The sequence below is a fragment of the Pelecanus crispus genome, chromosome 3, assembly GCF_030463565.1.
Source record: "Pelecanus crispus isolate bPelCri1 chromosome 3, bPelCri1.pri, whole genome shotgun sequence".
NCBI classification, from domain to species: Eukaryota; Metazoa; Chordata; class Aves; order Pelecaniformes; family Pelecanidae; genus Pelecanus; species Pelecanus crispus.
In genome coordinates, this window is record NC_134645.1 from 131,597,526 (window position 1) to 131,728,017 (window position 130,492).

At 58.1% G+C, this 130,492-nt stretch overlaps 4 protein-coding genes across 4 annotated transcripts; 3 read left to right on the plus strand and 1 right to left on the minus strand.

The window, feature by feature from the left end:
* The first annotated feature begins 29,435 nt into the window (after positions 1 to 29,435).
* On the plus strand, positions 29,436 to 45,895 carry PTK2B (protein tyrosine kinase 2 beta). Its single transcript, XM_075707621.1, has 30 exons — positions 29,436 to 29,675; positions 31,488 to 31,666; positions 31,803 to 31,890; positions 32,260 to 32,339; positions 32,544 to 32,606; positions 33,371 to 33,425; positions 34,252 to 34,392; positions 35,780 to 35,854; positions 35,952 to 36,053; positions 36,382 to 36,499; positions 36,726 to 36,765; positions 36,857 to 36,903; positions 37,150 to 37,203; positions 37,560 to 37,657; positions 37,750 to 37,834; positions 38,390 to 38,490; positions 38,587 to 38,702; positions 38,921 to 39,021; positions 39,251 to 39,340; positions 40,358 to 40,562; positions 41,020 to 41,128; positions 41,259 to 41,324; positions 42,024 to 42,149; positions 42,975 to 43,121; positions 43,835 to 43,870; positions 44,164 to 44,191; positions 44,567 to 44,622; positions 44,868 to 45,011; positions 45,512 to 45,592; positions 45,680 to 45,895. Exons 1-30 carry the CDS (start codon positions 29,469 to 29,471, stop codon positions 45,893 to 45,895), a joined length of 3,054 nt encoding a protein of 1,017 aa, XP_075563736.1. The 5' UTR covers positions 29,436 to 29,468.
* Positions 45,896 to 48,912: 3,017 nt separating this feature from the next.
* On the minus strand, positions 48,913 to 53,925 carry CHRNA2 (cholinergic receptor nicotinic alpha 2 subunit). The gene is made up of 6 exons (XM_009477816.2): positions 53,862 to 53,925; positions 52,475 to 52,629; positions 51,660 to 51,704; positions 51,328 to 51,437; positions 49,591 to 50,677; positions 48,913 to 49,038 (listed from the first exon to the last, which is right to left on the minus strand). Exons 1-6 carry the CDS (start codon positions 53,923 to 53,925, stop codon positions 48,913 to 48,915), a joined length of 1,587 nt encoding a protein of 528 aa, XP_009476091.2.
* A 13,048-nt stretch (positions 53,926 to 66,973) lies between these two features.
* EPHX2 (epoxide hydrolase 2) lies at positions 66,974 to 77,353 on the plus strand. Its single transcript, XM_075707894.1, has 18 exons — positions 66,974 to 67,015; positions 67,132 to 67,291; positions 67,824 to 68,014; positions 68,128 to 68,250; positions 68,580 to 68,654; positions 68,996 to 69,091; positions 69,409 to 69,487; positions 69,711 to 69,745; positions 69,851 to 69,877; positions 72,551 to 72,636; positions 72,817 to 72,928; positions 73,240 to 73,314; positions 75,393 to 75,438; positions 75,521 to 75,623; positions 75,862 to 75,931; positions 76,010 to 76,090; positions 77,110 to 77,168; positions 77,269 to 77,353. The coding sequence occupies exons 1-18, from the start codon at positions 66,989 to 66,991 to the stop codon at positions 77,351 to 77,353; spliced, it is 1,530 nt and encodes a 509-aa protein (XP_075564009.1). The 5' UTR covers positions 66,974 to 66,988.
* A 12,628-nt stretch (positions 77,354 to 89,981) lies between these two features.
* LOC104037026 (L-gulonolactone oxidase-like) lies at positions 89,982 to 108,877 on the plus strand. Its single transcript, XM_009490824.2, has 12 exons — positions 89,982 to 89,990; positions 90,360 to 90,461; positions 91,112 to 91,237; positions 93,651 to 93,745; positions 95,267 to 95,357; positions 96,063 to 96,248; positions 105,263 to 105,370; positions 105,801 to 105,877; positions 106,772 to 106,921; positions 107,319 to 107,483; positions 108,377 to 108,467; positions 108,749 to 108,877. The coding sequence occupies exons 1-12, from the start codon at positions 89,982 to 89,984 to the stop codon at positions 108,875 to 108,877; spliced, it is 1,329 nt and encodes a 442-aa protein (XP_009489099.2).
* Positions 108,878 to 130,492: the final 21,615 nt, after the last annotated feature.

The window sequence follows — 130,492 nt, forward strand, 5'->3', positions numbered from 1 at the left end:
GTCCTGCAGCTGGGACGGGGCAACCCGTGGCATCCATACAGGCTGGGGGACGCAGGGATGGAGAGCAGCCCTGCGGAGAAGGACTTGGGGGTGCTGGGGGATGAAAAGCCGGACACGAGCCGGCAATGTGCGCTGGCAGCCCAGAAAGCCAAGCCCATCCTGGGCTGCATCCCCAGCAGCGTGGGCAGCGGGGCGAGGGAGGGGGCTCTGCCCCTCTGCTCCGCTCTGCTCAGCCCCCCCTGGAGCCCTGCGCCCAGCTCGGGGGCCCTCAGCACCGCACAGACAGGGACCTGTTGGAGCGGGGCCAGAGGAGGCCACAGAAATGGTCCGAGGGCTGGAGCAGCTCTGCTCTGAGGCCAGGCTGGGAGAGCTGGGCTTGTGCAGCCTGGGGAAGAGAAGGCTGCGGGGAGACCTTCCTGCGGCCCTGCACTGCTGGAAGGGGCTGCAGGAAAGGTGGGGACAGGCTTTGGAGCAGGGCCTGCAGCCACAGGACAAGGGCGAATGGTTTTAAACTGAAAGAGGGAAAATTTAGATCAGATATGAGGAAGAAATTCTGTCCTGTGAGGGTGGTGAGGCAGTGGCACAGGTTGCCCAGAGCGGTGGGAGATGCCCCATCCCTGGCAACATCCCAGGCCAGGTTGGACGGGGCTCTGAGCACCCTGCTCTGGTTGAAGCTGTCCCTGCTCACTGCAGGGGGTTGGGCTGGGTGGCCTCTGAAGGTCCCTTCCCACCCAAAGCATTCCGTGACTCTATGAAAGGGAAAGGAGGAAGGAGGGCAGAGCTCAGCGCCCGTGGGTCCCGCGATGCCCACGCTGAACATGGCCTCCTCCGGCGCTGGCAGCGCAGGGGCTCTGGGAGGCCGCTCCAGAGCCGCAGCAGCAGAGCGGGGTCCCCCAGCCCGGGGGGTGCACGCTGGCGCCTCCGAGTCGCCTCTTTTATGGGCCAGGCCCCGCCTCTCGTCCCGCCCCCTCCCCCTGGTTCCAGAATGTTCTTCCCAGAATGTGCCGCGCAGGCCCCGCTGGGGGGTGGCGAGGCCTCTCGCGGGGCTCCTGAGGGCGGGACCGCGCCTCCCCCCACACGGCTCCGCCCCCGGTGCTGTGCACACCCCGGTTCGTCGCCATGGGGGCCTTAACTTGTCCCTGTGCAGACCTTCACCGGCCCCCCCAGCCTTTGGGACGTTAACTCTGTCAGGCCCTCACGGCTGCCGGGGGGGCATTGCCCCCACCCGCCCAAACACGCACGAGCGATCACAGAATCACAGAACCGCTGCGGTTGGAAAAGACCTTGAAGATGACCCAGTCCAGCCACTGAGCTGGCGCTGCCGAGCCCACCACTAAACCGCGTCCGCTTCAGAGGATGGGCACTGACGCAAGGCCGCGGGGGAGCTGTGAAGTACTTTTGGGGGCCTGGGTCCTCTGCGCTGCGCCGCTGGGCCTCCTCGTTTGCGTTCCTCCTCTGTGGGTGCCACTCGTGGCTTCGGTCCCAGAGCAATGGGGCGGGAGGATGGCGCTGAGCCCCCGGCTGTGCGTCCCTCAGCGGGGCTGGCAGAGGGGGCTGCTGCGGGGCAGCCGGGCTGGGGGGCTCGGAGCCCTCTGCCCAGTGACCGACCAACAGCTCGGAATCAAATCCCACGGACAGACCGACTGACCAACAAACAACTCTAAATCTAAACACCCACACAGACGGACTGACCAGCAAACAGCCCTCAACTGCAGACACACACACACAGACCGACTGACAAACAGCTCTGAATCAAATCGCTCGCACACACGCAGACCGACCAACAAACAGCTCTAAATCAAAGCACAGGCAGACAGACCAACCAACAAACAACTCTAGATCAATACACACACACAGAGACAGACCAACTGACAAGCAGCTCTGAATCACACAGACAGAGACCGACCAACAGCTCTAAATCACACGGACAGACCGACCGACCGACCGACCAACAGCTCTAAATCTAAACACATACACAGACAGACTGACCGACCAACAGCTCTAAATCTAAACACATACACAGACAGACTGACTGACAAACAGCTCTAAATCAAAGCACAGACAGACAGACCAACAGCTCTGAATCAAATCCCACGGACAGACAGACCGACCAACAAACAACTCTAGATCAATACACACACACAGAGACAGACCAACTGACAAACAGCTCTGAATCACACAGACAGACAGACCGACCAACAGCTCTGAATCACACAGACAGACCGACCGACCAACAGCCCTAAATCTAAACACATACACAGACAGACTGACTGACAAACAGCTCTGAATCACACAGACAGACCGACCGACCAACAGCCCTAAATCTAAACACATACACAGACAGACTGACTGACAAACAGCTCTGAATCACACAGGCAGACAGACAGACCAACAGCCCTAAATCTAAACACATACACAGACAGACAGACTGACAAACAGCTCTAAATCACACAGACAGACCGACCGACCAACAGCTCTGAATCAAATCCCACGGACAGACAGACCGACCAACCAACAGCTCTAAATCTAAACACACACGCAGACAGACTGACCCGCAAACAGCTCTCAACTGCAGACAGATGCACACAGACCGACTGACAAACAGCTCTGAATCAAATCGCTCGCACACACGCAGACCGACCGAAAAACAGCTTTAAAACTGATCACACGCACACAGAGACAAACAGCTCTAAAGCAAATCGCACAGACCGACCGACCAACAAACAGCTTTAAAACAGATCACACGCACACACACGGACAGACTGACAAACAGCTCTAAAGCAAATCGCACAGAGGCAGACGGACAACCAGTTCTGAATGCAATCGCACACGCACCCCCCGAGGTCAGCCATGATCAAAATCTCCCTTCTCCTGAGCTCCATGAATTGCTCACGTTGATGTGCCGGCATTTGTCGGCGGGCGGGCGCTGACCCTCGCGAAATCAGGCCTTTGAGCCCTCGCGGAATCGTCGACGGACGATCCTTCGATCCTCGCGAAATCTGCCCCGAGAGGCGTCCCGGCTCCGGGGGAGGTGCTGGCTCACGCAGCCTGCTGCGGTCCCCCCGAGCTCGAAAGGTCTGCCTTTGGGATCGCTGTTGAGAGTGTCGCCGGGGATCGGCTTTGGCCAGCGCTTTGCATTCTGGCCACGATCCGTGCGAGGCGTTGCGGTATGCGATCCAGGCAGCGGGGGGCCCAGGCGTGGCCGGGGAGCGTCTGACGCCCACGTTGCGCCACGTGTGACCCAGAGAACAGCACCACAGGGCTGATCCGGGGGTCTCCGAGTGGCCCGAGTCTGCGCTGCCGGGATCGCTGCCTCGCACCGCGCTCATCTCTGCCCTTGGGGCTCCCTGGGCCCTGAGAGCGGGGAGCGATGCCTGCGAGCTCCCGCTGTCCCCAGCGCTCCTGTGTTACCTGGAAATAAAGCTCCCGAAACCAAAACTGGTTTTGGAAGGAGATATGGCTTTATTCTGCACAGGGTGCAAGGTGGAAGAGCTCCACAAATCAAGCACACCAAGTTTGGATTCCATTCCCTTATTTATACATTGAACATACAATCTCCACACCTTTCTAATACATAATCATTAACCTGTCTTTGTGCGCTCATCTTCATTGCTTAACAGTTTTCTCGCATAGTCTTTAAAGCCGTAGTCTTTTTAATTCACTGCGCTTGCGCAGGAGGAGTGGGGGGGGTACTTGCTTCAGTCCTTAATCGGCTTGGCGGTCGCGATCTCCCCCTACCCGAATTACTTCTTACCCAGTTTCTCCTATTTTGTGCATGCCCATTTGTGCTACCGTCCCCTTATATTTGAAGGCCAGCACCTAACAGCAGTTCCCTCAATGTCCAAAACACAAAGCAACGAGAGGCTATTGCATCCCTCACTGCCATCCCAGCGCTCCCAGACCACAGGAGCTCGTCCAACAGAAACCCCTCCTGAACAACACGGCTTCGACGGCCGCACAAGACAGCCCAGACCCGTCCCCGTCCTCCCACGCTGCGCTCACCCTGCCCACGCTCCTCCCAGTCCCACCTTTTCTGGCCGCTGCTCCTCACACCTCCATCGCCATGGCGTGGAAGAGCGTGTCCATCTTCAACCGCAGCTCCAACGGCAGCTTCTGGTCCCCCTCCATGGTGCCGTCGGGTGCCGGGCTCCCTGCCAGGCACAGCCAGCCCCAGGCGCTCCTGTGGACACAGGACTCTCGGGGGCTATTTCGGGGAGAAGCTGGGTTCTCTCTCACACATAGACCGGCTCCCCGCCGATGGCCAGCTCAAAGCCCAGCCCCAGTTTCATCGTGCAGAGGCCCCAGACGCTCAGGCTCAGCACGTAGAGCAGCAGCAGCAGCTTCTACTCCTCCATCTCGCACAGGGAGTGCCAGCATCTCCAGAGGGTCTGCATGACGAGGGGATGTGCAGAGGGATGAGCTGGGCAGGCCAAGAAACCCGGCGAGATCCCCCAGGGGAGGAGAGCTTGGGGTGACAGCCAAGCACCCCGCTCCTACTTTCCTGGTTGCTTTTCTTCCCATCCCTGATGAGGTTTGGGCACTCTTGCCCAGGTGCTCACTGGCTCGCACAGAAAAGTACTTGGGGATGCTGGTTGACAGCAGCTGATCATGAGCCAGCAGTGTGCCCAGGTGGCCAAGAAGGGCAACAGCGTCCTGGCTTGTGTCAGGAATAGTGTGGCCAGCAGCAGCAGGGCAGTGCCACCTCTGCCCATTTTTTGAACCCCTCCAGGGATGGGGACTCCACCACCTCTCTGGGCAGCCTGTTCCAATGCTTGACCACCCTTTCTGTGGAGAAATTTTTCCTAATATCCAATCTAAACCTCCCCTGGCGCAGCTTGAGCCCATTTCCTCTCATCCTGTCGCTTGTTCCTTGGGAGAAGAGCCCGACCCCCCTCCCTGCCCCCTCCTGTCAGGAGCTGCAGAGCGATCAGGTCTCCCCTCAGCCTCCTCTTCTCCAGGCTGAACACCCCCAGCTCCCTCAGCCGCTCCCCACCAGCCCTGTGCTCCAGACCCTTCCCCAGCTCCGCTGCCCTTCTCTGGACACGCTCCAGCACGCCAATGTCCTTCTTGGAGTGAGGGGCCCAAAACTGGACACAGCATTCCAGGTGCGGCCTCACCAGTGCCGAGCACAGGGGGACGATCCCTGCCCTGCTCCTGCTGGCCACACTATTCCTGATACAAGCCAGGATGCTGTTGGCCTTCTTGGCCACCTGGGCACACTGCTGGCTCATGTTCAGCCGCTGTCGACCAACACCCCCAGGTCCTTTTCGGCCAGGCAGCTTTCCAGCCACTCTTCCCCAAGCCTGCAGCGCTGCATGGGGTTGTTGTGACCCAAGTGCAGGACCCGGCACTTGGCCTTGTTGAACCTCACACAGTTGGCCTTGGCCCATCAATCCAGCCTGTCCAGGTCCCTCTGCAGGGCCATCTCTTACCTGTATTATAAAATAAGTCCTGAATCACACAAAGTATGTTTAGAGAGGAGACACTGCTTTATTATGGTGGAATACTTCCAGAAATCAAGCACACCTCAGTCAGGCGAGAACAGCACTTCTACAATTTGTTGACACCTATTCGTTTTCTAAACTCTTCTTCTTACTAAGTAGCCGCTCATTAATCTAGATATTCCTCGCTTCAATTTAAAGCTACAGTGTGATTTTAATTTACTGCACATGCTCAAGGACGGGGGTTATTCCTTTTAGTCTGCCATGGAGTCGGTGGTCGCAATCTCCCCCTGACGCCTTTACCCTTCCCCAGTTACTGTCACTTCTGCTGACTTCCCGTGCGTGGCGTTCTCATCTTCACCACCTTCCCTGTAGCAGGATGTTTCCATCCTTGCAGTTCTTCCTTGTGGGATGGCAGTGGGGGGTTGCTGCCAGGGCCAGCAGCAGGTAGCCATCACGGTGGCCCATCCTGGCTTAGGGGTGGAGGTGGGTGGCCCGGAGGGACCTTCCCTGCCCGCTCCCCCGCAGGCCCTGGGCTCGCGAGCACCCCTCCTGCGGTGCACTGACCCCCAAACCCTGACCCAGGGGCTCTCTGGACTGGCTGCTCCCCAACGGCGTCACGATCTCCGGTGCCACCGCAGCCCTGGGTCGCCGTGGCAGCCATTGTGTGCCGACGTGATGTCACCATCACATCACAAACGTGGCCCTTATTTCAGTGCACTTCGGGGAGGCTCGGGGGTCACTTTGGCTGCAAGCGAGCCAGCGAGCAGCTGGGCAGGAGTGTACAAGCCATCAGAGATGGGAAAAAAAGCAGCTAAGAAGGTAGGAGCGGGGTGCTTGGGTGTCACCCCAAGCTCTCCTCCCCTCGCGGGATCTCGCCGGGTTTCTCGGCCTGCCCAGCTCATCCCTCTGCACATCCCCTCATCATGCAGACCCTCTGGAGATGCTGGCACTCCCTGTGCGAGATGGAGGAGTGGAAGCTGCTGCTGATGCTCTATGTGCTGAGCCTGAGCGTCTGGGGCTTCTGCACGCTCATGCTGCCCTGCATCCCCAGCTTGTTTATCACCCTGGCTCTGGGCATCTTGATGGGCTGGTGTCCCAAGGGCAAGGTAGGTGTGCGTCTTGGTGTTGCCCCAAATGCTCCCGGGGCAGGGCTTAGCCCGGGGCAGAGCCCATCCCCGGGTTGCTCGGGAAGGGCCCCGTTTTGGCAGGGAGCAGTGAAGAGTGGCCATTGCCCACCCAGCCGGGCCCCTGCTCTGGAGACACCGAGGCACCCGGTGCCGCTGGGGCAGCCCAGGGCCACTCCTGTCCCTGTAGCTCCAGTTGCCCTTGGCAGGGCCCTTGCTTCCCGGGCAGGGGCCCTCCTGGCTGAGGGGAGACAGCCCGCGCTGACCCGGGGCTTGCTTTTGGGGTGCAGGGGAACCCTGCAGGGAAGAGGCGTCGGCGAAGCGGGAGGAAGGAGCCGAGAGGTGAGCAGCCCCGTGCCAGAGCTGCGCCGGGCTCCGCAGCGGCTCCCGGCCGAGAGAGGCCGTGGGTGGCAGCTGGAGCCCCCGCGCCGGCTGCCCTTGCTCACTCTCCCTCTGCCTCCTCCCGCAGCAGCCTCCTTTCCTTGGCAAGACGTGGAGGGGTCTACGGAGAGCCCGGAGGCGGGGTAAGGAGAGCCCTTCCCTGCGGGGGGCAGCCCCCTGCGGGAGCCCCTGGCTGGGGACCCCCACTGGGGGGTCCCTGTGCCCCCGTGGCCCTGGGGAGGCTGCGGGTGGGCGAGAGCAGGACGCGGCCACTGGTCCCACGGGTGGCCCTAGCCCCTCTCTGCCCTCGGCCCCCGGCCCGGGCTGCCCCTTTTCTGCCGGGGCTGGAAGGCGCCCGGCCCCTCGCTCTGCGCCTGGGGCTGCTGGGCTGGCCTTGCCCCATGTCCCCCAGAGCCCACCCGACCCGCAGCATCCCCGAGCTGGCGGGGCCGGCTGCGGGGAGCTGGGAGATCACCCGGTGGGTCAGAAGGCAGCGAGGGGCTGCTGGGCCTACCCTGTCCCACAGCAGCCCCCGCAGTCCGGCCGGTATTTGTCCCCGCAGGTGGGGGAAGCCCCACGGAGGAGCATGGTGGGAAAGCAGCTGGGCTGCTGAAGCAGCCTCTGCGGTGCAGCTGCCCCGGGAGACGGGAGCCACGGGTCAGGGGGGCAATGGCAGCGCTGCCAGCAGCTCGGCGCTCCTCAGGAACCAGCCCGCCGACACCAACGTGGAGGAGCTCGCCAGGTCCCTGCTGCAATCCCAGGACATAACCAGAATCTGCTTCGACCTGCTGCGACAGCTGAAGGCAACGCAGGACAGCAGTATTCCAGTCTTCTGCGGAGTCCTGAGGAAAGACTACCTCGTGTGCCTGCAGTGCCGTCGATGCCTCTTTGGCAGCTGCCCGCACCGCAGCGAGCCCGCGGCAGAACAGGACCTGCCCGTGCTGGCCGCCGTCCTCCAGACCATGGACCTCCTGGTGCACGAGGAGGATCTGCAGTTTAAAGTGGGGCTGTGCTTTGAGCTGGCCATCGGTGGGGAGCCAGTCTACGTGTGGGAGATAACCCAGCTTCTCCCCGAAATAGCCCCCGAGAGGTGCTGCCAGGAGTGCAACGCACCTCTGCCCAGGAGCGCTGGGGACAGCGGGAGCTCGCAGGCATCGCTCCCTGCTCTCGGTGCCCAGGGAGCCCCAAGGGCAGAGATGAGCGCGGTGCGAGGCAGCGATCCCGGCAGCGCAGACCTGCAGCCGGCTGGGCCGGGGCAGGCTCTCCCCTCTGTGCTGCCCACGCAGCCCCTGTCCCCATGGGCACAGCCCCCCTCCCCTGCAGCCCTGGAGCAGCTGCAGAGGGTCGGGATGGAGCCCCTGCCCTCGGTGGGGTACAGGGGCCTGGGGCAGGGGGTCAGCCCGCAGCAGATTCGGCAGTCGTGGTATAAAGTGAAGTCCTGCGTCCGGAGGAGCTGGCTGTGCCTAGCAGGGAGCCTGACACCCGATGGCACCACAGAAGGGGAGCAGGAGCTGCCATTGGAGCTGCAGTTGAAGATGGACGCGCTCTTCCACGCCATGGAGATGGAGGTGTGAGGAGCGGCGGCCAGAAAAGGTGGGACTGGTGCGGCCGTCGAAGCCGTGTTGTTCAGGAGGGGTTTCTGTAGGACGAGCTCCTGTGGTCTGGGAGCGCTGGGATGGCGGTGAGAGATGCGATGGCCTCTTGTTGCTTTGTGTTTTGGACACTGAGGGAACTACTGTTAGGGAAGGCGCACGGAGAGGCAGGATGGGGCACAGAGGCAGAGAGGGGCGCAGGACCCCAATGCGTGGAAGCGGCCGGGGGAGGCTTGTGCCCTGCGGGGCTTGCCGAGGGCAAGGGCAGATGCCAGGGATGCCCAGGAGATGCCCGCTGCTCGCACACCCCAAAGCCCCATCGCTCAGGGATGCTTTTAGACCTCAGGGCCCCCCTCTGCCCCAGTCTGGGCCTCTGCATGGCGTCCCTGCCTTGGGGTTTCCAGCGTGGGGACAAAATGGGGGCTCTGGAGTCCCTCCTCACCTCCCTTCTCTCTTCTAGGGTGGGCAAGAGGAGCCTGCCCACTGGGCAGCCCCCCCAGCGCAGCCTGCGGATGACAGAGAAGCGGCTGGGGCTGCCCAGCTCAGAAGCAGCCCCTCAGTCTCGCTGCTGGCTGCCCCCAGACCTGCAGGAGCAGCGAGCGAGGTCCTGCCAGCCCCCCATCAACTGCACCCTGCCCGGGGACACGGGTCTGTGTTGGGGCCAGCCGGACGTTGGAGCTGAGCGAGGAAGTCCCTGAGCTGCTGGACCACGTCAGACCCCCCAACGAGGCCAGCCCGGGGCACGTCCGGCAGACGTCCGTCCTTGCCGTGCCGCCGGCAGCACCAGTGCTGCAGGACCTTGCTGCCTGCTTGGCCCCCGTCCTGCCCCGAGGGGAAGGCAGAGCCCAGCCTGGTTTGCTCCCTGTGCAGCCATGGCCCCAAGGACAAGAGGAGAGCACCTCGTGCTCTGCTGCGATGGAGCAAAGATCCGCCTGGCCTCTCTGCAGGCTTCCAGCAGCAGCCAACCCCAAAGAGCAGCCATGAGCGCCTTCCCCAGGAACGCGAGACCTTGGCGGAGAACTCGGCAGTGAAACTAAGCCTGCATTGAATAAAAAAGAGTAGTGTGCTTGAAATATCCCCGAGAGCTCTTCATTTATTGAATGAACCAGGGGACAGTGACCTCCAGGGCTCTGAGGGTGTCGGGGACGGTGCTGGCAGCGGGGACCGGCATTGGGGCCACTCAGCCAGCCATCCCCTCCTGGGGTCTCGATCCAGCCACGATGGCTTCATTCAACCCAGCAGAGCCGAGATCCTGACAGGGGCTTGGAGTGACCCCAAAAGCCTTCCCCAACAACCCCCCTTTGGGGGATGCCTTTCAGTTCTCCTGTCCCACCCACCCAAGGAGAGAGAACAGGCAGGCAGCAGAGCCGCTTGTAGCAGAGCCCAGCAGGGAGGATCAATTCCCTGGAAAGATAACGTCACTCTTATCTTCAAGAAGGGCCAGAAGGAGGACCTGAGGAACCACAGGTCAGTCAGGCTTGTAACCCCTCTGTGTGGGACCTGGGGGGACCTCCTGGCAGCCCCAGCAGCAGCCCCCCACTCTCAGCCTCCTCCCATTTCCATGGCAACAGCAGATACAAATACCATGGCAACCCCACGGCAACAGCACAGGCAATGCCACCGGTTCCTGGAGGCGGGCGGGTGCCCGGGTATGCTGAAGCCAGAGATCTCTTCCTCTGCGCTTCACGGCCACCACCCTTCCAACCCTGCAGTGGTGACCACCAGTAGCTGCGGATGGAGAAGGCGTTGTCCTCCTGCCCCGAGGTGGCCAGACGTGGTCATCTCAGACTCATCCATCACCGTCATCCCAGGGTTGGGGGAGCAGGTCCCCCACCCAGGCACAGTCCTGCCTCTCCAGGTCTGCGTCAGGTGCTTCATGTCCAACCTGGAGCCCAGGGAGCCCCTTTCAGAGGACATCAGGTGCTTCATGTCCAACCTGGAGCCCAGGGAGCCCCTTTCAGAGGACATCAGGTGCTTCATGTCCAACCTGGAGCCCAGGGAGCCCCTTTCAGAGGACATCAGGTGCTTCATATCCAACCTGGAGCCCGTTTCAGATGACATCCCAGAGCCAGGCAGAACTGAAAGGCACCCCAAGGGGGGTGTTCGGGAAGAGCTTTGAGGTCGCTCCAAGCCCCTGGCAGGATCTCGGCTCTGCTGAGTGAACCCATCATGGCTGGACCGAAACACCAGGAGGGCAATGGCTGGGCTGGGCGAGGGGGGACAGCACGGGCTCTGTGAGCGTGGGCTGAGTTGGGGTCAAGGAGCAGGGGTATGTCAGCAGATAACTCGTGGAGGAACCTCTTGGCTTCTAGGACAGCACAACCACCCCTGCCCGCTGCTGCTTGGCCCCTTTGGAGGTGTCATGGGTGGAAGAGCTCCAGGACCCAGCAAGCCAAGTAGTCTCCTCACCAGGAACCATCAAATGGCAAAAGAAGACCAAATCCGGCCCCATATTGGGTTCTTGCCTGCTAATCCTCAGTGCCTGATGCCCTCCTTCCAACACTGAGGGCCTGACCCTACCGCTCCCGGTAGGAGAGATGGGGTGCTGGCAGGGAGCAACCCCCATTGGGGACCCCCCCAGTCCTCACACGGGCGGTGATGATCCTATCGGGCTGCACCGCATTGCTAGCACTTGTCCCGGCTCCTACTGACAGCTCCCAAAAAAACACCCGAGCATCATGAATCTTGCTCCGGCATCACGCCCGTGGCTTGGCACCCTGCGCTGCCATGGCTGGTGTCTCCCCATCGCTGCCCACGGCACGCACCCACCCACCCTTACTCCTGAGGTTTGCAGGGGTTTGGGGCCTGAGCCCCTTAGGAAAAGGAATTTTCATCCCCTAAAAGTGAAACCAAGATTGATTATCAAAGTAAATAATAAAAATAACTGCTTTGCTGGAACTTGCTGTAGGTTGTGGGGGCTGAGGGAGCCCCACGCTCCTTGGGGTGCTGCGAGGGGCCAGAGGGTATTTCTTCAGCTCAGGTTGGCCGGCCTCAAGATGGCAGCAATAACCTGCAGCATCCCTCTACCCGATTCCAGTGAGCGGGTACCGCTCCATCCAACCCTCCTGGCTCGAAGGACACCCCCAGCCTCCTCTCCTGGCATTGTCTCCCCGCTTCTTCTACACGACTCCGGCATTGACGCAACTTCTTCTGCTCCTTCTTGGTGCCTCCGAACATCTGCTGGTGGCTCTGGAGCAGCAACCGGTGTCCTCCTCCATCACCCCGGCCCTCCGGCCCTGGCCCTGCTCCCTGGCAAGAGTAAGTTGGTGCCTTTTTCTCTCCAGCAGCCCCGTGCTGGGATGCTTGAAGCCATTTCCGAAGCACTGCTCCCTAGTGATGGGAGAGGTGCTATTAATAAATCCCGTCAGATTTTATCGCTTCTCTCTGTGCCAATGAAGAGGGTGGTTTGGGGAAGGGGGGAGGCGGGGGGGAAACCTGTTTCTCTTGAGCATTTCGTAGCTACGAGCTCGCCCTCGGTGCAGGAGCATGGGATGGCTCAGCAGGCTGTTCAACCAGCTTTCCTGTAAGTCACGGGGCTGAATCCACCGGGGGGGCTCTTGGGTTAATTTTTGGCAGGGATTAGCAGGGGGAAAGGGTTGCCTGGCTCCCTGGGGGCTGTGCTGGCCAGGGCACGGGAGCAGCAGCATGCCAGGGTCTCTCCCAAACTTGTGTGGAGCCCAGGTACCTCCTTGGGAATGCATGGGCGAGGTGGGACCGGGCCGAGGGGATGGAGAGGGAAAGGGGTGCGGAGGAAAGGGGTGAGCGGGGCTGATGCACCTCCCAGGCTCTATGGAGCCGTGGTGGCAAGCAGAGGGGTCCCCAGAACCGGTGGTGTCTCTCTCCCCCCCTCGCTAGCTGCCCCCACTGCGCTTCCCCCTGCCCTTTGCCGGGAGATGCGAGCCCACCTGAGGCGTGTGGAGGTAGCTCCATCCCTTTGACGGTATTTAGGCGTTTAAATAGCTTGGCTGGCTCCGGGCAGGAGAGTGGGCGCAGGCTGTCAGCGCTGCTCTGCGTGCGTGGGAGAGCTGCCGCGGGAGCTCCGGGCACCGCTGGCGGCTGGGCTGGGCTGGGAAGTGGGTGATGGTGGTTGACCCGTGTCCATCCAAAGCTCTCCTGGCCCCTGAGAGGGTCTTGCTCATGCCCAGAAGCTTTTTGGTCTCTGTGCCTCTTCCCCCCATCTCTCGGGGTGCAAGGAGGTCCTGCTGCCCCTCCGCGCCCAGCTGCCGGAGCGTGCTGCAGGGATGCTCCGACTGTCTTCCAGCGGCTGTAGCGGGAAGGGGCCGTGTCCAGGTTGCGGCTGGTGTAGTAGCACTGGTTGCTCCCAGGCATCACACCTCGAGGGGGGGTTAATTTGGGGGCAGCAGGGGAGGAGAGGGAGCTGAGCGGAGGAGGAAGGGGATGGGAAGGAGACAGGGTGAGACCTGTCTCCGAACGCCTCTCCAAGGCAGGGGATGCCCACGCAGGGAGGGACCCCGCTGTGCCAGTGATGCGGCTGCGTGATGGGGTGCAGCCATCGATGGGGTGACCTGGCAGGGACCTGCTGAGCAATGGAGGGGGGGAGGATCCCTGGGGGGCTGCAGCTCCCTGGGACCCTGCAAGCTCCTGCCTGGGGTTTGGTCCTGCCTGGGGTTTGGGGAACTGCCTGACAAGCTTTGTCTCACCGCTTCCCCATTCCCGCTCGGCATGGGGGTGCCCCCGGCCACCTTCACCGCACCCCGGTATCACGGCTGCCCCACTGCATGCTGTGGGGCTGGGGGCACGGGGTGAACCCCATTGCTCCCCTCCTCTTCCAGCTCTTCCTTGGCTCCTCGGCGTCCCCAGTGCTGCCTAAACCATTTTGGCAGAGCCCTGGGGTGGGGCTCAGGTCTTCTGGGGGCTTGGGTGGCCGGCCTCGATGTCTGGCCATGGAGGGGGTCCTCAGAAGAGCATTAAAGCAAGCATTAAAGGGGGGCCTGGTGCACCCCAGAAGTAGGGAGGTGTTACTGTGGCCCGGGGGTGTGGCGGTGCCGGACGGCCGCCCCACAACTGCGAACGTCGGCCCCGGCGGCTCTTGCACCATCCTCCTTCCTGCCTCGGGTTCTTCCGCGGTACTGGGGCGTCCCCCGGACTTGTGGTTTTGGGGGCGGGGGGGGTGCCCCTGGGGCGGGGGCTCGCCGTGGGCAGCCTGCCAGCTCCTCCCAGGTACGAGCGGGACCAGCCTGAACGCCGGCTGCCTCGGGCTCCCTGCCCAAATTCCCGGCTAATCCCAAGACCTGTCCCAACCCGCCCGTAGGACCGAGGTGGGGAAAGCTGGGTGGTGGGCAGGTTGGTCCTAGGTGGCAAAGAAGGTCCTGGGCCTTCCTCGCCTCCTGCATCCTCTTCCTCCTCGGCGTTGGCAGCACCCGCCAGCCCCAGCAAGCCCTTTCCGGAAGCGGGCGGCGGGGAGGAGTGGTTTCACCCCCGGTACCAACCGGCGGGACACGCACCCACCAGGCCAACCCTCCCCGCCGGCGACGCCACCGCCTGCCCCCGCCGTGGCGAGGAGCGGGGCCGGCCGAGGGGGGCCAAGGCAGCTCCCGCCAAGGTGAGAGGCTCTGCCCGCTCTCGGGGGAACGCTTGGGTGCCGGGGGGGGACGGGGGAGAGCCAAAGGAGGGCAGGCAGTGGGAGCCGGGGTGGGTGCAGGAGAGGGGCACCCCTGCCCCTGGTGGGGGTCCCCTCCCCAAGGCACCCGGCCAGCCGCTCGCCTGCAGGTGGGTGGACAGGCAGGGCTTCCTCAGCCCTTCCTGCACAGGCGGACGTGCGGCAGGGGTGCCGGGGTGCTCGGGAATGTGGGGACACGAGGGCAGGGTGCAGCGCTCCCCCGGCGCTCCCCGCCCTGCAGCCAGCGATCGGGAGGTGCCCGGGTTCTGCTATCTCCTGCCAGCGTAATGTTTGCCCAACGGCGGGGCGGTTCCTGCCGGCGAACATGCCCGCCTGCGCTCACCAGCCCGGCACGGCGCCCGTGAGGACATGGGGGAGGAAAGCCAGAGACGGGAGCGTTGCAATCCAGGGGGCTGATGCAACAGCCCTGTGCGCTTTCCGCCGGCATTCGATGCAACCAGGGATGCGTGGTCGCGGCTGAGGATTCCCCCCGGGACGCTCCGCTTCCTCCTAACCCAGCCCTGGCCGGGTAAATCTGCCCTGCACCCCCACCGCTGGATCCGCCGGGATAGGGACATCCAAGGGATGCCTGGCTGCTTGGCCAAGGATCGGAAAGGACTTGGAGGTCTCGGAGGTGCTGCACAGGGCTGGGACCGTCCCAAGGAGGTGGAAGGGAACGGGTGACATGCGGCAGCTGGGTGCGTGCCCCACGCTGGCAGTGCGACCACGCTGGACGAGGCACCGGTGTTAGGGCAGGGAGGCGGGGAGAGGTCAGCGCTGGCGGCTGGGCCTGAGCTTGGTGTCTCCCATGCCGGAGGGACCTACTGCAGGGGTCTTCCTGCTGCCCCCTGGCCCCGTCTTGACCCAAAACCATGCCCGGCGCAGAGGTATTTGCAAGACAAGGCGACCATCAGGGCCCTGCGGTCTGTCGGGGAGGGGACGGCCAGCTGCAGCGTCCCATTGCATCCATCACATACCCCTCCTTGCTCTCTTCGTGCTGGAGGAAGCCCTGGGGAAGGCGTGACAGTGGGGCTTGGCGGGGCAGAGGAACACCCCAAACGGTCCCATTCCCACCCGTCGCTCCTGCAGGCGGAATCGCCTCCGAGTGCTCCGCTGGCATCAGCCGCGGGGCGAAGGCGGAGGCGGGGGATGCTGCGAGTTCACCTCTGCATGGCTGTGGGTGCCGGATCCTCGTAGCAGGAGCCGAAACGGGGCGTCTGCGAGCTTCCCAGCGGCGGGCAGGGAAGGGCAGCATCGGGATGCGGATCAGCCTTTGGGTTCGGGTCCGCAGCCCCGATTTGCAGCTCCCAGCCTGGCCTGCAAGGGCATAGGCGAGAGGCAGATGGAGAAGAGTTGCGAGGAAGCGGGCTGCGTGTGTCTGGAGAGCCGCGGGCGTTGGAGAGCAGGGGGAAGCGGAGGGCGACGTGGGGCAGCGGTGCCACCGCGGGCAGTAGCCGCAGGGGACGGCAGGCTGCACACTCCACGGTGTCTGCAAAGGACGGGCAGGGATGCCCACACGGTGTGTGCGCGCGGGAAACACCCTCGTGACGCTTTGCACATGCTAGTGAGACGCACGCACATGTGTGCAAGGGCACGCACAGGTCCGGTGTGCAGGGGCACAAGTGCCGCTGTCCCCAAGCTCTGCGTTTCCATGCCTTCGCGCTCAGCTATTATTCATATTCAGCATAAAGACTCTTGCAGGCGCGTGGGGGCTGGGAAAGCAGCATCTGAATCATTTTGCTTTTTCCCTGGCAGAGTTATTACTCACGGGGGGTAGACAGAGCTGGGAAGCTTTCATGCAAAGCTTTGCTTGTGTTTCAAATTGCGACAGTGGCAGACCCCGTGCGATACCCACGTCTCCTCCACTGGCATGCAGGAGGGGTAAAACCCAGGATGCCCTGCACCAAAATCCCAGTGAGACCTTTCCCTGGGGAACCACGGGGGTAAAATTAGGGTTTTTTTCCCTTGGAAAATCCTCTGGCGGGATGGCAATCCCTCTGGCCTGGCTGTGTTTTCCCCTGGGATGGGGCTGGCCGGCTGGACCGCAGCTCCCGTGGGGCAAGGAGGGACAGCGCCCGTGTCAGCGGTGGCATCGCGGCGAGGTCACCCATCTTTGGGGAAGTGTCTTCAAAGAGGGAACAGGAACACGACGCGTTGGAGACGTGGCTCCCATCAGCCCCCGGGGAAACCTCGCCAGACTTGGTTGGGCTTTTTGTTTTGGGGCGGTTTGCTACGTTTCGTGTTAAAAAATGGCTAAAAGAGTAGTTTCAGCAAAACTCCAGTTCCTGCAAGGAAAAACCCAGCAGCCACGTCCCGAGGAGGTGCTTCTTCCTGGCTGTAACCACCAGTAAGGCAGGTTAGCTGGTGCGCCGGGCTGAACTGGGATGGCCCCGCTGTGCAGAAAGGCGCTGCGGAGGGAAGGAAGTGCTGCAGATTCGGGGGCAGGCAGCGTCGCTGCGAGCGGCTGCTCCGTGCGCCCTGGGGGCCACGGCTTGTCTGAGCAAAAAGCCACTTGGAGGCACAAGCAGGGCCTTTCCCTTGGGGAAAAAAACCAAAAAACCTGGACATTTTTAGCATGTGAGTTATTTCATCCTGGGTAGAACTTGAAAACAGTGGCCTAAAAGTGTCCAGTTTGCTCCTTAGGCTGAAAAGTTGCACGGTGATGCCCTGCCACGGGGAGGTGATTTCCACAGAGGTTTTTAGCACCTTGGCCCTGTTAATTGATGCAGGAGAGCTCTGCCTGGCCCCTGCCCTTCTCCCTGCCTGCCACGGTATCCCCATACCTGCCCTGCTTGGCTCCTCGGCCCGATGCAATTACTCATGCAGGTTCGATAGACTTCCATCCCAGCGGGAGTGCTGCCACGGGCAAGAGCTTGCCACGGGCAACCTGCCCTCGGTCTTGTGTCCTGAGCTGGCTCCAGCAAATATCGCCTGGGGTGCTCTGCCTCTGAGCCTTGTGCAAGCTGCTGCACGCCTGGCCACGCTGCGCACCCTGCCGCGCTGCGCACCTTGCCCTGCTGCACGCTGTGCCATGCTGTGCACCGTGCCACGCTGCGCGCTGCGCTACATTGCACACCCGGCCATGCTGTGTGTGCCGTGCCACGCTGCACGCTGTGCCACACTGCATGCTGTGCCACGCAGCACGCTGTGCCACACTGCACACCCTGCCACGCTGCATAATGTGCCACGCTGCACACTGTGCCACGCTGCACACTTTCCCACGCTGCACACTTTCCCACGCTGCACACCCGGCCATGCTGCACACCCGGCCATGCTGCACACTGTGCCGTGCTGCACACTGTGCCACGTTGCACACCCCGTCACACTGCGCACCGTGCCGCGTTACACGCCATGCCACGCTGCATACTGCTGTGCTGCACACCTTCCCATGCTGCACGCCCAGCCACGCTGCACACCCTGCCACACTGCACACCATGCCATGCTGCACACTGTGCCATGCTGCATACCCTGCCACACTGCATAATGTGCCATGCTGCACACTGTGCCACGCTGCACTCTGTGCCACATTGCACACCCAGCCACGCTGCACACCTTGCCACGCTGCACACCTTGCCACGCTGCACGCCCAGCTGTGCTGCGTGCTGTGCCACACAGCACGCCTTCCCACACTGCACCCTGCCTACGCTGCACACCTGGCCACGCTGCACACCTTCCCATGCTGCATGCCTTGCCGCGCTGCACACCTTCCCATGCTGCACGCCCAGCCGTGCTGCACACTGTGCCACACTGCATGCCTTCCCACGCTGCACACCCAGCCACGCTGCACACCCAGCCACGCTGCACGCCATGCCATGCTGCACACCTTCCCATGCTGCACACCCTGCCACGCTGCACACCGTACCATGCTGCACGCTGTGCCACGCTGCACACCCAGCCACGCTGCATGCCTTGCCATGCAGCACGCCTTGCCATGCTGCACGCCTTGCCATGCTGCACACTGTGCCACGCTGCATGCCTTGCCACGCTGCACGCCTTGCCACGCTGCACACCATGCCATGCTGCACACCCAGCCATGCTGCACGCCTTGCCATCCTGCACACCTTCCCATGCTGCACACCCAGCCATGCTGCACACCCTGCCGCGCTGCTCACCTTGCCACGCTGCACACCCCGCCACGCTGCACACCCTGCTCCCCCTGCCCAGCTGCGCCCCATCCAGGCCTCCATGAAGGAAAGCATTTCTCCCCTTCGCAGGGCCCACGAGCAGGCTCTGCCTGCCCCGCTGCTGGAGGCTTTTCCTTCCCCGTTCCAGCTGGGTGTTGCTGAGCAGGGGAAGGCTGCGTGCCGGGGGGAGCCGGGCTGCAGGGCTGGGGGGGCTGACTGGGGCCCCCCCTCCCTGCTCTGACCCAAAGCAGGGCACAGGGCAGAGGAGGAGGAAGAGGAAGGGGGATTGCCTTCACCTTCCTCCCTCTGCTGCTACAGCCAGAGGCAAAATACCTGCCTGTGTTGCCAGGATCTGGCCTGTCCCCATGGGGCCCTGCTGGGGCCACTTCCAGCGAACCAGGGAATTTCCACCTGGCAGAAACCGGTGCATTTTGCTGCCTTGATTCTTATCTCCAAAGGCTGAAGCACGGAGGGATTTCAGATGGGGAATTCCTCCTGCCCCCCACCCCCATCCCCAAACCCTTTCCCTTTGCAGAGGCAGCACGGGATGCTCAGCCGGCTCTGCTCCGTAGCAAGAGCATCGCTGCCCCGGCCCCGTGCACAGAGCAGGTGACGTGAAATGAAACGAAGCTGCCTTTGCCCCTGCTGGGATCTGCACCTCCGGCCCCAAATCAAAAGAAAACCTCGAGGTCAAAAACTAGGGACCTCGCACCGAAAAAAAGTTTAGAAATCACCCGGTTTGGGGGAGTTCAAGGGGAATAAACGTCATGTTTTGGCGTGAGCTGTTGCGTCTGCAGCTCGGGCCGGGCGGACAGAGAGTTGAAGGCACCTCGGGGGGGGGTCATTTAGCTTATTTCAGTTTTTAAAATGATATTTAAAATGTTTATCTTTCCAAGAAAAAGGCTGAAAACTTTGCAGAGGGTAAAAAACTTCCAGCGTGGTGGCGAGCGGGTCTTGCGTAAGCCTGCGCAGCAGCATAATAGCACGCGCTAGAAATGATTGACGAGCCAGAAAATAAAATGCTTAATTAAATGGCAGCAAGTAACTGCCCCCAAACTCAGCTGAATTCTCAGCTGAATGCAAACTTCCCACATTTTGCAAACTCAGCCGAGTACGCTGGGACTGCATAGCTCTAACGCAGCCCGACGGGAGGACAGTATAGATGATATAATGTGTGGCGCGGGACCTGCTACCGAACCTAGCAAGCATATTGAGAGGGCTCCGTGGTGGAGCCTGGCACTTCGGAAAAGGAAATAATTTTCAAAGCAGGGCTCAGGGGTGACTTCCGAGCTGGTCCTCGGTATTTTTTTCGCCCGGGGAAGTTGTCCCCGTGCGGTGTGTCTGTGGCCAAGGGCTTTTCCAGGCTGCGGAGAAGCGGCTGGAGCGTGAAATTCCCGGTCGGTGCAGGGGAAGGGCTCGGGTGGGTGCTGGAGGAGCTGCAGCTTGGCACCCTCCCGGGAAATTTCTGCCAAAAAAGCCGCAACCTAGCCAGGAGTTTTAGAGGAGACAAGTTTTCTTCGTAAAGCTGAGATGAATATAATAAGTGGAATTAGTGTAAGCACCCGGGGTGCCGGGGGCTGCATGGTTTTGGTGGCGGTGGGAGAGGAGGGATGAGCGCGGGGCTGTGCCTGCGGTAGGAACGCTGACGGGCATCTCGGTGCGGCGACGCCAGCCGCATCCCGCGGCCAATGCCCAGTGCCAGCTCCCTCCCGGCCTCACGCATGGGGGGGATGCTTCTATCCCAAAGCCTCTCTTTTCCTTTCCCTCCCCCTTCCCAAAAGGAAACAGGAGCAGTGTCTCCCCGTGATTCCCACCAGTTGCCTGGCGACCGGGATGCTTAGCGACCAGGACCCGCCGGCACGCTTCCCGCCGTGCCAAAAATGATGCTGCAAGCCCTCACCCACTCCGCTTCCTTCTCCCGCAGAAAGGTTACCGGGAAATACGCCCACCCTGTTCCTGGGAAGCTGTTTCCCCTCCCTGGGGGGAGGCTTTGAGTGCTGCTCAGGGGTTATTTGTTGCCTGACGGCGTTGTGTGAGCTTGGGCGGTTTGGTTTGGTGGGGATGGTTGAGCCCTGCCAGCCCCTTGGCCTGGGGACGCTGTCTCAGCCCCGTCCTCCTGCATCGTCCCAGAGCCAGAAGCACCTCCCGCATCCCCCCTGCAGCTGCCCTCAAGGGCTTGCGCAGCCCCCCCAGGCCTGTTTTGGGGAGCTCTTCCAGGCTGTTGGCACATTTGACCCTTTTCCTTACACTACAGGCGCATGGTTCTTGGCTGGAGCAGTGTTGGACCCATTTTTGGTTGTGAAGGTACAAGAAAAAACACGGAGTGATAATGAGGAGCGGCTGAGGGGGCTGGGGGTGTTCAGCCTGGAGAAGAGGAGGCTGAGGGGAGACCTGATCGCTCTGCAGCTCCTGGCAGGAGGGGGCAGGGAGGGGGGTCGGGCTCTTCTCCCAAGGAACAAGCGACAGGATGAGAGGGAGTGGGCTCAAGCTGTGCCAGGGGAGGTTTAGACTGGATATTGGGAGAAATTTCTTCACAGAAAGAGTGGCCAAGCATTGGAACAGGCTGCCCAGAGAGGTGGGGGAGTCCCCATCCCTGGAGGGGTTCAAAAAACGGGCAGAGGTGGCACCTGGGGACATGGTTTAGTGGGCATGGGGGTGTTGGGTTGATGGTTGGGCTGATGATCTTAGAGGGCCTTTCCAACCTTAGTGATTCCTAGTTTTACTTTTATTAAAAATAATCCAGCCCCCAAACCAGGAAACATGAAATTGCTACTCTGCCCTTAATTGGTTTAGTGATGGATTTGGCAGTGTTGGGTTAATGGTTGGACTGGATGATCTTCAAGGTCTTTTCCAACCTAAACGATTCGATGATTCTGCAATTCCCTTATTAATTATAAGAATGAGTGGGACCCCCAGGACAACCCCCATGGTACAGGATTGCAGCACCTCTGCGGGGCCCTGGGACCTCAGTCCCTTAGTAGGACGGGCTGGAAACCAGATCTCCGAGCCTGCCCGTGATCTTTTTTGTGTCCGGCAGCTGCAGGCAGCAGGCAGGGGAGTATAAAAACACAGAAAGGTGTGGGAGTTGTTTCTCTCCTGGCATAAGAGATGAGGGATTTAGGGTGAACAAAAGCCTGGGGTTGCTCGGGGGGCATCTTTTCCCCCTGCGGCCGTGGGATTGTTCCCGGTTGGAGCAGCTTGGAGAAGCCGATGGCTCTGGCATGGCCAAGGGGCAATGTTCAGGCAGTTCTGGCAGGAAGATCTTCATCGGGTTGGAGACCAGAAGGGACCTTTGTAGCAAAACTTGCATCTGAAACCCAGGCAGTCTGCCCTGCGGGGAGGATGCTGTGGCCCCCCTGCAGCCACGGGACCCACGAAATGCTTGGGGGGAGGCTGCAGAGCTCCCCTGCCTGGGGAGGAGGTGGCCAGGAGCAGTTAGCAGGAGCTCAAGGAGGGGACATTTTGTCTTCAGGACCCGGCACCTCATTGACCGTGGCCAGAAAAAGTAGGGCTGGGGGTTCCTGAGCCCCTCGCCCTGGTCCACCTTCATGGGGAGGCTTGCACCGGCATCCCGGCCCCTCAGGGACCCTCTTCTCCCCGAGCAGCCACCGGCAGAGCCGCGGTCCCCATCTCCCGGTGAGCCGTTCTTCCCCAGATGGTCCTGCCTCGTCCCATCCCCGGCTCCAGATAAACAGCGCTGCTCTGCGCCGGGAACACGGAGATCTTTCCCCCGTGCCTGAGTCACCCCCTCCAGCTGAGCTGCCGCGTGTGGGCTTTGACGGCAGCTCTCCGGGTGTTGTTTCTAATTCCCTGGGAGCGTGTCGCTGGTACCGGCCGTCTCACCAGCTGTTCGGGTGCAGGTCGCAGCGTCGGGATGGGAGATGAGATGCGGGGGGGAGATGAGATGCGGGGGGGAGATGGGATGCAGGGGGAGATGGGATGCGGGGGGTGATGGGATGCAGGGGGCGATGGGATGCAGGGGGAGATGGGATGCAGGGGGAGACGGGATGCAGGGGGAGACGGGATGCAGGTCCATGCCCAGCCCAGCACCCCAAAACAGCCACACTGATGTTCTTCTGGTCTGAAAAAGGGGGGGTCCCTGCCTGGGGGAGAGATACCCCCCCCTCGCAGGAGGCAAGACGAGGGGTCCTGGGCTGCTGTTGTAGCAAGCAGGGTGTCAGATGGGCAGAAATGCGATGGGACCTGAGGAGGTCTGGGGGATGCTTGCTTTCTGCTGGGGGTGGTTTTGGCTGTCATGGGGAGCTGCTGCACCAGGGATGGGGGGTGACAGTGTGCGTGGGGGGGTGTTTTGGGGTCCCTTAGCAGAGGGGACAGCGCCTCTATACCTGCTCCAACCCCCCTCCCGGGTGGCTCACCCTCGCTGGCCGGAGCCTGTGTCATTTCCTTTGCTTTGCGAAACGCAGGCTTCCTCTGCGGGGACATCACGTGAGGAGCCCTCGCTCCCCAGCCTGCCCCAGCGCTGCCTGCCCGGGGTGGGGGGGGGAAACAGGGGTGGTGGGACCGATCCGGTGTCCCCTGGCCAGCTCCCACTGCTGGACCATGCTCCCTGCTGCCATCCCGCCTCACATCCCACCTCACATCCCACCTCACATCCCACCTCGCATCCCACCTCGCATCCCACCGTTGCGTCCCGCTGCTAAGCCGGCAGCGTCGTGCGTGTGCCAGGGATACGCCGGGTCCGGCTGGTGTGAAATCCGGCAGGGACGAGCCCTCGCTGGTGGGAAAGGGGAGAGATGCACCCAGGCAGGACTGAGGGAAGAGGGGATGGAGGATAGGGATGGGATGTGCAAGGAGGCAGGACAGCCGGCATTACAGCCCATGGCAGAAGCTCGGATCTGGCTGGAGCTTGGCTCCACGGAGGTCCTGGCAGCACGCTGAGTCGTGGGGTTTTGTTGCCAGCCCTTGATACCTATCCAGGATTTGCAGTGGGGAGGCAAAAACCTGCTCCCCATGCCTGCTGGGGACAGGGCTGAAGTGATGGATGGCTGCTGGGCAAGGCAGATTTGGGGTAAATATGGGGAATGAGAGATAACGCTGGGGGTGCAGCAGGGTGGTCGGACCGCTGCGAGTGATGGCTTGGAGAGCACCCCTCCCCACTCCCAGCTGTGTGGTGGAAACTCACTGGTTTCAGTGCTGGAGCCTGATGCCGTGGGTGCCGAACAGGGTGAGAGCCTGTCTGTTCCCCCCTGGGAACCAGCGATAAAGAAAAGAGTCATTTAAATACCTGCATAGATAGGGGAAGGTCCTGGGGCAGAGCAGGCAGCCCTGCCTGCTGGGGCCCTGCCTGCGCTGTCCCCTGCCTTTGAGGATGCCGCTCCCTGGGGTGACTCAGGATGGGCTGGGGTCCCTGCGCCGGGAAGGGACCACGGGGACGGGGATACTCCTGGGGTTGCGTTTTCCTTGGATGGAGCCAGGGTCCAACTTGGCGGCCGCTGAGAGAAGGGGCAGGATGGTTTGGGGGGGGATGCGCTGGGTCCCGGCATGAGGGATGACGGAGCCCATGGGCCGGTCTGGCAGCCGGAGACCCTCCTGGGTGGCCGGGTAAAGTCGCAGGTCACCATTGTCCCTATCCCCTGCTTCCTGCGGGGTCCTCGGGTCGGATTCCCATCCCCCAGCACAGGTGTTTCGGGGTTGTGGCATCGCTCAACAGAACCTGGGCTTTGGGGTTTGCGGAGGAGGGCGATGCAAGCTGCCTGCTCTTGCCTGCTGCCTGCATCCGCCGCCCCACGCCGGGACCGCCCAAACTGCTCTCCTGAGCTGGTGACAGCTGGGTGAGCCGTGCCTCAGTTTCCCCATCTGCACGACGGGCTCGAGCAGCCGCCCGCGGCACGTGCGTGAGCGTGCCTGTGCGTGGGCCCTGCCTGGGTGCTATGCAAATGCCTCTGCGCACACTTGTCAGCCGCGGCAGGAAGCGCTGGCTCTGTCGGCGCAGGCTCGGCGTGGGGACGGAGGGGACAGCCACCTCTCTGTAAGTGCCGCTTGCCTCCTGCTCCTCCTTCCCTGGCTGCCTGGGTGCCCCCCGGGGTGCGACGGTGGGACCGAGACCCTCACCACGAGGAGGTGGGAGAAGGGCTGAGCACGTGCAAACTCATCGCGCCGAGTTGGAGAAGGGGCTCGGTGGGGTTTCAGCGCGTCACCGTGGCCGCGGCCATCAGCCCAGGTGTGTCTGGGGTTTGCGGTAGGGCTGGAGGAAGCAGCACCCCAGGCACCAAACTTTTCTGAGGGCATGGGAGCGACTGGAAAAACTTCCTGGTCCGGGGCTGTGCCGGAGTGTGGGACGAGGTGGCTCTGAGCCGCCGCGGGGACCTTTCGGGGTGTCACCCACAGGAGAAGGCAACGGGGGCTGCCAGGGGGGACACAGAGGCTGCAGCAAGGGGATGTGGGTGACACTGGCAGCAGTGCAAGCTCTTGGTTTCGTTTTGTGGGTTCCTCCGTCCCCGTGTGCCTGGTTGGGGCAGCGTCACGTGTCTGGCACATTTGTCCCCACTGGTGACAGAGCCGGGCTCCTGCGAGACACGTCCCCACGCCGGAGGGGAGGTGAGCGGGCAGGGGTGGAGGTGCGGGGGGCTCTGGCCGTGGCCGGGGCCCCTTCTCCATCCTCCAGCCAAATACCCAGCTGGGGGGGCAGCTGGGGTGTGCCCCCCGGGCGCTGCCCAGCCGCAGTGCGGGCAGGGTGCAGGCACTGCCTTCGCTGCGCTCGACGGCTTTATTTCGGACGAACGCCTTGGCCCAGGCAAGGCAGGGGTGTGCAAGGGCAGAGCGTGAGCCCCGGGGCGTGCGGAGGCTGGGAGACTGCGGGGTGCTTGGCTGGAGGGACGGAGCCGTCCCTCGTGTCCGTGCTGGGCTTTGAGGGGACATGGAAATGCGGGATGTGCCCTTGGTCACGCTGGTTGCCTCCAGCCTTGTCCTTCTCCGGCCGTGGCGGTCAGAGGTGCTGCTCAGGGGCCGTGGGATGCTCTCTGCGAGATGCTCTCTGCGGGATGTTGTCTGCGGGATGCTCTCTGCATCCCGCTGCTCTCTGCATCCCGCTCCCCAGCGGCATCACTCATCGGGGCAGGGACACAGAGGGGACATCCAGCCCCAGCCCTGGCCCCGTGGGCTCAGCCCCATCGCCGCACCAAGAGCGCGAGGGGATGCACTGTGGGGATGGGACTGGAGGAAGAAAACAGAAAATGAAGGGAAAGTGGGGAAAAAGAAGAGCCAAAGCAAAATCTTCCCGGCGCCTGTGCTCGGCAATTGCCCCTCTCAACCGGGCACCGAGCTCCCCCTCCCCAGGGTCTGGCTTGGGCCAACGTCCCCACCCCAAGACCCCCCTGGGAGGGTCCCTCTGAAACCCAGAGGACGCAGGGTTAGCTTTTTAGCTATTTAGCGGAGGCGATCTGTCTTTTAGTATTTCTAGGAGGAGATGCTCTTTGAGAACCAGCCTCTTCTGCAGAGCAGCGAAAGCTGTAGCAAAGCTTGCTGCCAAGCAGGGACTGGGGGGGGGGGGGGGGGGGGGGGGGGGAGGTTGTGGTGTGTGTGTGCTGGTTTTGCTTGACCCTGTTGCTCTTTGAGCCCGGTTGAGCAGGAAACACTCGTCCAGCACGGTGTGATGCTGGGCAGCTGCAGCCCAGATGCAGTCTGTGGGCTGGCAGCGCTCAGGCCTGTAGCATCCGTGATATTGCTTGCAGGGATGGCGTCAGCTTCCCCGGCACGGCTGGAGACAGGACAGGACATAAGGGTGTTCTGCAAAGGATGCGCTTGCTAGCGAGGTCCTCCCAGTGCAGCCTGAGACACTGCTGCAAAGGGGGAAAAAAAAAAAAAAAAGCCCAAAGAAAACCAAAACCTGGTTTGAAAATGCACGTTGAGCTCACATGCACGTGCCCGTCAGGATGGCTGGGCTCGCTGCCAGCCGGTGCCGGAGGCAAGGGCGCCCAGCTCAGCGCTTGCTGCCGTGCCCAGGTTCAAGGTTAGCACCCCCAGCATCCCATCGCCGTCGTAGCAATGCTCCGTGGCAGCCACGGCGATGCGAAGTCTCTTTCCCCGTTCCCTTGGAGAAACCTGGAAAACAAAGTCTGGGCCGTCCACGCATTGCACCGCTGCCAGCAAAACCCTTTGTACAGACCCGAAAGTGCCAGGCTACGCCGCGCGTATTTTTAGGCCGGTGAGTCAGGAGAGTTGCTTTAAAAAGCCGAAGCTCGCGGGAGGCAGCACACAGCGTCCCGCTAGCACGCAAGCTCGCGCGGGGCTGTAATTACAGCGAAGCCGCCTCTAAGCGCTGTGCAAACGATGGTGCAAATCCCAGCGAGGAAGGGGAAAAGGGGGAATGGGGAGAGCAAACCTCTGCAGCCGGCCTCGGGAAGGGTTCCTGCCGCCAGCTCCTTGCCGCACGTTTTTCTTGCCGTCTCCCCCGTCGGCGCTTGGTTTTGCAGAGGCCGGTGAGGAGGGGGTGGCTGCAGCTTGGACCCGCAGTTCAGGCTCGTGGCGTGGGGCAAAGCCTCCCCGGAGCCCTGCAAGGGTGACAGCAGCCCACCCTAACTGTCCGCGCCCCACGTGGGTGCTGCCGGGGCTCGGCGCGAGCGCTCCCCATGCGCTCCAGTGCCAAGGCAACCCGGCGCGAGGTTTGGGTGCCTTGCCCTGGGTGGGGTGAGGGATGCTCTGGTCCCATCTGCTGCCATATTAGAGGGCATCTCGGCTGTACGACCCCGTACAGCCGGGGATCGTGGGGATCGTGGGGATCGTGGGGATCGTGGGGAGGGCAGGACCCTCAGCCCCACGCACGGGGATGTATGGGACATCCACAGCCCATCCCACCCACCCCTTCCCCCTGGCCGCAGCATCTTCCAGGTCTGCTCCTCACCCTGCCTGCCTTCGCAGGGCAGAGCTGGGGAGACCCTCCGGGCACCCCAGCCCCGCCAGGAGCCCACCCAGAGCCCTGCCGGGACCTTTCCCTGTTGCAGACCCCAAGCGAGGCACATGAGAGCTGCACCGCTCCAGTTTGCAAACAGCTTCTCGGCTGTGTAATCAGTAACTCCGAGGCCGGAGCTCAGCTGGGGCTCCCACTCAGAAGCAGCCCTAATGGGTGAACTTCCACATCTTCCACATCTTTTTTTTTTTTTTTTAATTTCACAACCAAAAAAATGTGGTTTAGGGCAGCTCTTTGCAAACCTGAATTTGTCCCATGCATCTGGCTGGTTTTTTGCTCGCTGCGGCTCCGTGCAAAGCTCCGTGCTTAGCTCCGTGCTTTCCTGGGTAGCTAGCTGGTGGCTGAGGCGAGACAAACACTTTTGCTCTGAGTGGGTTATATGAGCTGAGTTTGCCCGGCCTCAGCCTAGGTACATGTCCAGAGAGGTGGAGAAAGCAACCCAGAGCAAACCCTCTTCTGTGCCAGCCCTGCCCAGCTTGCAACCCAAAAGCCGTGTGAAGAGGAAAATTTTGGATCCGTTCAGATCATCCAAGAACCACATACCCTGTTAAATGTTTTTCTCAGCAAAGAGAAAACTCAAGCCACTTCCCTTCTGGCTCGAATGACATTTTCTGAGCAAGCTTCTGGGTTTTATCCCCTCTAAAAATAAAAGAGCAAATCGATATAAATGAGTATTGCCCTTCAGGGGGGGAAGGAACCCGGCTTGCTTGCCCCATTTTGCTTTTTATTGGTTTTTTGCAAAGCTATCTGCTAAATTCAGCTTGGTTGGGAGGTCACGTTGCTGAACCGCAGCCGCAGCTGCAGGTCCCCGTGCTGGGAGGCTGCAGCCCAAAGCCTTCACCCGGGTTTCATGGCAGGGAGACGATGGTGAGTGCTGGGGACACAGAGGTGTTGCTCTGGAGGCGGTGGGGACACAGAGGTGTTGCTCTGGAGGTGACAAGGACAAAGAGGTGTTGCTCTGGAGGTGACAAGGACACACAGCTATTGCTCTGGAGGTGGTGGGGACACAGAGGTGTTGCTCTGGAGGTGACAAGGACAGAGAGGTGTTGCTCCAGAGATGGTGGGGACACAGAGGTGTTGCTCTGGAGGTGACAAGGACAGGGAGGTGTTGCTCCAGAGATGGTGGGGACACAGAGGTGTTGCTCTGGAGGTGACAAGGACAGGGAGGTGTTGCTCCAGAGATGGTGGGGACACAGAGGTGTTGCTCTGGAGGTGACAAGGACAGGGAGGTGTTGCTCTGGAGGTGACAAGGACACACAGCTATTGCTCCATAGGTGATGGGGACACAGAGGTGTTGCTCTGGAGGCGGTGGGGACACAGGAGGTGTTGTTCTGGAGGTGATGGGGACACAGAGGTGTTGCTCTGGAGGTGACAAGGACACACAGCTATTGCTCCATAGGTCATAGGGACACAGAGGTGTTGCTCCATCGGTCATGGGGACACACAGCTATTGCTCTGGAGGTGATGGAGACAGAGAGGTGTTGTTCCAGACGTGGTGGGGACACAGAGGTGTTGCTCTGGAGGTGACAAAGACACACAGCTATTGCTCTGGAGGCGGTGGGGACACAGAGGTGATGCTCTGGAGGTGACAAGGACACAGAGGTGTTGCTCCAGAGATGGTGGGGACACAGAGGTGTTGCTCTGGAGGTGACAAGGACAGAGAGATGTTGCTCCAGACATGGTGGGGACACAGAAGTGTTGCTCTGGAGGTGACAAGGACACACAGCTATTGCTCCATAGGTGATGGGGACACAGAGGTGTTGCTCCATCGGTCATGGGGACACACAGCTATTGCTCTGGAGGTGGTGGAGACAGAGAGGTGTTGCTCCAGACATGGTGGGGACACAGAGGTGTTGCTCTGTACATGACAGGGACAGAGAGGTGTTGCTCCAGAGGTGGTGGGACACTGAGGTGTTGCTCTGGAGGTGACAAGGACTCAAGACTTTGCTCAAGGAGCTGGGCTTGGGGCCCCGGCAGTACCTGGTGGTCAGGCATGGCCAGGGTGTACGGTGGGAGGGAGGGCACCCTTTGTCACCATCTCGGTCTCCATCCATCTCCATCTCTCTCTCCCCTCCATACCCACCCTGGGGTGTCCCCGCTGTCGCCATCCCACCCCTGCCTCTGCCATCCTCATCCCCCTGACCCTCTCCCCACCCCAAAGGGTGACCCCCACTCCCAAGGGTCCCCACCGTGCCAGCGCGGTGTCTCTCCTGCAGGGAAGGGATGCTCATCTCCTAGTGCCCCGGGCGTGGTGAGGATGTCGGCCATCCCTGAGGCGCTGGGTCGCCCGCGGAGCAGCTCCTCCCGCAGCCTGGCCGGGACGCTGGAGGCCACCCTGGGCATGGGGACGTCGGAGATGGACAAGGAGGAGATGCGCATCCTCAAGGTCTGCTTCTACAGCAACAGCTTCAACATGGGCAAGAACTTCAAGCTGGTGAAGTGCCCCGTGACGACAGAGATCCGGGTACGTGGGCAGGGGGGTGGACAGAGCAGGGGAGGAGGGGCTGTTTTGTCCACCCAGCATCACAGCTAGCTCCCTTCCAGACACCCTTTCCCATGGCATGGTAGCCCCCAGAGCCCCGTGGCTGAGAAGCACCAAAACCTGGAGGACAGAGAGAAAATTTGTCCATCTCCGGTGGCCCAGGGGAGTTTGAAAAGGGCGAGGGCTGGTCAGCCCTGCTGCCAGTTCCTGCAGTGAGGGCCGGCTCCAGCAAGTTGCTGCTGGTCTCCTTCATGGGCAGCAAAGAGCAGTTTCCAGGCCATGGTTCATCTCGCCCTGGAGAAGACATCCTTGGGCACAGTGGTGCAGGGAGCGACAGGAGGAGGCCAGATTGTGGATTTGGGACATGACGGTGCCTTGCAGGGTTGGGGCTCTGTCCTCGCTGCTGGGAGGAGGATGGGGACTGGCAGGACCTGGGTCCCCACCTTTCCTCCATCCTTGTTGACCTGCACAGGCACAGGTCCTTGGTGGTGAGGGGGACAGTGACCTTCACAGCCCCAAGCCCACAGCATTTCCCCATGGCCACGTCGCGGTGTCACTGCCTGCTCAGGATGACTCTGCCACCCCTATACACCCCGGGGGTGCACCCAGCTCCGAGGCCAGCAGCACCTCTTGCTCTCCTGCCCGTACTGCAAGCCAGGACCTAGATCCTTCCTCCCACCCCACCGGGACTTCTGCACCCAACTTCTGCCCTTTGCTTGTGGGGACATGGGGCTGGGAGGACAGCGAAGGTGGTATTGGTACCTTTCCATGGTGGCTTTGGGCTGGAAATGTGCTCCTCACCCTTCCTACCTGGTGTCTTGTGGCTTTCACAGCTGGGGGAAGATGTGTGGACACTGGGGACCTGCTGGCCAGCGCCAGCTCTGTGCGCGGGTGCTGGAGGGTTGGTGTCCACCACGAAAGATACACGCCCTGGGTGCAATGGGTGATGGTGTCCCTTCTCCTGGGGGAAGTCCTCAGGACAGTGCATTGCAGTGAAGTCACGGGGGGGGGTGACCAAAATACAGGTGAGCTGGGCGTTGTTCCTCAACTGGTGGGACACAGAGGGAGCAGGGCTGTCCCCCTCCTTCCATCTCCAGGAGGAGGTCGTGGGCATAGCAGAAGGTTTCAAAAGAGTGGTCCAAGAGGGAGAGGACTCATCAGGCTGGGAAGGAGATGCCTGGGGAGGGGAAATGCAAGCGAAGCCATGAAATGGCCATGGTCCGTCTGTCCCCAACAGAGCCAACAGGACACAGGAGTGGAGCAAGCAGATGGTCACTCCTTGGAAACAGCTTGGCCACCAGTTGTGCTAATAACCATCAGCTTCTAGTTGGCTTTTTGGCTACCAGAGTGAGAGCAGAGGCCTGGCAGGGTCCTGGGGACTCCCTGCCTGCACTGCCCCAGTTGTGGGGCAGGAGAAACAAGCAGCAGTGCAACCTCACCAGCAACAACGATGTCGGCTTTGCTACCTGCTTGCAACCAATGCCGTGCATTGGGTGTAGCTCAGCTGAGGCATAAGGAAAGGTGGAAATGGCCCAGCTGGGCTTTTATCCCTGACCAAAACACCTCTGGGAGGTTGAGACATGTTCAGGCTGTGGGTTGTTGCAGAGCAAGCTGGAGGCATCTTTGGAAGCTTCACCGCTGGGGCTGGTGGCTGTGCCCAGGGCTGTGTTTTCACTCCAGGGACATTTGTGTTGTGGTTGTAATGTATTTCTTTCTAATTTTCCTGCCATCTAAAGCTCCTCTGGAGCCCGGCTGGGGATGCTCGGGTCTCAGCCCTGCTCCTTTCCACTCCAGGAGGTGATCAGGTCCATCCTGGTGAGCGGCCGCATCGGGCCCGACATCAAGCTGGCCGAGTGCTACGGGCTCCGCCTGAAGCACGTGAAGTCGGATGAGATCCACTGGCTGCACCCGGACCTGACGGTGGGTGAAGTGCAGGAGAAGTACGAGTGCCTGCACCTGGAAGCTGAGTGGAGGTAGGACCCCAAGGTGATGGTGTCCCTCTCCGTGTCCCCAAACCCACCCAGGGCAGGGGCATGGGGACCACTGAGCCCTTGTTAAAGGGAAAGCTCCTCCAGCGTGGTCCTCATCCAGGGGCTCTCCTGTTGCCAGGTACGATCTCCAAATCCGCTATCTGCCGGAGGATTTCATGGAGCTCTTCAAAGAGGACAGGACCACTTTGCTCTACTTCTACCAGCAGGTCAGAGGTGGCCCCGGCGGTCTCCTAGCCCCAGCCAGGTCTGCTCTCCAGCTACCCTGACCCACCCCCCAGCTCCAGGAGGGTGTTTCCTCCTCCCCAGCCCAAAACCCACGATCCCCAAGAGCCCCAAGACCTTGTAGCCCATTTACCTTCACCCTGGGCTGCTGACGGACAGCCCCTGTGGTCCCATCCCGCTGCTGGATCTGTGCGTCTCCATCAGAGACAGCCGGTCCCAACCCCTTCGCCCCGCTCCTGCCCCTGCCGCATCCCAGAACGGGATGCGGGAGGACGTGGACCCGGTGAGCATCCCTTGCCAGCATCCCCTGCCAGCATCCCCTGCTCCTCCTGACCCCCGCGTCTCCTCGGCAGCTCCGGAGCGAGTACATGCAGAATTACGCCAGCAAGGTGAGCGAAGGCATGGCCCTGCAGCTGGGCTGCCTCGAGCTCAGGTACGTGCCTCCGCCTGTCCTGGCCCCTTTGCTGCAGCGGGAGGGCTGGGGAGGACCGGGGAGGACTCGGGTAGCGCGGTCTGGGGCCGTGGAGGGTTTTGCAGGAAAGAAGGGAATTTCCAGCTCGTTCTTTGATGTGGTGGGGGGACGTGGCTGGGGAACGCGAGCACAGGGTGGCTGGCTGATGTCCCTCCCTTCTCGCAGGAGGTTTTATAAGGACATGCCTCAAAACGCGCTGGATAAGAAGTCCAACTTCGAGTTCCTGGAGTGAGTAGGCACAGCCCATCCTGCTGGGCAGAAACTCCCTTACCCCTAAAGCCCCCACCCCATCCAGCCGGCCCCGAGGGGCTGGGGATCTGCAGATGGCCTTCCTCATCCTCCCACAGCTCCTCATCCTCCTGCAGCTCCTCATCCTCCCGCAGCTCCTCATCCTCCCGCAGCTCCTCATCCTCCTGCAGCTCCTCATCCTCCCACAGCTCCTCATCCTCCTGCAGCTCCTTATCCTCCTGAAGCTCCTCATCTTCCTGCAGCTCCTCATCCTCTCGCAGCTCCTCATCCTCCCGCAGCTCCTCATCCTCCTGCAGCTCCTTATCCTCCTGAAGCTCCTCATCTTCCTGCAGCTCCTCATCCTCTTGCAGCTCCTCATCCTCCCGCAGCTCCTCATCCTCCTGCAGCTCATCCTCCCACAGCTCCTCATCCTCCTGCAGCTCCTCATCCTCCCACAGCTCCTCATCCTCCTGCAGCTCCTCATCCTCTCAAAGCTCTTCATCCTCCCGCAGCTCCTCATCCTCCCACAGCCATCAGCCCTGCTGATGGGGAGGGTGCAAGGAGAGGGAGATGGGAACCTTTCACCCTGTGCTGGGGTGGGCAGCTTCTCCCCCAGGAGCACCCCCTTGCCCCTCAGCACCCATTTTTCTTGGTGCATCGCCCCCCAACACCGGTCTGCAGCTCCCCAGGGAGGCCCCCGCGCAGCCCCGGCAGCGGGGGTCCCCACGGGGCTGTTAATGTGCACGGGGGTCTCTGCTCTCCAGGAAGGAGGTGGGCCTGGACCTCTTCTTCCCCAGCCAGATGCAGGAGAACCTGAAGGTGAGGGACATGTGTGGGTGCGGACAGGCAGGGCTGGGTGCACGGGTGCAAGGTGTGTAAGCATGCACGGACCTGGCTGGGGAGGGTGCTCACGTGTGCGTGCACTGAAGCACACACATAGTTTTGCACGTGTGTGCACATTTGCCCGCACTTATGCACGTGCACAGTTCTGCTTGTGCATGTGAAGATGTATCTGCATGCAGACATCCATGTATCTGTGTGTATACGTGCACATACAGGGCCAGGTGTGCACATCAGCGTGCATGAGTGGGTTTGCACACACACGTGCGGGCACATCAGCCTGCGCTCGTGGAGCTTTGCACACGCTCATGAAGGTGTAACTGCCTGCGTGTGTGCATCCACATACAGGGCCGTGTGTGCTCCTGTGTGTGCACGCAGTGTGCGCAGCTGGATTTGCACGTATAGGCACGTCTGCTCACACACATGAAGGTGTTTGCATGCATGTGCATACGTATGCGTGTATATCTATGCAGATGTATGCGGGTGGGCACATCTGCTCACACATGTGATGATGCATCTGCACGCACACATCTGGCCACGTGTGCACGCGTTGATTTGCGCACATGCGTACGCGCATCTGCCCACACTTGCGTACGTGTGAGTGAGCACGCACATACGTGTGGATGTGCATGGGCGTGCATACGGATGCATGTGTGTATGTGCAGGTGCATGTTGATATTTGCAGGGGAGTGCGTGTGTCCATGTGCATGCATGTGTCCATGTGCAGCTCGCACCCTCTGCACCCCACACCCCCGCTGCGTGCCTGGCACGTGCCCGGCGTGGCTAGCGGCCACTGTGCCCACAGCCCAAGCAGTTTCGGAAGATGATCCAGCAGACCTTCCAGCAGTACGCGCTGCTGCGGGAGGAGGAGTGTATCTTCAAGTTCCTCCACACTCTCGCCACCATCACCAACATCGACCAGGAGACCTACCGCTGCGAGCTCATCGTGAGGGCACCAAATGGGATGGGGTGGGATGGGATGAGATGGGATGAGATGGGGTGGGATGGGATGAGATGGGGTGGGATGGGATGAGATAGCATGGGATGGGATAGCATGGGATGGGATGAGATAGCATGGGATGGGATGGGATGGGATGGGATGGGGTGGGATGAGATGAGATGAGATGAGATGAGATGAGATGAGATGAGATGAGATGAGATGAGATGAGATGAGATGAGATGAGATGAGATGGGATGGGATGGGATGGGATGAGAAAGCATGGGATGGGATGGGGTAGGATGAGATGAGATGGGATGGAATGCAATGGGATGGGATGGGATAGGATGGGATGGGATGGGATGGGGTAGGATGAGATGAGATGTGATGGAATGCAATGGGATGGGATGGGATGGGGTGGGATGGGATGGGATGGGGTAGGATGAGATGAGATGGGATGGGATGAGATGAGATGGGATGGGATGCGATGGGATGGGAACACATCCCCTGGCCCAGGGTGCTTCGGGGCCAGACGCATTGGCTGTGCCCCCCATGCCAGGCAGTGTGCAGGGGGAATGCTGCAGGATGAGGACAACCTCTACCACAATCTGGTGTTTGAGGTTGCATCTCCCATGCCCTTAAACTCAGCCAAGTCTTGCTAAAGATGCAAGTGCATTCATCAGTGCTCTTAAGCTGCTAATTAACCCTGCACGGCCGGGCAGCGAGCTGCCACCTAAAGCATTCCCTGGCACCGTTTGGGCAGTGTGGACCGCGATGCTGGCTGGTGGCAGCGTGGCCAAAGCCATCATGCTGTGGGCTGCTCCCTGCCGCAGTCCCCGGGCTCGGAGAAGAGCTCGGCCACTCTGAAATCACTCGCTGTCCCCCAAGGGAGGCACAAACCCAAAATCCCCCAGGGAGGAGATTGCTGATTTTGCAGCCGCCTCTGGCATCACCTCCCCGAGGGGAAGCTGAGCATCTCTCCCCACCCCACAGCAGGGAGAGGCCCTGGGGGGCCTTTTTGGAGGGTGGTGATTCCTCAGAGGGGCTGGGGGTGCAGGGGGGGCTCTGGGGACCTTCTGCACCCAGGGGTCCAAGCCCGGTGGGTGCGAGCCAGTGCCTGAAGTTTGCTGAACCCCTTTGGGGTGGGAAGGCGGCAAACCAGGAGTGCAGGAACCCCTCTGGGGCCAGGAGGAGGAAAAACAGCCACACTGGGCTCCTTGCCTTGCTCCATGCACCATCCCCTCTCCAAACCATCCTCTCTCCAAGTCCCTTCAGGACGGCGATTTTTTCCCAGGGCGTCTCACACATTGCAGCAGGGTGGGGGGGGGACAGGACCCGGTTCTCGGGGTACACCAGCCCCTCCCCAAATTTGCATCCTCCTTCTGCTGCCCCTCAGCAAGGGTGGAACATCACGGTGGACCTGGTCATCGGACCCAAGGGCATCCGGCAGCTGACAAGCAAGGAGGCCAAGGTACTGGCGGGGTGTTGGGTGCTGGATGGGGCGTGGGGGGTGGCTGCTCTTAAATTGGTGATTAAAGTCGATGCCGGGGCTCTCCCTCTCTCCCCAGCCCACGTGCTTGGCCGAGTTCAAGCACATCAAGTCCATCAGGTGCTCCAGCGTGGAGGAGGGCCGGGCTGTGCTGCAGCTGGGGCTCAGCGGCACCCCCCAGGTGAGGAGGCATTGGGGGGGGATGCCCCAGGTGCTGGGGGGGGTGCAGGTGGGATGGGGGATCCTGCAGTGCTGTGGGGTGGCATCCCATCCCTGTGGGTTAGGCAGGACTTGGTGGATGGCTCCGTTTCCACCGAGAGAGCTCCTGCCTCCAGCCCCGGCCGAGGGGAGCCTGTCCCCCAAATCTGGGCACGTCCAAGCTGCCCCCGGGGGTGCCCCTGCAGGGAGGTGGTCACAGCTACCCCAAGGTGGAGAGAAGGGGGGGACCTCCGTCCCACCATCCCCCTGCCCCAGCTCACCCATCCCCCTGTCCCTGCCGTCTCCCCCAGTCCTTGGCTATCAAGACAGCTTCTCTGGCCGAGGCGGAGAACATGGCTGACCTCATCGACGGCTACTGCCGGCTGCAAGGGGACTTGGAAACCTCCCTCATCGTCTTCCCCAGGAAAGGTGAGCGCCCTGGGGGGCACCGACCCCGGCAGAGTCCCCACCCGTGCCCTCCCAAGCCCTTCTCTGCCCTCTCCATGGCCACAGCATCACCCGTGGCTTTGGAGTGACCCCAGCTGAGACCCACCAAACTCACTGCACATGTGGTCGAGGCTTTGGGGTGGCCCCAGCACCCATCAGGCTCTGATGGGGGTGGCTGGGAAATGACTCTCTGCTGTCCTCTCCGCAGAGCGGGACAAGAGGATCAGCCTGCCGCAGATCCCAGCCTCGTGAGTAGCGCCTGGCCCCGGAAAGGGGTTTGGACCCCCTCCCGTCCCCCCCAACCCCACTCCCTGACCCCAACCTCCTCCCACCTCACAGGCACCTGGAGGAGAGGCAGTCCACGCTGTCGGACAGCATGAGCGTGGGTGAGTTTTGGCTCTTCTCCTCCCTTCCCACCAGCCCGGGGGGTGCAGGCAGGGCTGTGGGACACCAGTACACGGGGATTTGGGGGTTTGGTGGAGTTGGACACCCACAAGATAGAGCTGAGCGTGCTGGGGGGAGGGCCAGGCTGGCATTCCACATGCTCAGCCGGACCCCATGGGGATGCTGCAAGAACCCCCCTGCCCGGTAAGCTGCCTGAATCCCTGCCTGCAACCTCCTTCTTGCCGCAGACTCTGATATTTATGCTGAAATCCCTGATGAGTCTTCAAGACCGAGGTCTGGAGGTAGGTGCCACCCCCCTGGGTGCCCTCTTGCCCATCTCCCAGCACCCCAACCAAGCCCTCCCACCTCCTCCTGCCCACCCCAATTTCCCACCAAATCCCCCCAAAGCTGGGAGCAAGGTTTTGCCTGCAGCACCCACCTTCCTCCCCAGAGGGGTTGAAGGAGCTGGGATCACCCCATGTGCCGTGGGGCAGGACCTGTGGGTCCTTGCCGAGGGGGTGATGGAGAGGGTTGGTACCCGGGGATCGCCAACATCTCCCGCTTAGCACAGGGGCTCTGCCCACGGAGTGGGCAGGGGTACCGGTAGCTTGCCACCGGCTGGCGCTGCCACCTCTGCCCTGCTCCCCTCTCCATCAAGTCCAGCACTACGGGATCTCCCGGGAGGACGTCACGTTGGGCAGGATCCTCGGAGAAGGCTTCTTCGGAGAGGTCTACGAGGGGACATACACCACCCCGGTGAGCGTCCTGCCCTCTCCCTGCCCTGCCTGCCTCCTCCGTGGCTGGGGGCAGCGGGGCAAAGCAGCCCCCACCCCTCCTTCTCCTTGCAGAAAGGGGAGCGGGTCAACGTGGCTGTGAAGACCTGCAAGAAGGACTGCAGCCCGGAGAACAAGGACAAGTTCCTGAGTGAAGCGGGTATGCCGGGGGGTCCTGCTGCCCTTTGCGGGGGGACAAAGCCTGCTCAGCCCCCTCCCCGGGGCTCGCTTAGGTGGGCAGAGGACAGATGTGGGGGGTCTGGTGGTGTTTGCAGCATTGCAATGGTGGGGTGTTAGAGACAGGATGGCAGAACCCTGCCTTGGCATCTCCTGATGCCCTTGTGGGGACAAATTGCCCTTCCAATGCAGGACAGAGCAGGAGGAGGGAGGTGTCCCGTGCCCTCGCCCCTGTGACATGGCTGTTCTCCAAAATACCTGTTTTATGGGAGGGATGGCTACTGGGGCGGGGGGAAGAAAAACTCCTGAATCCTTGCATGAGAGCAGATGGGCACCACCTGGATGTAGATCCCTGGGGACCTGGAAACTGGGAGCCCCAACCCTTTTGGAGATGTACTAGGCTATCCCTGGCAATTCCTCCTGCTCCGTCTCCGGCTTCATGGCAGAGACCTGCCCCTACACCCCAGGACAGGGGTTTGGGCTGCTGGAGGGGGGACCCCCCCCCATTGCAGGGTGTCTGACACGGTCTCCCCGTTAGTGCTGATGAAGAAGCTGGACCACCCCCATATCGTGAAGCTCATCGGCATCGCGGAAGAGGAGCCCACCTGGATCATCATGGAGCTCTATCCCTATGGAGAGGTGAGCGAGGTCCCACCACTGGAGCCCGTCCCGTCCCCCTGCCACCCCTCCTGCCCCTGCTCGGTCCCTGAGCCCCCCTCGCTCATCCCGTTGCAGCTGGGGCAATACCTGGAGCAGAACAAACACTGCCTCGCCGTGCTGACGCTCATCCTCTATGCACTGCAGATCAGCAAAGCCCTGGCCTACCTGGAGGCCATCAACTGCGTGCACAGGTAAGGCAGGAGGGAAAAGGAGCCAGGTGGGATGCCAGGAGAGGCAGGGGATGGCAGGGACCACACGGGGGGACAGGCAGGCAGGGAGCAGGATTGGGCAGAGGCTGGCTGCTGCAAACCCCTTTTGCATCTGGGTGAGCTTGTTGTCCGGCTGTGAGCTCTCCTTCTCCACCCCTTCTCCATCCCTTCTCCCCAGCCAAGGGTCTTTCTCCTTGCAGGGATATTGCCGTGAGGAATATCCTGGTGGCCTCCCCAGAGTGCGTGAAGCTGGGAGACTTTGGGCTCTCCAGGTACATTGAGGATGAGGAGTACTATAAAGGTAAGAGCTGTGTGATGGGGTTGGGGCTCGCTCCGACCCTGTGAGGTTGGAGCAGGGATTTCTCCGGATGGAAGCGCTGGCATGCAGTGGGGCTCCCTGCAACAGCAGGACGGGCTGGTGGGAAGGGGCTGGGGCAGAGACCGTGGTGAGACCTCACTGCCTTGCCCTGCCTGCGCTGGGGCTGCTCCATCACCCCTGCAGTGAGCATGGCCACCATCTCTCCCTCCAGCATCCGTCACCCGTCTCCCCATCAAGTGGATGTCACCCGAGTCCATCAACTTCCGCCGCTTCACGACGGCCAGCGACGTCTGGATGTTTGGTGTGTGGTGGGATGGGGCCGGAGCAGGGGCCCGGGCATTGTCTGCCTCCCGTGGCATCATCTTAATGCACTGGGACAAATCCTGCTCCGGAGCGGGGGGGTTATCCCAGCCTTGATCTTGGGGAAAGGGCTCCTGGGGCAGAGCTTCTTGCAGCACACGGACCTGTTGGAGCGGGGCCAGAGGAGGCCACAGAAATGGTCCGAGGGCTGGAGCAGCTCTGCTCTGAGGCCAGGCTGGGAGAGCTGGGCTTGTGCAGCCTGGGGAAGAGAAGGCTGCGGGGAGACCTTCCTGCGGCCCTGCACTGCTGGAAGGGGCTGCAGGAAAGGTGGGGACAGGCTTTGGAGCAGGGCCTGCAGCCACAGGACAAGGGGGAATGGTTTTAAACTGAAAGAGGGAAAATTTAGATCAGATATGAGGAAGAAATTCTGTCCTGTGAGGGTGGTGAGGCAGTGGCACAGGTTGCCCAGAGCGGTGGGAGATGCCCCATCCCTGGCAACATCCCAGGCCAGGTTGGATGGGGCTCTGAGCACCCTGCTCTGGTTGAAGCTGTCCCTGCTCACTGCAGGGGGTTGGGCTGGGTGGCCTTTGAAGGTCTCTTCCCACCCAAAGCATTCTGTGATTCTGTGATTCTAATTCAACCCTCATTAAGTGCTTCCTCCTCCTCCAGTGAATTCAGGACATTCAGAGGGCTGAGTTAAAGTCTTCGCCCTGCAAATATCCTTCTCCCTGCCTATCAGCCCATCCCTATGGCTTCTGGCGCTCATCTGTCCGTCTCTCCATCCCTAACAGCCCTATGGAGAGCAGCAACCAGGAGCTGGGCTCCTTGCAGCTCCCTGGGGAGAGCAGGCAGCTCTTTCCTCTGCATTTTTCACCCAGGAACCAGAAAGGCCGAGCAGCCAAGTGACCTGGTGTCACACAGCAAAGCGTGGCACTGTCACCAGGTCCCCAAAAACCCAAGCCAGGGGCTGGTCCCCCAGCTCTAGCATCAGTTGAGGTTCCTCATGTTGCTCCCACAGCTGTGTGCATGTGGGAGATCCTGAGCTACGGCAAGCAACCCTTCTTCTGGCTGGAGAACAAGGACGTGATCGGGGTGCTGGAGAGGGGTGACCGCCTGCCCAAGCCCGACCTCTGCCCCCCTGTCCTCTACACCCTCATGACGCGCTGCTGGGACTACGACCCCAGCGAAAGGCCCAAGTTCAAGGACTTGGTTTGCAGCTTGAGGTGAGTGGGGAGGCGGGGGACTGACGATGGGCTGGGGGGTCTGTGGTTTGATGGTGGGCAGGTGGGTGAAGGAGAAAAATGAAGCCATGCAAGATTTTGGGTCTGGAGTTTTCTGGCCAAGTCTGAGCCCAAAGGACCATTTGAGCCCACCTGCCCCTGGGGTGGTGGTGGTGGTGCCTGGGCTGAAATGAAAATGCTTTGCTTCCCGGGGAGGGGTATTGCAGGGGAGTCCTGACCCTACATCTCACTGGGACCAGCCATGATCCCAATGTGATGCTAGTGTGGCCGGCCAGGACCATGCTCTGTCCTCCCAGTCCTTTCCCTTTGCTCTTCCCATCCCTCCTTGCTCCCTTGTGTTTTCCATGGCCCATCCAGCTCAAGCACCCCCATGCTCTGGGGTATGGGAGATGTGCCAATACTCCCTCCTGGGGCTGTCACCCTCCCTCTTCCCCTGCAGCGACATTTTCCTGATGGAGAAGGAGCTGGCCAAGGAGCAGGAGAGGAACAACCGCCACCGGCCTCCCAAAATCATGGAGCCGCCGTCCTTCCAGGAGCCACCTCCAAAGGTGAGGAGAGGGTCAGAGCCCATGCAGGCAGGTTCATCTCCCGGCCTCGACCCACCGATGGGTGCTGCAGAAGTGGGACCTCCCCGATCTTGCACCCACCGTGCCTTTCTCCCTCTTCCACTCCCCGCAGCCCAGCAGACCCAGGTACAAGCCACCACCCCAGAGCAACCTCCTGGCTCCCAAGCTGCAGTTCCAGGTAAGGTTGCACGGCCGGAGCATCCCACAGGGACCTGAGCAAAGGGGTTGACGCCGGAAAGCCCTGCCTGGAGCTCAAGCCCTCAGGGACTCGTGGCTTTTGGGGCTCTGAGGTGCCCCATGCCACCACCGAGTGCCTTCTGCCGCCTTGCCAGCAGGACACCGCACCGCTCAGGGCTCAGCCCTGCCCTGCCCTGCCTGCCCTGTGTTTTGTCCGTCCCTCAGAGCTGGCAGAGAGGCTTTTGCCCCAGGAAAAGGCAGTTTGCATGCTCAGCACCGGCTGGTTTGCATGCATGGCTGGCAGGAGAGGAGGTTTGCTGCTCTCTGGTGTTACCTGGGCTGATTTTGGCTGCCCTGTGGGGAAGACAGGTCACCCCCTCTGCAAGGTGCTGCTCCCTGGAGCATCAGGGTGAAGCCCTCAAGAGCAGCTATTTTGGGTGCTCTTTTGGGGCTGGGCAGGGGTCCAGGCAGCAGCACGCAAGGTCTCAAGCCCATGCTCAGGGCAAGGAAGAACCGAGCAGGGAGCAAGGTCCCGATCCTGCTGCACGGACGGGCACAAGGGCAGAGGCTGCTCCTGGTGCAAAAGCCGCTCTCCCCCGCATTGTCTGCTCCGTCCGTCCGTCTGTCCGCACTAACCCCCCGTGGCCTTGTTTTGTGTCCGTGCCGCCCTGCTGCCTGCCCCCCTGCCGCCCGCCCGCAGGTACCCGAGGGTCTGTGTGCCAGCTCGCCTACGCTCACCAACCCCATCGAGTACCAGTCTCCGGCCAACTCCCTGCACACCCCACCGCTCAACCGCCACAACGTCTTCAAGCGCCACAGCATGAGGGTAAGAGAGGGATTCCCCCATCCCGTGGCATCCAGAGGACATCCCGGTCCTGGATGGCCTCGTCCCAGGCATGCCAGGTACCTCGCAGGAGGCGAGGGCTCGGTGGGAGGGATGCTCGCCGCACCACGCTCCGCTTCGTGCTGCTGCCTCTGCTGCTTTGAGCTCAGTGTTGCTCCCAACCCAGCTGCAGGAGGGTCAAATCCTGTCACCCCATGGGTGCTGCTTGCAGGCTGGAGGGATCAAGCCCGCGAAGGGCTGTGGGGTGTCTCCAGCCCCCCGCCATGCACGTTTGCACACACATCCCGGTGAAGGCACGTTGGTGGACGAGCAGCTGGCATGGCATCCCCCAAAAAAGGCAGGGGATGGGTGGATGCCCCTCCTCGGGGCTTCAGGTTGGCTCCTTGTGCTCGGCATGGTCGCCCAAAATGCCAGCGGCAGTTTGCAGCCTGAGCTGCGTTACTCTAGCCCCAAAATCAGAGCTGGATGTTGGGGTACCTCCTGAGATGCTCTGCTCGGCATGCCGGGACAGCCGTGGTGCCAAGCACGGCCGCACCATGGGCACGATGAGCTGCTCCCCTAGCCGGCCCATGCATGCTGCCCGTGGAAAGTGCCAGCATGCAGTGGTGAGAGATTCGGGGCCAGCCAGTGGTTTCCTCTCCCTGCTGGAAACCCAAGTGCTCCCCAAATTCAATTTTGGGGGGTTCGTGGCTCTTGGGGTCTGGCGCATGGCTTGCATGCGCGGAGCGGGGCTCTGGCTCCCATGCCAAAATCAGGGGGAGCTCTGACTCCTGACCACCCCCGGTCACCGCGGGCTCTGCACACCAGGAGGAAGATTTCCTCCGTCCCAACAGCAGGGAGGAGGCGCAGAAGCTCTGGGAAATTGAGAGGCTCAAGATGCAGCAGGTCCTGGACAAGCAGCAGAAGCAGATGGTGGAGGACTACCAGTGGCTGCGGCAGGAGGAGCAGTCCCTGGTGAGTGGCCTCGGGCCGGGGGCTTCCAGCTCTTGCACCCTCATGAAGGTGGTGGAAGAGCCACAGCAGCCTTTGAGGTTGCTCTTTTCATGGCTGGAAAGGCCAGTTTTCCTTGGAGGAACAGCTCCTCCAGCAGCCAAACCTCTTGCACCCCTTTATTTTCCCCACCCGTAAAAACCTCATGGAGCCGCTTCATTTCAAAATGAGTATTTTGAAACTTGGGGAATTTTTATATACCTGCAATTGCGTCATGACGAGCTTTTATACTGCTTTTGAAATAAGGACTGGAGATAGCTAATGTGTGACTAATGCATCAGCATGCGGTGAGACAGGCTTGGAAGGAGACTGAAAATCTTTTATTCAATCGACTCATGCAGCCGATAAAGCAAAGCCCAGCTCCCCTCGCCCCCAGGGCTGTCAGATGCCAAGCGGCTGTAAACAGCAGCTTGAATTAAGCTTCATTTTTTTAGAGCAGCCATTTGAGGTTTCTGGTACCCCGGGAGCAGGCAGGGAGCTGATAGGGGTGATGGGATGGGATGGAGATGGGACCAGCAACGGGCATGAAGCCCCTTCCCCTCCCACATTCCCAGATCCTGCAGAGATGCATTCCTGTGATGTGTTTCATGAGTCTCCCAGAAATCAGAAAAATCCCTTTTTTTTCCTTCCTTTTCCCTTTTTTCCGAGCCTCTCACAAAGCTTATCCCCCTTTGTAGGACCCGACGGTGTTTATGAACAACAACGTTCCTCCGGTGAGTGGTGCCAGCCTTGGAGAGACCGGGTTGGGTTGTATTTGGGTGCCGGGGGTCCTTCTCCTGGGGGTGTCTGGAGATCCTCATTTGCTTTGGCATGGATAGATGATAGATATTTATATATGTGCCCCTCGCATTGGGAAAATTAATCTGAAAATGTTAATGGGGTGAGATACTGGTCGTCCGGAGCTCCCCACCAGAAGCCCCAGGAGAGGATGGTGATGCCTCCTCCCTCTTTGCTGCCTCCAGCCAGGATTTTGTGCCTCTCATTTACTGTTTCTTCCCCCCAACAGCTGCTCCCGGAGAAGGAGACGGATTACAGTGAGTGCCCACAGCTGCACGGGGTGTGGGGCTGCCCGTGGCCCCCACCCGAGAGCACCCGCTTTGGGGCTGCAAGCAGGGAGCCCCACGCTGATCTGCGAGGAGCCTCAGGGCCGTATCCCTCCTGGCTTTGGGATCCTCCATGAAAGAAATCCTAGATCATGGGGAGCAGCTTTGCCTGTCCCGGGCATGGGGGTCCAAGGGGGTCTGACCCTGCAGGGAGGTGGCACAACTGGGGTGGGTCGGGGTGTCCAGCCACTGTGGGACATGCTGCTCCAGGGAGATGCGGGACGTGGCACGGGTCCCTGGGGTCTTGCAGCGTGGCCGTGTATCCAGGGGACCAACCAGAGTGACTCTCCTTCCTTTCCCTTACTGATGGTGTAGCGGAGTTCACGGGCCCCCCCCAGAAGCCTCCAAGACTTGCGGTGCAGGTAAGACCTCCCTGGATGGGGCCACCACAGTCCCAGTCCTCCTCCCCCACCTCCATCATCTCTCTGCATCTGCAGGATGGGACTTCTCTGACTCCCCCAGTTCCCAAAGGGGTCAGACAGATCCAGCAGCATCGGTGTCGTGGGTGGGAGGTGGACGGGTCTGGCCAGGGCTCCCCATAGGTGCTGGTCTTTCCCTCCTTGCCCCTTGGTCCATCTGATCCCATCTTGTCCCTGTTCCCCAGCAGTCCATCTACCCGGCCCCCACCGCCAACCTGGACCGCACAGATGACACGGTATACAGCAACGTCATGGACCTGGTGCGGGCTGTGCTGCAGCTGAAGAACGAGATCAGCCTCCTGCCCCCGGAGGGGTACATCCTCATGGTGAAGGTAGGGAAGGCAGGGAGGGGGCAACGCCAGGGTAATGGGGAAGAGAATTGGGAATGAGTCCACTGAGCAACTCCCACCAAGCATCCTTCTCAGGAAGGTTTTGCACACGTAGGAGGGAGCATTTCCAACATTCCCAGCTCCTCCATTGGGTCCTTGGGTCAATGATGAGAGAGTTTCCAGCATGCCCTGCACCTCTTTTGGGTCCTTGGATCAATGATGGGAGCATCTCCAGCATGCCCTGCTCCTCTGTTGGGTCCTTGGGTCAATGGTGGGAGTATTTCCAGTACTCCCTGCTCCTCTGTTGGGTCCTTGGGTCAATGGTGGGAGCATTTCCAGCATGCCCTGCTCCTCCATTGGCTCCTTGTGTCAACAGTGGGAGAGTCTCCCGCTATGCCCTTCTCCCAAATGGGATCCTTGACTCAGCGGCACAGACTATTCCCATGCACCACTTCCCTGTGCCCGTGCCTGGAGTCATCCTAACCCTGCTGCCCTCCCCACAGAACGTGGGTCTGTCCCTGCGGAAGCTGATTGGCAGCGTCGACGAGATCCTGCCCATCCTGCCCGCCGCTTCCCGCACTGAGGTAGGACCAGGGAGGAGGGAGAGGGGTCTGGCGTGGGATTGGGTGCTGGTGGCACCCCCGTCTGTAACCCCTGCATGCCATGGTCAGATCGAGGGGACCCAGAAGCTGCTCAACAAGGACTTGGCCGACCTCATCAACAAGATGCGCCTGGCACAGCAGAACGCCGTCACCTCGCTGAGCGAAGAGTGCAAGCGGCAGATGCTGACGGCCTCCCACACCCTGGCCGTGGACGCCAAGAACCTCCTGGATGCCGTGGACCAAGCCAAGGTCCAGGCCAACCTGGTGAAGCTATGCTTGGAGTGAGGGCAGGGGCGGACAGAGGGAAGGAGAAGGGGTGGGGAAAGAGAGGAGGAGAGGGACCGCCGTGCTTCATTCAGTGGAGATGGGAGGAGAGCGTTGCGGAGGAGCTGGCTTTTGTGTGTCTCCTGTGGCCTCGCCATCCTGCCCTCCCTGTCCCTGCTCCTGCAGCCGCTCATGTCTTTAACATTGTCTCATCGGTCTTCTGAAGAAGGGAGGCATCTGGTGACTTGTCCCTGGAAAGGGCTGGGGGGAACCTGGCCGTCCCCAAGGGCGGCTGAAGATCCCTCTGGCTCGGCAGCTCCCTGCTCCCCAGCTGCCAGCAGGTCCGTGTGTCTGTCCCTTGGCCCCTCTGAGGACGGACAGCCGCGGGCGGCGTGTCGTGATGGGGACCTGGATCCTGCTCCTCGCCGCCGGGAGCCGGGGGGCACAGTGGCTGGGGGAGCTGGCATCCCGGGGGGCTGCACAGGGGTCCCCAGGGGCCATCAGAGTGGTGGCCAGAGGGACTGTTTGCATTTCCTTGTACATTGTATAGAAGAGTTTATTTAACGATGGGAGGTGGGTCCGCACACCACAGTGGAGCCGGTTCCGGCGCCCGTGGCTGGAGCGTGCCTGACCCCAAGCCTGCAGAACACGGGGAGGGATGGGACCCCACGGACTGCAGCCTTCAGTGACACAAACCAGGAGAATGGCGTCTTTTCCAGCGGAGTTTTCTCCGAGCTGCTCTGTGTAAGCAACAATGGCAAACCAAGTCTTTTTTCGGTTTGTGCTTTGAGTTGGAAACCGTACGGTTCAGGCTTTTCCCTAGCATCTTCCCACAACGCTGTTCATTCTGGCTGAGATAAACCGTGCACAAAGTCCTGCTGTGCCTGTGCTTGCCTGTCACCCCCATACCGTGGGGCCAGGTTCCCTGGTCACCAGCACCTCCTTAGAAAGAGTAGAAAGAGTCCTCTGAGCCATCTTGCCAGCATGGGGAAGCATAGTCCTGGTGGCAGCATCCTGGGGAAGCTGCTGGGGTGAATCTGGGTCTGCTGCATCCATGTCCTCTCTGGAGCTCCATTTCCCTCCCATTGAGCCCACAATCCCTACGAGGGTCCTGGACTCCCCCTTCTCCCACCCCAAGGCTTGCTAGTGAGAGCATCTGCAGACCTTTGCTTCTCAAAGACCATAAGGAAATCATGGGCAATTCATGGTGGAGGCTGTTGGGAAATGTTAAAAAAATGTGCAGATGTGGCACTTGGGGACATGGTTTAGTGGGCATGGGGGTGTTGGGTTGATGGTTGGACTGATGATCTTAGAGGGCCTTTCCAACCTCAGTGATTCCTAGTTTTACTTTCATGAAAAATTAATCCAGCCACCAAGCCAGGAAACATGAAAGTAATTCTTCCTCTCCCCTGAATTGGTTTAGTGGTGGACTTGGTGGTGTAGGTTAATGGTCGGACTGGATGATCTTCAAGGTCTTTTCCAACCTAAATGATTCAATGGTTCTATGACTCAAGTTCCCCCTCTGCCCCATTGCGGTGAGGTCTGCTGAAGCCCTGTTTGCCATGGCCTGGCAGTGCCTGGGGTGCTGGGCATCCCGTCCTGTTCACCTCCAGCCAACACCCCTGCATCACCCCAGGGAGACGCAGCCCCAGCCAAGCCCAGAATTATCCTCATGGGAGAGCTCTCTCCACCCACGCACTCCTGGCTCTGCAGAGCCCTAAAGCGCGTGTGTACTGGGTTAGACACACATGTATCCGCACACACGCATCCGGCCAGCCACGCCTGGGTACTCGCTCCCTCGCACATCTCATTTCTCATCCCTGTGTGTGCGCTTCTGAGCCAGTGTGCCAGCACCGGAGGCTGCGTGAGTGGCTGCAACGCCCTTGGGAGGTGCACGTCCCTCCGTGGCACCGTTTATTCCAGCCCGTTTCACTCCTGAAAGCACAAAGTGTTTTCTGAAACGCCTCAGACTGCATCCAGCACCGTGATGGGTTGGCCTCGAGGAGGAGAAAACGTTGCAGGAAAAACCGGGTGTCTCTCAGGGCATGGAAGAAGAGAGTAGATGCTCTGTAAGTGTGGGTCCCTTAGGGTATATGGAAGCAAGAAATTAAAAGCTGGATGGCAGCAGTCATCAGAGCCAGATGTTTTGGGATCTGATGTGGGGTGGAGAGGAAAATTTGCTTGGGATGGACCTGGGGCAGTGCAGGTTCCCCCTGCACCAGCCAAGTCCACCAGCCTCAGCACAAGACAGCACCCCTGAGCTCCCAGGGTCTGTGGGCACCATCTGGCCATTGCTGGGTGGGTTATCCCATCCTGCAGGGTGGTTTTTCCCTTCCAAGCCATCCACATTTCTGGTTTGGCTGTTCCTGTCTCCCTGCTGCTCCAAGCTCTGGTGTGGGATGGTGTGGAAGCAACCGCTTGTGCTGGCAGGTTGCAGAGGGTCTGTGCCTGGGCTGGGCTTTGCAGAGCAGAGACCTCCGAGCCATGCGAATGAGCAGGGACCTCCATCCCATGACCGTACCCCTTCTGCATGGACAATCTGAAGCATTATTGTCTGCCCCATGTCACGCATGACCACACCAGCCTGTGGTCCTGAGCACCCTGCGGTCAGGATGCATCCTAAAGCAGCTGTGAGGTTCCTTCTTCTTGCCCAGCACGTTGGAATCACAATCAGATGCAGCTCTTGGGGTTTGGGTAGGACTTGCAGCAGCTCGAGGAAGCAGATGCCTCTCCTAGATGCCTCCAGCCTGTGCTCAAGCAATGGAGAAGCTGTACCGTGCCTTCCTCGATGCTGGGATGGCTGCTCACCACCCCGGGCAGGGTGGTGAGCAGCCATCCCTCCCCATCATCCCCAGGTCACCCCTTGGCACAGCTCTTGCTTCACCCTGCATTTCCCATCCCAAGGGTCCTCCATGGTTGCAACCATGTCCTCCGAGGGAGAGGTGAGGGTCCAGCTGGATGTGGGCATCACTGTGCCTGCTCCCCAGGAGGAGGGACCGTGCATCACCCACCATCCCCACCGCAGCATGGCCCGGCCCCTAGATCATTCCCGCCAGGTAGGGTGGGAGGAAGAGCCCCACGGTGCCCAGCAGGCAGACGATGATGAACATCCAGAGGAAGATGCGGTCAATCACCATGGCCACGTACTTCCAGTCCTCCTTCACCTGCCAAGCGGAGAGGGGCTGTGAGCGTGGGCAGATGATGCAGCCCGCTGTTTGGGAAGACCCCTTGGAGTTAGGAGACCACCTGGGGCTTCCTCTGCATCTACCTTTTGCCTCAGGGTGAGGAGATCCCCCGTGTCTCAGGAAATCCCTGGAGCAGCAGGGCTGGGGGATGGACCTCTCTGGGGAGGCTGCTTGGGGCAGAGCTAATCCCACCCAGGGTTTTCTGAAATCACCTGGCTAAAAGCAGGGGTGCAGCCTCTGAGCTGGGTCCCAGCAGGGCAGGCTGGGCCATTGCTGCTCTCCGAGGGCAAGACAGCACGGGCAGGAGAGGGACCTCCAATATCCCCACAGCCAGCAGGGACGGGAGCTGGAGGAACTCTCAGCCGACCCCATGGACTGGGCATCTCCCGGGAGATGGTCGTTGATCTTCTCCCTGGCTTTGGGTCCTCAGCAGCCAGGGAACCAACTGGGGGTGCCAGCATGGACAGCCCCAGGGAGGTAGAAGTGGGGCACCCCCTCCTCACCCCCCAGCCCTCAGGAGCACCCACTCACCGAGAAGTCAGCATCCTCGGCTCGCAGGTGGTCTGCGATGTACTGCACCCCTTGCAGGGCCTTCAGGATGCTGGGGGACAGCATCCGCTCCCGGTCTGAGCCCACCTCCTCCTCCTCTTTGGGGGGCACCCGGGGGGCTGAGACCCCCGACGTCTTCCCAGCTTGGCGCCCGCAGCCATAGCGGCACTGGGCACCCTGGCTGTGGGAGCCCGCCTGGGATATGCGTCTGGGGTACGTCTTCTCCTCCTCTTCCTCCTCCTCTTCTTCTTCCTCCTCCTCCTCCCACTTGTCATCCACATCGGTCTCCAGCCAGCACCGGGAGGTGCTGAGCCTCGTCCCCGGGAGATCGTACTGCCCCGCGGTCCCCTCGGGGGGAGGCAGCGCCGGGGGTCGCTTCATAAAGAGCCAGCGAGGGATGAAGTCCAGGAAGAAGCTACGCACCCAGTGGGGCATCGTGTGGGTGCTGGGGGAGCGGTGGTGGACGTTGAGGACGAACACGGTGATGATGATGGAGAGTGTGACGAAGATCATGGTGAAGAGGAGGTACTCGCCGATGAGAGGGATGACCAGCGACGTGGATGGGATGATTTCCGTGATGAGCAGCAGAAAGACAGTGAGGGAAAGCAGGACGGAGATGCAGAGGGTGATCTTCTCCCCACAGTCGGAGGGCAGGTAGAAGACCAGCACGGTCAGGCAGGAGATAAGCAGGCAGGGTATGATGAGATTGATGGTGTAGAAGAGCGGGAGGCGACGGATGATGAAGCAGAAGGTGATGTCGGGGTAGATCTCGGTGCAGCAGTCATACTTCTTGGAGTTATAGGTGCCGATGGCATTTATGATGGCCCACTCGCCACTCTCCCAGTAATCCTTAAGGTCCACGTGGTGCTCCATATTCTCCAGGTCGATCTTGGCCTTGTCGTAGGTCCAGGAGCCAAACTTCATCTTACAGTTCTGCTGGTCGAAGGGGAAGAAGGTGACATCGATGCTGCATGAGCTCTTGTAGATGGCAGGCGGCACCCACTTCACCTTCCCGTTGGAGAAGAGGTGGGCCTTCGTCATGTGGGTCACGGCGAACTCCCCGTCAGCGCTGCAGGGATGGAGAGATGTGAAGGTCAGAGGAGGATGAAGCATTTGTCAGCCGGGTTAGCTCAGTTGGTTAGAGCATGGTGCTAATAACGCCAAGTTCAAAGGTTCAGTCCCTGCTTACTGCAGGGGGGTTGGGCTCGATGATCTCTCAAGGTCCCTTCCAACCCAAAGCATTCTATGATTCTATGATTTCCCCCAAGAAATAGGGCTAGGAGCTCCCTCAGCTGTCAGGGCTGGTACGAGCCTTGATTTGAGGCTGTGGCCCCATCGTGCATCCCTGCACGGTGCTGGGTTCACCCTCCTGAGCATCACCCAGAGCATGGAGATGGGTGGGAGCATGAGCACTGGACATGGGGAGACAGATGCAGACTGATTTCCATCCTTACCACTGGTGTGGGATGAGGGGCAGGAGGCCCGCGGGGGCTGACAGCACCAGGGAGCTACTGGGATGGGAAGAGATGGGATGAACTCAGGGATGGGATGGGATGAGATTGGATAAGCTACAGGGATGGGATGGGATGGGATGGGATGGGATGGGATGGGATGGGATGGGATGGGATGGGATGGGATGGGATGGGATAGGAAGGGATGGGATGGGATGGGATGGGATGGGATGGGATGGGGAAGCCCCATCTCAGCAGCGTCACTCACTTGTTGTAGAGCACGATGTCAGGGATCCAGATCATCTCGGAAGGCACCCGGATGGAGGTGACGTTGTCAAACTCTGCCGGGTCCCAGCGCAGCTTGTAGTCGCTCCACTCCTGGAGAGAGACACGGAGGGAAGGGCATCAGGTGGCCCTGGGTCTGGTGAGGCCAAGCTGCCCAATGCCTCCTCCTCTTCCTCTTCCTCTGGCAGCATCCCCCAGAGGAACAGCACCATGGAGATGCCACCAAGCCCCCCAGGGCAGGGTGTCTCTGCCCCAAATGCTGTGCTCTCCTTGACATGCTCCTGCCCTTGCCCCAGAGAGGGAACAGGCTCCTACCTGCTTCAGCCAGACGTTTGTGGTCATCATCTGGTTCTTCTCATCCTGCGGTGGGAAAGAGGGAGAGGTGAGAGGAGACAGAGAGAGGGCTTGTCCCATCACTGCGTCATCCCCAAAATCATTGCTTTCACTTTCTGCCCTCCACCTCTGGGGTTCAGCTCCTGGAAGCAACTGCTACCAATCCAAGTCCAAGGAGAAACTATATTTCCCTGAGATGTCTGCTCACTAGATGGCAGCAAGAAATAGCATATTGCAGCGTACAGTTCTGAGCCGCTCGGACGGGAGGACAAATGTACAGTCCCATGGATAGGTGGATGGAAGGATGGATAGCTGGACAGACGGCTAGATGAATAGGTGGATAGATGGATAGGTTGATAGGTGGGCAGATAGGTAGGTAGATGGGTGGACAGATGTATAGGTAGATAGGTGGATGGGTGGATAGATGGGTGTGCATGGGAGGAATGAGTGAGGCATGGATGGACCGAAAAGCCCAGAGGTGCCCCTGGGGCAGGTAGATGGTGGATGAGGACATGGCAAGGATGGAGAACTCCAGTTTTCCTTGATGCTCTCCTGCTGTCAGGGGAAGGGAGGGTTTGGGATGGAGAAGAGGGGTGCAGCCCCCCCTGCTCATTGGACATCTGAGGAAGGCCAGGTGAGTGGTTTGTCACCTGCTGGAGATGGCCAGGGGGTTGCTGCTGCCCAAACCTGACCTCACACCAGTGTCCCCAGGCTCTGGTCTGGCAGACCAGTAGGACCAACTGGTGAAAAGTCGGACACCACGTGGGACTTGGGGTCCCCGCCAGCAGGCTACGCACCACGTCGATCAGCTGCGCAATGGAGAGCCCGAACCTCACGATGACCACGTCAGAGGTGTTGGGCACCGGCCGTGACCAGCGGTTGTAGCCGGTGAAGAGGTGCTTGAAAAGACGCTCCTCGGCACGGCTGCTGGGCTGCTCCTGCACGCAGGTGGCTGCGGGGAGACGGAGATGGGGATGGGGGAGAGCTCGCTGACCCCCCCTTCCACACCCCTGCACCCCACTGAAATGGGGTGCCCATTCTGGGCAAGCCCCCTCTCTGTTGCACCTAAACCCCACCCTGGGATGGGAAGAGGGGAATTAGCCCCCTCAAAGCTGCCCCGTGCTCCTCTCAGGGAGCGGAGAGCGGGGCAAGGTCAACCTTTCAATGCCGGCTGAGAAAATCCCACTCTTGGGTGGCTGAGGTCCCTCTCCCAGTCCCCTCCAGCTGCTCTTACTGGTGCTAACTGGTTCAGCTTTGTAAGGTGGAGGCTCACCCAGTCCTTGGGACCACTGCAGCCTGCCCACAGACCATCCCTTGGGCTGGAGACAGGGCTGGGAAGGAGCGCAACGCTCTTTGCTCTGCCTAGAAATTGTTGGCGTTGGTCTTCGGTGCCGTCAGCTTGCGGTGCATTGCTCAGCTGTCCTTGCTCGATGCAGAGCCCCATAAATTTCCACCAGCAAGTTGAGGGAGGCCGAGGGAGGGAGGGATGGAGGGAGGGAGGGCTTTTCACAGTGATATGCAACCAAAGAGACGTTGTATGGGCGGCTTTGCCCTGAAGAAGGATGGGTGCACGGCCCCATAGCATGTCCCGTGCCCCGTGAAAGCTCTCCCCGCTGGGCAGGCAAGCCCAGCAAGGGGCCCCAGTTGTTGTATTTTGGCCAGGGACAATGTGCTGAGCAGCTTTGAGGGTCTTAGAGGTGTTGGGGAGGGCTGGTCCCAAGTGAAGGGACAAGCAAGATGCCCAGCTCCTGGGAGGTCTTGCGTTAACGGCGGGGTAGAAGCAAAATCCCTTTTTTTGCCATTCCTCCAACATTTCTAGCTTGCATAGGATGGATCTGGGGTCCCAGAGGTGCATCCCCTGTGGGGGATGACCCACAGCAGACCACCCCCACCCAAGTGTCTGGGTGGTGTAGAGCTGCTCTGCAAAGACACGAACCCCATCCTAGCATGGCGTGTGGTGGACACCATGCCAGCATGGAGACTGGGGATGCTGAGAGACTGCAGTGGGGGTAAACTGGGAGAGAACTGGTTTTCCATCCACATGCACCACAACCCCCTCAGCTTCCCCTCCCCTCTCCCCAGATTTACTCCCCCCCCAGAGCCCCAGTGGGTGACACCCATGGGAAGGCAGGGCTCAAGTGCAGGAAATGCAGGTACCCCAGGGAAAGCCAGAGCCACCCTTACCCATCTGGAAGATGACAAAGAACCACGTGACGAGAGGGACAATGCCATGGGACAGCCGCCCCATCCTCCTTGCACTAGTGTCCCCCGTGGACCCCCTCCCTGGAGCAGTTTGCAAAGCCCCCCAGGAGGGACCAGGGGGAGCGATGAGCTGAGATGGTGGTGGGAGAGGAGGCTCAGCAGGGAAAGCCACCATAGGGGACCTCCGATGGGGTGTCCTGCGTGTCCCCACCGTTAGCGAGTGCTGGAGGAGGCATGGATGGAGCTGGACGTGGGCTGGGAGAGCCTCAGCAGGGACACAGCCGGGGCAGGGTGAGTGCGTGGTCTGGGATGCTCTGCTGAGCCGCCTGCCTCAAATTTCATTCCTGGAAAGACAGCAGAGAGCAGCACTGTCACCGCCTTGCCACCACGGCATGGGTCTGGCAGGTGACGGTCCCATTGCGGTCCCCTCAAAGCCACTCCCAGCCGCTCCCAGGGCTTGGAGCTGATCCTAGCTGCCACCACGGAAGAGTCAAGGGAAAATGTCCCCAAAGTGTCTGCTCCCTGTTTCACAAGTGCTCCTCAGGCAGGCGGGGCACGAATCTGGGCAGCATCGGTCACAGCCGGGCAACCAGACCCCATGAGTTAAAGCGATGGGGAGCCCAGGTCTGCCCCCAGGTGATTTAATAGCAGAGATGGAGCCTGGTGCTCTAAACCTGACCGGGGTGACCAGAAAATAACTGGTTTCAACCATCCTTCTGCCCTCCCCAACTCGAAGCTGCTTTATGCCCTGAGGACAAGGGAAGGGGAAGCATCTCAGCTGCTCCAAGAGACTGCGCTGCCCCAAACGGGCTCCTGGGGCTGGTTCCTCCAGGAGCGCTCACTTCTGAAAAGAGGGATCGTCCTTTCGCCACCCACCCTCATCCATCCATCTGCGCATCCATGCATCTGTTTGTTCATCCATCCATGCATGCATCCATCGATCCCTGCATCCCATCCATGCCTGCATCCATCCATGCATCCACCTACCAATGCATCCATCCATCCATCCATGGATGTGTTTGGTTCCCCTCCCCAGCAAAGCAAATCTCTGCAAGGGGAGAAGTCACTTGCTCTGCAGAGGCCCCAAAATCTCCTCCTGCTTACAAGGTGACTCCTCCACACTTGACCCGTGCCCCCACGCCTTCCCGCTCCGGGAAGAAATTGCTTTCATCCCCGAAGAGGAGGAGATTCCCAGCCCAGCACTGATGTTGCTAAACAAGAAGCTCCTTTGGCTTAAATTCCCCCCTGGCCCGGTAAAACCACGAAGGCCTCCTGAACTCATCATTACCTTCTGCGCAGTTTTCAACTGATTAATACATGGATGGCGGAGGGGGTGGGAAACGGGAAGAGAAACCCGGGGCCACTGCACTGAGCTGACGAGAAAATTATGGGTGTGCCTCTCCTGGCTAAGATATCTCAAGGTACCGGAGACTACGGGGTGTGCTGGGGGAGCTGCTCCGGCTCCGGACTTGGTTAGAGGGTCACTCAAGTGGGGATGTCATGGCTTCCCCAAAGCTCTGGTAGATATTGAAGAGGGGAAGGAGGTGCCCTGGGTGATGCAAAGCTGTGCTTGAAACTGCCTGTACGTGGCAAAGGGAGTTTGGGGGGGAACACGGGTGCACGCACGCACGCGGGGCACCCCAGGGTGCCGGGGCACCCCGCCAGCACCTGGCACCCGCATCCCCCTTCCCTCCCATCACCGCTTCGCCCACCTGGGTGCTCCTCCGGTGTGCTCCTCCGGCAGCACCGGGCAGCTCTGGCAGAGTCTGGCAGCGGGGCGGGCAGCCCTACCCTCCTGCCTGACCTTCACCTACAGCCCTGCCTCATCTCCCTGCATCCAAACCATGTCCCTGATGGATCTTCCCATCGCTCTGTGACACAAAGCGCTTGGTTTGAAGCTGCCCCGGGAGGCACCTACGTGCCTGCAAAACGCTGCTCTCTGGTACTTGCCAACCACTTTCCTGGAGGGATGCAGAAACCTGCCCCGTGCGGATGCTAAAGGCTGGACCGGAGGATGCCCGCGACCGCGGCAAGCCCGGCAAAGCTCTTGGCATCCCAACACGCAGTCAGGGAGGCAGCGAGAATAACCAACTTATTTATTGGATTTTAAAGGCAGGGGGTTTGGGGGTTTTAGATGGGAACTTCAGGCAGAGCTGGGAAACTTTCCCCGCCGCTGCCTCCCCATCACTCCCTGACCGTCCTCGGCACTCTGCAAACAGCTTTAATCATGGATATTTGCAGGGAAAGCGAGCTTCTCTCCTTCCCACCCAGCCTGGACCCAACGAACCCCCTTACCTGCTGCGGGGAGAGCCAAGGAGGGGTCCCCCAAGCCCCCCAGTCCCTCTGCCGTGCCGGGGTTGGGATGCTGTGCCGCGGAGGGCTCCGATGAGGACTGGGCTCCGGCGAAGGATGTCTCTGCTCTTACTCGAAGCGGTGGCAGTGACGACAGGGGCTGGGGGAGGAGGGAGAGCCATGCCCAGGCAGGGAAGGAGGGGAGGCTGAGAGGACGAGGGGGAGGAAGGCTGGAGGGGCACCAGCTCCCCTGGCCCTCCTCACCCCCCATGCATGGGCAAAGCTTCCCCAGGGATGGGAAGGGCTGGATTCGCCAGGGTTTTCTCAGTCTTTTCCAAGGCACCGCTCGGCCCCGGGGAGAGGGAAGGGGATGTTGGGCTTTACGTGTGAGGATGGGGAGGGAGAGGGAAGGAGAACAGGAGTCAAAGTGCTGTGGAGCAGCGGGGCTGGAGCACAGGACGGGGTGTTGCAGGGCAGGTTGCTTGGAGGGTTGCAGGGGGCATCACGGGGCATTGCAGGGGCATTGCAGGGCATTGCATGGGGCACCACACAGGGTATTGCACGGGACACTGCACGGGGCATTGCAGGGCATTGCAGGGCATTGCAGGGCGTTGCAGGGCATTGCACGGGGCATTGCACAGGGCATTGCAGGGGGCATTGCACAGGGCATTGCAGGGGGCATTGCAGGGGGCATTGCAGGGGGCATTGCACAGGGCATTGCAGGGCATCACAGGGCATTGCAGGGCATTGCACAGGGCTTTGTGAAGGGCACTGCAGGGGACATTGCAAAGGGCATTGCAAGCAGCATTGCAGGGCATTGCATGGGCATTGAACAGGGCATTGCAGGGCGTTGCACGGGGCATTGCAGGGCATTGCAAGGGGCATTGCAGGGCGTTGCACGGGGCATTGCACAGGGCATTGCAGGGCATTGCGCAGGGCATTGCAAAGGGCATTGCAGGGCATTGCAGGGGGCATTGCAGGGGGCATTGCACGGGGCATTGCACAGGGCATTGCACAGGGCATTGCAGGCCATTGCAGGGGGCATTGCACCGAGCACTGCAGGGCATTGCAGGGCATTGCATGGGGCATTGCACAGGGCTTTGCATGGGGCATTGCAGGGCATTGCAGGGGGGCATCGCATGGGGTATTGCATAGGGCATTGCAAAGGGCATTGCATGGAGCATTGCAGGGCATTGTACGGGGCACTGCATGGGGCACTGCAAAGGGCCAGGTTTCTTGCACCGGCGTGGGGGGCCAGCCCTCCCAGGGCTAGCGTTTCCCCAATTGCTCCACAGCCCCGGGTCGGGGGGTTGGTGCCAACCTGCCCATGGGCAGGGCAGCTCCAGGGAGCGTCCATGTCCCTGCTCTGGGGAAAATGGGGTGCAAGGTCTTGAGCTGGCCCCACGCAGCGCCCGCCTCAGCCCACGCTTGCCCCCGTAAAACATCACCAAGGGGACGGGGGCAAAATTGGGAAAGCAAAATCAGGGCAACATCCAGCGTCTCCCCCACCACTGCAGACCCCTTCCCCTCCTGTCTCAGGTGTCCCCACCCAAGGGGATGGGGACAGGGATGGGGACAGGGCTACTTTGGGCAGGAGAGGTGGTTTTCCAGCCCCAGGAGGATGGGAAACCCAGAGTTCCCCCCTGCTTCCCAAGCTCCAGGGGTGATGACCCAGCTCTCTCCCCAGACCAGCCTCTCTCCTTCCTTCCTGCTAGGAAATTTAATGCACAACCTTCCTGCAAATGAAGCCCAGGGCTGCAATTTCCAGCCCTGGGGGACCTGCCCAACGATTTGCTTCCTTTCCCCTGGGAAATAAATGAGGAGGCAGAGCCGGGCACGGAGGGCACCTGAATTTGCTGCTCCCCCAGCTCAGCTGCGGGACCCCCATCCTGCCCGCATCCCTGCGGCTGTCCCCACCATCCTTGGGATGCTGAACACCAGAAATCCATGGGGAAGAGGACCCAGAGCAGCCGATGCCAAAGCCAGACAGACACTGGGCTGTCCCCTGTCGGGATCCGGGGCCAGGAACATCTTCTCACGGATGCAAACATCACGCTGGGGTGATCCAGCTGTCTCATCGAAGTCACCATTGCATCGAACCACTTTTTTTTGTTTTGTTTTTTTTAAAGCCTGGCAAACCTCCTCCGCCCCGGGGAAGCACGCTGTGCCATGCAAAGCCCCGTCCCCGTGCCACGGTGCGGAGCCCTCGGCCCATGGCCACGTCCCAGCCCCGGAGGAAGGGTGCTGGTATCGGATGGATCCCTGAAACCGGGGCGATGGGGAGGGGGGAAGGTAGAAGAATGGATGCCAGAGGGATGGGGAGCAGCTGGAAATTGCAAGGACTGTCCCAGGAGATCGATCAGGGCCCACCAAAGGAAGGGAATTAGGAAGAAGGATGAGTCGGGTAGGACGGTAGCAAATTAATCAGGAAAAAAAAAGCCAACCAACATTGATTTTTCTGGGGAGGAAAAAACGGAGCTGACTGCTGGGATGGTGGATTGAAGGCTGTTGCGGGGGGGGTGGTGGGAAGTATTTGGGATGTTGGGGGCCCCGTCTCCTTCGCTGGGGTCCTGCTGGGGGTGTACTATCTTGGAGGTGGAGGGGTGGTTAAGGCTGCAGCCAGCCTCATCCGGCCTCTTTTCCCCTTAGACAGCAGAGGCTGGAGAGAAAACAGACGCGGAGATAACGCTGACGCCTGGCAGAGCGCAATGCATCTTTATTTCGCTGCCTGCAGCTCCTGCAGAAGTGCCACTGCCGCTGCCCCGGGGGGTTATTTCTGCCTCTTGCCTATCTTTAGGGTGCACCATGGGGTTAGCGGGGTGCCCCCAGCCCGGCGTGCCTGGGTGGCCCTGCCCATTCCCTCCAGCCTCCCCGGGAGAACCTCCAGGCTTACAAACACACAAGGATTTTCTGCCTCCAGCTGTTTTCCTGCTGCCTGAACCTCAGCGGGTTGGGGAGCTCTCCAGTTGCCAACTTCCATTTATTGCCGGGCGGTTCATCGCCGGCAGCCCCATCCCCTCCGCCCTGCCCACCCAGAGGGGCCAAAATCCAGACCCAGCCTCCGCTGTTCCCACCCCAGGGACAAAAAAAGGCTCTTCCAAGCCTGGACAAGGCGCTCCCGAGGGCAAAAGATTAACCGGGTGATGCTGCTGGACCACTGGCAAGATGCAACGGAGCCCCAGAAGAGCTGGGGTTAATTTTTAAGACCCTCTGGGGACCCCCAAAAGCTCGGTTCAGGCAAAGCTCCGGGTGCGACGGCTTAGTTGTTGGCACGCTGGGCTGGCTGGGAAAAAAAGGGAGCCTGTGTGGATAAATCTCTTCCAGGGAGGACCGAAGGGGTGCAGAGGTCTGCTGGGGATGGGAGGAGGAGCTTTTCCCCTGGGCACGGGGCCGGGCACGTGCGGCGGCACTGGGCTCTGCTAGACAGGGGCAGAGCTCCCACGGGATAAATGCATCGAAGACTTTGGGTTGTGGGCATCGCGTGTGTGACGGCATCACGTGTGTGACGGCATCGTGTGTGCGGCGGCATCGCGTGTGTGATGGCATCGCATGTGTGACAGCGTCGTGTGTGATGGCATCGTGTGTGCAGCAGCATCACTTGCGCGACAGCATTGCGTGTGTGATGGCATCGCGTGTGTGATGGCATCACGTGTGTGATGGCATCGTGTGTGCGGCGGCACCGCATGTGTGGCGGCATCGCATGTGTGACAGCATCGCGTGTGTGATGGCATCGCACGTGTGACAGCGTCGTGTGTGTGACAGCGTCGTGTGTGTGATGGCATCGCACGTGTGACGGCATTGCATGTGTGATGGCATCGCACATGTGACAGCATCGTGTGTGTGATGGCATCGTGTGTGCAGCGGCATCACTTGCACGACAGCATCGCACGTGTGACAGCATTGCGTGTGTGATGGCATCGTGTGTGCGGCGGCATCGCGTGCGTGACGGCATCGCACGTGTGACAGCATTGCGTGTGTGATGGCATTGTGTGTGACGGCATCGCACGTGTCACAGCATTGCACATGTGATGGCATCGCACGTGTGACGGCATCACACGTGTGACAGCATCACACGTGTCACAGCATCACACGTGTGACAGCATCGCACATGCGACGGCATCGCATGTGTGACGGCATCGCATGTGTCACAGCATCGCATGTGTGACAGCATTGCGTGTGTGCTGGCATCACACGTGTGACGGCATCACATGTGTGATGGCATCGCACATGTGACAGCATTGCGTGTGTGATGGCATCGTGTGTGTGACAGCATCGCACATGTCACAGCATCGCACATGTGATGGCATCGCACGTGTGACGGCATCACACGTGTGGCGGCTTTGCACGTGCGACGGCATCGCACGTGTCACAGCATCACACGTGTGACGGCATCATACGTGTGACAGCATCACACGTGTCACAGCATCACACGTGTGACAGCATCGCACGTGCGACGGCATCGCACGTGTCAGCATCGCACGTGTGACGGCATCGCATGTGTCGCACGTGTCACAGCATCACACGTGTGATGGCATCGCGTGTGTGATGGCATCGTGTGCGTGATGGCATTGCGTGTGCGACGGCATCGCACGTGTGATGGCATCGTGTGTGTGACAGCCTCGCATGTGTGATGGCATCGCACGTGTCACAGCATCACACGTGTGACGGCATCGCACGTGTGACGGCATCGCACGTGTGATGGCATCACACGTGTGATGGCATCGCACGTGTGACGGCATTGTGTAGCAGGCAGCAACCTCCCGTCCCCTCCCGGCGCTGCCGGCTCCAGCACCCAGAGCACTCTGCGAACGCCCCGTGCAAAGTCTCAGCTCCCGGCAGCCGGGACACCCCAAAAGCGACGGAGACGAGCCGGGCTGGGGTGCTACCAGCAAGCAAGGCCATAGGCGGGGTGACGGTGGAGCCCGTCCCCGCTGTCCTAGGGCTCGGCGGCGGCGGCGGCGTGGGCGGCCGAGCTCTGCAGGCGCCGGCTCAGCTCGGCGTGGAGGCGGTGGGACGCGGCGTCCAGGGCCTGGGCCAGGCGGCCGGTGAGCCGTAGCATGTGGGCTACCACGCGGACACCCTTCCGCAGCCTGGGGGGGGGGAAAGGGTGGGCTCAGCGTCCCCTGTGTCCCCACCAGCCTCCCCACAGCGGGGCGTGGAAGGTGATGCTGCAGCCCTGGGGGTGTCGGAGGGGGTCCCCAACCTGGGAGAGGAGGTGCCCCAGCTCTTCCAACCTGGCGAACGCTGCTCCAGCACAGAATCATCAAATCGTTGAGGTTGGAAAAGACCTTGAAGATCATCCAGTCCAACCATTGACCTAACACTACCAAGTCCACCACTAAACCAATTAAGGGCAGAGGAAGAATTAATTTCATGTTTCCTGGCTTGGTGGCTGGACTATTTTTTAATGAAAGTCAAACCAGGAATCACTAAGGTTGGAAAGGTCCTCCAAGATCATCAGTCCAACCATCAACCCAACACCCCCATGCCCACCAAACCATGTCCCCAAGTGCCACCTCTGCCCGTTTTTTGAACACCATCATCATGCTGTGGCTGGGTCACTGGTTTAGGAGTGACAACCCCCGTCCCCGACATCCCACGCCCCACCCTGCCCTTGGAGGACCCCTCACCAGCCCCACCGCGGTGGGTTTAGGGCAGGGACACACGCATGGATGGATGTTCATGGCAGCGGTTTGCTGAGCCTCCAAACCCCACATGTCACCTGAGAGCCACCATGAAGGCTGTGGGACCCTTGGGGACACCCAGACCCCCCCCCAGCTGCCTGCAGCCTGGGGCTGGCTCCCACCCGTGGAGTTTGGGACATCAGCTCCATGGAGCATCTCCCCTGGTCCACCCCCTTCCCACGGCACTTACTTCTCCTTCTTCTCAGCCATCCGTGGGTGATCAGCCTCGGCCACGTGAGCCTCCAGCTCCCTGCGGACATTGTCCAGGCTCTCCTGAAATTCCAGGTTGGCCCCGTGGATGGCGGGCAGCGCCTCGGTGATGATGTCCTGGTAGCGGGTCTGGTTGTCCTCCAGCGCGGCCGCCGTCTCCACGTCCTTCAGGCTGGCCTTGGTATCCTGCAAGAGGGTCTTGAGATGATCCAGCTCACGGCGAGAGGCGGAGGGGGGTGGCCCACGGGGGCTGCACGGGCTGGGGGTGTGGAAGGTGATGCCGCAGCGCTGGGGGTCCCGGAGGGGTTCCCCATCCTGGGCGAGGTGGTACCCCAACTCCTCCGTCCTGACGTGGGGTGTCACGTCCTCGTTTGGTCCCCCCTGGGTGGTGGTGGGGGGAACGAGGGCGCAGAGCCCCAAAAGCAGGCACCAGCCGGGGCCCCCCGGGACCATGGTGTCCTGCAGGAGCAAACAGAAACCCTCTGAGACGTTTTTGGGACCCTCCCCAGGGACCCCCCCCAATTCACACCAGCAAAATCCCCCAAGCAACCTTATTTTTCCATGGATATGCGTCGCTGGCTGCCGGGATTTGGGGGTGCCGTACCCCACTCTCCCCACGCTATGGAGGACCACCCCCCTGGGGTGGGGGGGGGACCCTTTCTGCACCCCCTGCTCCAGCGCAGCACATGGAGCATAGCAATGGGGAAACTGAGGCACGGCGGGGGTACGCCAAAGGTTGGGGTGAGGCTGATCCTGCCGGGGGGGCAGCTCGTCCCCCCAAAACCCCCCTCGGGAGTCATGGAAAAGCAGGAGGCCGCAGTGTGGGGGGGGGGGCAGACAATGCGGCTCTTTCAAAAACCACCGCCGGAAAGCCTCGGCGCCGGAGCCAGGGGAGCGGGTGCCAAAGGCTGTCGGCGCGGCAGGCGCGGGGATTTGGGGGCTTGGGGGGGGGTCCCAAGCGACACCCCCCACCCTCCCAGCCACCCCCGAGCCTCTCTGCAGAGGGAAGGGGGCTCCCATGGGCACCCAGGCTCCTCGCTGGCACCCTGGGGTGCAATGAGCGTCCCAGGTCTCAGGCCAGCACCTGGCAGGGGTGGGAGGGGTTCGCTTTGGAGCGAAGGGTCCCAAAAGAGGGGAGCTTGCGGGGGGGGGGGGGGGGGGACAAGCAGCCGGGGCACCCCCCGGCGGAGACCACCGCGGCACCGTGGCCCAGCCCTGCCACGAGTTGGCTGGGTCTCAGCGGAGCGGCCGTGTTGGCATTTCGCTGGCACTGAGGCTGGGTTGTTCCTCCCGGCTCTTCCCACCGGAATAGCAACAGGCCAGCAAAATTCTTCTTTTTCCCCTCTTCCCCCCCCCGCTTCTGTTTCCCCCCAGAGTGTTCCCACCTTTTTGCCAGGGAGAAGCCGGGCTTGGCGTCACGGCAGCTGGGATTTGGGGGGGGTTCGGATCCGCAACCGGCCCCGGTTTTTGGGGTGAGCGGAGGGGCTGTGCCGGAGCTGTCCCCGCCGTGATGGGAGGAGGAAAAAATCTTTGCCCGCCGGAGATCTGAGCCATGGCAGGAGGCAGGGAAGGGGGTTTCATCCACCCCCCCCCAGGCACTGGACCACCCCGGGAGGATGCTGGGGGGTCCCAACAGGGGTCCCAGGGAAAGTGGGAAGTTGGGGACGAGGGATGGGGGACCCCGAACCCCCATAGCGGGATGCTGCCGATAAATGCGTGGCTTGGCTGGGTTTGAGCCCCCCCTAAAATCACTCTGCCCCCTTCCTGATAGCCATCCCAGCACGGAACAGCCCCCCCCCCCAGCTCTGCTGCACTGTGCAGGGGTGCAGTTACCCCCCAAATCCCACCACCACCCCCCGAAGCTGGGGCTGAGCCAACACCCACCGCTTCTTTTGCAGGTGGGGAAACTGAGGCAGGGGGCTGGGGGTGCCTGCGAAACCGCTGCCGATCCCTCCCGGTCCCCCTGCGACCCACTCACCGCTCGGCGACGAGGCCGTCCCGCCACGGCACTGCCGGCGGCTCGCCACGGAGGGGCCGGCCCACGCACACGTGTGGCCATGGTCACGCGTGGCCACGCCGTGCCTGGCTCGGAGCAGGCGGTGCTGCCAGGGCTGGTTTGGGGTGCGCTGGGGGCGGCACGTCCCTCCCCGGGCCTGCCTCTCCGCGGGGGGGGGGTTCAGCATTGCTGAAATTGCTGGGCACCATGCACGCGTGTGCACGTATGTGCTTGGCATGCAGGCATGCGCTGAGCATGCATGTATGTGCTTGGCATGCAGGCATGCGCTGAGCGTGCACGTACATAGTCGGTGCCCACACAGAGTGCCCACCCGTGCTCAGCACTTGCAGACACGTGCTCAGCGTGCACGCACATGCCTGGCAGCGCACACGCGTGCTTGGCAGCGCACACGCAGCCTCAGCGTGCACACGTGTGCTCAGAGATGCACATGATGAACGGTGCACACACGCTGGATGGTGCACACACAGCAACGTGCCTGGTGGTGTGCACGCATGCTCAGCATGCACATGTGTGTTTCGCGCGTGCACACCTGCATGTGTGCGCATGTACGGGCACGCGCGCATGTGCGCGCGTGCCTCCATGTCTGTATGTGAGCATACGTGCCTGCACGTGTTGTATTCATGCGCGTACATTTTTGGGGCTGTGCATGTGTACATCTGTGCATGCATGCGCGTAGCCGTGCACATGTGCATGTGTGTATATAAGTGCATAGGTGTGCACAGGTGTTCCTGCACGCATGCAGGCATGTGCATCTGTGTGCATGTGAGTGGGCACGCCTGCAGCGCGTGCCCAGTCCTGCCTGTGCACCCCTGCCCCTTCCCGCGTTCAGCCCTCGGAGTTGGGTGCAGGCAGGTTGGGGTCAGCGGGTGCTGCCTGCACCCAGGGGTGCTGCGGGAGCTGAGGGGGGGTCCCGGGCTCCCCGTTCATGGGAGAAAACGCGATTAGGGGCAAAACCCCCGGGAGCAGCGGCAGGGAGTGGGTGGGGAGCCGGGCACCCACGGGCACCCACGGGCACCCACAGCAGCGGGGGGGCTGCCATGCCCAGACGCGGGGACCGAGGTTCCCACAGCCCCACGGGCCCGCGAGGGTGCTGGCGGCACGGAGGGGGGGTGTCCCCGGAAAGGGGGGTGCCCCGCGGAGGGTCCCAGGCGTGCGGGAGGGGACCCTCCCCCGTGACGGGCGCCGAACGGCGGCGCTAGGACCCAGCGCGGCGCCCAGGCAGGGGGCGGGGCGAGACGGCGGGGGCGGGGCTGGGGCCCCAGCGCTGGCGGGGGCGGGGCTCAGCGCTGGCGGGGGCGGGGCCCCAGCGCTGGCGGGGGCGGGGCCTCGGCGCTGGCGGCGGCGGGGCCGCGGGTTCGAGCCCGGGTGCTGGCGGCGGCGGGGCGGCCATGGCGCGGCGGGCCGTGTTGTTCGACCTTGGCGGTGTGCTCTTCGGGCCCGGCCTCCAGCACTTCCTGGGCTCCTGCGAGCGGGACTGCGCTCTGCCCAGGTACGGCCCGGCCCGGCCCACCCCGGCCCGGCCCGGCGGCATTCGACCGCCCGCGCCTCGGCGAGTCGCCGTTCGGCCGGAGACACGTAGAGACGAGGCGATAATACTGTGTGTGCGGCCGCCGCCCGCGCCGGGTGTGCGTGACCGGGGGCCCCGTAGCAGGAGGACGGGGCTGGGTGTGGGGTGCAGGCTGGGGACCCCCTCTCCTGGGCGTGGGGTGCAAATTGAGGTCCCTGTGTATATATGGGGTGCAGGCTGGCCACCTCCTGCCTCGTTATGGGGTGCAGACTTGGGGGGGCGGGGGTGTCCTGTGTGTATGTGGGGTGCAGACTTTGGGAGGGGGGGGTATCCTGTCCTGGATGTGGGGTGCAAATCAGCGGTTAAAACTATTCCCCAAAGAGGCAGGATTGTGATAGTGGTAAGCAGAAGCGGTAAGAAGAGCAGCTAATAATTAATCAAGGAGGATAATTAATTTAAACCCATCCCTGCCCCAGGGCTGAGACCCGACACAACTCAGCGCACGAGTTGGAGCTGACGAAACCCAAAGTGCCGGACCCCTGAGCGGGTCCCAAACAGCCCCTCGAGTCCTGGTGAACCCTCTGCCCCATTTAATACGGGGTCTTTGAGGGTTTGGTAATCCCCAAACAGGCCCCAAACAGGTTCTGTCTGCATTGCCCAACACGTTGGGATTTCCTGGCAGCACGTGGGTGTTAAAAAAAAAAAAAAAAAAAAAAGCCGGCAGTTAAAAAAAGAATAAAATATTAAATCACTGAATGCTGGGGGACGTGGAGCAGATGGAGCAATAAATTCCCAGATTATCAGGCCATCAAACATTTCTTTGCTTCGCTTTATATAAAAAAAAAAAAAAAAAGTGACAGCAATCTTGCTGGAACAGGTAAAGCTGCTTTATTTTTAACCGCGCTGCGTTTTTATCGACGCGGAGGAGAGCTTTGTCCTAAAGCCGGTTGCTGTAATCTTGTTTTATTGCCGCCTGAGAAGGCCTTTTGTGATCTCGTGATAGGGGCAAATTATTTTCTCTGAGCTACAGCTTACAAAATACCTTGCTCTTTGCTTTTTTTTTTTTTTTTTTTTTATGTTCCTGGCAAAACTCCCTGCTCGTCTATCTGCAGGGCGAAGTAATTGAGCTGCCAGCAAAAATAAATGGGCAACGATCTCCCGGTAATGAAGTGATGCCCCGGTGCTGGGTGGTGATGGAGGAGGGAACGGCACTGATTTACGCAGCCGGTGGGAGCTCCGTATCCCCGGCACGGAGCATCCCCCTCCCCATAGCGCACCCCAAAACACCCCCCTGGGTATTGGGGTCCCCCCCCGACTGACCTCTCCTCTTTTGCCTGGCAGGAATTTCTTGCGGAATGTCCTGTTTGCTGGCGGCTCCGACAGTCCTTACGCCAAAGCGATGAGGGGACAGATCACCCTGTCCCAGGTGAGCCCTTGGGTGGCCACCGCCGAGCATCGCCGGCGGCTCGGATGGGGCTCCAGGGTGGGCTGCGCTTTGGTTTTTGGGGAGGTCAACCGAATGGCCGCCTGGGTGTTTTCCAGCTCTTTTTGGAAATGGAAGAGGGCTGCAGGCAGCACGCCTCTGCCTCCGCCATCGCCCTGCCGCCCGCCTTCTCCATCGCCCGAGCCTTCGAGGAGATGGCGGCCAAGGGAACGGTCAATGCCCCGCTTCTGCGGGCAGCGAGGGTGCTGCGGAGGAACGGTGGGTGCCGGGGTGGGGAGGGGGCTTTTGGGCAAGGGGTGAGGGAGTAAGGATGCTGCTCCCCTCCCGAGGAGGCACCATGGGGGTCCCTGCTTGGTCACACCATGGGGTCCCTGCTTGGTCCCTCATCATCGTCCGAGCACTCTCCTGTCCTCTCCGCATCCCCTAATTAGATATTCTGGTTCCGAATCCGGCAGACACCTTGTCACCCAGCCAGCAATTAGCAGGACGCCGTAGCCCTTCGCCCCGGCTCCGTCCTCGGCATCTCGGTGTGCCCAAGCCCTGGCTCACGTCCCGCCCGCGTTGGGACGGGTTGAGCCTTGCTTTCCTGGGAGTACAAATTGGGCATAAGCTCCTGCTGAGCATCCTTTTATCTCCTGCTGGGGTGTCCTGGTCCAGACAGAGCCATGCAGATGGGATATTTTAGGCTGAGAAGGTTTGAGAAACGTGGCTGGGGAGGAGAGGTGGAACCAAACGCTTGTGGAAGAGCCGGAGTGGGAAAACCAGTGCTCGCCGCTCTGCCCTTCCCTAGGATTTAAGACCTGCGTCCTCACCAACAACTGGGTGGACGACAGCGGCAGGCGGCTCTTCACGGCCACGCTGATGAACCTCCTGCGCCGCCACTTCGACCTGGTGATCGAGTCCTGCCGGCTCGGAGTGCAGAAGCCGGATCCCAAGATCTACACCTACGCCTTGGATGCGCTGCAGGCGAAGCCGCAGGAGGTACGGCCATCGCCCTAAAAACAGGGCACGGGGGGGTCCCTCTGAGCACCCAAAGGCCTTGGCCAAAACTTTCCCTGGGGTGCTGAGCCCGGCTCTCGCTGGTGTATCTCCAGGTCATCCTGCTGGACGACATCGGGGAGAACTTGAAGCCGGCCCAGGAGATGGGCATGGCCACCATCCTCGTCAGGGACACCGAAACCGTCCTGAAGGAGCTGGAGGAGCTCTCGGGTGTCCAGGCACGTAGTGGTGGTCTGGGTCCTCTCCGTCCCCTGCTCTCCTGGTCCTGGACCAGTTCTGCAGAGCCAGGAGGGATGGGCTCAGCCTTCTGGGTCTTGCCGCGATGCGGTGTTGGTGCAGGACTTGTGGGCGGCTTTGGAAGTGAATGGGCTGGGGGCTGTGATCTCCTGCAAACCCTGCCCACCCCCCCAATAACCTCATCCCCCTGGACCTGCTGAGCCGTGTCCATCTCAAACGCGGGGATGTCCCACCAGCAGCAGGGTGGTGGGGATGTCCCGTGGAGCTCCGGGCTCGCTCAGAAGCTCCCCCTGTGCTCCTCACCCCACAGCTTCTCACCCAAGAAGAGCCGGCGCCGACTGCCTGTGATCCATCCGACGTGACCCACGGATACGTGCCCATCCGGGTAGGGCAGAGGGGACAGCCTCAGCGACAAGTTGTCCCCAGGCTTGGCAGGGCTTGCGGGTGGCCGGGTGTTCTGGGGAGGGTGTTGAGCCCTATGGAAGGATGTGCCAGCCAAGGGGTGGCTTTGTTGGGTTGTCCACCCTCCTGCATGGGCTGCTCTGGGTGGGGGATGCTGAGCTACCCTATCGTTGAGGTCTTCTTCATCCATCCCAGGGGACAAAACGTGCTCGTGTGGCTCTGGGATGCCGGGCTGGAAGGGGTGGTGGGCTCCCATGGCTGGTGGAGGGTTGGGGGGTGAAGCCGTGCCACCCGCAGCCGGCGAGGGCTCCCCGTCCCTTCCAGCCTGGCGTCCAGCTGCACTTCGTGGAAATGGGGCACGGCCCCGTCGTCTGCCTCTGCCACGGCTTCCCCGACTCCTGGCTCTCCTGGCGCTACCAGGTGATGGAGGAGATGGGGAGGAGGGTGGACCATGGGGGCTGGCGGTGGGACGCTGGAGCGTGGCGGAGGGGGTGCATGGCCACCACTCCTGGGGGGTCCCAGGGCTGTCCCACCACCCTGCCTTGAGCCTTGAGGGACTCAGGACACAGCCCAGGAGTGTTCCTCACCCTCCAGCCTCACCAGCACGCGTCTGCCCTCCTTGGGAACATCTCCGGGCATGGCCGGCACATGCTTGGGTGGGCAGATGCAGGATGGGCGCTGGTGAGGGGGGTCCGGGGGTCTCCGTGTCCTTTGGAGGTTGCTGCTTTCCCTCCTAGATCCCAGCTTTGGCTGATGCTGGCTTCAGGGTGATCGCTCTAGAGATGAAGGGCTACGGAGAGTCCACAGCCCCACCGGGTGAGCTGGGCTTGCCGGGGCGTAGCGGGGGGGACAGGGGCGTACGAGGCCGGAGCTGCCGACCCCAAGGCCAAGACCCAGGAGGAGATGGGTGGAGGAGTCTTCTGGGGCAGTGTGGAAGGTGTCCCGCTCCTCCTGCAGCCCCGGCAGCTCAGCTGGATGCAAAATAAATCCTTAGAAACGTGTGGATGTTAAAATGATGCCAATTATGTCTTTCGTGCAGACGTCAGCGAATATTCCCAGGAGCAGATATGCAAGGTGAGGAGCTGCAGGGCACGGACGTGGGCAGGATGAGTGCGGTGTGGGCTGGTAGGGCATGGCCCCGGGCAGGATTTGACCCCTTCTCTCCTCCCTTTTCCCCAGGACCTGGTGGTTTTCCTGGACAAACTGGTGAGGAACCCCTCCGTGATGGGTGCCTCCTTGGCAAGGTTTGGGCACGTGTCCCCGCTGGCTGCCCTTCGCCTCTTCCTTCCCATGCAGGGACAGCTGAGTTCTCCGGTAACTTTGGTCCAAAACCCTTGGGGTAGCACAAGCCCCCAAGGATTCCAGCATTTCGAACCGGCTGCCCAGAGAGGCGGGGGAGTCCCCAGCCCTGGAAGCGTTCAAAAAACGGGCAGAGGTGGCACTTGGGGCCATGGTTTAGTGGGCATGGGGGTGTTGGGTTGATGGTTGGGCTGATGATCTTGGAGATCCTTTCCAACCTTAGTGATTCCTGGTTTTACTTTCATGAAAAAATAATCCAGCCACCAAACCAGGAAACATCAAATTAATTCTTCCTCTCCCCTTTAACTGGTTTAGTGGTGCACTTGGCAGTGTTAGGGTAATGGTTGGACTGGGTGATCTTCAAGGTCTTTTCCAACCTCAACAATTCGGTGATTCGATGATTCTGTGATAAGCCCAGTCTTTGTGTTCCCCGTGGATGGGATTTGAGGGAAGGGGATGTTCCTACAACCCATTGCCAGTGGGGAGAACCCATCCTGGGGAGGGTCTCCAGCTCTGCGCCACCTTCTCCTGGACCTTGTGTCCTTGCTGAGGACGGGGAGCTGGGCTGGTGGCATCTGTGGCTCGGTAGGGTTTTGGTAAGGCAGTGAGATAACTCGTGGAGAAGGATACTGGGCTGCAGCCCCTCTGCACCCCCTTAAACCCCCACCGTAGCAGCTCCCAGGTGGCTGGGGTGGCCAGGGGACCAGTGCTGCCCCGTGGCACGGCTCGAATCCGGTGTCATCCTGCCATCCCATCCACTTGGGTTTGGGAGCTCCGGCTTTTAATTCCCATCCAGGCGAGGGGATGGGGTTGATTTCTGCGCCTTTTAAAAGAGATGAAGTGGAGGGGAAGAAGGCACAGCCCGCAAATGCCAACATCTCCAGGGCTTTTTCCTTGCGAAATGGCTTCCAAGGGAGCGAGTCCTTCAAAAAGCACAGTGCTAACAAATCCCAACATCTCCAGGGCTTTTTCCTTGCGAAATGGCTTCCAAGGGAGCGAGTCCTTCAAAAAGCACAGTGCTAACAAAAAACCCCACAAACCTCAAGAAATAAGGGGAAAAAGAAGCCCTTGAGGTTTGACAAGGGCTCCTTATGCGAGGCGCGGTGGTGGGTTTGCGCCGGCAGCGGAGCAGGGTGGATTTTCGGGAGGGGACCACGCCGGGTGTCACGGGGGCTGCGGCTCCGGCTTGGTGCCGAGCAGGCGAGGATAAATCACCGTGACTTTATTTTTTTTTTTTTTTTTCTGGGGAATTGCCTTCACGCTGGATTAAGAACGATAAGGAAAATGGCTCGCAAGGCGCCCATCGATGCGCAGCCAGCTTTGCTTTGGGGGGTAGAGGAGACGCGAGGTCGCCGCATCCCATACGGATGGGACTTCGGTTTTCCCTGCTCCTTCGCTACCGTCGGGGCCCATCCTGCTCCTCTCCCCGCTGGGGCGGCTCCTTCTCCCTCCCTGGGACCGCCTAGAGGGATTTTGGGGAGGATAAATGACTTTATGAAGCTCCCTGTGTTGTTTGAGCCCATATCTGGGATGCAGAAGATGCAGAACATTCCGGGAGCCGGCACGGTGATGGCCAGGGATGGTGGGATGAACCCCATCAGCCCCGGGGGGACCCGCTCGGCCCCACATCCGAGGTGGGAACTGCTGGGACCCCCCCAAACCCTGTGCCCTCCTCGGATGCTGGGATTCACGCTGTCGGATGGCAGCGAGCAGAGCTCGCCGGCACGCAGCCGGCCCCAAGCCGCGTCCGCCGGGAGGGAATTTTAATTACGCTTCTAAATATCAGCTAATTACGAACCGGCTGCTACATTGTCAGGAGCGCGGGTTTTAATTGGATTTATTTGTAGGTGCCCAGAGGGGTCGGGAAAAAGGAATGGAGCTGGCGGGGGGGGAACAGTGAACGCGGCGTGCCCGGCTCCGGGAAGGATCTGTCCGGCTCTGGGGAATTCTGCGAACCCCTTGGCACAGGGGTTGGGGATTTATTTGGCTGCGCCGGTACCGAGACGGTCCCCGTGCTGTCACCCCATGCGATGGCAGCGGTGGCGGGGACCCGTATGGGTGATCCCAGGGGACGAGCAGCCTCCAGACGTGGTTTTGGCAGATATATCAACCCCCTTTCCTCCGCAGGGCCCGGGTATTTGAAATGTTTAATTAAGTCCTAGTTTTTACTGTCATTATAAATGATCCGGCCACCAAGCCAGGAGGCATGGGATTGCTGCTCTCCCCTTAATTGGTTTAGCGGTGGACGTGGCAGTGTTGGGTTAATGGTTGGACTGGGTGATCTTCAAGGGCTTTTCCAACCTCAACGATTCGATGATTCTAAGTCGGAGCAAATTGCTCCGGGTGGTCAGGTACCGCTCGTTCCTTGGGGGGCGGAAAAAAAAGGGAAAAAAACACAAAAAAGGAGGGGCAAAAAAAGGAAAATATTGCTGTTTTCTGATCTCTTTGCTGCTTCGGAGGGAGGCAAATCGCCTCTCTCGCCTGCTGATGGCTCTTTGGGCGCTGCTTTTGGGGAGGATTTCGAGGTGCTCCGCGGGGTGCGGCCGCAGGGGCACGCTCACGGCCCCCCCCTCCCCGCAGGGCATCCCGCAGGCCGTGCTGGTCGGCCACGACTGGGGCGGTGCCGTGGTCTGGAACGTGGCTCTCTTCTACCCGGAGAGGGTGAGGTGGGTCCGTGCCACGCGTGCGGCTCCTTGGGGACCGGTCGTACCCCCGCCCGGTCCCTCCAGATGCCCTGGGTCCTGCCCTCCCCCGTTCCCCCCGTTCCTTGCAGCAAAGCCCTGGCTCACGCTGGGCACCCCAAATCCGGGTACGATGCTGACTCTGCCCTCCCCGCGACGTCCCAGAGCCGTGGCCTCGCTGAACACCCCGTACCGACCCGCCGACCCCGCTGTGGACATCATGGAGAAGATGAAAACCTATCCCGCCTTTGACTACCAGTTCTACTTCCAGGAGCCGGTGAGTCCGGGACCGCAATTTTTACCCTCCACCCCTCTTTTGGGGCTTAAACCCCGCGTCGGGGTCCCCAGCTCATGGCTGGGCATCGCCTGCCCCGTAGCCGGGCTGCCGCGCCGTGGGGCTCTCGCTGTCGCCCCAGCTGCAAACGGCTCGTGGTCCCCCTGCCAGACCTTGTTCCCACGCTGAACCCCGCAAAAAACCATCCCCGGCCTCCACCCGAGCCCCGACGTGCAGCAGGATCCGGCCCCGGGGTGGTTTGGGTCCCTGGGGAGGGTCGGCATCACCCGCGGTGCTTCCTCCCCGCCGTGCAGGGCGTCGCAGAAGCGGAGCTCGAGAAGGACATCGGCCGGACCCTGAAGGTCCTGATCCGCTCCACGCGCCGGCAGGTGGGTGTGGGGCTGAGGGTGGTCCTGGGGTGGGAGCAGAGGGGCTTCGCGGCCTGCCCGTGGCTCAGCCCAGCCTGCTGTCCTCTCCGAGCCCCGCTAGCCTCGCTGAGGCTCTGCCTCTGGCACCCTCTCCCCTTCCACCTCGCCCGTGCCAGGAGCCAAAAGCTTCAGGGGTGGCTTTGCAGTGGCCCACGGTGACCCTCAGGCATGCCCCACCCCGTGTCAGCCGTCCTTTCGCTGCCTGTCTGCAGTAAAGTCTGCATTCAGCCAGCCATCAGTAGGGACCAGAGTGAACGCGTCCCGGCAAGCAGCGGCGCAGGGCCCGCACCTCTTTAGGACTCGAAGCTGACCCTGAGTAGGGCTTGAGAAGACCTCTAGAAAGCTGTGTTACCCAGGGAGAGCCAGCCCAGCCCGGGGAACAGCAGATTTGCAGGGTGACTGTCCCGGCGTGGCCTGGCAGAGGCTCCCGCTCTCCCTCTGCCCTCGCAGCGCCAGCGCCGCTCGCTTCCTTAACCCCTGCAAATGTTAACATCTCGCTTCAGGGTGAAAAACCTTTGCGGTTTAAAAATAACAGCGCCCGGGGAGCACGCGGGAGGCCGTGCCTCGCCGGCGGCGTCCTTCTGCCAGCCACGCTGGCTGCTCCCGGCTCCGCAGCCCGGGGCTGCGCCGTCGGTTCCTGTATCCCTCAGGATGCGGTGATGCTTGGTGTCAGCTCCCGGCTCCATGGCCTGGGGCTGGGTGCTCGGTTCCTGCATCCCTTGGGATGCAGTAATGCTCAGTGCCGGCTCCCAGCTCTGTGGCCCGGGGCCGCATGCTCGGTTCCTGCATCCATTGGGATGCGGTGATGCTCAGTGCCTGCTCCTGGCTCCGCAGCCCGGGGCTGTGCGGTTGGTTTCTGCATCCCTCGGGATGTGGTGATGCTCGGTGCCTGCTCCTGGCTCCGCAGCCCGGGGCTGTGCGGTTCGTTCCTGCATCCCTTGGGATGTGGTGATGCTTGGTGCTGGCTCCCAGCTACATAGCCCAGGTCCATGTGCTCGGTTCCAGCATCCCTCGGGATGTGGTGATGCTCGATGGTGGCTCCCAGGTCTGTGGCCCAGGGCTGCATGCTCAGTTCCTGCATCCTTTGGGATGCGGTGATGCTTGGTGCCGGCTCCCAGCTACATAGCCCAGGTCCATGTGCTCGGTTCCAGCATCCCTTGGGATGTGGTGATGCTCGGTGCCGGCTCCCAGCTCTGCAGCCCAGGGCTGCATGCTCCATTCCTGCATCCCTTGGGATGCGGTGATGCTCAGTGCTGGCTCCCAGCTCCACAGCCCAGGGCTGTGCAGGTGGTTCCTGCATCCCTTGGGATGTGGGGATGCTCGGTGCCAGCTCCCAGCTCTGCAGCCCAGGGCTGCATGCTCCATTCCTGCATCCCTTGGGATGCGGTGATGCTCAGTGCTGGCTCCCAGCTCCACAGCCCAGGGCTGTGCAGGTGGTTCCTGCATCCCTTGGGATGTGGGGATGCTCGGTGCCAGCTCCCAGCTCTGCAGCCCAGGGCTGCATGCTCCGTTCCTGCATCCCTCAGGATGCCGTGATGCTCGATGCCTGCTCCCGTCTCCACAGCCCAGGGCTGCGTGCTCCATTCCTGCATCCCTTGGGATGTGGTGATGCTCAGTGCTGACTCCCAGCTCCACAGCCCAGGGCTGTGCAGGTGGTTCCTGCATCCCTCAGGATGCCGTGATGCTCGATGCCTGCTCCCGGCTCCACAGCCCAGAGCTGCGTGCTCCGTTCCTGCATCCCTCGGGATGAGGTGATGCTCAGTGCTGGCTCCCAGCTCCACAGCCCAGGGCTGTGCAGGTGGTTCCTGCATTCCTTGGGATGTGGTGATGCTCGATGCCTGCTCCCAGCTCCGCAGCCCAGGGCTGCGTGCTCCGTTCCTGCATCCCTCGGGATGTGGCGATGCTCAGTGCTGGCTCCCAGCGAGGAGTGGTGTGGAGCCCCAAGTCTGCCTGGCAGCCCCGGGGAGCCCCCCGGGGATGGGTTTCCCCCCTGGGCGCGGTGCCGTTCCCTGCCTGCCCTCCGTCCCCTCTCTCCGCAGGACCGCCTGCCCTTCGCGCTCAACTTCTACAAGGTCCAGGAGCGAGGTGAGGGGAGGGGGAGACCTCGCTGCGGGGTGGGCGATGCCGCGGGCGGGACATGGCGGCAGCGCCGTGCCTCTTGTTGCAGGGGGGCTGCTGGTGGGCTTCCCCGAAAACCCTCCCGCCAGCCAGCTCCTGCACGGCCCCGAGCTGCAGTACCACATCCAGCGCTTTGAGAAATCCGGCTTCAGGTAAGGGCAGGAGCCCGGCGGGCTGGCGGGGTACCCACCCCCCAAAGAAGGGGGACCCCCAAACCCACCGAGACCTTGCTTCATAACCCCAAAAAGGGGCGAGGCTGGCGGGGGGAGGCTGCTTTTCCCTCGCAGGTTCTTCCCGGGCCGGCTGTGCCGTGGGCAGTGGGATGGTCCCCGCGGTGGTGCTGGAAGGAGCCGAGTCCCGGCATCTCCACCCCATCCCCCTCTCTCCCAGTGGCCCCTTGAACTGGTACCGCAACATGCGACCCAACTGGCGCTGGGCGCTCTCGGCCAAGGACAGGAAGGTGGGGACCGATCCCGTCCCACGGGGACCATTTGCAGACCCAGCGCCTTCCCCACCCTGTCACCCGTGTCCCCTCTAGATCACGATGCCGGCGCTGATGGTCACAGCCGGCAAGGACGTGGTGCTGCATCCCAGGATGAGCAGGGGCATGGAGGAGTGGGTAAGGCAGCCTGGGCGTGTGCCGGAGCCATCCCGCTTCCGTCAGATCCCGCTGCGGGAGAGCCCCGGGGCAGCTCCGTCCTGCCGAGATGGGCTGGATTTGGCCCAGCTATGGGGACATCACTTGATAACGGGGGACAGGCGGGGCAGAGCGGGGGGCATTTGCCACATGCAGCGGGCAGGAGGGCATTTGCTTTTGCCAAAAGGAAGAACTGGGGATGCAGGAGCAGCCCGGGGTGGGCTGTGCGGATGCCAAACTTGTCCCCCTGTGCTCAGCGCTGGTGAGGCCGCACCTGGAATGCTGTGTCCAGTTTTGGGCCCCTCACTCCAAGAAGGACATTGGGGTGCTGGAGCGTGTCCAGGGAAGGGCAGCGGAGCTGGGGAAGGGTCTGGGGCACAGGGCTGGTGGGGAGCGGCTGAGGGAGCTGGGGGTGTTCAGCCTGGAGAAGAGGAGGCTGAGGGGAGACCTGATCGCTCTGCAGCTCCTGGCAGGAGGGGGCAGGGAGGGGGGTCGGGCTCTTCTCCCAAGGAACAAGCGACAGGATGAGAGGAAATGGGCTCAAGCTGCGCCAGGGGAGGTTTAGATTGGATATTGGGAGAAATTTCTTCCCGGAAAGGGTGGTCAAGCATTGGAACAGGCTGCCCAGAGAGGTGGTGGAGTCCCCATCCCTGGAGGGGTTCAACAAACGGGCAGAGGTGGCACCTGGGGACATGGTTTAGTGGGCATGGGGGTGTTGGGTTGATGGTTGGGCTGATGATCTTGGAGGGCCTTTCCAACCTTAGTGATTCCTGGTTTTCCTTTCATGAAAAAATAATCCAGCCACCAAGCCAGGAAAGATGAAATTAATTCTTCCTCTCCCCTTAACTGGTTTAGTGTGGACTTGGTAGTGTAGGTTAATGGTTGGACTGGATGATCTTCAAGGTCTTTTCCAACCTCAACGATTCAGTGATTCTGTGATTCAAACATGCCGGATCCTGGTCCAAACCAACCCCTTTCCGCTCTTGCGCATCCCTCCCTAGATCCCGCAGCTGCGCCGGGAGCACATCGAGGAGTGCGGGCACTGGACGCAGATGGAGAGGTACCGCGGCCGGCGTGCACGGCCTCGCTCCATCGGAGCCACCTTTCCCCGGCTCCCCGGGGATGCCGGCTCCCACCCCAGCTCCCTGCTATCCCCCCAGGCCGGCGGCGCTGAACAGGATCCTGGTGGAGTGGCTGGAGGGGCTCCCCCCCGACACCCCCCTGCCCAAATTCTCCAAGCTGTGAGCGGGGTCAGCGGGCAGAGCCCTGCCCGGCGCCTCCCCTCCTCCCCGGGGTGATTTTGCTTTCTACACTTTGAGTTTTACCTTTAGGGTTTGATGTGTATTTTTGGCGGCAGGGGGGGGTGACGGGTGGAAGCGATGGGTGAGCCGGGGCTGGGAGGAGGGTGGCACAGCGCATCGCTCCCGATTTCTGCAGCTAAAAGGGTCCCGGTGAGCTCTCGTCGAGGTCCCGGGGTGCTGGGAGATGGTTTGGGGCTGGACCCATCCTCGTGCCATGGTGGGGGCTGCACCGGGGCTGCCGCATCACCCCGACCCCATCCCGGGGGCTTCCTGCGCTCCGGGGGGGGTTTGGCCGGAGGGTCCTGGGCTTGGTTTCGGTGCGGAGGTTTTAATGCACTAATAATACTTCATGCTGCCTGAGAAATTGCCTTCTGCCTCGGAACGTTTGTGCGTTATTTCTAAAGTGACCCGAGCACCTCGGCTCTCCCCGCGGTCCTTAGGGTGCGGGTTCCCGCAGCATCTCGCTGCCCATCGTGGCCCATCCCCGTGGTGCCAGGGCTCCTGCCTGCAGCCACCTTCCCCTCAGCTCCCGGCCCTTCTCCCGGCCCCGCCAGCCCTTACAAACAGAAATCCAGAACGCCGTAAGGATTTGGGTAAACACGCTTGGTATTTCCCCCTGCGAAATCCTCCCCAGCCCTCAACTATTTTCGGCTGGGGCTTTGCGGTTTGTCTGTCTGCGTCCTTCCCCGCTCTGCCAGCGAGCCCGCGGGAACGTTTCGCATCCGGATTCGTCCCTGAAAAAGGAGCTGCGTGGATTTGGGGTGGGAGGAGAGAAAAAACCCCAGCCCCTCGGGTGGGCAGCGAGAGGTTTAAGCCTGCTCCCTCCAGCCGGGAGTTATCCAGCACCCTGGCTGTCGTCCTCCCCGGGTTCGCTGGCAGGGGAGGCGGCTTCGGGAGCCGGTTTCGGAGCTGCTTTGGAGTCAACCGATGAAGTGTGAAATCCAAAAGCATTATCCGTGGGCAGCCAGGAGCCGTGGCCAAGCGCCCGCCCCGCAGCCCTGCCCAGAAAGCCAGGCAGGCGCTGCCGAAACGGCCTCTCCCGTGGCACTGGCATCTGGCTTTGGGGCTTTCAAAGGGGTTTGCAGCCTCCTGCCAGCCCTCCCCGCACCCCAGCCCTGGCAGGGGCTTGACCTGGCTGTTTTGGGGTGGGGGTGCAAGGCTGCAGCGGTGCCCAGCAGTGCAGCGGCCCCCCCCACGCTGCTGGGGATGATTTGGGGAGGACCTGCAGAGAGCTCCCAAGCCCCCTTCCCTCCTCGCACACCATGTCGTCCCCCCGCACCCTGCAGTGCCACAGCAGGGCATTGCCCCCGCTCCAGCAGCCCCCTTTCCCCTGATCCTACGCCAGCTCCATGCCCCCTCTCCTGCAGCCCAGACCGGCTTCTCCAGCTCCCACCCCCCACCCCGGCTGTGTACATCCTCGGCCCCACGGGTGCGTGCATCTTTGGTGCCCCGTGCGTATGCATCCTCGGCTCCGTGGGTGCACACATCCTTGGTCCCCCGGGTGCGTGAATTTGCAGTCCCCGGGGTGCATGTGTCCTTGGTCTCCCAGGTGCATGCATCCTCCATCCCTGAGATGCACACATCCTCGGTCCCCCGGGTGCACGCATCTTCAGTCCCTGGGGTGCACGTTTCCTTGGTCCCCCGGTGCATTTGGATCAAATCTCCGGAGATTCGGGCTGCCGGTGGCAAAACTGGCTCTGGGGAGGTGGGCATCCATGCATCCTCCATTCCTGGGGTGCACATGGCCTTTATCCACTGGTGCATGCATCCCCAGTCCCCCTGGGTGCACACGTCCTTGGCCCCCACGTTCATGCATCCTCCATCCTTGGGGTGCATTCGGTCCCCTGGGTGCATGCATGTATGTGGACTTGGTAGTGTAGGTTAATGGTTGGACTGGATGATCTTAAAGGTCTTTTCCAACCTAAACGATTCTAGGATTCTATGATTGTATGATCTTCAGTCCCTGGGGTGCACATGTCCTTGGTCCCCAGGTGCATGCATCCTCCATCCCTGAGATGCACATGTCCTCGGTCCCCTGGGTGCATGCATCTTCAGTCCCTGGGGTGCACGTGTCCTTGATCCCCTGGTGCATGCGTCCACAGTCCCTGGGGTGCACATGTTCTCAGTCCCCGGGTGCATGCATCCCAAGTCTCCAGGGTGCACATGTCCTCGATCCTGGGGGTGCACATGTCCCTGGTTCCCTGGGTGCATGCATCCTCCATCCCTGGGGTGCACGTGTTCTCGGTCCTTGAGTGCATGCATCCCCAGTCTCCAGGGTGCATGTGTCCTTGGTCCCCCAGGAGCACAGGGCTGGTGGGGAGCAGCTGAGGGAGCTGGGGGTGTTCAGCCTGGAGAAGAGGAGGCTGAGGGGAGACCTGATCGCTCTCCACAACTCCCTGAAAGGAGGCTGTAGTGAGATGGGTGTTGGTCTCTTCTCCCAAGTAGTTAGCGATAGGACGAGAGGAAATGGGCTTAAGCTGCACCAGGGGAGGTTTAGGTTGGAAATTAGGAAAAATTTCTTTACGGAAAGGGTGGTCAAGAATTGGAACAGGCTGCCCAGAGAGGTGGGGGAGTCACCATCCCTGGAAGTGTTCAAAAAATGGGTAGATGTGGCACTTGGGGACATGGTTTAGTCTAGTCTACCCTTGATTGGCTTAGAGTAGACTTGGCAGTGTAGGTTAATGGTTGGACTGGATGATCTTAAAGGGCTTTTCCAACCTCAACGATTCTATGATTCTATGATTCTATTCTATGCATGCATCTTCAGTCCCCAGGGTGCACGTGTCCTTGGTCCCTGAGCACATGCAATCTCCAGGGTGCACATGTCCTCAGTCCCTTGGGTGCACATGTCCTTGGTTCCCTGGGTGCATGCATCCTCGGCTCCCTGGGGTGCACATGTCCTGGGTCCAGGGTGTACGTGTCCTCGGTCCGCCGGTGCACGCATCCTCCATCCCACACGAGGACACACGCACGCAGCCGCAGCGCGTTCGGCGAGCTCTGATGCCCACGCAGACCTGCGGGATGGCGACACCCCACCGCCTGCAGAGCCGGGACCCAGGAAACCAGCAGAGCCACAGCAAACTCGGGCCTCAGGCGATGCAAACACCAGCAGAAGAGATGCAAAGTCTCACCCCGGTTCCCTCCAGGGCCTTACTCCGTCTCTCGGAGGGTTTATTCCCAGGAGAAATCCTCCAGCCACAAACATGAGCCATGGTTGCCGCTGCCTAACAGCACCCGCAGGGCCTGGCCCCGGCGCGCTGGATGGGGTCTGAAATGCAGAAATAAATCTGGCTGCAGACCGAGCTCCTCCAGGCCATTTCTTTTCGCAGCTCGAAGCTGCTCGTAGCAGTCTCGGGCGTGGCCGAGGGAGAGGGATCGCATCCCTCGGGATGCGGCGGAGCTGGGGAGCTCGTACTAGCAAAAACCCCCCAGGGCTGACGTGGTCTCCATCTGCACGACGCACCGTGGCTCTATCCTGCGCCTGTCTCAGCTCTTCGATGTGAAAAGAAAGAATAAAACATCTGGAAAACCTCAGGGTGGGTTTCAAAGCCCCGAGCTGAGCACCAGAGGCTTGGAAGAAATAATTTTCCGAAGTCCTGGTGTGAGGGGCGGCTCCCAGGGAAGCTGGCAAAAGGCTGGGTTTATTTTTTAAGAGATGCTTGCAATTCCCGCTCTACAAATCCAAACGCTTACCTCTGAGAACAACAAAAAAACCTGGATGTCAAGAGGAAAAAAATCACGACGTGTCCCCAGGGGAGCGGAGGCTGCTCTGAGCGGGTGGGTGACAGCGGCAGCACCCTACGTGTCCGGGACCCGGCCATGAGGACAGGGCTGGGTTTGTGAGGCTGCTTGCAGGGTGTTTGCAAGGCGATGCCCGGCTCAAGGGGGCTAAAACGGGGGCAGAACCCCCAAATCTCCCATTCTGGCATCCCTGGGATGCATCGCTCCGATCACCGAGGGCTGGCACCCTCCACCACTGCTGCCGTTCCCCGGCCTCCCTGGAGACGCATCCCCTGCCGAGCCCCGTGCACGGGATTAAAGTTTCATTTCCTATTATTTTGCCTCTATCGGGGTTTTTTTTAGCGCTCAGACAAGATGGGGCAGGGGCCGGCGGTGGAGGCACGTGTTCGGTCACCCTCCCCGGCCTGGCTCTGCTGCTGCGGAGGAGAACTGGTGGCCGTCGCAGCGTGGTACAAGGGACAAGCGGCTCTAGGGGGGACCGGCACCCCGTCCCTCTGACCCCGTCTCTGCGATGGCTGCGATGGGAAACGTCTGCTGGACGGCATGCACGGGGTGCAGGGTGCGTGCACGGGTGCAGGGTGCATGCACGGGGTGCAGGGCGCATGCGCGGGGTGCAGGGTGCACATATGCAGGGCGGGGTGTGGGTGTCGGGGTCCAGGATGCACACATGGGGTGTGGGGTGCAGGCACCGGAGTGCAGGGTGCGGGTATGGGGTGCAGGGTGCACACATGGGGTGCAGGGGACACACATGGGGTGTGGGGTGCAGGCACCGGAGTGCAGGGTGCACACACAGGGTGCAGGGTGCACACACAGGGTGCAGGGTACACACACTGGGTGCAGGGTGCAGGCACCAGGGTGCAGGCCCCGGAGTACAGGGTGCACATACAGGGGTGCGGGGTGCACACACAAGGTGCAGGGTGCACACATGGGGTGCAGGGTGCACATATGCAGTGCAAGGTGCGGGCGTCAGGGTGCAGGGTACACACATGGGGTGCAGGGTGCAGGCACCAGAGTGCAGGCACTGGAGTACAGGGTGCACATACGGGGGTGCGGGGTGCACACATGGGGTGCGGGGTGCACACATGGGGTGCAGGGTGCAGGTGTCAGGGTGCAGGGTACACACATGGGGTGCAGGGTGTGGGCACTGGAGTGCAGGGTGCACACATGGGGTGCGGGGTGCACACATGGGGTGCAGGGTGCGGGTGTCAGGGTGCAGGGTGCACACATGGGGTGCAGGGTGCGGGCACTGGAGTGCAGGGTGCACACATGGGGTGCAGGGTGCACACATGGGATGCAGGGTGCGGGTGTCGGGGTGCAGGGTACACACATGGGGTGCAGGGTGCAGGCACTGGAGTGCAGGGTGCACACATGGGGTGCAGGGTGCACACATGGGATGCAGGGTGCGGGTGTCAGGGTGCAGGGTACACACATGGGGTGCAGGGTGCAGGCACCAGAGTGCAGGGTGCGGGTATGGGGTGCAGAATGCGGGTATGGGGTGCAGGGTACACACATGGGGTGTGGGGTGCAGGCACCGGAGTGCAGGGTGCGGGTATGGGGTGCAGGGTGCACACACAGGGTGCAGGGGACACACACTGGGTGCAGGGTGCAGGCAGCAGGGTGCAGGCCGGGGAGTACAGGGTGCACATACAGGGGTGCGGGGTGCACACACAAGGTGCAGGGTGCACACATGGGGTGCAGGGTGCACATATGCAGTGCAAGGTGTGGGCGTCAGGGTGCAGGGTACACACATGGGGTGCAGGGTGCAGGCACCAGGGTGCAGGCACTGGAGTACAGGGTGCACATATGGGGGTGCAGGGTACACACATGGGGTGCAGGGTGTGGGCACTGGAGTGCAGGGTGCACACATGGGGTGCAGGGTGCACACATGGGGTGCAGGGTGCGGGTGTCGGGGTGCAGGGTACACACATGGGGTGCAGGGTGCAGGCACCGGAGTGCAGGGTGCACACATGGGGTGTAGGGTACACACATGGGGTGCAGGGTGCGGGTGTCAGGGTGCAGGGTACACACATGGGGTGCAGGGTGCAGGGTACACACATGGGGTGCAGGGTGCAGGCACCGGAGTGCAGGGTGCGGGTATGGGGTGCAGGGTGCACACATGGGGTCTGGGGTGCAGGGTGCGGGTATGGGGTGCAGGGTGCACACACGGGGTGCACAGGGTGGGTGCTAGGGTGCAGGGTGCACACACGGGGTGCACACACGGGGTGCACGCATGGGGCACAGGGTGCAGGCAGAGCCTGGCAGGGTGACGCTGGGGAACTGCGGAGGGTGCAGAGCCCCAGACCTGGGGCTGGCATAGGAGCAGGGTCTGTCGGGGTGCCCCGGCCCCATGCACGCAGCATTTTTTCCAAAATAGGAAAAAAAAAAAAGAATATCTAGGGCGAACCAGGAAAAGCACAGCCACTGTGGAGCGCGGGCGCAGGGCTGCTGTGGGAAGGAGCTGGGTCTAATCCTGCACCCCACGAGAGTCTCCGGCTCTGCCACCGCCACGCACAGCTCCCGTCGCCCCATGGGGTTTGGGTGCAGGAGGGCAGGATTGCACCCACCGAGCTGCATGGCACCCGGTTAAATTTCAACCCGTCCCATCCCTGGACTCTGGGCCGGCTCCGGCTTTGCGCCGGGGATGCTCGGTTAATATTCCAGCCCCGCTGGGCCTGAAAACGCCCCGTTTGCTGGGTGCCGAGGTCGAAGGTCCCTCTGGGACCTTTGCACGGCTCAAACCGCAGCGTCAACCACCCCCCCCCGGGGACCCAAAACCCCCCCGGCGCGAGGGTGGTGCGTTGTGACCACCTCTGCCTGTCCCCCAGCCCCAAAATGGGCTGTTTTCCTCCTCTTTTCATCGGCGTCTCCCCTCAAAGGCTGCAAGGCACCCATGGGTGCTGGCAGCAGGGCTGCTGATCTGCAGGGAGGCCGCGGGAGGTGATGAGGATGAAGATGAAGGGCCAGTATGACCCCGTGCAGGGTCCAGCAGGTCCTGGTTGCCCCTTCCTCCAGCCCTTGCTCGCTGGCCCCGTTTCGGAAAAGAAGGAATTAAGTTGGGAAATAGAAAAGAAAGGAAAAAAAAAAAAAAACCAAACCCTTGGAGACTGAGAAATAAAGAATAAAAGCTGCCCATAATTAAATTTCACCCGTTTTAGTTTTAAATGGAGAAGAAAGAAGACCAAAAAAAAAAAAAAACCCAAAACCTAAACCCACTTCATTTCTGCCCGGCCTGAGACGCTGCTCGAAGGGCTCTCAAGACTCAGACACACAAAGAGCTTCAGCAAAGCACTGCTGCCTCCGTTTCCCCACTCCCGCCTCAGTTTCCCCACTCCCGCCTCAGTTTCCCCACTCCCGCCTCCGTTTCCCCACTGCTGCCTCCGTTTCCCCACTGCTGCCTCCGTTTCCCCACTGCTGCCTCAGTTTCCCCACTCCCGCCTCAGTTTCCCCACTCCTGCCTCCGTTTCCCCACTCCTGCCCCAGTTTCCCCACTCCTGCCTCAGTTTCCCCACTCCCGCCTCCATTTCCCCACTCCCGCTTCAGTTTCCCCACTCCCGCCCCAGTTTCCCCGCTCCCGCCTCAGTTTCCCCACTCCTGCCTCAGTTTCCCCACTCCTGCCTCAGTTTCCCCACTCCCGCCTCAGTTTCCCCACTCCCGCCTCCGTTTCCCCACTGCTGCCTCCGTTTCCCCACTGCTGCCTCAGTTTCCCCACTGCTGCCTCCGTTTCCCCACTCCTGCCTCAGTTTCCCCACTGCTGCCTCCGTTTCCCCACTCCTGCCTCCGTTTCCCCACTCCCGCCTCAATTTCCCCACTCCTGCCTCAGTTTCCCCACTCCTGCCTCCGTTTCCCCACTCCTGCCTCCGTTTCCCCACTTCCGCCTCAGTTTCCCCACTCCCGCCTCAATTTCCCCACTCCAGCCTCAGTTTCCCCACTCCCGCCTCAGTTTCCCCACTCCTGCCTCAGTTTCCCCACTGCTGCCTCAGTTTCCCCACTCCCGCCTCCGTTTCCCCACTCCCGCCTCCGTTTCCCCACTCCAGCCTCAGTTTCCCCACTGCTGCCTCAGTTTCCCCACTGCTGCCTCCGTTTCCCCACTCCCGCCTCCGTTTCCCCACTGCTGCCTCAGTTTCCCCACTCCCGCCCCAGTATCCCCACTCCCGCCTCAGTTTCCCCACTCCAGCCTCAGTTTCCCCACTCCCGCCTCAGTTTCCCCACTCCTGCCTCAGTTTCCCCAGTGCTGCAGGGGAGGGAGCCGCTCTGGGAGCCCCCCAGGCACAGGTAGCTCCGCGGAGGAGCCCGGTGGGCAGGGACGGGGGGGAAGGCTCTAGCCAGGAGGCAAATTTTTGGGCAAATCCCATCCCCAGGCTCCTGCATGGGTTTAGGGGCAGATCCTCACGCGTCCACCCCTCCAGCACAGCCGCAGTCGGCTCCCTGCAGCCTGGGAGCGCGCTGCAATTTGGGAATGCGCTGGAATTGGGAATGCACTGGAATTGGGAATGCGCTGGAATTGGGAATGCACTGCAATTTGGGAATGCACTGCAATTTGGGAATGCGCTGGAATTGGGAATGCACTGCAATTTAGGAATGCATTGCAGTTTGGGAACATATTGCAATTTGGGAGTGCACTGCAATTTGGGAATACATTGCATTTTGGGAATGGATTGCAATTGGGAATGCATTGAAATTTGGGAGTGCACTGCAATTTGGGAATGCATTGCATTTGGGGACTGCATTGCAATTTGGGAGTACACTGCAATTTGGGAATGCATTGCATTTTGGGAGTACACTGCAATTTGGGAATGCACTGCAATTTGGGAATGTACTGCAATTGAGAGTGCACTGCAATTGGGAATGCACTGCAATTTGGGAATGTACTGCAATTTGGGAATGCACTGCAATTTGGGAATGCATTGCAATTGGGAATGCATTGCAATTTGAGAACATATTGCAATTTGGGAGTGCACTGTGATTTGGGAATGCATTGCAGTTGGGAATGCATTGCAGTTGGGAGTGCACTGCAATTTGGATATGCACTGCAATTTGGGAACGGATTGCAATTTGGGAATGCTCTGCAATTTGGGAGTGCACTGCAATTTGGGAACGGATTGCAATTTGGGAATGCACTGCAATTGAGAGTGCGCTGCAATTTGGGAGTGCATTGCAATTTGGAAATGCACTGCAATTTGGGAACTCATTGCAATTGGGAATGCATTGCCACCTGGCAATGCACTGCAATTTGGGAATGCACTGCAATTTGGGAATGCATTGCCGTGGTCATGCACTGCCACCTGGGAATGCGTTGCCCATTGGTGGCCCAGATGTGACAGCGACGGGAGTCGCTGCAAAGGCAGGGAATTCCAGTGGGACCCCGCTGCTGGGCCAGCTCATGCCGCTGGCGCAGAGGTGCCAGTGAGGGTGCAGAGGGGCCTCCCCCGGCTCCCATCCCCATTTTGGCTGCTTTGGAGAACCGCAGCCAGGCCACAGCAGCCGAAAAACCCGCAGCAGCCTGGCAGTGCGGGAGAAGCGGCCGCGTTGAGGGCCCGCAGCCCTGCCCTCGCCGTGCAAACCGCACGCCCCGGCGCGCAAAACCCAACCGCAGCGCCCGCTGGCATCGCACTCCCGTGATTTATGCCACGCCGGCCGCTCTGCCGCTCCCCAGGGTGATCCCGGGGGATCGAATCCTTCCCTGGTCTGGATGTGTCCCCCGGGGGCTGCAGGAGAGCTCTGCTGCTCTTGCTGCCTGGATCCCTCCGGGAAAGACACGGCGGCGCGCCGGGGTATTTCCAACCCCACCAAAAATTTCATCGATTCACAAATAAATTCACAAATTCATAAATTGGCAGCTTCAACACCTGGCAAAACACCACTGTTTGGGTTTTTTGGGGTTTTTTTTGGTTTTTTTTTTTTTTCCCTTTCTTTCTTCCTTTAATTGCATTATTCCCTGCTCTTCAACTGTAATTAGCCGAGCTGTGACAGCCCCCCTGGATACAGCCTCCCCGCGTGCACCCCCTTCACCCCACGCTGTTAATAAATAATCCCTCGGATGGGGTTGTTTTTTTTTTTTTTGGAGGTTTTTGATGACCTTTGCACAGCACTTGGACCCGGAGCTGTTAGCTGGGCAGCCCTGGAAGTGTCTGACCCCAGTCAGCTGGCTTCCATCCGGGCTCGAAGGTGTGTGGACTTGGCAGTGTTGGGTTAATGGTTGGACTGGATGATCTTAAAGGTCTCTTCCAACCTCAGCGATTCGACGATTCTATGATTATTCATTAATTTGCTGCATTGCAGCCAGGAAAACATCAGCAGGGTTTTAAAAGAACCATAGAATCACAGAATTTAGGAAATTTAGGATGGTCAGGAGGTCAAGGAGCTTTGAAGGTTGATGTGGAGACCTGCGGAAAAAGCTGCCGGAGGTGCCGTGAGGTCCTTCGAAGGCTGCGCAGCTCCTGCTCTGTAATTAAGAAGCCATTTTCCCCTCCTTGTCCGTGATTCTGCGGGGAAGGCCGGCTCGCCGAGCATCCCGCGGTCATGCGAAGGCAGCTGCCTGCAGCGGCGGTTCCCTGCCTGCAGCGGCGGTTCCCTGCCCGCTCGGGGCTTGGAGCGGTGCTCCCGGAGGTCACCTTGCTGGGATCAGCCGGCTCAGAAAAATTGTTATCATCCCCTCCTTCAAGGAGGGTTTGCTTATCACCAAAGCGCAGCCACGGAGCGCTGCCGAGCTCCTGCAAATCCCCGCTCCTCGCCCATCCGTCAGCTGGGACCCATTACCCGGCCAGATCCTGACCCCCCCTCTGCTCGTGGGGGGACGGCAGAGCGACTTTGGGGTGCAAGGCGAGCGTGCAAGGCCTGGAGCATCCTCCTCCTTGCAAGACGGAGGGTGAAGGCGCCCAGCACCCGTTTTGCACGTGGCAACGCCATGCAGCGAGGCCGTCGCATCACCCGCTACCCCAACCCCCTGGGTGCCTGCTGCGGGGTCCCCCCAAACCTGGCAGGGCCCTTTCCCTATTCCCCCCCTCTGCCCAACTTGCCCGGTGCAAAAGCTGCAGGTTCGGGGGACCCCCTCCAGGGTGAGACCCCCCCCCAAAAGGGAGAACTCCAAACCCTCTGAAGCGTCTTCTTCCCAAAACCCTTCAAATTTGCAGCATCCCGGTAGGACGCGGGACCCCAGGTTCAAATCTGTGCCCAGATCCTGCTCTGCCGGCCGGGAAGGAAGGGCTCAGCCCCTCTCCTCCCCCAGGGAATCGGGAAAGCCAAGGGGAGGGCTGTTACTCATTATCCTTCCAGCCTGGAGAGAAGCTCCTTGTTGACCCACAGGGCAGGAACAAGCTCTTGGTCCGGCCAGGATCACCCCTTATCCCCTGTGCCGGAGCAGCCGGAGTCCCGCTCCCTCCAGCAGCATCTCCAGGAGAGGCCGGCGGGATGGTAAGGAAAAGGCAAGAGGGGAATTTCCCAGTTTTTCCATGGGAAGGGTGGTCCAGGCAGTGTGGAGCCATGTGCTGCGGTTGGGGCTGGTGGGGATGATAGGGTTTTATTTGATAGGGTTTTATTTGATAGGGTTTTATTTGATAGGGATTTAATAACCAGCATCGTCGTGATGAGAAATAAGAAAGGTGTCTCGGAAAAGAGGGAGGGAAGGAAAGGCAGCAGATTCTCTGGATAAATCAGGTCAGGCTCTGGCTGCTGAACAGGAGTGTTTTTCTAACCCATGGATTTTCAGTTTGCTCCATTTTATTCTTTTGGTGTTTTTTTTTTTTTAATTTTTAAAATTCTTTTCTGCCTCTCTCCCTCCATACCCTGGTTCCCAGACCAGCTCCCGGTTTTAACCTGCATGGGGGATGCTGTGGGGCAGCCCCAGCCCCACCTCCCCCTTGCCCCAGGGGCTCCCTGCTGCTATCTGGGCTAGCTGCAATAGCTTCCTGATGGCCCTGGCTCCCGCCAGTGTCACCTCCCTGGGCAGCCTGATGGGCCATCCACTGTCCCTGCCCTGCCCAGCCCCTAAAACCAGCCTGGGGGGTGGTGGGGGAAGGGGTTGGGGGGGGAGGGGCTGCAGGCACCCCTGGGAGAGCCCTTTCTGCACCCCCCGAGAAGTTTGGCCAGTTTTGGGGTCTGCTCTTTGGATGGGAGCTGAACCCATCACAGAGATGGGGAGAAGGAGAATGAGCTGAAGGCAGAGGAGGGAGCCTGGGTGGGAAGGTGGAGGGTTTGCTGATGGAGAGGAGGCTGGAGGGAACAGGAGGAAGGAGACCCTGGAGAAGTTTGGCCAGTTTTGGGGTCTGCTCTTTGGATGGGAGCTGAACCCATCACAGAGATGGGGAGAAGGAGAATGAGCTGAGGGCAGAGGAAGGAGCCTGGGTGGGAAGGTGGAGGGTTTGCTGATGGAGAGGAGGCTGGAGGGAACAGGAGGAAGGAGACCGCAGGAGGTGGCAAGGGAATAAATCATCTCCTGCAGCCAAGGTGGGACACGTGTGGTGTTGGTGGGGCAGCACATCAGATCCAGTCCTGCCTGGGGCAGGGGGATTCACCATCTTCTCTGGGGCTTGGTGCCCAACCCCATGCCAGGTCCTTTCTTGCCCAAGTCCTTGCTGGGCTGGGCACCGCCAAGGAGAAGTGGTCCCAGGAGAGACTGTCCCGTCCAGGCAGGACCCATCCAGACTGCCCTGGGAACACTCTTGGGTTAACCCCTGCCTGGAGATGGGATGGGGATGGGTCTTTCAGCTGCACCCCCCATGCTAGGTCTGGGGACGGTGTCTCAGGGTGGATGGCTGAGGTTGGAGGGAGGTCCCAACCTGGTCCCAGCCAACCCTTCATGATGAGACCATCTGGGGACACTGGGACATGAGGCCATGAGGTTGGTATGGGTGCTGAGACCAGGTCTGAGAGGAGACCAGAGCAGAAGAGACCGTGCAAACTGAGGGGACCTCAGCACACATCATGCTGTAGGAGGAAGGGAAGGGCTGCGCTCGAGGGAGATGTCTCAAACACACCAGGGCATCCTCCCACTTCTCACTGACTGCAAAGGGAACCGGGGCTGACTTGATCACATGGAGACATCTCTGCTCTGGGGATTCAAGGGGTTGAGGTGAACCTCTGTGTCCATAAATAATTAACCCTTTTGGAAACCTGGCTCTGGTACAGTGGTCTTGGCAGACGAAGGATGGGCTGTGTGGAAAAGCAGGGGAGACGCTTGCTTTCTTCTGCTTTAGCTCTTGGTTTTGCTCCAGGTTCATGGCCAAGGAGGAGTCAAGTTCCAGAATTGGGCCAAGACCTATGGCTCCTCGCCGGAGCTGTACTTCCAGCCCACCTCAGTGGAGGAGATCCGGGAGGTAAGGAGGGTGTTTCCAGAAAACAACCTGTTAGAAAGGAAGAGGAGAAAAGGCCAGGAAGGGCTGCGGTGCTCCATCATGTTCGGTCAGAGAGGTCACAGATGGTGACAGTATGAGCCCTTCCCTTAGCCCCAGGAGATGGCCCATCCTACTGATCTGCACACATTCTCCAACACGTGTCAAACACCTAAAAGATGCAGAAAACCAGCACGCCTGGCCTCAGTTGGATGCTGTTCCTTGGGCATCAGCATCTGGCATCCTTCTGGGGTCCCCTGCCTGCCCCAGCTGCCATGCTGAGGTGTGGGAGTCCTGTGTCTCTTTTGTCAAGCCAGAGATGCCTCTGTCACCCTAGGGTGTCTCAGGTGGGCACCGCCTCTTTTGGGATCATAGAATCATAGAATGGTTCAGGTTGGAAGGAACCTTTAAAGGTCATCTGGTCCAACCCCCAAGGATGATCCCAAGGGCTGTCTTAAGAGGTGTCTGGGCTCCAAGGGTGGTTTTAACCCCAGATGATGGGTTATCCAAGTAAATGGATGTCAACCATGGGTGAGATTTTAGTTTGAGATGTCTCACAGTGCCTCTGGCACTGCCCTTAGCATGCAGCTTTGAGGGAGGTATTAGATGCTGAGGGCTGCCTGTTGTCTCTGCAGATCCTGGATATGGCCAGGCAGCGGGACAAGAGGGTGAAGGTGGTGGGAGGCGGCCACTCTCCTTCGGACATCGCCTGCACCGATGACTTCATGATCCAGATGGGGAAGATGAACAGGGTCCTCAAGGTGAGGCCGGCTTCTGGGAGGTGGCGTGGTGGCCCTGAAACGTGGTGGCACCCCTGCTCGTGTGGCCACCGAGGGCTGGGAGGCATTGCACCAACACTGCCATACCCAGGGTGGGAGGTGAAAGCATGGAGAGGCTTTTCTCTCCTCAACAGCCAGGAGTTTTCCCAAACCAGACCCTGAAATGCTGGTGCAAGCCTGGGGAATGCCTATTTTCCCGGTGTAAAAGCATCGCTTGTGCATTGGAAGCATATGGAGCAGCTATAAAAATGCAAACAGGTACTTAAAGGGGGCCTATAGGAAGGATGGGGACGATCTTTTTAGCAAGGCCTGTTGTGACAGGACAAGGAGTGATGGATTTACACTGAAGAAGAATAGATTTAGAGTGGATATAAGGAAGAAATTGTTTGCAATGAGGGTGGTGAGGCAGTGGCACAGGTTGCCCAGAGAGGTGGGAGATGCCCCATCCCTGGCAACATCCCAGGCCAGGTTGGACGGGGCTCTGAGCACCCTGCTCTGGTTGAAGCTGTCCCTGCTCACTGCAGGGGGTTGGGCTGGGTGACCTCTAAAGGTCCCTTCCCACCCAAACCATTCTGTGATTCTACAACGCCTTCTTCCATGACGCCTTCCTGGCATGTGTTCAGCAAGGGCTTACCCTCGGCACGTTGTCCTCCTCACAGCAGGGTCTGCGGGATGGGGAGGTACCTGGCAGGATCGCCTTTCGCCGCTCGCTTGACGCAAGCTTGCAAGGTGCCTTAGGCACAGCAGCCGGGCCAAGAACCGCTGGATGTTCGTGGTCCATGGTTTGTTCCTGCGTCAGGTGGGAAATCATCTCCCCATGGGAGATGGCTCCATTTGATGACACTGGGAAGGAAACAGCTTTTGCTGGTTGCCTCTGGATCATATCCTGAACAACTCTGGGAAAATGAGAGCTGCTGAGAGGGAGAGGTTTTTCCTGGGCTTTGCTTTGCATCCAGACCCCTGAGGTGCAGGGAGATACTGGGCTCTTACTGGGGCTGGTTATAAACAGTGAGAGAACTGACTCTGTGCACATGTGTATGTCATGTGTGCATACACATGGACGTGTGTGCATGCCTGTCGTGTGTGCATGCACACATATGCATGCATGTATGTGTGTGCATGCATACGTTTGTGCATATATATGCACGTGTCTGTGTGTGCACGTGTGGGTGTATGCGCGCAGCTGAAGACAAAAAATCCTGACTGTAGCAGCATATTCTGGGAGCTGGATCATTACTGGTAATTAACAGCAATAATTAATTAAGGAGTGGCTCCCTCCCTGACAGCTCTGTCTATCAGAAGAGGGATGAATAGCTCCAAAGGGTCATAAGCTGTCACAGAATCACAGAACCATAGAATTGTTTAGGTTGGAAAAGACCTTTAAGATCATCCAGTCCAACCATTAACCTACACTACCAAGTCCACACTAAACCAATCAAGGGTAGACTGGGCCATGTCCCCAAGTGCCACCTCTGCCCGTTTTTTTAACCCCTCCAGGGATGGGGACTCCCCCACCTCTCTGGGCAGCCTGGTCCAATGCTTGACCACCCTTCCCATGAAGAAATTTCTCCCAGTATCCAATCTAAACCTCCCCTGACGCAGCTTGAGCCCATTTCCTCTCGTCCTATCGCTTGTTCCTTGGGAGAAGAGCCCGACCCCCCTCCCTGCCCCCTCCTGCCAGGAGCTGCAGAGCGATCAGGTCTCCCCTCAGCCTCCTCTTCTCCAGGCTGAACACCCCCAGCTCCCTCAGCCGCTCCCCACCAGCCCTGTGCTCCAGACCCTTCCCCAGCTCCGTTGCCCTTCCCTGGACACGCTCCAGCACCCCAATGTCCTTCTTGGAGTGAGGGGCCCAAAACTGGACACAGCATTCCAGGTGCGGCCTCACCAGCGCCGAGCACAGGGGGACGATCCCTGCCCTGCTCCTGCTGGCCACACTATTCCTGATACAAGCCAGTATGCTGTTGGCCTCCTTGGCCACCTGGGCACACTGCTGGCTCACTGTCCTTCCACCAGAAGCTGGCTGAGCAAGGCAGGAGGGCAGAGCAGAGAGGTTTGCTGAAGGTGGAGCTTTGCTGCGGGGTGTCCCCTCCCTTGCATTGACCAACGCCTCAGAGAAGTTACGGGAGAGGTTACACACCCCTGGGACCGGGGAGAGCCGCGGGGAGCAGGGGCTGGACCAGGGGCAGGAACCAGTGGCACCACTGGGTTGGATGAGGTTTGGGTTGGAGGTCTGAGAGAGGCAGCAGCTCAGGATGGAGCCAGGCCCTCGTGGTACGCGGCTCTCCCGTATAGACGTTATCAACTCCATTGGTAAGAGCGGAGGTGTCTTCCTTGGAATGTTTCTCCTCCAAGCTGTGCGACCTTCCCCTCTCCCCTCCCATCCCATCCTTTGCAGGTGGACAAGCAGAAGCAGCAAGTGACAGTGGAAGGTGGGATTTTCCTCTCGGATCTGAACGTCGAGCTGAGCAAGCATGGGCTGGCCCTGGCCAAGTGAGTGGGACATGTGCATGGGGCTGTCCCTGGGTGTCTTCCAATTTGTCCATCCTTGCCCCAGGTCCAAGCGTTGGGGCATGGTAAAACAGGGATGTTTGAAGAGCTTTTACTGCAGAATAGGGTCATTTACTTCAGGATCTGGCTTCCACCAGGGTCCCGCAGACAGAGGTCAACCCCCCGCACGATGGAGTAGCTGATCCTACCTTGGAGCAGGAGGTTGAACAAGGGGAGCCTTTATCCCCATACCAACCCTATTATTCCCACTGCACCCACCAGGCTGGTGCTTTCCAAGTCACAAAGGAAAACTCTGTGCTCCCTGGCCCTAAAAAGAGGAGAGCACCCTTCCTAGGGATGCCTTGCGTGGGGCAGAGGCTGACAGCAGGCAGCTCCAGGCAAAGGAGGCTGATGGTAGATGAAATCAAGCTAGAAATGAGTTTTTGATGGCGAAAGGCAATTAGTCATTGGAATATCTTAGTGGGAGGCATAGGAGAATCTTTGCTCAGCGTTGCTTTGGGCTGTCTGGTGTCCCCAGAAGAGGAGGTGGAAGTGATGGGCTGGGGGTCCAGGGCAGTCCGGGGGCAGAGGGTGAGATGCCTTGAGCTGATCACAGCTGATCCCTTTGCCTCCAACACGCGTGGTTCTCCCTTGCAGAGAGTGTTTAGCCAAGGGCTTGGAGAGCGCCATGTTCAGATAGGGGTTTGCGAGGGAAATAGCCATGGAGAGCATTTCTCACACTCAGTCTCTCTCATTTGCTGACCTCAGGGAAGAAATCGCTCTTTAATTACAGCCTAGCTCAATATCTGCGTTCCTCAGTCAATAGAAGAGATCGGTTTGTCAGAGCCCTGGACAGATGGCCAATGGTGTGCATGGGGTGAGCAGGACTCCTTCATGGAGGAGGAATCCACCGATGGTTCCAATGGCCATAGAAACCATGTCTGGTTCAGGAGATCCCTGCTCCCCAGCTGTTGGAAGCTGGGGGAGTATTTGGGGGAAATGGCAGGAACAGCATGCTGTTTGCTTTGACCTTCTGCCATCTCCATGTGCCCGCATTGGCCATGGTTGGAGGGACGGACCTTGGCCTGCAGACCTCACGCTTGCTTCCAGCCACAGTGATATTTCTGGGGTAAACCCGTGTTCCTCTCCCCATGCTCTGACTGCATACGGGAGGGATGTCTCCACCCCAGTGACTCCCTCCAGGCTGATGGGGAGAGATGGGGACTTGTGAGATGGGACACAGCTGAGCTGACCATGGTGACCTGCGCTCACCAGCCGCCTCTTCCTCCCTGTCGACTATAGTGGTATCCTGATAGATACATCCATGGAGACATGCACACGTGGCCAACAAACCCAACCACTCGTTGCTGCAGGGTACCCAGTAGGGTGGAAAACCCTGCTCATTGGGGCAGGGGGCACATCCTGGGGGTCTCTGTGAAGGGTCTGCATGCAGTGTAGTGCCTGGCACGGTGGGCTGCGCCCCACACCGTGTCCCATGCACTCAGGTCCTTTGTCTGCCCCCAGCTTAGGAGCTGTTTCTGAGGTGGCAGCGGCCGGTGTGATCGGGACGGGGACACACAACACTGGGATCAAGCATGGCATCCTGCCCACCCAGGTGAGACACAAATCGGGAGCGTGTCGATGCATGGACACCAAAATCTTGAGGGCTTCAAGGGAGATGTCCCATCACTCGGTCTTGGTCTGGTACCCAGCCCTGGGGTAAGGAAGGAGCACGCTGTACTTAGCAAGGGGGGGTCCTGCCCTGCTGGGATGGGGCTGCTGTGGGGGACCCCCAAGTCCCCCATGCACAGTGGGACCTCCTCATCTGCCAGCCAAAACATGATCCAGCCCAAACTCCTCTGCCCCTGTGCTTTATGGTCTTACAATCCGATGAATAAGCTCTGTGCCAAAGGGAAAGTAGTTTTTCTTCTACTGGAGCCCCCCAAAACCAAATCTCTGCAGGGCCCAGGTCTATTTTTAACTAGGCAGTCATGAAAATCCTCCACTCCTAGCTCAAATCCTGTATGGTGATTCCACTGATGGTTATGGAGAAGTGATTTGGGGGAGTTTTACTTCTTTATTTGATGGCTTTTCCTAGCATCCCTGAGAGAGAGAAAGATCCTTTTATGTCACTACATCAAAGGTGGCAGGAGAGGGGCTGGTGGAGCCAAGCTCACCAGAAAGCACCCTGTGATGCCGGTCGTGGTAGAGGGCTCTCCCTGCTTAGCCCCTGGCCCTGAGGTTTGGGGTGGATGCAGGGGCTTGGCATGGAGATGGGACACATTGAACGCTCGCTGAGGCTTTGCTCCCCTCTTGGCAGGTCGTGGCACTCACACTGCTGACAGCCTCAGGGGAGATCCTGGAGTGCTCCGAGTCCATCAACGCGGACATCTTCCAGGCTGCCCGCCTGCACCTCGGCTGCCTGGGCGTCGTGCTCACGGTCACCTTCCAATGCGTGCCCCAGTTCCACCTGCATGAGGTGGTCTTCCCCTCCACCCTCACTGAGGTATGCTGTGGGCGATGCTTTCAAAGCCTTCTTGGGGATAAGCAAAGTTCTCGGTGAGGTGACGTGGTTGGAGGGAGATTGGGAAGTGGTTATGCTCCGGTAGAAAATCCCACAGGTGTGTGTAGGTTGCCCTCCTTGTGCATCTTCTTAGTGTACTTCACAGTGTCCTTTAAGCTGGGAACTTCTCCAGGGTGACAAAGGAGAGGAAGGAAAAGCCATGTTTCTTAGCAAATGCCACTTTAACTTCCCATGGGTGGGAACAGCATCTTCTGGAGCTGGAGAGGTGCAGGTAGTGGGGTGGGGAGGAGAGGTACTCGTGAGTGCCACCTCTGCGCCACGTTGGGCAGGTGGGTGGTGGGGACCTGCAGCAAGACGTGCGTTGCACCGTGCGGTTGATTTTCAGGAGCAAAGCAGGGTTTGGGGTGTAGCCCCTCATGTGGTTGCAAGCTGAGCCAGTGGCGTGGTGGGAAATGGGGGTGCTGAGTCCCCTTGTGCTGTGGGAAGACATTTGCTTCGTTCCCAGGGGTGCTGCATGGAGCAGAGGCGAGGGCTGAGCGTGCTCTGGCAGCTTCGCTGGCCACAAAACCTGGGAGAAGGCTGGATGGGGAAGCCCAGGGTGCTGTGAGTCTGCCATGAGGTGTTTTTCAGTCCTCGCAAAAAAGCAGGTGGGACCTCTGCACCTCACACTGGGACCCTCTGCAGCCACCCCTCTGCAGCCAACCTGGGGGAGCTGGGCAGAGGAGAGCTGCGGGGGAAAGAGATGAAAATCGTTTCCTTTATTTATTATTCCTGGTGGTTTTTGAGAACTGCAAGGCACCACCTCTGGGAGAAGTTGTGTCCGTTCCCAGCTGCTTTCAGCTCCACATCTGACCCAGGACAGCTCAGAGGTGTGAAGGTGACATGTTTTGAGCCCCTCAATACAAGAAAGACATTGAGGTGCTGGAGCGTGTTCAGAGAAGGGCAACAAGGCTGGGGAAGGGTCTGGAGCACAGGGCTGGTGGGGAGCGGCTGAGGGAGCTGGGGGTGTTCAGCCTGGAGAAGAGGAGGCTGAGGGGAGACCCTATCACTCTCTACAACTACCTGAAAGAAGGGTGTAGTGAGGTGGGGGTTGGTCTCTTCTCCCATGTAGTTAGTGATAGGACGAGAGGAAATGGGCTTAAGCTGCACCAGGGGAGGTTTAGGTTGGAAATTAGGAAAAATTTCTTTACGGAAAGGGTGGTCAGGCATTGGAACAGGCTGCCCAGAGAGGTGGTAGAGTCACCATCCCTGGAAGTGTTCAAAAAATGGGTAGATGTGGCACTTGGGGACATGGTTTAGTCTAGTCTACCCTTGATTGGTTTAGGTGGACTTGGTAGTGTAGGTTAATGGTTGGACTGGATGATCTTAAAGGTCTTTTCCAACCTAAATGATTCTATGATTCTATGATTCTATGAAACCTCACCTCTTTCATCATTGCCATGCTCACTCCTGAGCTGTTCCCAGGTTCCTCTTTTAAAACTGGTCCAGATTGATACAGATTTTTTTCATTTATCTAGTCTGAGATTGAAATAGCTGATTTTATTGTCCCCAACCAACCTCCGTGCAGTGGCTCATGACTGCAGGAGAAGGCTGGTGGCTTCCAGTGTCCTCAGGAACCTGCCAAAGACTTTCTGTGCTCACCCTGGGCTGCGGACAGTGGCCCTGAGCTGGGACCTGGCTGTGTCCTTCAGAGACATCCTCTGGGTCCTGGCAGGGGCGATGGGACCACTGCGCTGCTGTGGGAGGGCTGGCTGCCTGGCAGGCAGCAGGCAGGCAGGCATTGCTGCCGGCTCTCCTGGGCATGGTCCCCAGCTTGGAGAGGATGGGTTGGCATGGGGTACATTGCAAACCTGAGATCCAGGTGAGCAGAGGGGTCCTGTTCAGGAAAGACCTCCTGGCTGGGCTCGAGTTGGCTGGTTGGAGCTGCATGCCACCAGTGGGACCGAGGCAGGGGAGAAGAAAGTGAAAACGCTTCTCCTACTCTTCATGATTGCACCTCTGATTCAGATTTGGGGCTGGCAAGGTGCTTGCCCTCTGGAAGGACAGCCAATGCCCTCTTTAGGGAAGAGGCTGGACAGTGAGACCCCTGTCAGTGTCCCTGTGTCCTGGCCCCTCTGCAGCATCATCCTGGAACAGGCTGCCCAGAGAGGTGGGGGAGTCCCCAGCCCTGGAGGGGTTCAAAAAATGGGCAGAGGTGGCACTTGGGGACAAGGTTTAGTGGGTATGGGGGTGTTGGGTTGATGGTTGGGCTGGTGATCTTAGAGGTCCTTTCCAACCTTAGTGATTCCTGGTTTTACTTTCATTAAAAAATAATCCAGCCACCAAGCCAGGAAACATGAAATTGCTACTCTCCCCTTAATTGGTTTAGTGGTGGACTTGGCAGTGTTAGATTAATGGATGGACTGGATGCTCTTAAAGGTCTTTTCCACCCTCAATGATTCTATGATTCTATGATCCTCACATCTCAGCAGCAATTGTCCCCTGCCTGACTCAGCCCGGAGGTGACAGAAATCAGACCCCCTCCTGCAGCTGTGGTCTCTCTCTTGCGTACAACCCTGTGGGTTTTAAACTGTTCCCCCGCCTCGTGAGCAATGCCTGAGCCTCAGTGCAGGCAGGAACAAGCAAGGGGAAGAGCAGCCGCAGCGGTGGGGAGCTGCTCCGGGCTTGGACGCGTGCCTGGGCTGGGCAATGCCGGCAGTCCCACCGGAGCCAGGATGGAGGTTTGCCCGTAGCCATCAGCTTCATCTTCTCTGGGCTGCCTCCAAGCTGCTTCAGGACTGAGCGCAGAGGCTCCTGTGCAATTGAGTTAGAGATGCTGAAGGAGCCTGCAGGCATCAGCGCTTGCTTCTGGCCATGGGAAACGTCACCGTGAGATGGCTCAGCCAACGCCTCCACTCTATTTAACCCAGTGTTCATAGGCGCCAGCAGGTCAGCGGAGATTTGGTAACTCCAGGCATGCATGACTAAGCCTAATGCAGATTTAATGTTCCAGCTGGAGAAAATTGCCCTTGCTGGAAATTCTGGGCTGGTCTGATGAGCTGATGTGCTGCCTGGACTAAGCAAGAACAGGGAGAAGACTGTGTCTGCGCTGAGCCAGTGTCCCTGGAGGCAGGCGGTGCCTGGCTGGGTCCCGGAGGAGAGGAGCAGCATCCCGCAGGGCATGGCTGCTCCCACAAGCCGTGTGCTCTCCGAGGAAGTGCCGTCTCCCATCTCGTTGTCTCCTGCCGCTCGGCTAATGGAGAGCCTTGCTTTTTCCAGCGACAGATGGGCCACTTAAAATAGTCTGTGTGCGTCCTGTGCTTTTGATAATAACTTGGTCCTTTCTTGTGTGTGAGGTCTGGGTATTTTTTGGGATGGGGATCTCCATCTCCCAGTGTGAAGTTGGGTTTAACTCTCTTTTTGAGCTGAACTTGGGACAAACTGTGCCAGCAATGAGAAGGAGTGTGATGGGCGACGCATTTCAAGGGCCAGACAAAAAAAATCCCTTATCAGGATCCAACCCCAGAGCTGCATTTGCCTCATGTGATGGAAAACTCCCTTTTGACCAATTGTCATGTTGCTACTGGACTTGTCCCTCTCCGCCTTGCCAAAGGTCCAAATCACCCAGACTAAGGTGTGTGGTGCTAGTGACTGGCCCACCTGGGACATCCCCAAGAGAGGTGACTTTCTGAGGAGGGTTTCTGACCTGCTCTTTCATAGATCAGGATCTTGCATGACTCTGAAGGCTTCACATGCTGTCTCCTCCTTGACAAGTTCTGCTGTCCCACCATCCGTCCTCTCCCTGTCGTCCCATCTTCATGACCATGTCCCTCCTAAAGACCACATCTTGCATGTAGCCCATGAAAGGGCACTTGATCGGCCATGGAGAGGATGAGAAGTTTAGGTCCTTGTTCAGTACACGGCTGAGGCACTGGGGACAGCAGCCTGGGATGCTGGTACAGAGAGGCTCAGTGATGAAGAGTAGTTTCCTCCAGCCAAGCTTTCCATCCCCAGCAGGAACCAGGCTGAAACAGGCTGATTTCCCTCGAAAGAGGCATGAAATGTCCTTTTCTGGGGCAGTGCATCTCCTGGGCTTTACGAGCTTGGGTCTCCATGCGGTTTTGTGGCCAGTCGTGGGTGTGAGCTGGTTCCCTCAGAAAGCTTTTAGAAGGCCCCGTGGGCATTTCTACAGAGCGATTTGAAGGAATTCTTTCTGCTGGGAACACATCAAAACTGACTTTCCCTGTCTCTGCCATTATAAAAACTCCTTTTAACTGCTGGGTGCATTTCCTAGGACCCCCCCCCCCCGCCCTCATGGTGCTGGAAAGTTGGATGGAGCAAGCTGTTCCATCTGATGCTCGGACCTTCCATGGCTGGGACAGCCTGGCACAGCTGCCGTACCAGGATGTGACCTCCTGCCTTGAGCTGAGCGATTGTCCAGCTTGTCCCAGGTCTCCGGGATCATTGCTGGAGGCTGCAGCATTGCAGAGGCTAAAGCCTTCAGAGAAGGGGCCACCTGCAAGTTCAGAGACCTGGTGGCCTTCTAAATGCTGTGTGGACTCACTGCATTCACTGGCAGGAGTTAGATTTCTGGATGGGGAAACTGAGGCACAAAGTCCATCAGGAGGAAGAAATGGGTGGTGGTGGAAGGGAACCTCTCCAGGAGCTTGGATCTGCTTCAACCACTGATCATCTTTGTCCTCCTGGGAGGTCTGACATTCCCGCTGGAGCATCCTTGGCAGCATCCTCATCTGTTGTCTCATTTGGGTCTCCCAGGTCCAGTTCCAGCCCTGGCTAACGACAGCACAAGCCTTCGTTAAGTCGGGCTCATGAAAAATAAACAGTCCTTGGACAAAAGCGGCAAAATTTGTTGCAGGATTGATCAGAGCTGCAGCACTAGTAAAGCTCTGAGAAACGCTGTCCTTAATTTTTTAAGGACTGAATTATTCAGTGCCCCGTTGGGGTGGCTCGAACACCACCATGAATGTGCATTTATCGCGCTTTTGCAGTATCTTCTTCGTAAGCCCTGATCCAAAGCAACCCATGGGACCTTGTGCCGTGCCGTGGGCGGCTGGGCTGACCGGGGAGGTGGACAGAGAGGTCCGTGCACATTACCCGAGTCTGTTAGCGTGTCTGCCTGCCCGCTGCCACCCCCTAGGAGGATCTGTGCCAGAGAAATTGAGAGCTGGAGCATTTCAGGGTCTTATTTTTCCTGGGAGGTGGGAAGGGAAGACAGAGGAATAAGGGAAACCCGCCAAGACATTTCTCCAGCCTGCAGTGAATTCACTACCGGTGTTTGCAGTTGCAGAGGTGACGCATTTGCGTTCGATGGCTCAGAAGTACTTTTGCCTGTGAATTGCCTGTTTGACTCCTGAGCTGTGACTTCCCCGGTGTCCTGCAGAAGGGAGTTCCCTGCTTTAAATGCATTTAAATAAGTTTAAACGTGGTGGGAACCTGCCAGCTCCTTATGGCTTGGTCCTCACCCACCCTGCCAAACTGCTCAGACCTTCACTGCGTCCTCTAGCACCTTCCTCCGCCAAATTGCCAGGCGGAGTGTTGTTTTACACCTCCTAATCTGCCTTTTAGATAGGAAACTTAAGCTCACATGCAGGATAACCCTGCTGTCCTCAGCAGGGCAGGTAGCCCAGGCTGAGCTTTACCCTGCTCAGCACCATCTGTCTGGGCTATGCCCCCTGCACAGCTCAGCCCATCTTTCCCCGTTCCCTCGGGGCTGTTAGGAGGGTGAAACGAGAAGGCACTCTATAAATATTTATGCCGTTATCAATTCTCGGTCATCGCTGTTCCTCGCCTGCTTCCAGATCTCCGGTTTTCATGTCGAGTGGCCCAGCGAGGCGGAAGAGAATAATGGCAAGGGAGCAGGTCCCTTGAAATATTTAAGCCTCAGTTATCTAAGACATTGCAAATAATATATGTGTCAGAGGAGCCAGGCTTGGATTTGTGGTTATGTAAGATCTGCATGCTTTCTCTTCTGGCCTCGTGATTGTCTTTATCGCTGGGATAAACTCAGCTGCTCTAGTTGCTGATGGTGACCAGGAGCAAGGCATGGGACTCAGAGGGTTCATTGCACAGCTGAGGTCACCAGAGAGACCTGCAGAGCATCCCTGGATGGTGGTGGGGATGGCGTCAGCCTCCCCTTGCCCCAGACCTGCTGGGAGGCTGGTGAGGATGAGGATGGGTCAGACTCGGATATGATACTTCTTCCCCTGATCTTCGCAGCTCTAGGGCTTCCTGAGCTGGAGGTGGTTTGTATATATGTAATAAGGCAATGAGTTTCTCTTCCAGGAAGGTCTCTGATCTGCTTCTGAACCCATGGAAACTTTTAACCACCTGCAGACTTGCACAGCTTAGCGACCTGGTGGGTGAAGAACTGCTTCTTTTGGTCTGAGCCTACCACTTCCTAACCCTAACCTGGATCCTAACCCTGTGGGGGATGTCCCAGGCACCTGGGATGGATCCCTCAAGCCCAACTCCCTCAAGACCAGCCAGTACCCACCTTGCTGGGCCTGACCTCGTCCCTCCTAGCCAGAAATGTTGGGTTTGGCCTCAGGGCATGGAAGTGACTCTTCCAGCTGGTGCTCAGACATTGTCCCCGATGCGGTGGGACCCTGCCAGGCACAGGCAGCACGCAGGCAAAGGGGGAGGCTGAGCATCCCTCTCCTCTCCCAAAACGCGAGCTCTCCGTGCTCCCTGGCTCCCCTTCATTGCTCTGATGGACCTACGGGATGTGTGCTAGTGACTTCTTGTGCTTCATCCTCCGCAGCACTGTGGCCACATCTGCCGCTTGTCCCATCCTTGTCCTTTCCCTGCGGACCATCTGGAGCAACCAAACCCGCATTGCAGCTGGTGGGGTGCCTGACCCTCAGCTCGGTGAGGTCTTGAGGGTGTTTGCAAGCAAGAAAGCAAGTGGCTTCTTTTGACCCAGCCTTTATGAAGCAAAGGGATTTGTTCTGGGCTCCTGGGAGGGAAGCAAAGATGAGCAAAGTCCCCTGGGTCTCTGCATGCTCCAGGGTCATCTCAGTTGCGTGCGTTGGCCGCGTTACAGCGACAACATTTCCACCACCCGACCTCTGCCTCTGACTCCGGCACTCAGCCAGCAGACAACGTCCCCAAGGACTCCCGAAGCCAGCTCGCTCGCTGCCTTCAGCTCTTGCCTGCTGCGCTATAATTATCCTACAAAGTCGCAGGCTTATTTTCTTCAGACCGACATTCCTCTATCACAAGGATCAAAAGCGCACATTGAAAAGGTCGCCCCGCTAGCAATTTGCTTCTACGCTCAAACGCCGCGGCTGGAAGACAAACAGACATTGGCAGGATCACCTTGGGAAAGCTGCACCCTTCTTTTCCCCACTTGTTTCAGCTACTCAAGGCATTTGTTCCTAAACCAAACGAGGGAAAACATGGGGTCGTGGCTTTTGTCCTGCTTCTCCTTGCACAATTGTTAACTATTTCCAACATAAGAACTTCTCTGGCCAGAAAATAGGCTGTTTTGGGAACATCTTAGAGAGATTTTGTGGCTTTTTTGGGAGCTGCAGATGTGAAGATGAAGACAACAGCATTAGCATTAACTCTTACAGGAATACACTCTTTCACTTACAGGAATACACTCTTTGTCTTCCCATCCTCCCTGCTTTAACAGGACCACGGCATTATGGCAGTGTGACCCCGCAAAGACCCTCACCTTATGGCAGGATCACGGCAAGATGCTTGGTGCTAAAGCAGCCCAGCCTGGTGATTAATAGCTCATTAAGACAAATAACTCAAATGACCCAGCCGGAAAGGAGCGGCTTCACGGCTTCACGGCTTCACGGCTTCACAGTTGCCATGACCTCCCTGGGGTTATATCCGTGGGTCATTGCACCTTCTCCTCTGTCAAGCAAACTCCTCGAGGCAAAGCTGCTGGGTTTTTAAGCCATTCTGCAAAGCTATGGGAGATCTCTGCAGGAGGAGCAGGGGGTGGCTGTTTGCAAGAGGGAGAGGGGCTGGCCCGGCTGAGGGGCACAGGGTCCCTCTACCCTTGCACACACAGGCAGGGAGAGGGGACGAGGGCTGAAGGGTCTTCTTGTTTCTGCGGGTGCTGCTGTGTCAGGCAGCGGGGTTTCCTCCAAGTAGCCTTGGGACAAGACCCCGGTGGCTCCGGGAACAGGCTGAGTATGTCCTGGGGCTGTGGTCACCCCTTCGAGCCCCATCACCTGCATGGTCCTGCCTGTCCCCTGCCCGCTCAGACTCCCCATGCTTTGCTGTCCTCGGCTGCGGGCAGGCAGCTCATCCGAGGGAGCTGCCTTTCTTAAAGCTCGTTTTTGCATCTTTATGAGTAATTTGGCAATTCGACTTTTGAAGCGCGGGGATGTCTCTGGGACAGGGCCATGTAGCACATCCCGGCTCCATCCCCTGTTGTATCCCGGCTCCATGCCCTGTTGCATCCCGGCTCCATGCCCTGTTGCAGCGGCGCTCCAGAGCTGCAAAGGGATGTGCTGCCAAGGTGTGAAAGCTGGGGAGGGCATCCCTGACGCTGGACCAGGAGGTGGATTTCAGTAGCCCCCAGCATGCCCCGCTGTATGGCTTATGGCTGGAAGGGACCCTCCAGCCCTGGCTGCGCTGCTCAACCCTGGGAATGGCTGATGGAGCAGTTTGGGAGCTGCAGAGGTGCGATTGCAGGAGGATGCGGGGTCTGAGCTCGGGTGTGTGCCAGATGCAGCCCCAGCAGCATCTGCAGGATGGGAAGCTCTGCCATGGCTGAGGCAGAGGAGATGATGGGTATGCTCAGTTCCCTTCCCCAGATGTTGGGTCCGTGGTCTCTATTAGCCCCTTGGTGCTTGGCTGGGCTGTACTGACCCCCCTCCAACCCAAGGCTTGCCAAGACTCTGCAGATGGACTCCTTGGACCTTCCCCAGCATTCCTGGGAGTCCTCCGAGATGCCTCCAAGACCTGCTCCCAGGATCCCTGCTCCACGGAGGGGGACAGTCACCAACCATCCCCCATTTCTCTGGTTGTTGCAGGTCCTCGATCACCTTGATGACCACCTGAAGAGATCCCAGTACTTCCGATTCCTGTGGTTCCCTCACAGCGAGAACGTCAGCGTCATCTACCAGGACCCCACCAACAAGGCAGGTCCCACCGGGCTCCATGCAGGAAGGGAGAAGGGCCCGTGCACGAAGCTGGGTGCCCTCCCAGAGCTGGCATTTTAGGATGGGCTTGCAGTGCAAGGGCTGCCAGAGGGGCTGATCAGGGAAACAGCATTTTGGGGCTGGGCTGGGCTGGGCTCTCCCCCTCCATGGTCTGGGGGTCCTGGGACACGGATGCAGCTGGGGCTGTCCAAGCTCTCAGCATCCTCATGACAAAGCCCAGTCTCTTCCTGGGACTGGATATGGCCCTGTTTCATCATGGGAGAGAGTCCTGGGGTGCCTTTCTCCAAATCTCCACTCCCAGATCGGTCCTGGTCCAGGCATGTGCTCCCACCTTCATGCCCACTGGCAAGAAAGCTGCAAACCCTGCTAGACCCTAACTACCGTCATCTTCCTCTGCTTGGCTTTGCAGCCCCCCTCTTCCTCCGCCAGCTGGTTGTGGGATTATGCTGTTGGCTACTATTTGCTGGAGTTTCTGCTCTGGATCAGGTAGGAGCATGCTCTGGGCAGCAGTTGGGGACAAATGGTGTCGGGGAGGTTTATCCTCATCCAGCTCTGTTTTCTGCATCCCTACATTGAAACCTGTGCTGCTTTGCTGGGAGTCCTAGGGAAGATGGCAAGGGAGGATTGTGACACACATCCCTGGGGAAGAAGGAGATGCTTGTTCTCCTCCAAGCAAGATCCTGTGCAGGAAGAGCGGGTTTGGTCTGGGATTGATGTCTGGGGCTGCACTGCCCTCTCGTGTGCACAGAGATGGAGCAGCGTGCCGAGGCGACGTGGGTTCACAACAGCGAAGGAGCTTTTTGGGGGGCAGCATTGACTGTGAGCATGTCCCGAGCACCAGGGTGGAGAGAGAAGATCCAGCCAGGTCGTGGAGGCTAGGCTGGGAAGCAGTGGTGGCACGGGATAGCTGGGCTGGGCTCCATGAAGAGGGAGAAGAGGGACTGTGGCCACCTAGGACTCTGCTGAGGGGTCCACCCTGTCACTCCACCCTGTCCCCAGTAGCTCTCGGTCCCCCAGTGTGAGGATGCCCAGTGCACAGCCTGGGAGGCACTGAGGTCTCAAGGGGGAGGGAAGGTGATGACCGAGCACCCCTTTCCTAGCTTGCAACAAGAGGAGGGATCTGAGGTCAAGGGTGCAAGGTCCAAGATCAGGTTGGGTGAGCACAGCTGAGCTCCCGGCAGGGCTGCAGGACCCCAATGGGCTCCAGCACCCTTGGGGGATTGCAGCTTTGCTGCTTTGCTTGTAGCCCCTTGAGAGGGCACCCCCTTGCCCAGCATCCCTGACTGTGGCTTGTGGCACCCCAGCTCACAGCCTGCCCTTGGCAAATCCCTGGGCAGCGGCTCTGGGGTCAGGTCTCACCTCCTGCTCTCTCCCCTGCAGCACCTTCATGCCCAGCTTGGTGTGCTGGATCAACCGCTTCTTCTTCTGGCTCCTCTTCAGCTCCCGGGTGGAGAATATTGCCATCAGCTACAAGATCTTCAACTACGAGTGTCGCTTCAAGCAGCATGTTCAAGACTGGGCCATCCCCATGTAAATGGCTCTGCAGACCCTCCCCATCCATCCCCAGCCGAGCTCCGTGCCCAAACCACATGCCATCCCCTGCCTGTGCTCTGCCTCAGCCCAGGCTGCCTGGATCGGGAGCAAAGCCGTGGAGAAAGGGACCTGGCTAGGAGGCACAATTCCTACCTGCAAGCTTAGCATGGGGACCCTTCTTCATCCCTGTCCTGGGATACCAAATCCATGCCACACCATGTCTTGGGGCTTTGTGAGCCCAAAGCAATGGGAGGGATGTGCTGGGACATGCCAAGCCATTCCCTGAATTAGCATGGGGCCAGGGACGGAGCTGTGGGGATGTGGGTTCAACCCTGAAGGGAGCTGGTTGTGGCCGTGCTGGCATTAACTGGGGCTGGGGGCTTCCCCTGGGCAGTGAGAAGACAAAGGAAGCCTTGCTGGAGCTGAAAGCCGCCTTGGAGAACAACCCCAAGATGGTGGCTCACTACCCCGTGGAGGTGCGCTTTGCTCGGGGGGACGAGATCTGGCTGAGTCCCTGCTTCCAGCGAGACAGCTGCTACATGAACATCATCATGTACAGGTGAGCCATTTCCCCTCTCCATCCCCCTCTCCTCTTCCTCCCTGGCTCAGTGTCCTGGTGCACCAGGAGCCATGCCCAGAGACCCAGCAGCAGCAAATACACAGACACACTGACACCAGCTCTCAGCTGGCACTGGAGAGCTGGATCGAACGAGCCCCTGCACCTTTGGCCACTCACCCCACTCAGACATTCACAGGCACCAAGCTGGAAGGGATGGGGTGGCCTTGGAGCACCCTAGAGCCACCCACCCCTGTTTCCTGAGGATGTTGTCCTACAGGAGGGTCCACTGGCCAAGTGGCGGTGGCATGCTGGTTCCCAGAGGGTTTCCATCCCCCACTGTTGGTCAAAGAGCCCATGATCATAGAATCATAGAATCATTTAGGTTGGAAAAGACCTTTAAGATCAGCCAGTCCAACCATTAACCCAACACTACCAAGTCCACACTAAACCAATTCAGGGGAGAAGAAGAATTTCATTTTTCCTGGCTTGGTGGCTGGATTATTTTTTAATGAAAGTAAAACCAGGAATCATTCAGGTTGGAAAGGCCCTCTAAGATCATCAGCCCAACCATCAACCCAACACCCCCATGCCCACTAAACCATGGCCCCAGGTGCCACCTCTGCCCGTTTTTTGAACCCCTCCAGGGCTGGGGACTCCCCCACCTCTCTGGACAGCCTGTTCCAATGCTTGACCACTCTTCCCCTGAAGAACTTTTTCCTAATATCCAATCTAAACCTCCCCTGATGCAGCTTGAAGCCATTTCCTCTTGTCCTAAATGATGGATCCCTGGGGTTGTCCTTCTCCCCAGGCGGGGGTTTCTCAGGGAGGTTTCTTGGGTGTGCAAATCCCCCCACAGCCCCTGCTAATGCCATCCCTACCCAACCCCCCACCAGGCCCTACGGGAAGAACGTCCCCCGCCTCAACTACTGGCTGACATACGAGGGCATCATGAAGAAGCATGGTGGGAGACCACACTGGGCAAAGGTACCGATGGCCCCACTCCTCTGGGAGGAGAGGGTCCCTTCCCCTTCTCCATCACCGTTCTTCATCAGAGGGTGGGTTTGCAGTTGAGTGGGGGTCAGGGAAGGGCAGAGATTGGTGATTGGTGCCTCGAGGACATGGTGTTCCCCTGTTTGCTACCCACCGTGGGCATGTAGATAAGGGGATGGAGGTCCCACCACTTCTGCAGGGGCTTCCCACAGCACGTGGTGGTGGTGGTTCATCCCCAGTGATGGGCAGCCCCCCGGGCACTTTCTCTTCTGCAGGCCCACAGCTGCACCCGGAAGGACTTTGAGAAGATGTACCCAGCCTTCCCCAAATTCTGCTCTGTCCGGGAGAAGCTGGACCCCACGGGGATCTTCCTGAACACCTACCTGGAAAAGGTGTTTTACTGACGGGCATAATGTGGGGGATGGAGGAAAAATCAGCCATCACCCCCAGTTCCTGGGACACCCCAAAGCTCATGGTCGTCCATGGTCCCAAGGTGCTGCACCCCCAGCTCTGCTCTCATCTGTCGCGACAGCAGGCAGCAAGGGCTGGCCCCACGGACAGGGGCGTGCTCTGATCTCGATGCTATCAAGACTCTGCGGTGCCTGGAAATCTCTCCTGGAAACCAGCAGCTCAGGAGGGACCATGTCCCTGTTCCCCCGAGACCTGTACAGCCCCAAGTGCCTCCTGTCCAAACCAACATCTCAATAAAGACCTTTCTTTGAGCAGACCTTATCCAAGCCTCTGCTTTCAGCCTGGGCATGTGTCCGATGGAGGTGCCCAGCCCTGGGGACCAGGGAAGGGGCTTGGTGTCCTTGTACAGCCCCACCGTGGGGGTCAGGGCTGAGGATGGAGACCAGAGCCCATTGCACAGCCTGCGGCTGGTGCCATCTGCATCCTTGAGCTCAGGCCAGCTCCCCTCTCAGAGGCACGCAGGCAGATTTTGGGAGGAAGAGGCTGCCTGCCAGCTCCAGCGCAGCCTGGCTCGTGTTGGTGTAAGGGAAGCCATGCATGAGCAGATGGGCTGTGTCCTCTCCCAGGTGGGACCACAGCTGCCCCACACTGCCCAAACCTGCAGGAGATGCTCCTCAGGATCCAGCGGGGTGATGCCCGTGCTCCTGTCCCTCCTCCTAAAAACTGTCCCTGCTAGACCGACCTGACCGGCACCAGTTCGAGCCCTACTCACATTGCCAAGAGATGGGGAAGAGGACACAGGTTTCTTGCGAGGAGCAGCAGGATTCCTCAGGATGGCCAGGACAGGTGGACAGCAAGTGGACAGTGCTTTTAGACAGACACTGTCCCAGCACCATGCAGCCTCCCTGCCCTGCAGGGTCATATAGGAAGCAAGTGCAAGATTTTATGGGAGAGGAGAGTGACGCTTATCCCCAAAACTTGTGACACTGGTTGGTTTGACCCTCTCCCACTCACTCCCATGGTTTCCCCATGTGTCCTCTCCCCACAGCTTCACAGTCACCATGGCCTGGGTGTCTGGTGGCATGGCCAGGATGGCTGGTGTGCACAACAGAGGATGAGGGGCACTGGCAATGATGTCTCTGGGGTTGCTCTTGAAGGACGAAGACAACCCATTCATGGGCAGATGTGCTTTGACTTCTAGAGCCGTCGGCTAGCACCAGGGTGGCTATGCCGTAGTTCATGCATCTTACTGAGCTCAGGTCACTCAAGGCAAGATGCTGGAGTCATGTCCAAGGTCAGCTAACAACCCTGGTGTTCTGGCTGTTTCCAAGCAAACAGGTTGAGGAACACGGGAGGAAGGTTTCAGCAAATTCCCGGGTATCACTGGTGGTGCCCAGGAGCATCAGGGATGAGACAACAGGGAGATGCTGGAAAAAGTGCGTCATCTCAGGGTAAAAAAATAGGCATGGTGGCTCTTCCATGTGACAGGTCTGGTGGTTTCTCCCAAAAGCTGCCTGTTCGCTGAGGTTTTACCAGGTTTCCAGCCCTTGGAGCCAGGTGGGGTGTAAGCACTGAAATTCTGGTTTCTAGCTCTCAAATTTATACAAGATCTTGAAAGCACAGCCTGAGGGCAACTTAGAGACGAAGGTCGGTTGGTTTTTGAGAAGATAGTTAAAAAGGAAGTGGGTGAAGATTCAAATGAGTGAGATGGCCGCCTTCCCGGGAGGAGGGTTTTACATGGCCTCAGATTTTGCTGCACTTTCATTTCTGCTGTGAAAGAGGAGTTTCCGACAACTCTACAGATCTGAAGCTAAGAGGTTGTATAAGCATACATAAATTTCCATTTCTTTTGTAATGGACTTCTTTTGTGGTAACGCTTCTTCCTATGTAGTTGATATTTGAATGACTGTAGTTTGTCTAAATAACATGCTCTCTGATTTTAGCCTGATTAGCTAACACTGTATTTATTGACAGTAACTTCTGGGAAGATTTCTTTCCAAGGAAAAGGTTTAAGTCTCTCGGCACCTCTGTTGCAAATTGTTGGACTTGGTTTTCTTAGAGAAAATTTTGTCTGATTAAATCCAAGAAACTCCTTGAACTCTTGGAAAATTAAACTGGCGTCGTTGTCTCAAAACTCACGCTTTCAACCAAGGGTGCACGGCATCAAGTGTTTAGCTTGGTGGTGTAAAAAGGCAGATGCTATTTTATATTTTCTCTGCAAATTCTTTCAGGATTTTCTCTGCATAATCATTTTGCTGGAGTATCCACAGGCTCTACATGAAGCATATTAGGTGAAAAAAATGCCAATCAAAATCACCAAAAAAAAGGTGCATGGTATAAAAGAGCAAATATAATCCTAATCCTAATTATATTTGCTCTTTCATACTTTTTTTTTAAAAGTCCAGGTTTAAAGTGATAGTTATCTGTTATCTCTAGGACTACTGTGATTAGCAGCACACGTAAGGGTAGCAATGTATCCAGGATGTGACAATCATAGAATCATAGAATCATTTAGGTTGGAAAAGACCTTTAAGATCATCAAGTCCAACCGTTAACCTAACACTGCCAAGTCCACCACTAAACCATGTCCCTAAGCACCACATCTACATATCTTTTAAATACCCCCAGGGCTGGGGACTCCACCACTTCCCTGGGCAGCCTGTTCCAGTGCTTGACAACCCTTTCAGTGAAGAAATTTCTCCTAATATCCAATCGAAATCTCCCCTGATGCAACTTGAGGTCATTTCCTCTCATCCTATCGCTTGTTCCTTGGGAGAAGAGACCAACACGCACCACCGTCTTGCCTTATCTAGTTGCAAGGAAGTATCTGTTTAAAAGTAAATTTTACATCTGCTGTTGAGTCTGTCTCATCGGTCTCCACGTCTCTAGCAAGTCTCTGTCTTCTCCCACTCTCGTGCATTAAGTCATGCACCCACCAGTGGAGCTGACCCTATTCCTAAGGACACCTCAAGGTTAAGCCATGGTGTCCTGCGAAGAAGCCAGAAACATAAAACCTTGTAAAAGTCCTGCTGTGACCCTGGAGGAGGTAGCGGTGATGTCCTTCTCAAATCAAGGCAGTGAAGAACGTGACTATGCTCTTCTCTCCCCTTTGGGAGGATCTTGCAATACTTTCTTTTCCTGGAGCCACCACTTTCTGATCTTCATACAGCCCAGTTTCCAGTAAAGGATAACACCCCACCACCTGCTTAAGGTCACCCCTGGTTTGGCATTAGTCTGTTAGGATGGTCAGACGAAGACTCAGAAAATGAGGTGAGTTCAGCGAGATCCTGCCCCACATCCTCTGTCACCATGAACATCGCTGGGAGCAAGTCCTGTAATTCTGCACCTGATGCATGGTGGTACACCTGATGGAGGGGAGAACCAGGTAGTCACTCTTAGCATCTCCTCTCTGTCAAGGGATGCTGAGATCGTGGCCACCTCCTCCAGCAGCCCCAGCCCAGGATCCACCTGCCCAGCCGCTGGAGCCCAGCCCAGTGCCCAGGGACCCGGTGTCTCTGTCCCGATGGAGGGACACTGCTGCTGCTGCTGCTGCTGCTGCTTTCCCATTTGCGGGGTCAACCAGCAACAAAGCTGAGCCCGTGTCCCAGAGACACACACACAGGACACCCTCCAGGTTCGCAGGCACATGCACATTCACGGGTGCCTTGAGCACTGACACGGCCCTTCCGTCCCCCCAGCACCCCTACCCAGATCCCCGTGTCCTCGATTCGACAGCAGGTCCAGCTCGGTGCTTGCTGCAAACATGCAGCACCCACATACTCGTCCCATGGGCACCCCACACTCGTGGGTCCGCAGGGGTACCAGCAGAGACCCCCCACCTGCCTGATACCCATGCCCAGACCTGAGGCCATCCTGCTCGCTGGCTGGTTTGGCTTGCAGTTTGCTGGTGAATTCACACGCACACCCCACGTGCACCAGGATTGGGAGGGATACGGACACCGGGACTAGGGGGATGCAGACACCGGGACCTGGGGGATACAGACACCAGGATTGGGGGGATACAGGCACTCTGCTCCCCAGCATCTGGCACAGGGCACCCACGGTCCCACTCCAGCCACCAGCACGGGGCCCCTCACTCACCTCATTCACACTGGTTCCCCCCAGGAGCTGGTTTTTGGGACACACATCATTCCTGCCCCTGTGGCTGGAGGTTAAAGACTCTCATTTGCTCCAGTTGCTGCACTGGGACCCCACTGGCTCCAGAATCTGACAGCATGGTCCAGGGGGACCCAAACCCCTGGCCTGACTCCAGTAGCTGGCCCCAATCCCACTCACACACACAGAGGTCTCACCAGTAAGTGGCACTGGGTCCTTGCAGCACACGCTCACACAGCACAGAGGATGAGATTTAGGGCTTGGGCTGCGAAGGCATCTTCCATGCTTGGCATAAAAGGGGGATTTAACACAAGCTGAGGCAAAAAAAGGGAGCTTTTGTGTCTCTCATGTAGCTTTCTGTGCAGAATGGCAGAAGTTATTCTTGCAGACAGACTTCATCATCAGGGAGACTGAAAAAGTCATCCTCCAGAAGAAAGCAGAAATCTACCACTCCCTTACCACCTCCAGTCAAAATGACCTGCTGCCATGCTATGAAGGTATGACCAGTCGCCTCATCTTTTCATCACTTTGTACTGAAGGTTCTTTTGATTTTTACAGAATAACACCAATATAGGCTCAGAAGAAGAGTCCAGGCTTGCAATCTGCCTGTTGAAAGGCTGGGAAGAAATCCACAGGGCAAAAGGATTGCTTGGTCATCAACTCAGAGAGATTTCTGAATCCAGAGTAGATCATGCTCAAATACAGAAAATTAGCTGCCTGTTTTACTCTAATTCGCTAATTCTTGTAAACTACGGATTTTTTGTCTAGAATTAATTCACTGTTATTTGTCTATCTTTGAAGCACATCCTTCATGTCTCCTTTAGCATCCTAAAGTAATAAGCTCATGAATTTGTTACTGCTTTCCTTTCCCATCAGTAGGTGGCATACTCAGAAAATGAAAAAGTTAAAAACCCAGAATCCAGAAGTCACTCACGTTTGCTTTAGGAAGACACCTTAATTACTTGATTAGTTAATTCTGAAAATAGGTTGCTGGGCCAGTTAGCCAAGTCTAAGCAGGAAAGTGTCCTGGAGGTGGGTCACCTCCAATACAGCAACGTATAGCACTGCATTTTCGTTTCCCAACACACACTACTGGCCCTCCTCCCCATGGGCATCTTGGGTGTGGACCACTTTACTAACAGATACTGCCAGGCAAAGTGGAGTACAAGCCTACAAGAGGATGGAAACCATCCTTAGCAAGGTTATAAAGAGAGAGTTGGAAAAGGCAATGTTTGAAAAAGCACAGGCGAGCGTGAGAAGGCACTTCAGGGACCTGAAGGTAAGTTGTGCACCTTCTTGTTCCTTGGGAACCTCTCTACAGCCATGGGCAGTGTTTGGGGGTAGAGGACAATGTCTCAAAAAAAGATCTGGCAAAAACGTGTGTGATACTGTGAAGGCATCTCCTTGCGAGATGGTTGGCATCAGGTGGCTCTCACATACACTGGGAGGCCACCGCTGGCATTGCTTTTGTGGCAGGAATCATCTCCAGTGGTGCCCAGAAGCGTTATTAATGTCATTAATCCATTACGGCGCTCACCAGTGTTGCCCCAACTTAGCTCAAGGCCCTGATGTGGGTCTGAGCCCCGTACCTGAGGGTCTGCCCACAAACATCTAACTTGACCAGCAGCTGTCATGAATAATTGCCACCTACAACACTCCTATCCTCAAATTAATAATGATTTGGGCTTTCGAGTAGCTCAAAGCTGCTACCTCTGCGTCTGAGAGCCCTGTCCCCTGCTTACGTGCTTGGACATGTGATGGCTGCAGGTGGAGATCATCAAGAAGATGGAGAAGGACTTCTCTCACGTGCTCAGCCTCACCTTTTGCCCATGGGACCAACTCAGCAGCAAGCTGCCAGATATGGTCCTGGTGCACCAGCTCTCATGCAAGTCGCCTTTCTCTTGCCGTGCTCCAATTTCCAAACCTTAAACACCAGAGAACCAAACCCCACAGGAGAAATGAACTCAGTGAGTATGGTGGATCGTTTCAGGAGCAAGGAAAGGTGACATTTACCATGAACCAGATGTCTTAATGGACTCCTCTTTTTTTTTTTTCAGACTTGCAGAATGAGTTCTTCTTCATCCACACCATTCACGAGAACCTGCATTCAGCCAGAGATGCTTCGAGTGCTGCGGGGATCGTCTCAGATGATTCGGTTTTATTATCCACGTTGGTGGCTTGCTCTCTTTACTCTGTGGGTTCATAAGCAATCACCTCAGGTGAATTTTTTCCCCTTATAAAAGCATTTCTGAGGTATTTTGTATGCATTCTATGATCCTGCATAAGTAAGAGTCCTGTGCAATCCCCAAGCACCTTTCCCCTGCATGCCATGCCGAGTCCCACACCCTTCAGCAGTGACCCTCCATCCCAAGGTTTCTCTGACCTTCACTCCTCATGATGGGTATCACCCTGGACCGTGGGGTTGATGCTCTCCAAGGAGGAGTGGGATCGGGGTGTCCATCTCTGACAAGGTTATTGGGGCCCCCCCAGCCATCACACCTCTGTGCTCCTTCATGCTTGTGGAGACAAGCCTTTCACCCCATAACCCACCATGCTTACATGCCAAGTGTATCCTGATTCAAGGAATAATGGATTTAAACTAAAGAAGAATAGATTTAGAGTGGATATAAGGAAGAAATTGTTTACAATGAGGCTGGTGAAGCACTGGCACAGGTTGCCCAGAGAGGTGGGAGATGCCCCATCCCTGGCAACATCCCAGGCCAGGTTGGACGGGGCTCTGAGCACCCTGCTCTGGTTGAAGCTGTCCCTGCTCACTGCAGGGGGTTGGGCTGGGTGGCCTCTAAAGGTCCCTTCCCACCCAAACCATTCTGTGATTCTGTGATTTTACCTGCCATGCTTATATCTCTTTTGATACTTTGGATTTTGCTAGTAAAATAAAAACATTCAGAACAAACTCACTTATACTTTGTGTGCTGCCGTGAAAGACACGCTTGGATAAAACCAGCCCCAAAGAGCTGCTTGGGAAGCGCTTCTCTCTGCAAAATGACCTCATGAAATGGGTTTAATCTTCAAAGAAGAAACAGCACCTGCAGACAACCAGCCTCGCAGCGGGGATTTAACAGCGAGGGCAACACTTATGGTGAAGGAAAAGCTCACGAGAGATGGAGAAATATCTGGAGGGAGCACTGAGAACAAGCTAAGTGGGGAGGATGGGAGTGCAAAAGCAAACACAGGAAAAAGCTGTGCAATACCCTTGTGGGAAGCCCCTCACTGTGCTGTGGGAAGCGTGTGCCCATTGATCATTAACCTGCTGCAGTGTCGTAAATGAGCGTCTGCGTCCAGTTTCTTGTTGGAAATCCAGGGTGACTTCTGTACAAGCAAATTAATTAGTGCTAAGGCTGGTTATGGCCCTTTAGTCACGGTGGGATGCTGTGCCCAGGTACGGCGTGGGGGTCCTGACCAACGACCCCAGCCCCAAGGTTGCTTTGGATTCGAGAGTTTAGCAGATCGGCCATAGCCGGATGGGTGGGCTCTGGCCGAAGAGCAGCCCTGGACAGATTTAATTTAGCCCTAGAGCCCTTTCTACAGTGCAGTGAGAAAGAAGGAGCCCATGACAGCTCAAGATGACAGCATGGCCAGTCCAACCCGCAACAACATCATGGGGTTTACTGGCTCTGCTCAGACCCAGGTGCTTAAATCCTTTAATTTTGGCTGTTACAGGACAAGATAGTCCTTTCATACTCCTTTGAATTAAGGATGTTTTCTGTGTCGGGATCCCCGACAGCCCATCACGGGCAGAAGGACAATTCCCCCAGGCTGTCTGGGCAGAGGGATGTTATTAGATGAATGGTAAAGGGAAGCGGACGGTTTGTGTCAGTCGGAAAGATGGCAATGAAAACAAGGGGGATGAGAGAAGGGCTAGAGCAGGTCAAAATCACTCTGGGGAAAGGCAATTAAACAAATTTTACTGGCATAGTGACAGGGTCATGCTGTAAACCCCCGAAATGGGTCTGGATGCCAATGTTCTTAAATGCATAATGAGCTTAGAAAAATAATAAAATGTCACAGGGAATTAGTCGGTATGTGGAATGCCATTTTCCATACATGGGGTGGGTAAGCAAGCCTGAAAATGAGACCTGATCCTGTCATGGATAAAGAGCATCCCCTCTCCAGCCTGCTTTTTTCGGATCTGGACCATGCACGAAGGCTGTTACAGCATCTTGGTGACCACCAAGGTGACATCGCTGCACTTCCCAGCCTGGCAAGCTTTAATTGCCTCTTGCAGCATGATTTCATGTACTCTGGCCCTGAAAAAGCATTTGACATCAAAAACAATGCAAATTGATGAGCACTCCAGGATGCACTTGAGGGAAAGAAAGGGAACGAGTTAGGCAGGACACCAGGAGCACCAAGGACACTGCGGGTCCAAAAGCTCTGCATCGGTGCTGGCGCTGGGCTTGTGGTTTCAGACACAGCAGAGATGCTTGAGCTTGGACATCCCCATGGCTCTGCTGGCACGTTGCATGAGAATTTGGGGTATCACCTCCACCTGCTCAGCTTGTGGCTTCTTTCCCATGCCATGAGCCTCTTTACAGCCTCCCTTTAAGAAGGACTCATGGAAATACCAAAGTGATTCCCAGCCAACTGTGTTTTCCCCATGCAGCACAACCTGCCAGTCACCTCTCTCCACATTACATCCCTTTTGCTGTTGGCATTGCCTGGCCATAGGATGTCCATGAAGACAACACCTTTGGGCACCAGGTCTGACATGGGGAGAATCACTTCCACGTGCCTGATCAGGGCCAGAGCCACATCTGCTCCCCATGGCGGGGTTTTGTCCACCCCCCTGATCCCATCATTGCCATCCTGCTTGCAAATGGATGAGTCCAGTGTCTGGGTTTCCACTGTCTTGGTCCCCTTAGAATCAGGAGGACAACTGGGAAATCCCTCACCCACCAGCTGATCTCCATTGCAGGAGCATGCCCTTTTCTGAGAGGTTTCTGCATCCCAGGAGGCTGAACAGGCTCCTCACCTCATCCTTCCACTCCTGCTGGGGTGGAGCAAGGAGAACATGATTTAGCAGGACAGCACAGGCTGGCTGGGGACAGGGACAGCTTTGGTGACAGGGAGCAATGGGAAGAAGCAATATGGGGGGCTGCAATTAGCATGATTGGGAAGCCGTTGAAGAGCACCTAAAGCTATGGAGGAACGCGTTAGCCCTAGGCATTCCCAGAGCCGGGGATTCAAGGTCAGCCTACTGGCATTATCTTGAGTCTGCTTGAAGCATTCCAGAAATGAGATAACGGTGAAAGGATGGACCAGTTCAACTCCTCCGGTACCAGTCCCCAGAAAGAGAGACAACCCCTTCCTCCCCCTTAGGGAGGAATTGCAAGGGCATGAAGCTAAAGAATGAGAAATGCCCAGAAGGCAATTGGGTCTGTATGTCCAGAAAGTGGAGGCTCATAAGTGGATAAATGATGATGGCCCATACATTTTAATTCCAGCTGGTCCTCAAGGACAATTGGTGAAGTTTTTAATAAATATGGGAACACAAATTTCAACACTAACACAACAGGATGCTGAGAATCTGGGCGTGCGATCTGGAGGGCAAAGCGTTAAGATCACCGGTGTGAACTGAGAGAGCGTTGAGTGTCAAACTGCCAAGGTCAATTTATGGCTCCCAGGCAAGAAGCGCATGGCGACTACTCGCTTTGCAATCAAAGATCATCATGAAAATATTTTAGGTTTTGATTTTTTGAATGGCTGAACCTGGTGCCTGCCGAATGGCAGCATGTGGGCCTTCGGCTCAAACATCAACCCCAACCCCGGCAGAAATTGGGCGGCTACAATGCCTGTACTTCATGCAGCCCCTGCCCTCCCCGAGTCAAAAATCACTAACGTACCTCAATATCCGATTTCTGATGCGGCACAAGATGGAATTTCTGAAGTCATAGCTGATTTGGAGAAACAACAAGTTACCCCCAGAACCCACTCCCTGTAAAACTCACCTGTCTGGAGAGTTCGGAAACCAGACGGGAGGTGGCATTTAACAGTCGATGATCGGCGCCTGAATGCTAATACAGCCCTGCTAGCAGCTGCTGCACCCAACACTGCAAACCTAACAGCTACTTTGCAAGCAGCTGCACACCCATGGACAGTGGCCCTAGATGTAAAAGATAGAGAATCATTGAATCATTTTGGTTGGAAAAGACCTTTAAGATCATCAACCAACCATTTAACCTAGCACCACCAAGTCCACCGCTAAACCATGGCTGTAAGTGCCATGTCTACACGTCTTTTAAATACCTCCAGGGATGGGGATTCCACCGCTTCCCTGGGCAGCCTGTTCCAATGCTTGATAACCCTTTTGGTGAAGAAATTATGTACTTTATCGTTCCCTTGAAGGAGGAGGATAAAGAGAAGTTTGCTTTCACTTGGGAGGGAATACAATATACCTTGAACAGGCTCCCACAGGGGTATATGTTAGCAATAGGACAAGAGGAAATGGGCTTAAGATGCGCCAGGGGAGGTTTAGGTTGGAAATTAGGAAAAATTTCTTTACGGAAAGGGTGGTCAAGAATTGGAACAGGCTGCCCAGAGAGGTGGTGCAGTCCCCATCCCTGGAAGCGTTCAAAAAATGGGTAGATGTGGCACTTCGGGACATGGTTTAGTGGTTTAGTCTAGTCTACCCTTGATTGTCTTAGAGTAGACTTGGTAGTGTAGGTTAATGGTTGGACTGGATGATCTTAAAGGTCTTTTCCAACCTAAACAATTCTATGATTCTATAAATATTCACTCACAGCTGCGCATGCTGAACTTTTACAGACAGCCTCGCTGCCCCAAGAAGTGAAGCTGAACCAAGATATCGATGATATTCTGAGTGGAGGAACTTCCCCTGAGAAGGTGGGGGAGGTGGCACCAGCAGTATGTCAAGCATGAAATAAAGCAGAAATTGAGATTCCACCTGGAAAATGTCAGAAAGAAGTAAACTTTTTCGGTACTTGGTGGATAGCAGGCAGTGCAGTGATAACCCTTTTGGTGAAGAAATTATGTACTTTATGGTTCCCTTGAAGGAGGAGGATAAAGAGAAGTTTACTTTCACTTGGGAGGGAATACAATATACCTTGAACAGGCTCCCACAGGGGTATAAGTTAGCAATAGGATGAGAGGAAATGGGCTTAAGATGCACCGGGGGAGGTTTAGGTTGGAAATTAGGAAAAATTTCTTTACAGAAAGGGTGGTCAAGAATTGGAACAGGCTGCTCCAGATACCTTAAGAAAAATCTAAGAGCTGCAAATGCCCCAGCCAAGGAACAATTAATAGGAATGTAGGATATTGAAGGAAGCATGCACATAGATTTTCTATCATTTCCTGTCCATTATACTCACTCTTATGGGAAGGCAAACCCTGGGAGTGGAAATTAGAACATAAAGCAGCAGTCAAAACTAACTGAAGAATTACAAACATACCAGTCACTGGACCAGTACACCTATTGTAGCTGAATGGGGTTTCACCAAACACGCTACCTACTGTAATCTGTTCCAAACTGGCCCCAATGGGCCAAAAAGACCTTTATTGTTTCGGTCAACTGCATTTAAAGAAATGGAACAACGATACTCTGGATGGGAAAAGGGACTTGTATCTTTAGCCCGAGCAGTTAAAGAAGTTGAGAAAATACATCAGGGACAACCTGTGCAGACTAGAGGACCATTTAATTGACTAGAAGCAATCCTAAAGGGGACTGCTCCCCCAGAAGGAGTTGCACAAAACCCAACTATCAGAAAATGGTATGCCTACCTAACGGGAGTTGCAGAAAATATGCAATTAACTGAAGGACACGCTAAGGTTTCCAAATTGCAGATGCCCATAAACACAGAGCCTTTAGTGTCAAAACAACCTTTTAAACCTTCACCCATTCTGGATGCACCGCCCCTCACTGAGGGTACGCCAACAGAAGACATTTGGTTTACGGATGCTTCAGCAAAAAGGGTAAATGGTAAATGGCAATGTAAGGCCGTTGCATTAGATATTACCACTGGCAAACAAGTAATAGAAGAAGGTGAAGGCAGTGACAAGTAGGAGAAATAAAAGCAGTTGTTTTGGCAGCACAGAGCAAAAATCATATATGTAGACCCTTATTCTGCGTGGGCCGGTGCCACACAGTGGCTCTGTCAATGGGAAACCTCGAATTGGGAAGTAAATAGATCCCCAGTTCGGAGAAACAAAGATTGGCAATTATGACTAGATATAGCCAGGGAAACACCTTTCAAGATGGGATGGGTAAAAGCTCATGCTAAGGCTAATCAACCAGCCACAAAATGGAATCAAAAGGTAGATGAGCTAACTAAATTAGGAAAATCGCCTTAAATCCTGAGTGGTATTGAATGGGAGAATGGTTACATCAAAACCTAGGCCACACAGGTAAAGAAGCACTTTGCTGCACAGAGCAAAGGCTGGCCAATAAACAGAAAAACTTGTGAAACTATTCTTACAGAATGTCCCCAGCGTAGATCGAAATTACAAGCAGATCGTCCTGCTAAAGCACCACCGCTACATAGCAACGAAGGGAAAACTTGATGGTCTACATGGCAAATTGGTTATATCGGACCATTCAAAACCTCTGCGCGATATCGATACATCCTCACAGGAGTGGAAGTAGTCTCCAGCTTGCTTATGGTGACTAAGAGTCGGAAAGCCGATGGGCAGAATACGGTGCAAGGGCTACTGCTTTGGTTCTCAAATCTACCTACTCCTGATGTTATCCAAACTGATAAGGGCTCACATTTTTCATGTAAAGAAGTGCAAGATTGGGAAAAACAAGAGGGAATTAAATGGGTATTCCACCCCCCATACTACTCTCAATCAAATAGGTTGGTAGAAAGAGCTAATGGCTTATTGAAAAGCAATCTCAAACCACACGAGGCTCAATGGGACACGTGGCTTCCCGAAGTATTCCATCAATTAAATAATCCATACAGGCTTACTGGAAGCCCTGTAAGGTGGACATTCTTTGTAAAAGCTGAGCTTAACAATACACCTACTAGGAAAAGAGAATATCCAATAACATTACAGCCAGGACGGCCTGTGATGGCTAATTTACCATCCCTCGGTACTGCACCCATGACTTTAATTAAGCCTCATGGCCCACTTGCCTGGGAAGCTACCGATAGCAGTGGGGCAAAACACAGAATCGGTGCAAGACGGACTTTTCCTTCTTTTTAACGAGGTAACGTGTCCCAACTCTACACACCAAAACAAATCTCTATTTTCTCTGTATTTTTCTGTAAGCATCCCACAGGTTGGCAAATGGAAATGCTGCATTCACGTTACTATTCCAAACCCTAATAATGCTGCTTCTCCTAACCTGTGGTCAAAGAACCCTAGAGTGGCCATGGTCTCAAGCTCCTGTTAAGTATACTGGGACTGTGGGAATAGACTCTAGTAAGGGAGGTTTAAAGCTTTCCACCATGGTCATGCATGGAACTGAAATACACTTAGAAAACATAACGGAGCTGGCATAAAGGTGAAGCTGATGACAAAGTTCCCCAACTTCAGGGAACAGCAGGGAAAGAAATTAAAATAGGATGCCGGATGATCAATGGGTCTACCCATGAGAAGGCATCTGAGATTTCTGCGTACAACTTTACATCAAACCCAGTAGCAAAAGATACAAAACTTTGCACCTCTGAAAGATTGGACTGTTGGTACAATTTTAGCTTAGTACAACCTGGTTTTGTCATCTGCCTCTGGGCTCACCATAGCATGGGACTATCATTTAAATTTAAAATAGACATTACTGAGCCTAGTACAACAACATCCACCCTGACTGTAAAGGATAAGAAAGCTCTCTCAGTCCTTCTCTGATCATTGAGCTAGGTAGCCACCACACCCATCCTTCTCGGGAAACAAAGGCAAAGCCATTCCCTGTACACTGGATTGAGCTAAAGAGGGATTTATTGCATGAATAGAGATAATTCTATTGCTTTCCCCTCCGCTGTCTTGGTTTAACTTTGAGCTGCCCAGGAGTTTTTAGGCAGTAAAATGCTGGAGCATGTTGACATCGCACCAGGCAGCTGTGACAAGGGTTGTGTCGTCCCGCTCTTGCAGGATCAGCCCCTCCAGCAGGACAGACTGGGTGAATACGTGAAAGTCAAGAGCCAGGAGCTGAAGAAGTCAGGTCTTTGCCCAGATGGAAGTCCTTCTATCTAAGGGAGCGAAGTCTGCAAGAGGTGCATTCAAGGGAAACCTGGACAAGATCTTCCTGGTGAGCAGCACAAGCCTGATGCTTTCCCTGAGGCTAGATAAGTTGATTTCATTTTCTGTCCTGCAATTGCCTTCACCATCAGCTCGGTTTCTATCACTCATAGACCTTATTGACAAATTCTTTGAGGTCTATGAGTAAGAGACAGTATATCCTTGCTGCCTATTCAGTGTTAACATTAGCTGAGGAATATGATTTTGATGTCCTGTAAAGCCCAGGGATGTTAAAGCGATGCCATGCCTAAAGCAGGTGGTCAGAGACCTGCCCAGGTTGCTGCACAGTTACATGCCGCCAGGATTAGCCAGGCCTTGGGAAGTCTTTAGGTAGTCCTGCGAGGAGCAGGGAATTGGACTCAATGATCCTTATGGGTCCCTTCCAACTTGAGGCATTCTAAGTGCACTGAACAGGGACGGTGATGAACAAGGTCATGCCACGGGCCAGAGCCTGATTTGTGACAGGACAAGGAATAATGGATTGAAACTAAAGAAGAGTAGATTTAGACTAGACATAAGAAAGAAATTTTTTACAATGAGGGTGGTGAAGCACTGGCACAGGTTGCCCAGAGAAGTGGGAGATGCCCCATCCCTGGAAACATCCCAGGCCAGGTTGGACGGGGCTCTGAGCACCCTGCTCTGGTTGAAGCTATCTCTGCTCACTGCAGGGGGTTGGGCTGGGTGACCTCTGAAGGTCCCTTCCAACCCAAAGCATTCTATGATTCTATGATTTCCTCCCACCCAGTAGCGAGCTCTTCCATGACTTGTTCTTCAGCAGGACTCCTGGAAAGAGAGCAAGAGTATTGCAATCCTGGGACATGGTCAGAGAGGGGCATTGCCTATCCCTGCAGCCATATGCTCTTCTTCAAGGAGATGGTGCTCAGCTGGGGACAAGTATGAAAATTAAGGCAACCCTGCTGTTTTCCTCCGCAAGCTCCACTGTGCCTGGATCTTGTCTGGGATGGATGCTTGGCTTTCTTGCTAAGTAACTGGCTGGGGGTGTGGGGCAAGGCATGGGAGACCCATCATCTGAGCTGAGCTGGTGGTTTGGGTTTCTCCTACAGCCGGTGAAGGGAGAGGCTCTACCGGAGGTAGTTTTAGCCCTGTCTGGTTTAGGACAGGATGCATTATCCTGCAGAGATGTTTATTTTATGCCCAGACGGGCTGCTAGTGGCTGAAGAAGGCTGTGGGGAGGACAAAGCAGAGGCAGGGGGTTCTAGCTGTCCTTTCCATATGTTGAGACAAGCAGGAATGACCTAGGAATCCAGGAACAAAAAGATCATGATGGGATGTATAAAAGAGCAGAAGAAGAAGGCGGGGGGGGGGGGGGGTGGGTTATTATGTTTTTCTGGGCAGCTACATAAAAATTGCCACTAGGAATTTTGAAATCATTTAAGCCATCACTCATTTTTTAGTAGAAGCAAAGAAACAAATGAACTAATTCTCTTGCTAAAGCCAACTAAACACAAAGAAGCAAAATCTCGTAAGCCACGCTTTTGGCTTGGCAGGACAAGATGACCCAACTCTCATCCTTGATAAAACAACTCTAAAGAACTTTTTGTATCCCAGTACATCTTGTCTGCATTCCCGCAGTGATACACACGTCTGGTGAAATGTTTACTGTCATCTAACCTTGCCTGGTCTCCTCTCAAATACCCCCATGAAACTAATTTTGGAAGCTCATCTGCAGGCAACCTGGTCTGGGAAGCACTCAGGTCTTTCTTCTTCCCCAAGAAACCTAAGAAGTCATGACTTTGTCCAGTCACTGAGCAAACTAAAAATATCTCACCATTATTCATTTACTTAAGCAAAGCATCTAACTGACTTACATGTCTCAGCAACTTGCTCATCTCTCCCCCAGTTGCTTCTAATCTTCCTACAGCCAACAGCCCCCAGCCTTTGTTTACCTGGAAAACCAGGACTGAGGTACTGCATTAGCAGTGCAACAGTGGCGTTTGCAACCCCATCCTTTTCCATTCTGTGTTTTCCATGGGATCAGACAGAATAAGAAAGAAAATTACTGTCTTCCTATCTCCCGTTGCCCAAAGAAAAGAAGAAAGTGAATTCATCATGTGTCTTCTGATAGAAGAAACTTGCCCTCATGGGCAGAGAATAAACCAGCAATGATCACATCCTCAGCCTGGGGCTGGCCCGGGGATAAGATCCTAACATTGACCTAGAGGCAATGTCAGCAGCATCCCCCATCTGCGCCGCTCCCTTGCATTGGAGCTGCCCTACCCTTGCCATCCCCTCAATCCTCCTGTGCCTGGGAAAGCAGCGACCCCAGGAGAGATGGCGAGCAGTGGGGGAAACCCATCGTCTATCTAACAGTCATTTAGGAGGCACCTCTAATAACCAGCAGTTATTATTCAGCATTGGGTGCAGCAGAACTGTGTTTAATGCTGAGCCACAGTCACCTCCTGCTTCATCCCTGGGGCAACGCTAGACGGTTTGCGACATGCCCTGCTAGAAGGTAACGCAAAGTAAATAGGAGCCGCAGGTGACCAGAGCATGATGGATTTGGTCCTAAACTTGAGAGCTAATAATAATATCCTGCACTGCAAGGAGCTCCTGGCAGCGTGGCGGGGTATGTCCAGCCCAGGATACAAACTCAGTCTTAAAAGTCTGTGCCTTTGAGGCCATGCTGTTAAAATACCAGTCAAGTCAGCTTGAAGACAGGTTCGTTGTTATTATGGGCACTCGGACCTGGAAAAATCACACATGTGCACAGAAATTTCTGCCCACTGGCCATGAGGACACCACCAACATGCCTTGGTGGGGTGGGAGCACCACCGAGCTGTCGCAGCCTGAATCGCTGTGCCCCGTTTGGCCTGTTGGCCAGAGACCACCGCTCTAGCGAATGTCTCTAGCAGTGTAGATGCAGCCCAATATTCCTCAGTTTTACCTTCTCAATTCTGCATAACCACCTGGTGTGCTCTGCCTGCTCCTGGGCTTGGAAGTGTTTGTTTGGATTCTGCTGGCAAATGAGGCTTTGGAGAGATGCTGGTAAAGACTCGACATCAATTCCTGCAGACAAACATCATCATGAAAGTACTTGAAAGATAAATTCTTTTGAAAAAGAAGCATACCGATGAGTCCCTTCTGTTGTCCATCCAAAGCACCTTATCGCTGTGTTACGAAGGTGGGACTGGTTCTCCATCTAATTCTGCGTCTGCCACTGTGAGTTCGCTGTCTGGTCCTGGGACATGTTTTCCCAGCTCTTGCATGGAGTCTAGGTACAGAAGCCTTTAGTTTCACTGGCTGAAGGAGGATGTGTAAATTTATGCCTTTTGGTGATGCGTTCAGTGAGTCACAATCTTATTTCCACAGAAAAGGTTTGAGTTCCAAAACCTACTGCATAAATCCCTTGTCTTGTCGATACTGTTGTCCCATCCCTTGATCATCAAACCACACAAACCCATCACGCTTCTCTTGTGGACCAACTGGAGGCTCTTCATCCCCCAGATAGAGAGCGGCATGTGTGCTTGGGGAGCAGAGACCTTCTCCAAGGCCACTGGGGAAAACTGCAGGGGAACTGGAAGGACGTAACTTGAAGGTTTTGCTGTTGAATAAAGGAATTTTTTTAGATTGGCAAAAGTAGGTTGGGAAGAAGCGGATTGGGAGGTGGAAATCTGCCACTGGCTGGTTCATGGGCAGCATGGCTTTAGCATCAACAACAGCACATTGATGTTTCCCATTGATGTTTCCCATCATTGCAAGACAGGCTGCTCAGATAAGCAAGAAGGAGACATGTGAGCAGATAAAAACCCATCCAGAACATGACGTTGAGGTGGAGGTAGGCAGGGAGATGTTTGAAAAAGCAAAGGAGAAGATGAAGAGCCAGTTCCAGGATCTGACTGTGAGTGATGCTTCAAAATCTGCTTTTGTCAATCCAGAAAGTGTGATAGACAAATTAATTGCTGGACTGGTGGCCACTGCAGAATGCTTTTAATGCTCGGTGAAAATTTATGGCCTGTGTGGGATGTAGGTGCTACAATGACCAGCTGGGTTAGCTCAGTTGGTTAGAACACGGTGCTAATAACGCCAAGTTCACAGGTTCAATCCCTGCTTACTGCAGGGGGGGTTGGGCTCGATGATCTCTCAAGGTCCCTTCCAACCCAAAGCATTCTATGATTCTATGACAGAGTGATTGTGCAAGATGCAGGTTGCTCTGCAATGTTATAAATGTGACTGTCTTTGGAAATTTCAATGAGAAAATGAGCTCTTGATCAGCTTCAGCTGTTTTTTGTTTGGATTCAATTCCCTGGTTGTCCCTAAAACCAGCGTTGCCGTCTTCTTACTTAGCAAGCAAAATTATAGTTTTCTAAGTAGCAATTTCCTAGCTTGGTCCCTTCCTTTCCTGATTTCTGACCTCATATGAGCTCTTCTACCTCACCTCTGGCCATTCAGATCACTCTTTTGAGTTGAAACGTGATGGATTCAAGCTGTGATCACAGATGCCAAGACTCATCACAGTTATTTGAGTGAAGTTCCTTTATGCTGGCCAAAGATCTGGCATACCAGCTTGACCGGAGATGATGGACACCTAGGTGGGATGTGGACTCACCTAATAAACTCCTCATCTGCTCTGGGTATGGATGATCAGTTTTGATGCTTCCCCAGCAGGTTTTTTGGGTATGCCCAGGTGAAAGCTGCCATCACGAGCTTAACAACCTTGGCAGTCCCAGCAGATGCTAGTGCAAACTGGGAGTTCCTGGAGCTTAATGGCTCTCTCAGATGACGTCTGGCGCTGTTGTCCTCCATGATTGCAGGAGCATATCACCAAGATGCTGGAGAAGGTCTTTTCCAACATGCTCAGACTCACCTTTCATCCGTGGGTTGGGATGCTGCCAGCTGCCAACTCCTCTTCCAGCTGCCAACTCCTCTTCTCTGGGATGAATGGGATGGGTGGGAGAGGGCTTGGGGACAGACTTGGGGTGCTGTGTGTCTTTTCCCACCAGGTATTCCTAAATAGACAGCTGGGGTCCATGACCGCTGAGGGTATTTGCATGTTCCCCTTCATTTCTACGGAATATGTTATCATTTTCTTCCCCTTCTACAAAAAAAAAAAAAAAAAAAAAAAAGAGGCCAACAACTAAATCTGGTTCATTTTGTTCTTCTCCTTGCAGCGTTCCAGAAGGAATGCCAAGAAATCCAGGCTTTGCCGAAATCCCTGTGACATCTGGACTGACCAGAAAGACCTGCAAGATGAGTCTTTCTTTGCTTTTTTTTCCCATAAATTATTCGGGGGGGCGCTTTTATCCTCAATTGCTTTAAACTGATCGGTTCATTGCTTTTCTGTGTCGACCATCACGTGAGTAGGAATTTTAGAGACGTTATGGGTTAGATTCAGCAGCTTAATCGCAGGCTTGTAAGGACCCAGGAGGGTGCGGATCTCTTGTAGGTCCCATGTCACATCTGCCAGCCCCCCGTGAAGGGGCTTCTCCCCATGCTGGCCTTGTTTGACGAGCACTGGAGGTTCCTCAGCTGCTTTGCTGAACGTCATTTAGGAAGTAGGGTGATAGATGAAGTGTATGAGTTTAATTGCATTTATACTAAAAGCTAGTCAGAGCTTGTGCATAGTTTTTATGCTCTTTTCATATAGGTAAATCCCTTTTTTCCTCACATATTTCAGTTTTCCAGTAGAAGCCAGCAGACTGAGACTCACCTAAGCCTGAATCAAACCCAGAACCATCCAATGGCAAATTTTTAATGCTCGGTGAAAATTTATGGCCTATGTGGGATGTAGGTGCTAAGATGACAGAGCGATTGTGCAAGATGCAGGTTGCTCTGCAATGTTATAAGTGTGACGGTCTTTGGAAATTTCAACGAGAAAATGAGCTCCATATAAACATATAAACAGAGAAGGCTGTAAAGATGTAAAAGCACAACTCTGCTGGAAATTACCTCAAATGTAATAAAATACTAACCTTTTTGGATTACACGTCACCAGTATTTTTTATTTTAATGCAAAAGAAGTAACCGGACTGCTTGGTCGGGTGTTTTGTATTAAGCTGAAACCTTGGGAATACTCTACAGTAATTGCCTTTATTTGCTGCAGCTTCGGTTTCATCGGGGCAACGTTTGCAGATGTTTGGCCAAGTCTGAATGGAGCACGCTTTGATGATGCTTTTGGCCTTTCTGAAAGGAAAGGCAGCTCAGCGGTCAGAGCCCTACCCCAAGCTGTTCAGACCGGGAGCGTGTCGTCTTTCCTTGTCCCAGACTTTCAGGGTGTCCTTGGTGGGTGTCCTTGGTAGGTGTCCCAAGGAGAAGCCTTGGTTGGGGGTGGCGGTGGGAGGCAGCTGCCAGGGATTCACATTGCACTGTGGTGGGAGGAGACCTGCAGCCATGTGGTTGCATCCCCGGAGAGCTTTTCTCCTGATGGAAAAAGTGATGGAGAGCTTTTCTCCTGATGGAAAAAGTGACGTGTGTCCTCAGGATGGCACCACGGCTGGAGATGTCCCTGGGCGAGGAGCGTTTGCCCTTCCCCCCCCGAGGTCTTGCCCTCCCTTTCCAGGTCTAGGTCTTGGTCCCAGTACATTTATGGCTTCCAAAAAGCCATGTGTTTTCATGGCCTTTGCCCTTCTCCCCCCAAGGTCTTGCCATCCCTTTCGATGTCTAGGTCCTAGTCCCAGTATGTTTATGGCTTCCAAAAAGCCATGTGTTGTTATGGCCTTTGCCCTTCTCCCTCCAAGGTCTTCCCATCCTTTTTCCAGGTCTAGGTCTTGGACCCAGTACGTTTATGGCTTCCAAAAAGGTGTGTTGTCATGGCCTGTCCGATGGCACCTTGGGGACCGAGTGGCTCATTGCCTGACGCAGCGTGCTCGGCTCTCCTGGCCCCGTCAACCCTACAGGCGGTGAACCAGACATGAGCCAGCAGTGACCCCACCGTCCCAGTCTGCCCAGTGCTCGCTCAGGCGACATTCCCAGAAAGGGAGCAGTGCATCTGCGCACACCCACACCAATGGGGCAGCAGTCACCCTCCTGATTGTGCCACCGGCCAAGCCCCCCACCCTGTAGAGATGTTGAAAGGTGCTTTGCTCTGCTCCAGGACTGGGGATGGGGTAGGGACATGGGGTCCTGGGGACCAGGCTATGAGCCCGAGTGGCCTGGCTTCGCTGCCAGCTGCGGTGGGGAGTGGGCAGCACCCCACAGCAGTGAGGGACTTGCAGCAGCCACTTAAAGCTTCCTCCCCACCTTGCCCCCTCCCAGAGGCTGACAGTCGCGGTTGCATGGCCTGCACTGCTCTGCACGGCCCACGCCAAAGCGGGGAGCAG

Excerpts from the sequence above, each read along its gene's own strand:
- PTK2B (XM_075707621.1), top strand. The coding sequence starts at position 29,469 with ATGTCGGCCATCCCTGAGGCGCTGGGTCGCCCGCGGAGCAGCTCCTCC. Across the intron at positions 37,204-37,559 it reads TTCAAGACCGAGGTCTGGAG|TCCAGCACTACGGGATCTCC; the intron begins GTAGGTGCCACC and ends CTCTCCATCAAG. Across the intron at positions 37,658-37,749 it reads AGGGGACATACACCACCCCG|AAAGGGGAGCGGGTCAACGT; the intron begins GTGAGCGTCCTG and ends TTCTCCTTGCAG.
- CHRNA2 (XM_009477816.2), bottom strand. The coding sequence starts at position 53,925 with ATGGGGCGGCTGTCCCATGGCATTGTCCCTCTCGTCACGTGGTTCTTT. Across the intron at positions 51,438-51,659 it reads CAAACGTCTGGCTGAAGCAG|GAGTGGAGCGACTACAAGCT; the intron begins GTAGGAGCCTGT and ends GTCTCTCTCCAG. Across the intron at positions 49,039-49,590 it reads CCGAGGATGCTGACTTCTCG|GTGAAGGAGGACTGGAAGTA; the intron begins GTGAGTGGGTGC and ends TCCGCTTGGCAG.
- EPHX2 (XM_075707894.1), top strand. The coding sequence starts at position 66,989 with ATGAGGGGACAGATCACCCTGTCCCAG. Across the intron at positions 67,292-67,823 it reads GAGGGTGCTGCGGAGGAACG|GATTTAAGACCTGCGTCCTC; the intron begins GTGGGTGCCGGG and ends GCCCTTCCCTAG. Across the intron at positions 69,746-69,850 it reads CCCAGGAGCAGATATGCAAG|GACCTGGTGGTTTTCCTGGA; the intron begins GTGAGGAGCTGC and ends CCTTTTCCCCAG.
- LOC104037026 (XM_009490824.2), top strand. Across the intron at positions 90,462-91,111 it reads CAGTGGAGGAGATCCGGGAG|ATCCTGGATATGGCCAGGCA; the intron begins GTAAGGAGGGTG and ends TTGTCTCTGCAG. Across the intron at positions 91,238-93,650 it reads AGATGAACAGGGTCCTCAAG|GTGGACAAGCAGAAGCAGCA; the intron begins GTGAGGCCGGCT and ends CATCCTTTGCAG.